Source organism: Eleutherodactylus coqui, chromosome 1 (assembly GCF_035609145.1).
Source record: "Eleutherodactylus coqui strain aEleCoq1 chromosome 1, aEleCoq1.hap1, whole genome shotgun sequence".
NCBI lineage: Eukaryota > Metazoa > Chordata > Amphibia > Anura > Eleutherodactylidae > Eleutherodactylus > Eleutherodactylus coqui.
This window is the reverse complement of record NC_089837.1, coordinates 100,456,321-100,600,499: the sequence shown is the minus strand read 5'-3', so window position 1 is coordinate 100,600,499 and position 144,179 is coordinate 100,456,321. Positions and strand designations below refer to the sequence as shown.

The following is a 144,179-nucleotide window of genomic DNA, read 5'->3' as shown; positions in this document are numbered from 1 at the left end:
CCCTTCCACCCTGCTCAAAAGGCGACTGATGCGCCCCCTTCTGGAGGCCCTTAAAGAAAAAGGAATAAGATACGCGTGGTTGTTCCCCTTCGGATTGGGGATAACCCACGCGGGTCAAAAAATCAACATCCGCTCTCCTGGCGACCTCCAACAATGCTGGCAGTTGCTGGACATTTCACCCATTGAAATCCCGAGCTGGTTGCCTCTACCCGACCTCCCTACATTTTCCAGTCTACCTGCTACTGGAGGCTGGACTCCGGTTTGCAACCAAAAATCACCCAAAGGGAGGAAAAAGAAGTCCAGAGAAGAAATGGACACGATGGACACCTGAATCCACATGAGGTTTGATAAAATTTCTCCCCCTGAGAGGAAGAGGGTTACCACCACCTGTGGACATTATCATATTCCCGACTCTATTTTACTGCTAGTTGCACCAGTTGAAGAGTCGACATTGTTGATTTGAATGTGTTGGTGGAGCCTGACCCCTTTGGCCTTTTGGAGCTGTTCGGGCTACAGAAGAAGCGGTGGGCACGCTTAACTTTTTCCCTGAGTATTTGAGGGGATGGCTTTCTCTGGCCCTTACAGTTCCATACAGGACCTTTAAGGTCTCCAGCTATTTAAAACTTCTGCCATAGATATGGTAATATTCACTCTGTGATTGTGTTGCTTTTCTCTTTGGTACTTACTCATCTTTGCTGGTTGATATACCAGCCACCTGCCTGATTCCCCACCATCAGCAAGGGTCCTTGACCGTGTTTATCGGACCAGGCCGTAAATTCACTCTATTCAAGTACTTAGGTGCTGTGGGTTAGCTGCTTGTTGTAACTCATACACCTAACAACAGGAGTTTTATACAATTTTCTCTTACTATCATATATTGTATTGTTTTAATTGTCTGTCTGTGTAACTATCATTTTTTCCTAGTGTCTTGCTCCCTAGTGTATAATTCCCTTTACACTCACCTTGGTTCCCACCCCCACCCCTCCATTTGTTCGCTCCTATATCTTGTCTGGTAAGAAGGCTTCAATACAAGACCGGAATCTCTACTAAGCAATCTTTTTTTTTTCCCTACACCTCTCTCCAGTAAGCAGGGCGACATGGATGACTTGAAGATAACTTCTTTTAATGTGCGAGGCCTCAACACGCCGGAAAAACGACATCGAGTGTCTCTACTCCTCAAAAAATACGCCACAAAGATCCTTCTCCTCCAGGAGACCCACTACAGGGGGGACAGGTGCTTCGCGTTGCCAGGTAAACAATTTGCCCAGAGCTTTCACAGCACTTACACCGCTTCAGCCTCCAGGGGGGTCTCAATATTTTTTCACAAAACCCTCAGTTTTATCTGCAACTCGCAGTACACTGACAGTGAGGGAAGGGTCATGTTTCTGAAAGGGACCATCAATAACAAACAAATCACAATTGCAAATTTGTATGCCCCCAACACCGACCAGGTCCCCTGGTTAGTCTCCCAGTTAGAAGTACTTAAACACTTCGCAGAGGGACATATTATATTGGGAGGAGATATTAACGCTACCCTCAATCCCATACTCGACTCTTCAACCGGGCGTTCTCATTTACCTAGACTGAGACTGAGAAGACTCAATAAATGCCTACATGATATGGGCTTGGTGGACGCTTGGAGACTTCTATACCCAACAACGAAGGATTATTCCTTCTTTTCCCATGTCCACCTATCCTATCAGAGACTTGATTACCTGTTCGTCTCATCTGAGCTTCTCAAGGATTTGGTGGGTGCTGAGGTGGGTTCGATGACGGTCTCCGACCACGCACCGGTACACATAACCATACGCGCTCTAAGGCAAACCCCCAAGGAATGGAGATGGAGGCTTAATGCTACTCTATTCGACTCAAAGGAAGAGACCATAAAACTAACCAGCCAAATTGAAGAATACTTCCAACTCAACGCGGGAGGAGAAGTAGAATTGCCCATGGTGTGGGAGGCCCATAAGGCTTACGTTAGAGGCCTGCTCATCGCTTTGGGCTCTAGAACAAAAAAAATAAAACAAAAAGAAATAGATGATAAATTGGCGCAAATAGCTAGGATAGAACAGTTAGCAAAACTTTCGCAAACCAATTCCCTCATAGATAAACTGTCCGAGCTAAGGAAAGATCTTCGACTGTGTTTGGATTCTAAATTTAATAAAAAGCACTTCTATAGGAAACATATTATTTACGCACAAGGAAATAAAGGTAGCAAATATACGTCTGCTTTAATTAAGAAAGCACGGGCCAAAAGCACAATCCATGTCATCAAAACTGGGGCCAATACAATAGTAACTTCCTCCAAAGCCATAGCCGATCAGTTCCAACTTTTTTATACGGATCTGTACAATCTACAGAGACAACTCCCAGAGGACCCGACACACAAAATTAAAGAGCAAATTGACTCCTTCTTAAGCCGCCTCACCTTGCCAAAACTAAAAAGAGAAGAAGCTAATGATCTACTTGAACCTGTGACACAGTCGGAGATAAAAGATCTAATAGCCTCCTGTCCACCCAATAAGAGCCCAGGACCTGACGGCTTAACCCTGACATATTATAAGACTTTCGAGTTGGCTTTGACCCCCAGATTGACGGACCTGTTCAATGCACTTCTTTCAGGGTCCAAACTACCCAAACAGGCGCAGGAGGCACATATAGCATTAATTCCCAAGGAAAATAAGGATCCTGCGCTCTGTGGGAGTTACAGGCCCATATCTCTCATCAACCAGGACGTCAAGCTGTGGGCGAAGTTATTGGCTAGAAGGTTGGATAGATTCTTACCTGCTCTGGTCAGTGGAGAACAGGCGGGTTTCGTGGGGGGGAGAGAGGGTAGAGACAACTGCCACAGGCTCCTCTATGCGGCGAGATATGCACGGACCCAAAACATTCCGTTAGCCTTCGTAGGAACCGACGCCGAGAAGGCATTTGATAGAGTTAGCTGGAACTACATGAAAAGCACTCTACTTAACTACAATATCCCAGAGAAGTTTGTGTCTGCAATTTTCTCGCTGTATGAATCCCCCCACGCTAGACTTCGGGTTAACGAAGTTCTATCACTCCCGTTTGACATTAAAAACGGCACTCGCCAGGGCTGCCCTCTCTCTCCCTCACTTTTCATACTGACACTTGAGCCGCTTCTGACACAGATCAGACAGGACCCGGATATTAAAGGCCTAAAAATAGGAGAAGACACTTTGTCCACTGCGGCTTTCGCGGATGACATAGTTTTTCTCATAACCAACCCCGAAAAAGGATTTGCTAGGCTAGTCGAGATACTAAATGCATTTGGAACTATCTCAAATTTTAAAATAAATTTTAATAAATCCACTGTTCTCAATATCTCCATCCCCGTTTCTCGTTGCGAAATACTTAGAACAACATTTCCCTTTGCGTGGTCGGAGACTTCTCTAGACTATCTTGGTATAAAAATACCAAAGAAAACCAAAGACATATACGAGGTAAATTTCACTCCTCTGTTGGATCAGGTGAAGAAGCTACTGTCCGAATACGATTTACCAATTATGTCCTGGTTCGGTAGGAGAAACATTTTGAAATCCTATGTCCTTCCCAAAATTCTTTACAAAATTAGGATGCTCCCTATACACCTTCCGAGCAGTTTTTTCAGGTCTCTACGCTCAGCCTTCGCGGCATATGTATGGAGGCATAAAAGACCAAGGCTGGCTTACAGCCTAATGATTAAAGGGGTTGTCCCGCGCCGAAACGGGTTTTTTTTTTTTTCAACCCCCCCCCCCGTTCGGCGCGAGACAACCCCGATGCAGGGAGGTAAAGAAAGCTCACCGGAGCGCTTACCTTAATCCCCGCGCTCCGGTGACTTCTCTACTCACCGCTGAAGATGGCCTCTTCCTCCGTGGACCGCAGCTCTTCTGTGCGGTCCACTGCCGATTCCAGCCTCCTGATTGGCTGGAATCGGCACGTGACGGGGCGGAGCTACACGGAGCTACACGGAGCCCCATAGAAGACTGCAGAAGACCCGGACTGCGCAAGCGCGGCTAATTTGGCCATCGGAGGGCGAAAATTAGTCGGCACCATGGAGACGAGGACGCCAGCAACGGAACAGGTAAGTATAAAACTTTTTATAACTTCTGCATGGCTCATAATTAATGCACAATGTACATTACAAAGTGCATTATTATGGCCATACAGAAGTGTATAGACCCACTTGCTGCCTCGGGACAACCCCTTTAAGAGGAAATCGGAGGGTGGAATAGGACTCCCCAACATACTCGATTACTATAGGGCCTCGCAGCTGACCCACTGGCTGGACTTAGTCCTTCCGGCTAAAAACAATCTGCTTCCTAAACTAGCCTTGACCAGGAACGGTGGGGTACTTTTGGAGGATCTATGGTATCCGAGCAGAAACAATTATAGACAAAGGGACTTCTGCCCCCTTTTGAGAGGACCTTGTGAGGTGTGGGACACGGTGAAGAAGGAATTAGCCCCAAATCCATCTCCAATTTTCCCGTTAAGCACTATTCATAAACTGTTAGATTTACCATCTGACTCATGTAATGCCTCAATTTGGGTGAAATTCCGGGACCACAAAATCGGTGATCTGCAGGAGCTAGCACACATACCCCCCTCGGAGATCCCACAAAGACTGCTTCCGAGCTGGTCCCCCTCCTTCCTTACTCTTGCTTCAGTGACCAAGACATTAGGAGACTTTCTTAAGAGCCATGGTATAGCTAGACCCTTGACCCCTTTCGAAAGTACACTTAAGCACATTATGCCAAGCAAAAGGAAAATCTCCCTGATTAGGAAACACTTCATCACTCCCCATATTCCAACAAAACCTACATTTATCACCTCATGGGAAAAGGAACTGAACATAACTCTCTCCCCTAATGAAATTAAAGCGGTCCTGAACACCTCACTCGGCTTATCTCCTTGCATTCTCGCTCAAGAATCCCACTATAAGCTCCTGGTCAGGTGGTACAGGACTCCGCAATGGCTCTCAGCTTACAAATTATCTTCTCAGGACTGCTGCTGGAGGTGTAGGAGGGAAGTGGGATCGTACCTTCACATCTGGTGGACGTGCGAAGGATTGAGACCCTTCTGGGAGGGGGTGGGGAAGGTCTTGGTAAAGATAAAACCGGGATTTTTACTCACGCCTGACATAGTGTTCCTCTGGAGGCCATCCTCATCATTTCACCCTTATAGAGATAAGTTGATGGCCCTCCTGATAGACGCTGCAAAGGCTCTGATCCCTCTCCACTGGCAACGCGAGGCACCCCCCTCTCTGATACAATGGAGAGACAAGGTAGACACGATCTACAACCTGGAGGAGCTATCTAGCTGGCACAACAACACATATGATAAGTTCATTAAAACCTGGTTCTCCTGGCGTGAGTTGAGACTCCTCGACATTTTTTCTACTTAGCCTAACTACGTATCTTCAAGATATAGGTACCGCCAGAGGCACCTTTACATAACACCCAAACCCCCCCCTGCTACCCTCTCCCCTCCCCCCCTGTCTTTGTTTTGTCTTGTCTTGTCTTGTCTTGTTTTGATTTGTCTGTGTCATTGTCCTGTCTTGCAATGTTTGCCACAAGGTTTTAGTTTTTTGAGATATTCACATATTGTTCTGATATGGCAGAGTTAAAACGTTTCCTCAGCCTATTAATTATCCTGTTATTTGTCAAAATGCTGCATAGTCTCTTGATATACCTAATATCCTATGTACCTAAGATTGTGTACTACGATTGTGATCAGCCCTTTGTTGTCTGAAGATGTTATACCGTAAATTGTAAAACTGAAAAACTTAATAAAAATAGATTCAATAAAAAAAAAAAAGATATGCATGATAAAGCCTCGGTCAGACGGGCGTTTTTTCGTGCGATTTGCGCATGCGCATGCGATTCGCGTATATATAGAACCAATGGTTGTCAATGGGATCAGTCACATGTCCGCTTTTTATGCGGATATGCGATAAATTATAGGACACGACGAATTGCAGATGGCGCCTATCTGTGTTCTGCGTTTAATTGTGCGCACCAAAAAAGAATTTACTGCAGCTAGCTGCGTTTTTTCGCTGGCGAGCACGCCGCACTGTACTACCGTCATCTGCCGAGTGCATAGTCTTCTAGGAAGTGAGAACTTGAATGAAATGGCAAAGGCTGACAAGGTGGTCGTAATATGGGGGCAACAGGTTATCTTATCAAATCTTTGCAATGTGTAATTAATAAAAGAACAACATTTTCGCACCGCTACTTTAGCGCACAATCGAAGATAACTAGTGTGGCAACCTTTTGGGGGGGGGGGGGGGGCTGAGAGGGTTTTTTTTCTGAACTTGGGCCAAAACCTGGGTAGTTATAATGCTCGTCGTGCTAGTAATAATGCTGCAGCGCCCTACACGGTGTAATAACTTGCTAGTGTGCTAATTACAAATGCTACTTAGTCCCTTTTGCCACAGCAAAAAGACATTTACCCCAAAGAAATACACATATTTACGTTTTAAAACATACTTTGTTTTCAAAGGAGAATGGCACATCGCCTGCTGAATGCTGCACTCGTCTATAATGATGTTGGAACTGGATTCCGGTGTTTCACACCTGATGATGACGCTCCCCTTTGACCATGATTATGTAAATGCAACCGATAACATTCGGCAAAAGATCTGTCATTCAAAGTTTCCTCAACTGATTGCGATTAATTATAGTTCAATGTTCCCCGCCTCTAGCCCTTATATAAATCTGCTTGTGGCGTGGGTGAAGTACGGCTGACATTTATTCCAGCATGGACAAACGTGCTCTCATTAATGCAGTTAAGCAATACCCCACGCTGTGGGCTCCGCGCTGTAGCGCCTATAGGCGCCGATTAGGCAAAGAACAATTATGGCGTTCTGTTACGCGGGAAACCTTCGGCCGCAGCTGGAGGGCTTGGAGCGAAGGAACTAAACAAAATAAAAGTGAGTATACTTTAGATTCCTGAATGATCATACAATGTGAATTGTGTATGGCTCAATCGCTTGGGGCGCAAATTCGTATTTTAAAGAATATTCGCAACACTATTTTGTCGTTCGTTTATGGCATTCTGTGTCTTTAACCCTTTCCAATCCACTGTCTGACGTCTAAAGACATTAAGATTTAAGGCTTTACATCTCCGATGTTGGAAGACGTTCAGCGGGGTTCTCTTACTGTATATTGGCAGCCTCTCTGCTGTCGGAGCCTATCCAATGTGTCACCTCATGCAGTACTGAATTTAGGCAGCATATAGTGCCATTGTATAATAGCAGAAAAAGAGTAAGCTCCCTAGAAAAACCAGAATACAAATTGAATTGGAAAGGGTTAATGTTTGGGGGCCTTTTGTGTGACTTTTAAAATGTGTGTAGTGTTAATTAGTGGCCTGAATCACTTGCATGCAATAGCCTTATGAATTGTAAATGTGCCATAAACTTGTAAGTAACTTTACCTTGTATTTCCTGTTTGCAGTAAGCTCCGTCATGACAGCTTGGCGCTCTATTCGGGATGCCCACAGGAGGAGCCTGCAGAGAAGGCTGGAGGAGGGCTCACGGGCACATGCGTATAAGTATGCATCAGCGCTAAGATTCCTACTGCCATCCATGCAGCTACCCCTGTAAGTAACGTGGAATTCACCCCCCACCCCCCCAATCGGTGATGTTGCCTACAGAAAAAAGCTTATTTAGAATTGTCATAACATTATGGTTGGATGTGTTTATAAAGGCCCTTCGAAATTCTTTGTTTGTCCTACATGCCTTGTCTGCAGCAACGAAACTCCTGTTATAATGTAGCACTATATTTAGTAGGTGCAACATTAATCCTGGAAATTGAGCTTTAACATAGTATGTAGCATTTGTTGTTAACTAGCTAAACCAAATTTGATTGCTTAGATGTTGTGGCAACTGTTCCTGCCGGATTCATACTAAATTGTATCCTCCCTTATGTCCTTAGGAGAGCAAGCAATGTGGGTGGACGGACGTCCAGGGATGATTCAGGAAGTGCCGCATCGGGCTAGACATCATCCTCATCTAGGGCGCGGCAGGACCCTTTGTTTGAGAGTCAGACTCAACAGCCGCCCGGTAATCTTGGATCTGATTCTCCACGACGGAGCCCCAGGAGGCATCCCCCACGGAGACGAAGCAGGACTCCCCGGCGGTTTTCTGTTTCGCCTCCCCGTGGGGATGACTCTGACAGGCCCCATCAGCCTCCCCAAAGGAGTCCAAACAGGAGACCCCCCCCCTTAGGTCTCCTGTTTTGAATCCCCCTCGGGATTCCTCTGGCCGTCCTCCTACAGCTCTGCCTAGGCGTCAATCCCGAAGTTCAAGTCGGGATCCTGTGATGTCACCACGTCGGGATTCTGGTCGTCGCTCACGACAGAATGCCCCTAGGCGGACCCCTAGAAGGGGCCAAAGGAATCCCCCTCCGGCTACCCCTGAGCATCGGCGATCGCAACAGCCCCCTCCTTTTCTCCCTGGTGACATTGAGCGTGCTGCATTGCAGTATTTGAGATCCCGGGCAGATGAGGATGGGGCTGATGCATTTGGTCGTTCGATCGCCTGGCGCTTGCGCCAGGTGCCCACGCGGCTACAGGGCATGGTGAGGGCTGCCATGGAGACGGTGCTTGAGGCCGCTCTCTTGGAGAGTCCAGATATGGAAGTTTTTTGGTTTTTGGACCACTGGCGTCTCCATGGTAGGGAAAGGCACCCAGAACGTGCTGTGTTTGAGCATCGGCTTCAACATACGAGAGGCATGTCCTGTGTTTTGCGGGCAGCGCAAGGTGACTATTTTACGCCACCACCAGTTGGAGACAGTAGGGAGGGCAGTTCCCCTGAGCAGGGGTCGCCTGCAAGGATGGGAGGGCAAAATTTGCAGCCTCCCCCAGAAGTCCCACCCACTGATTCTGCCTCTCAGCCACAGGGTTCTCCGCCCCTACAAGAGCCTGTTTTGCTCCATGAGGCTGATGTCTCGCCTGGTGAGGGCCCATCCTGGCCACCTCCGTCCACCCCACCGCCTCAGAAAGTCGGGCCACCGCCTCAGGAAGTCGGGCCACCGCCTCAGGAAGTCGGGCCACCGCCTCAGGAAGTCAGCCAACCGCCTCAGGAAGTCGGGCCACCTTCCCCCCCCCCAAGCCACAGCAGGACTCCACCAGCTTGCCCCTCCGAAGAGGAGTTGACAGTGTTGTCTGCTGGGACCCCCAGGCGGCGTGGACGGCCTCCACGTTCTGGGAGGGCATCCTCCCGAGGCAGGCCGAAGAGAGGGCATCATAAATAATTTTCTTGTTTATGTTATAAATTGGGTGAAAAAAAAACTTTTTTTTTTTTTTGCTTTACAATAAAAAAAACAAAAATGTGACATTGGGTTTTGTTTTTTCACCCCTTTTTTAATATAATAAGGCCTGATTCACACGTGCAAAAACGCATCGTAGAGAGAAAATCGCAGCGATACCGCAGCGCTGCACCGTACGATCTCGCTGAGATTTTCTTGCAGCAATACTGGGATCTAGGAGCGCTACTAAGTCGCATGTGACGCCAAAAAATTAGGCAACTTTTTAGGATCTGCTATTGTCAAAGTTGCATCGCATCGCATGCAAACCACGTTTTCGCGCAATGCGATGGCACAGAGAGGAAAGGTCAATAGAGAAACATGGGCTACAAGACCGGGCGTGTCGCTGGCATATCGCCGGACCTGCGAGGTTTGTGTGTCGTTTTGTAGCATGCTACAAAACATCTCATGTGTGAAGGAACCCATAGGAAACCATGGGCTTCTCATACAGGCGATTGTTAGCATTGTAGCAATGCCACAAATTCGCGTGAGTTTGTCCCCCGTGTGAAGGAGGCCTTAAAACAGTGAATTGAGGCACAAACTCCTGTGTTTCAATGGTAAACGGCCGTTCTCTAGTCACGCAAGCTCTCTGTTTGTAGCCATTTCTAAGGGCGCCCACCCACTGGCGTTTTTTTTTCCCTGCGAAATTCGCAGCATTTTTTCTCTGCAGGGGTCTATGGGACTTGTAATGTTAAAATCGCGATTTTGCACGATCGCGATTTTAACATTACAAGTCCCATAGACCCCTGCAGAAAAAAAATGCTGCGAATTTCGCAGGGAAAAAAAAACGCCAGTGGGTGGGCGCCCTAAGGCAGAAAATAAAGGAGATAAGTGGCAGCATAGGATGATGCAAGTGCCCAAACTTCTTTAGTGAAAGGAACATTTGTCTTGTTTCATAGTTACAAAGGCAACATTTCTACCTCCACGAGGTCTTTCTCAAGCCAAATAACCGACCAAACAAGGTGTGCTGTCCATGCTCCACAGCTTCATAAAGACCTCATTGAGCTGGAAACGTTGCCTTTGTAACTATGAAACCAGACAAATGTTCCTTTCACTAAAGAAGTTTGGGCACTTGCATCATCCTCTGCTGCCACTTATTTCCTTTATTTTGCCAACTATATTTAAAGTGGCATCTGCCCATAGTCCTGAACTTGGCTCTGCATTTGTGTGGAGCTGTAGTGGTCCTTTTCTGTTTCCGCCCCCTTTAAATAATATTTAATGCAGGGTTGTTCTCAGTGAGTCCCTTTTTTGGGGGGTGTTTCATATTGTGGACATTTATAAATAAGCTTCAGGTCCGCTCATCTTGTATTAATATCCATAGTTTAAGCATAGTATAATAAAGAGGTACCAGGTCTGCTGGAAAATGTATGTTACATCACTCTGAAAGCGCTTGGGAGCTCCAGACTATACTCCACTCTATGTAAACCTTCCTTTCAAAAATGTCAGAGTGCATTTGGTACCAGATGCATCCAGAATGATGCGAAGTGATGAAGGCCGACTTCAAACAAGGTGTTTATGTATAAACTCGTTCCACCAGTTGCCCATCACAAGCAACTGCACTAATACAGACATAATCGCGTAACACCAATAGCTCAGGTGAACACTACCACCCAGCTTTTTGGACTTTATAGATCTGTATGTTTGGCCATGGCCGAATACTCTGATATGTGTGTGTGTGGTGGGGGTGGTTACTTCTTTTGGAATTTGTTGTTCCCCTTTTGTTCGCTCTAGGACGAACAAATGACGTTATTATGTTGGTGCGAATTTTTGGCGAAAAATCGCCCGAGTATTGTCAAGGCGGGCGAAAGTGTGCGTCTGGCGTCATCTGTGCGTGCCCCGCGCCTGAGCGTTACTCACTGCACTCGCTGCATGGCGCCATTTTGTGGCCACACTTTGTGGAGTAAAGATGTCTGGCAGGATCTCACCTCTGGGACGTCGCGAAACACCGCTGTTGGTCCAGATGATAGACCAGCTAGATTATGATGGGCACCATGGCCCCTACCCGCACCCCCAGCAGCGCAAGCAGAAAATAATGCACAAGGTCCGAAGGGTGATGGTGCGGGATTTTGGGACTATGAGGAGCCGCATCCAACTTCAGAAACAGTGGAGCGACCTCAAGCTGAAAGACCCTCAGCGGCTTGAGGCCATCAGGCAGCGTCTCCGTTGTCGGGAAGGAGGTAAGCACACTGTGTGGTGTTGTGCTCAGAAATTGTCACCAATTCAACATGCTGGCAGTGTTTTTAACCCCTTAAATGACATGGCCTAGTTTGGCGTACAGGAGAAAGCGATGTTTGGTATTTTTCAATCTCCATTTTTCAAAAGCCATAACTTTTTGCTTTTTCTATGTACGGAGCTCTATGAGGGCTTATTTTTTGCGACAAGAGCTGTAGTTTAGATTGCTACCATTTTGTGGAATGTACGGCTTTTTGGATCACTTTATTGGTTTTTTTAGGGAGGCAAAATGCTAAAAATTAGCATTGTGCCTCGGTAGTTTATGGGTATTTTTAACGTTTTTAGCAGTTTCAAATAAAAAGAGTGTTTTCACGTTTTGGGGCACGTTGTTACAAACGCGTCACTACCAATTTATTAATTTTTTTTTTTTTAATTTGTTGATTTTTTTTTTGAACACCACTTGTGTCCCTCTGAAGGGACTTGCAGCACAGCACTTATTATCACTGTGATAAGGCATGGCAGAGCTAAGGCCCTGCAATGCCTTATCGCTTACTATAGCGGTCATAGGCTCTGGCAGTACAGGATGCCTGTGAACTCTTTCCCGGCCGTGATCTACTTAGATTGCGGCAGGGAAGGGGTTCACAGTGGTGGGGCGCATCTCCAATGCCCCCCCGCTGTTGCAGTGGGACGCCGGCTGTGACTGACAGCCGGCTCCCGATGCGGGATAGCGCTAGCTCAGTCATGATCTCACACTATCCCGATGACATAGCGCTACGTCATGTTGAGGGAAGTACCCCGCTCCCATGAGGTAACGGTACGTCGTGGGGAGGAAAGGGGTTAAGGAGCCGTTGCTTTTTGCTCAAGAACGCCTTTAAAGGTGATATAAATGTTCTGTATTTATTTGCATACGAGTTTCGAAAACGTGTTTACAACATTAGCAAGTGTTCGTGTTACTGTCCCCACAGATGCAACACAAGGTCACAGGGCGGATTCGGGAGAGGAACACCATCCCTCTCCAGCACGCGAGGCTACACCTCCACCTCCACCAGAAGCCACTCAGGAGGAGGCAGTCAGTAAGTGAAATAAATAGTCTGTGCAACTTTTAGCAGCTCTCAATTGACAACCAAAATAGGGCTCCCACACACTTGCAATTACGTTTATGGGTTTTTTCATGCGATTTGCGGATTGCATAACGGATGCGTATCCGCAAATTGCGTGAGGGGTCGACGATTCGCTGAAATATCTGCACCTAGCAGCGTTTTCAGCAAAAGGCCCCCGATCAACAGAGCGCTTACGAGATTGTCAATGGGACTTTCGAATGTTTAAAACGCAATGTACCAACAACGCTGTGGCGTCCTTCCCATTTTGTGTAACATGAAAAGTCACATTGACAATCTGGTTACCCAAAAACAACATCGCAAGTGTGTGGGAGAGCTAACTCAGCTTTTGGGTGACTACCAACTCCTTTTTTTATAAAACTGCGAACCTCACCCCGTTTTTTACAGCAGGGGGCTATGTGACTTGTCATATTAAAATCGCAAGGGCGCTTAAATATGGAGCTCGCACTACATTGCGAATTTGCGCTAACTCAATTTTTACATTAAAAGTCCCATAGAGCCCTGCCACTGACAAAAATCTGCTTAAAATTTTGCAGTGACGTAGAAAAAGGTTGTGGTTAGTCACCCTTTGATGTAGCCTCCAAATTTACTAGCAATCCATTTTTTTCCTTGTCAGCTCAAGACCCCCCTGCATCTGGAACAACTTCTGCAGAAGGGTCCCCATGGAGCCTGCCTGCCCTGATGTCGCCACAGCCTCTGGTGGAGGTGGAGAGACCCAGCCTGGACCCTGGCCGCCCTGTGACAGATAAGGACGACACACTTGGGCCTCCACACAGTAACATCCTGAAAAAATCTGACATTTTTTGTAGTACACACATTCTCCAGAGTAGGCAACATAAATTTGAACACACACTAGGAGACAAAGCCACACATTTACACATGCCTGATCGCTTGTCTTTCTCTTTTGTCACAGTGTGGAGAGATGTCCCCCCTGATGAGAGGGTGCCATGGTACTTCCATGAACTCCGTCTCTGCCACCTGCAGATTGATTTTCTGCAGAGTGGCTTAGGCGGAGTTCGGGAAAGGCTGGCCAACCTCCATCAGTGGGGAGTGCATCACTTCCCGACAATGGAAATGAGGTCACTCCCCTGTCAAGCCAGCTCCCCACAGTCCCAATCCACACCATCGCCCTTGGACCTTTCAAGAAACTGAAAATCTTTGTGGGGGTGCCGAAGGGTCCGTGGTTGCCCATCGTGCCAGCTGGTCCATCAAGTGAACTGCCGTGCTTTGCAACGTCCCAGAACAGATTTTTTTGAGCCATGTTGGCTCAGTGCCAATTGTTTTATAAAAATTTTCGCCATGCTGGCTCTCTGCCATTTGTGCACTTTTTTCAAACGGTTTTAGCCATGTTGGCTCACTGACAATTTTTACTAAGTAAAAGTGTTATAAAAAAAAATACAAACAAACATGTGTTTTGATTTCTTTATTAATAAATCTTTGTTGTCATATGCACAAGGTAATAAAGACTTAAGACTAGTAAACACACACAATATGCTCGTAGGTAATCCATGGCTCGAACTTGGAACTCTTGCGGGAGCTTTTATCACTTCTCTTGGACAGTACAAAGGCTGCAGCAGAGATCCATGGTTAGAGCCTGCATTGAGTGGTTTTTATTGCATGTCACGGACAGCATTTCAACCCTCAATACTCATTTCTAACACATTTAACACAGTGGGACATGCGACAATAGTTAGAGAAATCCCACAGTTAATGGGCTCAGTCACACGGGCGCATCGGCGCCTGTGTTACTGCAGCCAGTAGACGGCCATACCTGAAGACGGACGTCTCTCTGTAGCGCCGGGAAAAATAACCTGTGACCGGCATAATTGCCGGTCATGTGATCTTTCATCAGCGCTGGAGAGAGACGGCCATCTTCAGGTAAGTCTTCTCAGTCACACGGGCGCATTGGCACTGGGGTGCGGGTCCCGATGCACCCGTGTGACTGAGCCCTTAGCTGTTTGTAGTCTCTAATCTCTACAGGAACACATTTGCAGCCTTAAAGGGGTTGTCCGGCCGTAAACATTAAGTCTCATTACTTCTGTTTGCCCAATACAATGCACTTTGTAATATACATTGTGCATTGTAAATTAGGCAAACAGAAGTTATTCAGTTACCTTTAGGGTTGCCCCCCCCCCTGTGTTGCTCCTCGGTTGCCATGGTTCCTGGTTCCGACAAGTCTCTAGTCCTCTTCTTGTCGGGACGACCGGGGACGCGCCTCTCCAGCACAGCTCTGCGCATGTGCAGAAGAACTTCAGCCTGGGAAGCTCAGTTCTGCCTGCAGGGGAGGCATGTCTGCTGGCTCTTCAACTCCAAGGTAAGAATGAGAGGAGGGGCGGGCTCTCGTGGGGGGGGGGAGGAGGAGGAGGGAGGAGGATGGATGGATGGATGGATGTGTGCAAGTGGCTGTCAGAAGTCCCGGGGGGGGGGGGGGGCGGGGGCGGCAGCGGCAGTGATGTGTGTGTGTGTGTGCAATGTCAGGAGACCCGGCTGTCAGAAGTCCCGGGGGGAGGGGGGGGTGCAGTGATGTGATGTGATGTGTGTGTGTGTGTGTGTGTGTGCAATGTCAGGAGACCCGGCTGTCAGAAGTCCCGGGGGGAGGGGGGGGGGGTGCTGTTAGTGTACTTGTGTGTGGGCACTGTAAAGGGGGACTCTGTGGGGGAGGTCACAGGGGGGGCACTGTATAGGGACGCTGTAGATTGGGGGCATGTGGGGGGGCCCATTTGGAGTGCAGTGGGGGGGACTCTGGGGGGGTGGCATGTGTAGGAGGGGTACTGCGGAGGGCACTGTGGGGGGGAATACTGGGGGGGGGGCACTGTTGAGGGGGGACTGTGGAGAATGCTGTGGTTGGGGGGAATGAGGGGGGCTACTTTGGAGGGCACTGTAGGGGTGACACTGGGGGGCATGTGTAGGGGGTACTGTAGAGGGCACTGTTTGTGGCACTGTGGGGGATCATTAGGGGGGCACTGTGGGAGAGTGCACTGTGGGGGGGGGGTCATTGTGAGGGGGGGGAGGTCGCTGTGGGAGGGGCACTATGAGGGCATGTGAGTGTGGGGAAATGTTTTGTTTCACTTTAGCAGGGTGGGGGGGCAGTAGGTAGCCTTGCAGTGGGGGGCTGCAGGAGAGTTCTCTCTGGGCTCTCCCCAGCCCCTCTCCATTCACTATACACTGTGCTGCTGTTTACACTCATGCCAGGATTTTATCCTGACATGAGTGTATAACGCAGTCTCCCCTGGCCACACCCCCTCTGATTATAGTATGCAGCAGGGGGCGGGGCCTGGGCGGGGAGAGACTGTAGAGCAGTTCAATAGAGGTGGGCGTGTCATGGGCGGGGCTAGGACGTGAGCTGAGGGAGGCCATGAAATCCTGCCTTTTCATGTCTCTTACTACCATCGGGAGCGCGCACACAGAAGAGGGAGAGTGCAGAGCATTGTGGAAAGGCAGCATAGATGCGCCATCTTTGAAAGCTGCAGTGAAGATCAGATTCTAAGGTAAGAAACTGACATTCCAGCTGATCTGCCGGCCGGTTTGAGCCCCTGTATGCTGTGTGTTACTATCCTTACTGAAAGGAAAGCAGCAGCATTATAAAAATTTTTACCCTGTGTGGCCGGACAACTTCTTTAAGCCCCCCCCCCCCCCCTCAACAAAGGAAACCAAAACAAAATGGTTAGAGGTTCCCTTGGCTAAGGGCCCCAAACTAGGTATTAGTTTACCACATTGCCCTACTTCAGCTAACTGTTTTAAAAGAGTGCCTCATTTTGAAGGGCCGTTTCCTATATGGAGCTGAAGGTGGGCAAGTTAGTACAAGCTCGCAATCCACGTCAAGGATCCTCGTTACTTGCGAGTCCCTAACTAAGAGAATGTGCCAATAATCACCTAACTAAAAAAAAGAGGCACAGCCAGCTTAAAAAAAAAAAAATACAATCTTGAGAAACCATCTCATCGGCTTCCTCGATCATGTTCCAACTGCCACGGAAGTGCTCCCTGTGGAGATAGGAAATACTCCGTGAAGAGGTCCCTGACGAGGACAGCAGATTGTGCTGGCCTACTATGCTGAACAGCCTCCTCCAAAACTTCGCCCCCAAAAGCAGTGGGTAAAGGATGCGGAACATTCAAAACTGTATCATGTCGCCGGCAGAAATTATGTAGAACCACACAGGCCCTAATTACCGCTGACACGTTCTCAGGAGCCAGCTGAATGGTACTTAGTAAGACTCGCCAACGATTAGCGAGAATACCAAATGCACACTCCACATAACGCCGGGCACGTGTGAGGCGGTAATTAAAGACCTGCTTCCTGGTGTCAATGTTTCTGCGAGCAAAGGGCCACATGACATTATTAGACAGGCCAAATGCCTCATCCGCCACAAAGACAAATGGGGCTGCTGTACCTGACGACCCAGGAAGGGTCTGAGGCGCAGGAATAGAAAGCTGCTGTTCCCTCATCTGCCTACCCATTCTGGATGTGCTGAAAATGCGAGCATCACCAGCACTTCCAAAGGCCCCAATATCAACCAGCAGGAATCGATAGTTACTATCAGCAACAGCAAGGAGGACCACCGAAAAGAACTCCCGATAGTTGAAATATTGAGACCCCGAGTTAGGTGGCTTCAGGACACGAATGTGCTTCCCGTCCAATGCCCCAATGCAGTTTGGGAACTGCACAGCGCTCATAAATCCCTCGGCGACGTCCAGCCAATCTTGACGAGAGGGAGTAGCCATCACCAAAGGTACAAGACACTGCCAAAAGACGTCACAGGTCTCCCTGACGATTCCCCCAATGGTAGAGCGGACAATCAAGAACTGCGAATGCTGTGAAGCATAGAAATTCCCAGTAGCCAGAAATCTGTGAGAGAAGAGGAAATAAAAAAAAGGTTAGAACTTTGCAACATGACATGAACTTTCTATATATAGAAATGCATCATTTTACCAAACAGACTACAAACATAAGGCCTCCTTCACACGGGCGACAAAGTGGCGTGATTTTGGAGCATTGCTACGATGCGACAAAACGCATATATTAGAAGCCCATGGTTTCCTATGGGTTCCTACACACATGAGATGTTTTGTAGCATACTACAAAATGACAAACAAACCTCGCAGGTCCGGCGATATGCCCGCGACACGCTTGGTTTTGTAGCCCATATTTCTCTATGGAGCCTTCCTCTGTTGCATTGCATCGCGCAAAAACGTGGTTTGCATGCGATGCGGTGCAACTTTGACAGTAGCAGATGCTACAAAGTCACGTGATTTTGTAGCATCACTTGCGACTTTGTAGCATTACAAAATCGCTGTATTGCTACGAGAAAATCGCAGCGATATCATACAGTGCAGCGATGCAATATTGCTGCTATTTTCTTGCAGCCATGCGGTGTTGCCCATGTGAAGGAGGCCTAATACTCAGACCAATGCCCAACATGGTACATTGGTGCGCTGGCCTTTCGTCTACCTCTTTGCTTGTTCCAAAAACATGTTTGCTATAGTAACCATCTGCAAAAGGTAAGCTCATGTTCGGGCCAAACAACGTAGGCGCTACACTAAGTATTTACAAAACACAAGTAGCCTTGCCTCCCCCCCCCCCCAAACACCCAACATAAGGCAACAGAACAAGGGTTGGCAAAAAAAGGGCCAAATAAGGAAAAAATACACACCTGTATTATTGCTTTAAGATCGTGCCTTTATTTCTAAGCCGTCAAAGCACTACTAAGATTTGAAGAATCTTGATAGATCCACCATCACTTTATGAGGAGCTCACCGTGGAACACAGGTGAGACTAATTATTCTGCTGCATCAACGATCCCTTGATACAGACTACTCAAGTGCTGTCAAACACACCGCAGCAAGATGTGGAAAAACAAAGGACAGCAATAATTAAAAATGGATCAGGAAGGGGTGCGGCCGATATACGTTGTCCTTGTCTGCAGGGGGAGGAGAATGAAAGAGCCAGGATGAGGAACTGAGCTCCTGCCCCTTCCCCACCGCTCCCCACTATTTGCTCTCAAAGTACTGCTGCTTAGCTCTGCCTCCGTCCCGCCCACGGGGAAGGGATGAAAGATAACAACAGATGATGTGACCTCGAGACAGATGAGAACGTAACGCAGAGTGACCAGGAGTCTTTTCCCAGCAGATATACTGTCACGCATGTTGGTATCTCTGTGCGTAATCCCGGCACGCACCACCTCCAGAAGTTCATCGAACATGCTGACCGACAAACGACAAAAGGCAGTGAACCTGTCTGGGTACTGCCTCAGGTCCGCGTACAGGGAGTGATACATCCCAATACGTTCCTGCAGCTCCACCAGCGGATGCACCCAGTACCTCCTAGTCCTTCTCCTCCTCCTGACCGGCCCAGGACTATCGCTAGCCCTAGGTTGGTCACTAGCCAGGTAGCCAAACACATCCTCTAGCAGCCCAGCAGAAAGCCTAGATAGACGCATCATCAACCAGGTAAAGAAAATATCATCTGGCGACGACATCTCTCCAACTCCAGTAATGTCACGCACACCCAGGAAGAACCAGAAGCAGAATGAAGAACAGGCCTCATTAGCAGCTATTTATAACACCTGGTAGTGGGCTGCAGCATGATTACTTGCACGGCGAAAAAGGTGCGAAAAAGTTCCGAAAATAAAGTTCCGGCCATTCTAAGATTCATGCGCATTTTGATGCGCACAGCGATTTTACTCAGGTCAGACGGCCGTTTTGCTGCGACGATAAACGCGGCTAGGTGCAGATTTTTCGTCCCCGGTCACGCGATTTGCAGATGCGCATCTGTCATGCGATCCGCAAATCGCGGCAAAAAATGGTCGTCTGACCAAGGCCTTAGGGTGTGTAGGGTATTTGGGATAATATCTGCATCTAGATTTAATCAGATTTATCACCTTAGTGATGAAGGGACAGGTATAAAAATCAATGTTTAATGCTCTGTATGTAGAAAATGCTAACTTCCTTCTATCCATATAAAACAAAAAAGTTTGCTTACAAATATTATAACCCCTTAGTGACCAAGCCTGTTTGCGCCTTAGTGACAGCCAAATTTTGGAAATCTGACATGTGTTACTTTAACATAGAATAACTCTGTAAAGGTTTTGCATATCCCAGTGATTCTGACATTGTTTTTTCGCCAGATGTTGTACTGCATTTAGGTGGTAAAAATAGACCAATAGAATTTGTGAATATTTATTAAAAGCGCAAAATTAGTAAAATTTTGGAAAACAATTAACTTTTTCACATTTTTAACTGTAATATTTCTAATATGTGCAAACATACTGTACATAATTTTTGCTAAAATATATATTTCCATCTGTTTATTTTATTCTGGCGTACATTTGAAAAACTTTGGTCTTTTTTTTAACCATTTAGGAGGTGTACAAATTTAACATTACTTATCAACATTTTGAGGAACACTTTGTAGTGTAACCTTAATAAATTCACTGAGGGGTGTCATGAGTATTTTGACCCAACAGTTTTTTCAGGAATTAATGCAATTTGGGGGAAAAAATCATTTTAAAAACATATTTTTTTTCTATAGTGCACATGAAAATGAGGATTTACACCGCAAAATGGATACCCCTTTTGTCTTGTGTTCAGAAACATATCCGTTGTGGCCCTAATCGTATGTCCGCATGCACAACGGGGCCCAAACCAAAAGGAGCAGCTGGTGGCTTCCAGAACAGAAATTTTGCAACCAAAACGACAGAGGACCCCCACAAATGACCTCATTTTGAAAACTAGACCCCTTAACGAATTCATCTAGGGGTGTACATATTTTTACCCCACAGTTTTAGAATGAATACAAGCAAAGCAGAAGGAAAAAATAATGATTTTCATTTTTTTGGCAATCGTGTCATTTAAAAGAACTGTTTTTATTTGTGCAGCACACATATGAATGAAGACTTTCACACCAAAATGGATACCCCTGTTTGTCCTGTGTTCAGAAATATGCACATTGTGGCCATAATTCTCTATCTGCAAAACGGGGGCCCAAACCAAAAGGAGCATTGAAGTTCAACTGTTTTTTTTAACTTTCACGTGATTGCTATTATCCATTGGATAATGGCAGTCATGTGATCGGGGATCGCTCACTGCAGCCCTCGTTCACTGCTCCTGGCTTTTGGCTACCTTTAGTAGCCAGGAGCATGTACACTACCGTTCAAAAGTTTGGGGTCACATTGAAATGTCCTTATTTTTGAAGGAAAAGCACTGTACTTTTCAATGAAGATAACTTTAAACTAGTCCTAACTTTAAACAAATGCACTCTATACATTGCTAATGTGGTAAATGACTATTCTAGCTGCAAATGCCTGGTTTTTTGTGCAAAATCTACAAAGGTGAATAGAGGCCCATTTCCAGCAACTATCACTCCAGTGTTCTAATGGTACAATGTGTTTGCTCATTGGCTCAGAAGGCTAATTGATGATTAGAAAACCCTTGTGCAATCATGTTCACACATCTGAAAACAGTCTAGCTCGTTACAGAAGCTACAAAACTGACCTTCCTGTGAGCAGATTGAGTTTCTGGAGCATCACATTTGTGGGGTCAATTAAACGCTCAAAATGGCCAGAAAAAGAGAACTTTCATCTGAAACTCGACAGTCTATTCTTGTTCTTAGAAATGAAGGCTATTCCATGCGAGAAATTGCTAAGAAATTGAAGATTTCCTACAACGGTGTGTACTACTCCCTTCAGAGGACAGCACAAACAGGCTCTAACCAGAGTAGAAAAAGAAGTGGGAGGCCGCGTTGCACAACTAAGCAAGAAGATAAGCACATTAGAATCTCTAGTTTGAGAAACAGACGCCTCACAGGTACCCAACTGGCATCTTCATTAAATAGTACCCGCAAAACACCAGTGTCAACATCTACAGTGAAGAGGCGGCTGCGGGATTTTGGGCAGAGTGGCAAAGAAAAAGCCATATCTGAGACTGGCCAATAAAAGAAAAAGATTAAGATGGGCAAAAGAACACAGACATTGGACAGAGGAAGACTGGAAAAAAGTGTTGTGGACGGATGAATCCAAGTTTGAGGTGTTTGGATCACAAAGAAGAACGTTTGTGAGATGCAGAACAAATGAAAAGATGCTGGAAGAATGCCTGACGCCATCTGTTAAGCATGGTGGAGGTAATGTGATGGTCTGGGGTTGCTTTGGTGCTGGTAAGGTGGGAGATTTGTACAGGGTAAAAGGGATTCTGAATAAGGAAGGCTATCACTCCATTTTGCAACGCCATGCCATACCCAGTGGACAGGGCTTGATTGGAACCAATTTCATCCTACAACAGGACAATGACCCTAAACACACCTCCAATTTGTGCAAGAACTATTTACAGCAGAAGCAGGCAGCTGGTATTCTATCGGTAATGGAGTGGCCAGCGCAGTCACCAGATCTGAACCCCATTGAGCTGTTGTGGGAGCAGCTTGACCGTATGGTACGCCAGAAGTGCCCATCCAACCAATCCAACTTGTGGGAGATGCTTCTAGAAGCGTGGGGTGCAATTTCACAAGCTTACCTCAACAAATTAACAGCTAGAATGTCAAAGGTGTGCAATGCTGTAATTGCTGCAAAAGGAGGATTCTTTGACGAAAGCAAAGTTTGATGTAAAAACAATGTTATTTCAAATACAAATCATTATTTCTAACTTTGTCAATGTCTTGACTCTATTTTCTATTCATTTCACAACGCATGGTGGTGAATAAGTGTGACTTTTCATGGAAAACACAAAATTGTTTGGGTGACCCCAAACTTTTGAACGGTAGTGTAGATTTTACATTTCCTGGACCCTCCCCAGTTTCTGCGCTTGCGTCCACCATTTTGCCAATGTGTGTATGCGCCGAAGTTGGGGAAAGGTCAAAGGATAAAAATCCCATCGGGGGGACATCACTGGGGGCTTTCTGCACACAGGCAGGTCAGACCCCGCATGCGGGATTCCCGCAGCAAAGTTTGACCCGGTGACCCTAGCGTACCTGTTCGGCAGCTTCTGCACACGCTGCTCGTGGAGATGAAATGACATTTTGCCATTGAATACTATGGGCTGTATTTGCTGCAGAGTCCAGAGGCGGACACCTGCCGTGGACTCCGCGATGCAAATACGCCCATGTGCAGGAAGGCTTAGGCAAGTAATTTTACCTCCCCTTATAGATCAGATCTATGATGGGGGTTGAAATTTTAACTTATTTTTACTTCTACGTGATCGCCATTATCCATTGGATAGTGGTGATTACGTGACCAGTGAACGCATACCACCGCACCCCGTGAAATCTCCAGGCTCTCGGCTACATTTGGTAGCCAGATGCAGGGAAATTTTAAATTACCGGGTATTCTGCGGCTTTTGTGCATGCATGTGCCACTTTGGCGACAGGCGAATGTGCAGAAGCCTGGGTATGGTCCACTAAAAAATTGGGAGGCCTTAGGTACATAATTTCATCCTCCCTCATGGATATGATGCATTAGGGGAGATGAAACTTTAACTTTGTAAACTTTTTTTTCTTTTCTTCACACTTTTTTTTTAACTTTACATGATCACTGTTATCCATTGGATAACAGTGATCATGTGACCAGGAACCGCATACAGCGGTCCCCGGTGACATCTCTGCTCCCTGCTACACATGCTAGCCGGGAGCAGAGGGATTTTAAATTTCCCGTGGCAAGAGCCGTTCTGTGCACGCGCCTGATGTTTCCATCAGGTAGGACCATATCGCCATGGGACATCGCGGTGGATGGGGGTGAGTATTTTCACCTCCCCTCATAGTTCCGATCCATGAGGTGAGGTAAAACTTCAACTTTATTTTACTTTTTACAACTTTTCCGTGATCGCCATTATCCATTGGATAGCCTCGATCACAGACCTGTGGACTGGTTACCATGGTTTCCGGTGATATCTTCTGCTTCCCGATGATATTTTCTGCTGCCAGATAACGGAGATTTAAAATGTCCCGTGCTGATCTGGTCGTCTGCGCATGCGTCGCCATTTTCACTTAGGCGCACATGTGCAGAAGACGCTGAAGGATCCCTTCGCAGAGGATTGGGGTGAGAGGTTTCAGCCCCCCTTATGGATGCAATCTGTGAGGGGAGCTGAAACTCTAACTTTCTTTTACTTTACTTTACTTTATTTACTTAATTGCAATTAGTGCTATCCATGGGATAGCGACGATCGCATGACCGTGGGGTAGAGTGAAGAGCAATGGTGACATGGGACAGCCCTGCCTAGTACCATTACTAATCTAGAAGGTTTTAGACATGAAGCTTGAGGCATTGACACGGGCATTAGGCGAGGAATATAGGGACATTGTTACCCCAAAGCCAAATCTCTTGAGGACATCTCTCAAGTCACCCCAGTGCACCCTGTCGAATGCCTTTGCCGCATCAAGTGATAAAAGCAGGGCAGGGACACGACCGGACTCAGCCAATTTCACCAGGTTAATAAATCTCCTGGTGGCATCTGAAGTTTGTCTGCCTTTGATGAACCCCACCTGATCCTTACGAATTAGACTTGGTAAGATGCAGTTAAGTCTTGTGCCCAAAATTTCTGCGAAGATTTTCATATTGTAATTAAGAAGTGAGATAGACTTAAAATTTTCAGGGGCAGTGTAGCTGAAAATTTTCAGCAGATATGAGGCCAGGATGTTTGCAAACTTTTTGTAGTACTCGTTACATAGGCCATCATGTCCAGGAGACCTGTTTAGTTTTAAAGAAGCAATGGTGTCTAAGGTTTCTTTTCTTTTTTAAAGGAACTTTTACTTAGCCAAAAATAATTAACAAATAAACACAGCCAACTGGCACCACAGGTGCCCAATTCGATAGAGTATATTGCATAGATACCAGAACAGAATAATCATTACCTATGTATATACGTACATTCCTCTTGACACATAATACTTAGCTAGAAATTAATATTTTATCTTTATCAGCTATTGCTAGTCAATAGAATCACAGAAAAAGAAAAGACTCCAAATGCAATAACCAGATATAACAGAAAAAAAATTCAAAAAGGGGAGAAAAAAAAGGAAAAAAGATGGTCCCATCAGCAACCAGACATTGTGAGCATATTGCCGAACAGAGCAGACCCATAGTACATAGCCTGAAGGGTGTATAGTATATGTGGTGCAAGAACTAGACTTGGATGAGTCTGTCTCTAGCGCTCACCAAAGGGGGACCAGAACCCTTAAGTATGTCCTCATCCTCCCCCAACAGCAGATTGGGGATATCGGTGTCTAAGATTTCTAGTGTGGCGTTCTCTTTATTAAGAAATAAAGACTGTGTTTCTGAGACTTTATTCAAGAATTTTTGGTTGTGAGTTGCGATGTATGATATTTTTTTATCATCTTTTAGGTTGTAGAGTGAGTTATAGTAGTGAGCAAACTCCTCTCCAATCTCACGAGGGTTGGCAATTTTGTTCTTACGGGCATCAAACAGGAATGGGATTCTAGTCTTTGCTTCATTGGCTTTGACCCTTCTAGTTAACAGTTTGGAGGCCCTTGGCAATAGTTTTTGAGCTTTGATCTGCAAAGATAAAATTCATACTTCTTTTGCATAAGGTTATAGAAACAAAATTGAGATTTTTTCAGGTGCATCAAAATTTTATCAGAGAAATTCTGCTTGTTTAAGACCTCTTGCTGTTTAACCCTTTCCAACCAACTGTCTTACATCATCAGTAGAGATGAGCGAACGTACTCGTCCGAGCTTGATACTCGTTCGAGTATTAGCGTGTTCGAGATGCTCGTTACTCGTAACGAGCACCACGCGGTGTTCTGGTTACTTTCACTTTCATCTCTGAGACGTTAGCGCGCTTTTCTGGCCAATAGAAAGACAGGGAAGGCATTACAACTTCCCCCTGTGACGTTCAAGCCCTATACCACCCCCCTGCAGTGAGTGGCTGGCGAGATCAGGTGTCACCCGAGTATAAAAATCGGCCCCTCCCGCGGCTCGCCACAGATGCGTTCTCACTTAGCTGAGGGAAAGTGCTGCTGCTGGTGCTGCTGCTATAGGGAGAGTGTTAGGAGTTATTATAGGCTTCAAGAACCCCAACGGTCCTTCTTAGGGCCACATCTAACCGTGTGCAGTACTGTGGAGGCTGCTTTTTGCAGTGTTGCACTTTTTTTTTTTTTGGTATATCGGCCGTGCAGAGCATTGCGCCCTGCAGTAATACTACAGGGACAGAAGTGGTGGTTAGGCAGGGACAGAAGACATATTACTTATTGATTGAATATAGGCAGTAGGCCTTTTCTAAAAAATATTGGGCAAAAAATCTATTTGGCCTGCCTGTCACTGTGCTCAGTGTTCTGGGTCTGTGTGTGCTGGGTGTAGTAGTTCTACAACAAAATCATACGCAGCCAGCTAAGTGTTACAGCAGGCTTGCGCCAAATAATTTCCTGGCTCTGTCTGGGCTCTGAAATCACCGCTGTGTTGCAGTTAACAGTGCAACACTCTGCAGTTCTATCACATACCCTAGGGACAGAAGTGGTGGTTAGGCAGGGACAGAAGACATATTAATTATTGATTGAATATAGGCAGTGGGCCTTTTCTAAAAAATATTGGGCAAAAAATCTATTTGGCCTGCCTGTCACTGTGCTCAGTGTTCTGGGTCTGTGTGTGCTGGGTGTAGTAGTTCTACAACAAAATCATACGCAGCCAGCTAAGTGTTACAGCAGGCTTGCGCCAAATTATTTCCAGGCGTTCCGTAAGCGAAGTCAGCCTCCAACCACAGGCCAATAAGCGGCACATTTAATTACAGCGTACTGTTTCTGCATTACTGGTAATACAGCATGCTGAGGGGTAGGGGTAGGCCTAGAGGACGTGGACGCGGCCGAGGATGCGGAGGCCCAAGTCAGGGTGTGGGCACAGGCCGAGCTCCTGATCCAGGTGTATCGCAGCCGACTGCTGCGGGATTAGGAGAGAGGCACGTTTCTGGCGTCCCCACATTCATCGCACAATTAATGGGTCCACGCGGTAGACCTTTATTAGAAAATGAGCAGTGTGAGCAGGTCCTGTCATGGATGGCAGAAAGTGCTTCCAGTAATCTATCGTCCACCCACAGTTCTGCGCCGTCCACTGCTGCAACTCAGAATCCTCTGGCTGCTGCTCCTCCTTCCTCCCAGCCTCCTCACTCCATGAAAATGAGACATTCTGAGGAGCGGGCAGACTCCCAGGAACTGTTCTGGGGCCCCTGCTCAGATTGGGCAGCAGTGGTTCCTCTCCCACCAGAGGAGTTTATCGTGACTGATGCCCAACCATTGGAAAGTTCCCGGGGTCCGGGGGATGAGGCTGGGGACTTCCGGCAACTGTCTCAAGACCTTTCAGTGGGTGAGGAGGACGATGATGATGAGACACAGTTGTCTATCAGTGAGGTAGTAGTAAGGGCAGTAAGTCCGAGGGAGGAGCGCACAGAGGATTCGGAGGAAGAGCAGCAGGACAATGAGGTGACTGACCCCACCTGGTTTGCTGCGCCTACTGAGGACAGGTCTTCAGAGGGGGAGGCAAGGGCAGCAGCAGGGCAGGTTGCAAGAGGCAGTGCGGTGTCCAGGGGTAGAGGCAGGGCCAGACCGAATAATCCACCAACTGTTTCCCAAAGCGCCCCCTCGCGCCATGCCACCCTGCAGAGGCCGAGGTGCTCAAAGGTCTGGCAGTTTTTCACTGAGAGTGCAGACGACCGACGAACAGTGGTGTGCAACCTTTGTCGCGCCAAGATCAGCCGGGGAGCCACCACCACCAGCCTCACCACCACCAGCATGCGCAGGCATATGATGGCCAAGCACCCCACAAGGTGGGACGAAGGCCGTTCACCGCCTCCGGTTTGCACTGCTGCCTCTCCCCCTGTGCCCCAACCTGCCACTGAGATCCAACCCCGCTCTGAGGACACAGGCACTACCGTCTCCTGGCCTGCACCCACACCCTCACCTCCGCTGTCCTCGGCCCCATCTAGCAATGTCTGTCAGCGCAGCATCCAGCCGTCGCTGGCGCAAGTGTTTGAGCGCAAGCGCAAGTACGCCGCCCCGCACGCTCAAGCGTTAAACGTGCACGTAGCCAAATTTATCAGCCTGGAGATGCTGCCGTATAGCGTTGTGGAAACGGAGTCCTTCAAATGTATGATGGAGGCGGCGGCCCCGCGCTACTCAGTTCCCAGTCGCCACTATTTTTCCCGATGTGCCGTCCCAGCCCTGCACGACCACGTCTCCCGCAACATTGTACGCGCCCTCATCAACGCGGTTACTGCCAAGGTCCACTTAACAACAGACACGTGGACAAGCACTGGCGGGCAGGGCCACTATATCTCCCTGACGGCACATTGGGTGAATTTAGTGGAGGCTGGGACAGAGTCAGAGCCTGGGACCGCTCACGTCCTACCCACCCCCAGAATTGCGGGCCCCAGCTCGGTGGTGGTATCTGCGGCGGTGTATGCTTCCTCCACTAAACCACCCTCCTCCTCCTCCTCCTCCAACGCAACCTCTGTCTCGCAATCAAGATGTGTCAGCAGCAGCAGCACGTCGGCAGCAGTCGGTGTCGCGCGGCGTGGCAGCACAGCGGTGGGCAAGCGTCAGCAGGCCGTGCTGAAACTACTCAGCTTAGGAGATAAGAGGCACACGGCCCACGAACTGCTGCAGGGTCTGACAGAGCAGACCGACCGCTGGCTTGCGCCGCTGAGCCTCCAACTGGGCATGGTCGTGTGTGACAACGGCCGTAACCTGGTGGCGGCTCTGCAGCTCGGCAGCCTCACGCACGTGCCATGCCTGGCCCACGTCTTTAATTTGGTGGTTCAGCGCTTTCTGAAAAGCTACCCACGCTTGTCAGACCTGCTCGGAAAGGTGCGCCGGCTCTGCGCACATTTCCGCAAGTCCCACACGGACGCTGCCACCCTGCGCACCCTGCAACATCGGTTTAATCTGCCAGTGCACCGACTGCTGTGCGACGTGCCCACACGGTGGAACTCTACGCTCCACATGTTGGCCAGGCTCTATGAGCAGCGTAGAGCTATAGTGGAATACCAACTCCAACACAGTGGGAGTCAGCCTCCTCAATTCTTTTCAGAAGAGTGGGCCTGGTTGGCAGACATCTGCCAGATCCTTGGAAAGTTTGAGGAGTCTACCCAGGTGGTGAGCGGCGATGCTGCATCGCCTACAGTGTAATCCAATTAATTTTTTGCCCAGCTGCATTAAAGCTGATGTTACATCAGCTGTGTTGGGCACTGCAATGGGATATATTTATGTACCGCCGGTGGGTTCCAGGGAGCCACCCATGCTGTGGGTACACAGGGAGTTGTAAGTGCATCTGTCCACTTCTAAAGAACCCCAGTCTGACTGGGGCATGCAGTGTGGGCCGAAGCCCACCTGCATTAAACATGACATTCTTACCTCAGCTGTGATGGGCAATGCAATGGGATATATTAATGTACCGCCGGTGGCTTCCTGGCACCCACCCATGCTGTGGGTCCACAGGGAGTTGTAACTGCATGTGTCCACTTCTAAAGAACCCCAGTCTGACTGGGGCATGCAGTGTGGGCCGAAGCCCACCTGCATTAAACATGACATTACCTCAGCTGTGATGGGCAATGCAATGGGATATATTTATGTACCGCCGGTGGGTTCCAGGGAGCCACCCATGCTGTGGGTGCACACGGAATTCCCATTGCGGAGTTGTACCTGCCTGTGACTATTTATAAAAAAACGCGGTCTGACTGGGGCATGCAGACACCTTGACAGAATGAATAGTGTATGGCACATAGGTTCCCCATTGCTATGCCCACGTGTGCAGCTCCTGATGGAGGTGGCACAGGATTGGATTTCTCATTGCTTCTGTACAGCATTGTGGGCTATCGCCCCGCCCCTTTTAAAGAGGGTCGCTGTCTAGCCGTGCCAACCCTCTGCAGTGTGTGTCTGCGGTTCCTCCTCATGGCAGACGCACTTATAAATAGACATGAGGGTGGTGTGGCATGAGGGCAGCTGAAGGCTGCGCAGGGACACCTTGTTGTGTGCTGTGGACACTGGGTCGTGCGGGGGGGGGGGGTTGGGCAGCATGTAACCCAGGAGAAGTGGCAGCGGAGTGTCATGCAGGCAGTGATTGTGCTTTGTTGGAGGTAGTGTGGTGCTTAGCTATGGTTTGCATTGCTAATGAGGGCTTTTCAGAAGTAAAAATTGTTGGGAGGGGGGGGGGCCCACTCGTGCCGCTATTGTGGCTTAATAGTGGGACCTGGGAACTTGAGATGCAGCCCAACATGTAGCCCCTCGCCTGCCCTATCCGTTGCTGTGTCGTTCCCATCACTTTCTTGAATTGCCCAGATTTTCACAAATGGAAACCTTAGCGAGCATCGGTGATATACAAAAATGCTCGGGTCGCCCATTGACTTCAATGGGGTTCGTTATTCGAAACGAACCCTCGAGCATCGCAAAATTTTCGTCCCGAGTAACGAGCACCCGAGCATTTTGGTGCTCGCTCATCTCTAATATAGAATCAAACAAAAAATTAACATAAGTCCTGGTTCTACGTGAATCAAAATGGGTGCTATAAGAGAAGCCCATGTAAACATCTGTAATAGAGGGGTGACAGACGGCATGGGAGAGTAAAGTGAGAGAGTTCCTCTCTACATCCAGGAGTTGGAGAAGTAGTAGAAGGGATAGGGAAAAAAGGCCAAGGCACACAGGGGAGTTAAGGTAGCTTTCAGAAAATTCAAAGGTTTTGGAAAGTCGCCGCTTCTAATTGGAACAGCTAGGAGGCAGTTCTATGTGTTTGTATGGGTCTTGGAAGGGTGTTTTTTGTGGAACTTTAGACCATTTCTGGTTGAGGGATTTAGTTTGCTCTTTTGGTGAAGGTTTATGATCTTCTTTAGGTAAGGCAAGGGACCATTTTGAAAACGCAGCTTCGGCTTGCTTGGGAGAAGAGATCACGTGGGAGGTACCATCTTTGAAGATCATGAGCTCCACAGGAAAGCCCCATTTGTATGGAATTTACTCCTTTCTCAGAACCTTTGTAAACCTTGGGAATTCTCTTCATCTGGCGGCGCATTAGGAATCATCACGACAAAGAGGTAAGTGAGGCATTCCACTGGTTACCAGAATATTTCTGAAGTGGATGTTGTTCTTCCTTGACCTGTCCTTTAGATCAGTCAGCTTCAATTTATTTGCAGCGATGTCATCCTCCGCTTCATAGTGACTGTCCACCAGGTGAGAGGTGAGAGGTGAGTTCACCTATTGCTATAATATCATTATGTATGGATGAGACCACTGCTTTGATGCCTTTCTGAATTGTTTTTTTGACATCCTGAGACAAGGCCCTCAGGGTCTCCGATGAGATATGCTCTGAGTTTATATTGCTTCTTTGAGGTGATGAAGCCCCTGTGGGATATTTGAGTCTCACTGGATAGGATAGTTCAGTAGAGATGTAGTTGTAGATGAGAAAAAGGAAGTACGTTTTGAAGGGTTAGCGCCTCTCTTTTTGCCTTTTGTCGTATTGATGGAAGCCGTGATGGGTGGACTAAGTTAGAAGCTGGCAGATCGGGAGAGAACAAAACCCCTGCTTAAATTGAATGAAAAATGTTGGCTGAGTAAGCGTGCCTTAGGCTATTATAGATAGGTCCTTAGATAGTCATTTCTGCCAATCATTGGAAATTATTTTTAGAATAGTAGATTCTTATGCATGCCACTAGGTGGCAGCGAGCAACATGAGATAGTAGTTAAGTGATGTGAGAGAACCATATCTTGGCTACAGTGAATCGGCGAAAGTATGGAAGTATGGAGAAAGAAAAGGCAATATAAAGATCCTCTTATGTAAACTGAGATGTATTCCAAAGTAACATTGTGCAGAGTTTCTGCAGGGACTTGCTGCTGAACTCGGGCAAAGGGTTTGCTGTGTCCCTTTAAAGATAATATAACTGGAAGGCAGTATCAGTAATCTTCATTGCTTTTCCTGTTAAGCTCCCTGTTGGTACAGTTTTGCAGCAGACTTTCTCCTGGATCTGACTGCTGAGATGCAGCTGCTGTCAGCACCTCTCACTTCCCTTCACTAACTGTGCAGCTTCCACTTATGGCTGTGGGGTAGCAGCCCTTCCCTCTTCTTCCCCCCTCACCTCCAATCTACAAGATGGTGGGCTCTGTGATTGTGAAGCTCAATGTCCCCACAATGTCAATTTCCAGGGCTGCAGAGCCTCTTACAAATGTCAAAGCCATGGGCAGAGTGTCTACACTCCCACTGCGGTCTCTCTCCCGTTAGAGCATGCTCGGAGGCGGGATGTGTTGTGCTATATGGTAAAGCCTCCTCTTCAGAGCCGCGGGCAGGAGCCTCAGTTGTGTCAGAGGCTGTAGATGCAGTAGGGGATCCCCTTCACTCTAGGAAAAGGACCAGCGTCTGTCGTGAGTTGCTATGTGGAAGGGCTTGGGATCTGCTAGGTGGTGTAGGCCGCAGTAGACTGCGAGCCAGCAATGTGGCTTGGCAAAAGGTGCAGCCCTAAGGATGCTCACCTGGGTTGCAAAGAACCAGGGCTTCCTGGAATGGAGCCTCATGGAGTCAGTGGAGCTTTGCTTTCCCTTACTGATAGGGTAATGGAGCCCTGTGTCTTCTGTCCTTGAGTGCTAAGCCCCACCTCCAGTCATACAATATTATGGTATAACCATAAATAACTTAAACAGTTGTTGATCCAGGGATTATTCCGATTGCCAGATTGGAATCAGCAAGGAATTCTTTCCCTTAAATGGGGAAAATTGGCTTCCACCTCATTGGATTTTTATTTGTCTTCCTCAGCATTGGGGTGGTTATATGCTGAACTGAATAGACATATGTCTTTTTTGGCCTTGCATACTATGTTACGTTATTATTGAAAAAAAGTCACTATTTAACGTTCTATTTTATTTCCAGCAAAAGGGCCATCCAGCCCAACGAAATCTCCCAACTCCTATATTCAGGTCTGCCGATTTTCAATTTGTTTAAAAATTGTAGATGCTGTTGTCACATCACGCAGCTGAGAATTGTGACCAGATAAAAGTGGAATGCCTATGGGCACATTATGGTCTACGGACATGCAAATTGTTGCGTAACCAAATTAGCACCTGACCAGAGGAAATTTGGCTGCTATCTCTAAGAAAGTCTGGGGGTGGGGGTGTTAAAAAAGGGGAGAGTTGTAGTGACCCAGTACTGGCACTACTGGATAATATTAACCCTCTCCAATCTGGTGTCCGCCCTTGTCCCACATTAAGATTTCCCTGCATAGCTTCAATTTCTGACAAGGGCCGACACATGTTTCTAACAGTGTGGAGGACAGCGCTCCAATGTCAGAGGCTATTCTGCATATCTATGTAACATTATGCAGGACAGAGCTCCGATGTCAGAGGCTGTTCTGTATACTGCTACATACATTTCCAGAACAGCCTCTGACATTGGAGCTCTGTCCTGTGTTAGAGTAATACCTACGCTCCAGGTATATTTTCCAATGGCCAAATTCAAAAGAGTTAATGTTCGAGCTCAAGGAAGCTTACAAATCACTCACAGCATAGAATGTGATTACAGACTGTGTCTTTATTAGTGCTGTAACTCAATTTATAGTGTTAAGTAAAACAGAAGATATTCTTGAGAAACTGGTACTGATAACATCAAGGTTGTGAATCAGATTTATTCTACCACTTCAGCAAGGCTAAGATATCATGACTGGAATGATCTGTTTTGATCAGCAGACGGAAGCATATAAGATGGATACAAGATACAAAATGTTTTCACTGTGGCAGAAAAATCAATCAAACTCTATGAAATTTTCACTGGGTTGATTCTTTTCCCCTTCTTTAAAATATAACTTTTATTAAGAAGTATATTAAAACCACTAGAAGCTACAAATAACGAACACATAAACACCAAAAGATTTCACCCTAGTGATTAAGCTAATATTTCAATGAAACGCAGTTCTCTCAACTTCCACAAAGAACTATTGTTGCATGTCTTTACAGTGTACATGTAGTAGCCTGTGACCCTATGCACCTACCTTATAGACTTATTGATTTGGTGGGTCGGGTGCATTTTTTTAACTCATAAAAGGTACCCACTGGAGTCCTCGTCCATTAGAGGCCTTCAGTCTACATAGGGAACAAGTATCAGTATAGGAAACAAATCACTTTGTGGAAGTTGAGAGAATTGCGTTTCATTGAAATATAAGCTTCATTGCTAAAGTGAAATCCTTTGGTGTTTAAGTGTTCGTTAATTGAAGCTTGTAGTGGTTTTCATATATTTATTAATACAAATTATATTTTAGAGAAGGAGAAAAGATACAAAATGGATACATATTTACTTCTCTTGCACCTGTATACTGCTACATTCATATGCATAACAGCCTCCGACATCGGAGCACTGTCCTGCATACTGTAAGAAACGTGTCATCTCTGCTTCGACATCAGACCTATGCATGAAAATCTTAATGTGGGACAAGAGCTGACACCGGATTGGAAAGGGCTGATTTTAAACCATGCCAGTAAAATAATCATGAAAGTTAATTGTCAACAGTCTCTGTTGAGTAATTCCAAGGAATCTGCAGTGGACTTTACACCCATATATAGAGAAGAGCTGGGGGGGTGTGTGGGTGGCAGGGAAATTGGATTGAAAGAGCTACTATCTAAGTGCTAACAGGGATTTATTGTTCCTACTTTGCTGATGCAGTGTAGGCACCTGATAACTACAGGATTGTTGCTAGCCCTAAAAGGAGCCTCAGCCTTTGAGTGTGAAGACTAGCAGGATTGAAGTGCACCTAGACTGGACCTGAAGTGGCCTCCAAAGCTTGGATAATGTACAAGCACTATTGTGAGGGGATATAGGCCAGTGCTAGTACAGGAGAGAAGCAGGGACCACTTAAAGTAAGTACCTCTAATTAGGCTATTGGCAGAGATATACAGAGATGTTCCCTGGGCTTGTGCAAACATACATATGCTAGAGATATTGTGGATTTTACAAGTACTATGATTGCTGTGGGAAAGACTGACTGCAACCTGTTACCAGATGTTCCGTAAATTTCTAGTTTCTGTCTTCACAAGTTCCCTGCCTCTGCCTTTCTTGGTGTGCACTGAACACCTCAACCACCACCATCCGCTAGTTTATCTTTCCCAAGTCACACTAATTACACAACTATGGTTTGTTTCTGCAAACTTTGCAACATAGATAATGTTGGCACCTCACCTTTCCAGCATCTCCCACACCTTTGCCAACCTACACAAACTCTTCCTCCGGCTGCCACTCCCAACTCTGTGCCTTTCACTGCCCTATTTTCCCATTTTACAGCAGCTGCTCTGTTATATGGTGGCTCCAAATACTGAACTACAGAAATAATAGCTTCCCAACTGGAATTACTCCCCAAAACAGTACCACAGACCGTGGCGGAATTGCAGTGGGATTTGCATGCGGACCTTCCGCACGGAAATTCCACATGCATTCTGAAGCCTGAGCCTAAGCAGCAAAGTGGAAGAGATTTGCAAATATCTCGTTCCCACGCTGCGGACAGTCCGAGAGGAAACTGACATGCAGTGCGGAATTCAAATCAGTGACATGTTAATTGTATCGCCGTTTCCGTTGCAGGCCCTCCCCTCTCTAAAAGGGGGGAAATTCTCACAGTGGAATACAGGTCGTAGAAGCTGCTTCAAGCCCACCCTAACGACTTATATAAAAAGTATAATAATATCACGCAATTAAAATAATTATAAGTATACAATTAATTATACCGCAAATAGATGTATGTACTAAAATACTATAATAAAGTCTTTCACTGCGGCAGAGGAATTATATAGACCAGAGGCGTAACTTGAAGCTTCTAGGCCCCAATGCAAAAGCTGTAACAGGGCCCCCAGCTATAAAGCTTTATTCATACTACTAGGCTTACTATATGGAGAAGTTAGGCCTTATGGGCCCCCTAAGGCTTCTGGGCCCGGGTGCAACCGCATCCCCTGCATCCTCTATAGTTACGCTCATGATATAGACTAGAAATACCATCACTGCGTAATTCCTTTAAAACTTAGCTTTTCCTATTCTCCTAAATTAAAAATTGGAAGGCTCGAAAAGACAACCACTAACATATAAAAACAATTCCTAGCTGGGGTCTGTCAGACCAATACATATGTGAGGTATAGTCAAAGTGAGCTAGTGAATAGAGGTGAGCGAGCGTACTCGCTAAGGGCAAATACTCGAGCGAGTATTGCCTGTTGCGAGTACCTGCTCGCTCGTCTCAAAAGATTCGGGTGCCGGCGGGGGTGAGCGGTAAGTTGCGGGAGTGAGTAGGGGAGAGCGGGGGGGGGGGAGAGAGAGAGAGATCTCCCCCGCCCGTTCCTCCCCGCTCTCCCCCGCCGCTCCCCGTCCCCCGCCGGCACCCGAATCTTTTCTTCCGAGCGGGCAGGTACTCGCAAAAGGCAATACTCGCTCGAGTATTTGCCCTTAGTGAGTACGCTCGCTCATCTCTACTAGTGAACAATTTTGACTATCAGATCAGAATATTTAGAGCTAGTGTATTATTTTTGTGAACATTGAGTGCTTAATACCAGGGGAGGTACTAGATGAGTCTCTTCTGACAGAATCTATCTCACTATTGACTTTAAGGAATTGGTTCTATTTAGGACCACTGAAAACCTGGTGGGGCTTATTCATTATAGGCTTTCTAGTTATATCAGTTGTGAACTATACCTTGGAGGAAGTTAGTATACCAGGAGGAAGTCTTTGACTATACCTCACATATGTATTGGTCTGATGGACCCCAGATAGGAATTGTTTTTATATGTAAGTGGTTGTCTTTTCAAGCCTTCCAATTTTTAATTTAGGAGAAGAATAAAAAATAAGTTTTAACCCCTTCCCGCTGCAGGGCGTAAGTTTACGTCCTGGCAGCCTGGTACTTCCCGCAACAGGACGTAAACTTACGTCACATATGATCCCGCGCTATCCCGCAGCGGGAGCCGGCTGTCAGTCACAGCCGGCGTCCCGCTGCAACAGCGGGGGGTCATCGGAGATGAGCCCCCCGCTGTTAACCCCTTCCCTGCTGCGATCTAAGTAGATCGCGGCAGGGAAAGAGTTCACAGAGGGAGCGCGGCTCCCTCTGTGTCTCCGGTCGGAACTCGCGATGTCATCGCGAGAGCCCGGCCTTTATTGCAGAAAAGTGGGAAAACCTAAAAAAAATGTAAGAATTTTGGTATCGTTGTAACCGTACCGGTCCGCAGAAAAAATGGAATGTCTCATTTATGCTGCATGAGTACCGCTGTAAAAAAAAAAAAAAATCTATGGCAGAATTGATGCGTTTTCTCTCCCTGCTATCATTAAAAAAAAAAAAAAGTTTTACAATATAGTCTATGTACCCAAAAGTGGCACCGATAAAAACTACAGTTCGCCACGCAAAAAACAAGCCCTCATACGGCCGCGTTGACGGAAAAATAAAAAAGTTATGACTTTTGATAAACGGAGAAGAAAATCCGCCAAAAATTGTTGCGTCCTTAAACCCAAAATAGGCCATGTCATGAAGGGGTTAAAGGAATTACGCAGTGAAGGTATATACCAGCGTAAATAAATAAATAAATTATACATAAAATTGTTACCTGATACCCGGGTTAAATACAGATATAAAATTAATAGATAATTAGTCGTGTTATTGTAAAATCTATAAAAGAATAAAACTGTAACTAAACTTTTTCTAAAACTTCATTAAAACCTCGGGGCACCAATGTTTTTAAGCAAAATATCCAATACATCTCTTTACGTCTTAAAGCAGCTAAAGAGTCAGATTTGACTTGTTCCAGTGGAGTAACCATTACGTCTCTATAATTACAGTTGTGTTGTGTTGTGAAAGTGTTGGGAAACGCTGTGAAACCAAATATAGCAATAATAACGGAGAAATAAAGGATAGGATCATTTAGATGTCATAGAAAAAGGTGTTTTAAATGTTGCCCTCTCATAACACACAATAGAAATAATATTATACAGGATGATGAGATGATTTCCAATAAACAAAGACTAACCTGCAAAACCAAAAATGTTATATACATGTTAAGGCCCATTTACACGAGCAGATAATCGCTCAAAGATTGCTCGAGCAACAGCTTTGAGCGATCATTTTGCATAAAAATTAATTGGTATTTAGGTAGCTACTCTGATACTTAAATACCAATTATTTATGCAAATGAAGCCTTTACTGAAGGCAGCTAATAGCTCTAGACTATCATCTGGGCTCAGATCCTTTGTTCTCCAAGGGGAAACAATGCTATCAGCACTCACCCGTGGACAACTAATAATAAATCTGAGGGACGATATTTATGTTGGGCTGATTTTACAATCAGCCGAAAAGCTGACGATGGGTGCACATTTACACGCTCCGATTATCGCTAAAACGATTTTTTTGCGCTAATCGTCTGGTGTAAATGGGTCTTTAGAGTGCCCTTGTGGTATTAGATATGTTGGTAGGACTATGAACAAACTGAGCACCTGCATAAATCAAAATAGATTTAATATGAAGAATAATCACCAGCTTCATAGCATCTCACAACACTTTAAGGAGATACACGGCTGTAAATGGTTACTCTGCTGGAACTAATCAAATCTAATTCTATAGCTGCTTGAGGGCTTAGTCACACGGACGCATTGACGCCCGTGTTACTACAGGTAGAAGACGGCCGCACTTCAGGACGGACGTCTCTCTGCAGCGCCGGAGGAAAGAACATGTGACCGGCTTCATTGACGGTCATGTGTTCTTTCTTCAGCGCTGCGGGAAGTCATCCGTCTCGAAGTACGTTCGTCTTCTTCCTGCAGTAAGGGCTCAGTCACACGGGCGCATCGTCGCCGGTGTAGGGGTGCTGATGCGCCCGCGTGACTAAGCCCTTAAGACGTAAAGATATGTATTGGATATTTTGCTTTAAAACATTGGTACCCCGAGGTTTTAATGAAGTTTTAGAAAAAGTTTAGTTACAGTTTTATAGATTTTACAATAACATGACTAATAATCAATTAATTCTATATCTGTATTTAACCCGGGTATCAGGTAACAATTTTACATATAATTTATTCATTTAATCTAGTACATACATCTATTTGCTGTATACAGGCAACATAGTTCAAAACATATAATTAATTGTATCATATTATTATATTCTTTATATAAGTCTTTAGAGTGTATATTTAATTATTTATTTTTATTTATGTAATTTTTCCATATTTGCAAAATAAGTTCTTTCTATAAGATCAGTTTTAATATACCTAAGTTCTATTTATTAGTGGGGTCATGTTTGGAGTTGTTTGGCAATAGAGAGCTTCATGGAATCAATAATCCTAATGTAGACTAATAGTGCCACTAAACCCGTTGTAATTGTGCTTGCTAAATGAATTGATAATGTTTTCTTGTGGACTTGTAATGTATGTAGCGTTCTAAACCAGGTCATGTGACTAAGATTACGTCACAGGGGGAATTGGACCTTGTCCTGGATTACGTCAGACGGCATTACGTAGTGTCGGCGATGGACGCCTCGTTGTGAGTGTATTTTATTATATTTATTTGGCTTGTATGTATATTGTTTTATATGCTTGAAAAAGGCACGAAGACGTGCCGAAATGTGTAGCATATAAATATCTATGGATTTAACCTATGCGAGGTTCCCATACGTAAAAGTTTTTCATCCCTAAGTCACATTGATCTAAGGGGCTTTTTTTTACTTGGCTCCACTACAAGCTTCTGGTCATCCAGCGGGCTTGCACCGAAGACGTCTTTCCAACCTCCTGTTGGATCGTGGACTAAGAGGAATTTTCTACACGCACACCCGGATACAGGATGTCGATGGGATTTCCCTATACCAGAGTTAACCCATCGAGCCCCAGGTGAGTGAATTTACCAACTACATTGTTCACTACATGGACATATTTATTGCTTTTAAATAATTACAAGGCACATTCTTATACACATTTTTGGGGGTTTGTAAAGCAGTAGGCTTCCACACACTATGTCTATGTAATGAATTCTGGTTTCACCAAAGTTGCTATGTTATAAGCATCTGAAAAAGAAACAAACAAAATTGAGACATAAAAACATTTATATTTCTAGTAGTTGGTGTGTTTCATATATGAATGCATGTAAATGAAGATATTAGAGATGAGCGAGCACGCTCGGATAAAGCAGTTACTCGAGCGAGCATCGCTCTTCTTAAGTAACTGCATTCTCGTCCGAGCAGGCTCGGGGGGGAAGGGGGAGTGGAGGGGAGAGTGAGAGAGCTCTCTCTACCCTCCACTACCCCACGTCGCTCCCCGCTCACCCCTGCCGCCCCCCGAGCCTGCTCAGACGAGAATGCAGTTACTCCAGAAGAGCGATGCTCGCTCAAGTAACTGCCTTATCTGAGCGTGCTCGCTCATCTCTAGAAGATATACTTAGTTAGAACTATATAACACACAACATCGTAAAATACTAATGTAACGTAACGTTCCATTTTTAATTTTTTCTAAAATTATACATAACTATAAATGAGAAATGACTTATAAGTTGTTTCATTGTTAATACATAATAATCTCTTCCTGCCAAGATACAGATCCCTCAGGCTGTTTTCACACAGCCAAGAAAATCATGGAATATTTGTGTGTTGCAAGATGCACAAATCTTGCTTGAATTTGAATGGGGTCATATACATGAGCGGCACGTCCTATCTTTGGGGGTCCCTTGCATTGCCCATTGCTAGGTGCATGCGGTGCGATGCAAGGCTTCTCTATTCAGTGATTTTGTTTTCATGGCGGGGATTTCTGAGCCGTGATTTGTACAGCCGAGAAAAGATAGAAGCTGCCCTATGTTTTAGCCCATAGGATATTACATGTGGCAGACTTGCTGCGGATTTTATACAGCTGGAAAGTCCACAGCAAATCCGCACAGATATCTGTCTTAAAATCCACACTAATTGATGTTGATGCAGATTTGGGAGCTGATTTTTTTCAGCTGCAGAAAATCTGCAGTAAATCCTCCATGTGTGAAGATACTCTGAGAACAGTCAGGGTCCATTTTGAAGAGCCGATTTCTCATTTGCATGAACATATGACGACAGAGTTGGCTTGTACAGCCTGTTAATACAGACATATCACATGCCCAATGAGAAATTGTTCGCATTCGCTATATTAGTGAATGAGAACGACTGAGCGAGCGGTATTTAAACTGAACGATAAGTGAACGAGCCAATGATGATTCTTATGCTTGTGCAATATCAACGAAAAGCGAACAAATTATCGTTCAGCTTTCGATCGTTGGCTCGTCTACACTTAATTATTATTGTTCATTTTTGATCGTTTGAGTGATTTTTGGAGCGATAATCATTCCGTGTAAAAGGCCCTTTAAACTTTGGAATATAGAACACCGAGTGGAAGAAATGACAGAGATAATGAGAGCATATAAAAAAGGGTGAGATAGTTAGGTATCGCTACAGTGTAACTAACAGCGTCAGCATTCTGCTTTTTATAACAGCTACTCATAAAAGGTTAATCTTGTCAGACCAGTTTTCTGTCACATAAAGATTATATAAGATAGAAGAAAGGGAAGAAGACTTTGAACGCTACACTTAGTAGCTTACTAGCTCACAAGGTAGTGTCTTTCAAGAAGATAGTTTAATAGTTTCTCTACTTATCAATAGCTGATTAACATGATAGTTCGTATAAGGAGAAGACGCTGCCAGGGATCTGTGAGGTCTGGATTACGGTGAGTTCACATACAATGGAATTGCTACAGAATTTGGGCTGCAGAGTGGGAGCTGAAATGTTCAGTGCAAGGTGAGCATATATGCTCGCCTCTATGGAGGGTATTGGCACATGAACAAGTTAAAAGTCCCTCCGGATCGGGCTGCTCAAACTCCATGCTATTGCTCGAGCAAAAAACAAAGCAGAAGGATAGGGCAGGACATAGCTTTACTCACGTGTATAAAAATTAAAACACATTTGTCAGAATGAATCCGTTGAAATCAATCGCTTTGCTTCATCGCGTTTTGTGGGTGTGATTTTCACGTGCAGAAAAAGTCTGCCAATACGCTCGTCTGTTTAAGCCCTAAATAAAGGAGATTTTGACAAAACCCATTCACTTAGTGTCTGCCCCGGGATCCCACAGCTAATACCTGTTATAGCATGTTATGCGAAATTGCTTTTCCCTGCCCACGAGCGAAAAAAAATTGCAATTTTCTGCTCACGGGGGAAAAATCGCAGCATGCTCTATCCTAATGCAGATCTTGCCCGAACAGCTTCCATTGAAATTAATGGAAGCCGTCCGTCCCACGGCCCTTCCGTGTCAGTAACTCCGTACTGAGCATGTGCGACAGCACGACATCAGGTATATCCGCAGTACATAAGCCGTCTATACACCAGACTCTGGACAGGTATGTGGGGGTCACCGCTAGGGCACATGGTTGGATTCCGCTGCGAGATCTTGCAGCAGGAAACCTACCTGTTCAGGTGCATTTAGCCCATCAGGCCCAGTGACAAAAAGCCTGTGTGCATTCATCCATTAAAATAGATAGGTGTTTTTTTGTCCAACTTCTGGACTGATCTTTTGGTTTGAAAATAAGACAGCAAAAGCATCTGTTAGCAGACAGCAGTGTATAGTTATTGTGCAAATGCTGTGGATTTCCACCTGGGAATCATTCATTGCAGGGTCATGTATGAATTCCTCTGTGAAAATTTGCTTCGAAATCTGCATGTGGATTACCTCCATGATGTGTGAACATACCCTCAAAAGGATGTGAATTTTGGCTTAAGATGAGGTGTATGAGCAGATCCACTAACTTTGGAGACAATTGTATTACCGCTTCTACAACACCGCATCAGCTCGCTGTTCTTCAATGATAATAGGTTATTTTTAATACGGGAAGGGAGAAAATAATCAATATGCCTAGACATGTTAAATGGACACTATATCTGGTACATTTCCACTGGTATTGACACTATATACAGTAATATTCTACTCGTATTGACACTATATCTGGTACATTTCCACTGGTATTGACACTATATACAGTAATATTCTACTCGTATTGACACTATATCTGGTACATTTCCACTGGTATTGAAACTATATCTGGTACTATTCTACTGGTATTAACACACTTTAAATAGTACTATTCTACTGGTATTGACACTATATATGGTACTATTCTACTCGTATTGACACTATATATGGTACTATTCAACTCATATTGACACTATATCTGGCACTATTCTACTGGTATTGGCACTACATCTGGTACTATTCTACTCGTATTGGCACTATATATGGTACTATTCTATTAGTATTGACACTATATACGGTACTATTCTACTGGTATTGATACTATAGATGGTACTATTCTACTCGTATTGGCACTATATCTGGTACTACTCTACTTGTATTAGTACTATGTCTAGTACTATTCTACTGGTATAGGCACTATATGTGGTACTATTCTACTCGTATTGACACTATATATGGTACTATTCTACTCGTATTGACACTATATCTGGTACTATTCTACTGGTATTGACACTATATCTAGTACTATTCTACTCGCTTTGGCACTATATATGCTACTATTCTACTGGTATTGACACTATATATGGTACTATTCTACTCGGATTGGCACTATATATGGTACTATTCAACTCATATTGACACTATATCTGGCACTATTCTACTGGTATTGGCACTACATCTGGTACTATTCTACTCGTATTGGCACTATATATGGTACTATTCTATTAGTATTGACACTATATACGGTACTATTCTACTGGTATTGATACTATAGATGGTACTATTCTACTCGTATTGGCACTATATCTGGTACTACTCTACTTGTATTAGTACTATGTCTAGTACTATTCTACTGGTATAGGCACTATATGTGGTACTATTCTACTCGTATTGACACTATATATGGTACTATTCTACTCGTATTGACACTATATCTGGTACTATTCTACTGGTATTGACACTATATCTAGTACTATTCTACTCGCTTTGGCACTATATATGCTACTATTCTACTGGTATTGACACTATATCTGGTACTATTCTACTCGTATTGGCACTATATGGTACTATTCTACTCGTATTGGCACTATATATGGCACTATTCTACTCGTATTGGCACTATATATGGTACTATTCTACTCGTATTGGCACTATATATGGTACTATTCTACTGGTATTGACACTATATCTGGTACTATTCTACTCGTATTGACACTATATATGGTACTATTCTACTCGTATTGACACTATATACGGTACTATTCTACTGGTATTGACACTATAGATGGTACTATTCTACTCGTATTGGCACTATATCTGGTACTACTCTACTTGTATTAGTACTATGTCTAGTACTATTCTACTGGTATAGGCACTATATGTGGTACTATTCTACTCGTATTGACACTATATATGGTACTATTCTACTCGTATTGACACTATATCTGGTACTATTCTACTGGTATTGACACTATATCTAGTACTATTCTACTCGCTTTGGCACTATATATGGTACTATTCTACTGGTATTGACACTATATCTGGCACTATTCTACTGGTATTGACACTATATACGGTACTATTCTACTCGTATTGGCACTATACATGGTACTATTCTGCTCGTATTGGCACTATATATGGTACTATTCTATTAGTATTGACACTATATACGGTACTATTCTACTGGTATTGATACTATAGATGGTACTATTCTACTCGTATTGGCACTATATCTGGTACTACTCTACTTGTATTAGTACTATGTCTAGTACTATTCTACTGGTATAGGCACTATATGTGGTACTATTCTACTCGTATTGACACTATATATGGTACTATTCTACTCGTATTGACACTATATCTGGTACTATTCTACTGGTATTGACACTATATCTAGTACTATTCTACTCGCTTTGGCACTATATATGGTACTATTCTACTGGTATTGACACTATATCTGGCACTATTCTACTGGTATTGACACTATATACGGTACTATTCTACTCGTATTGGCACTATACATGGTACTATTCTGCTCGTATTGACACTATATATGGTACTATTCTACTGGTATGGACACTATATCTGGTACTATTCTACTCGTATTGACACTATATATGGTACTATTCTACTCGTATTGGCACTATATATGGTACTATTCTACTGGTATGGACACTATATCTGGTACTATTCTACACGTATTGACACTATATATGGTACTATTCTACTCGTATTGGCACTATATATGGTACTATTCTACTTCTATTGACACTATATGTGGTACTATTCTACTCGTATTGGCACTATATCTGGTTCTACTCTAATTGTATTGGCACTAAGTCTGGTACTATTCTACTAGTATTGGCACTATATGTGGTACTATTCTACTCGCTTTGGCACTATATATGGTACTATTCTCTTGGTATTCACACTATATACGGTAATATTCTACTCGTATTGACACTATATATGGTACTATTCTACTCGTATTGACACTATATATGGTACTATTCTACTTGTATTGACACCATATACGGTACTATTCTACTCGTATTGACACTATATGCGGTACTATTCTACTCCTATTGACACTATATATGGTGCTATTCTACTGGTATTGACACTATATATGGTACTATTCTACTCATATTGGCACTATATCTGGTACTACTTTACTTGTATTAGCACTATGTCTGGTACTATTCTACTAGTATTGGCACTATATGTGGTACTATTCTAACAGTATTAGCACTATATCTGGTACTATTCTACTGGTATTGACACTATATCTGGTACTATTCTACTCTAATTGGCACTATATCTGGTTCTATTCTACTGGTATTGACACTATATATGGTACTATTCTACTCGTATTGACACTATATCTGGCACTATTCTACTGGTATTGACACTATATACGGTACTATTCTACTCGTATTGGCACTATATATGGTACTATTCTACTCGTATTGACACTATATATGGTACTATTCTACTGGTATTGACACTATATCTGGTACTATTCTACTGGTATTCGCACTAAATATGGTACTATTCTACTGGTATTGACATTATGTCTGTTAATATTCTACTGGTATTGGCACCATATCGTGTACTGTTCAACTCGTATTGGTACAATGTCTGGTACTATTCTACTGGTATTGGCGCTATATCTGGTACTATTCTAACAGTATTGGCACTATATCTGGTACAATTTTTCCAGTATTGGTACAATGTCTGGGACTGTTCTACTGGTATTGACACTATATCTGGTACTATTCTACTCGTATTGACACTATATATGGTACTATTCTACTCGTATTGACACTATATACGGTACTATTCTACTGGTATTGACACTATAGATGGTACTATTCTACTCGTATTGGCACTATATCTGGTACTACTCTACTTGTATTAGTACTATGTCTAGTACTATTCTACTGGTATAGGCACTATATGTGGTACTATTCTACTCGTATTGACACTATATATGGTACTATTCTACTCGTATTGACACTATATCTGGTACTATTCTACTGGTATTGACACTATATCTAGTACTATTCTACTCGCTTTGGCACTATATATGGTACTATTCTACTGGTATTGACACTATATACGGTACTATTCTACTCGTATTGGCACTATACATGGTACTATTCTGCTCGTATTGACACTATATATGGTACTATTCTACTGGTATGGACACTATATCTGGTACTATTCTACTCGTATTGACACTATATATGGTACTATTCTACTCGTATTGGCACTATATATGGTACTATTCTACTGGTATGGACACTATATCTGGTACTATTCTACACGTATTGACACTATATATGGTACTATTCTACTCGTATTGGCACTATATATGGTACTATTCTACTTCTATTGACACTATATGTGGTACTATTCTACTCGTATTGGCACTATATCTGGTTCTACTCTAATTGTATTGGCACTAAGTCTGGTACTATTCTACTAGTATTGGCACTATATGTGGTACTATTCTACTCGCTTTGGCACTATATATGGTACTATTCTCTTGGTATTCACACTATATACGGTAATATTCTACTCGTATTGACACTATATATGGTACTATTCTACTCGTATTGACACTATATATGGTACTATTCTACTTGTATTGACACCATATACGGTACTATTCTACTCGTATTGACACTATATGCGGTACTATTCTACTCCTATTGACACTATATATGGTGCTATTCTACTGGTATTGACACTATATATGGTACTATTCTACTCATATTGGCACTATATCTGGTACTACTTTACTTGTATTAGCACTATGTCTGGTACTATTCTACTAGTATTGGCACTATATGTGGTACTATTCTAACAGTATTAGCACTATATCTGGTACTATTCTACTGGTATTGACACTATATCTGGTACTATTCTACTCTAATTGGCACTATATCTGGTTCTATTCTACTGGTATTGACACTATATATGGTACTATTCTACTCGTATTGACACTATATCTGGCACTATTCTACTGGTATTGACACTATATACGGTACTATTCTACTCGTATTGGCACTATATATGGTACTATTCTACTCGTATTGACACTATATATGGTACTATTCTACTGGTATTGACACTATATCTGGTACTATTCTACTGGTATTCGCACTAAATATGGTACTATTCTACTGGTATTGACATTATGTCTGTTAATATTCTACTGGTATTGGCACCATATCGTGTACTGTTCAACTCGTATTGGTACAATGTCTGGTACTATTCTACTGGTATTGGCGCTATATCTGGTACTATTCTAACAGTATTGGCACTATATCTGGTACAATTTTTCCAGTATTGGTACAATGTCTGGGACTGTTCTACTGGTATTGACACTATATCTGGTACTATTCTACTCGTATTGACACTATATATGGTACTATTCTACTCGTATTGACACTATATACGGTACTATTCTACTGGTATTGACACTATAGATGGTACTATTCTACTCGTATTGGCACTATATCTGGTACTACTCTACTTGTATTAGTACTATGTCTAGTACTATTCTACTGGTATAGGCACTATATGTGGTACTATTCTACTCGTATTGACACTATATATGGTACTATTCTACTCGTATTGACACTATATCTGGTACTATTCTACTGGTATTGACACTATATCTAGTACTATTCTACTCGCTTTGGCACTATATATGGTACTATTCTACTGGTATTGACACTATATCTGGCACTATTCTACTGGTATTGACACTATATACGGTACTATTCTACTCGTATTGGCACTATACATGGTACTATTCTGCTCGTATTGACACTATATATGGTACTATTCTACTGGTATGGACACTATATCTGGTACTATTCTACTCGTATTGACACTATATATGGTACTATTCTACTCGTATTGGCACTATATATGGTACTATTCTACTGGTATGGACACTATATCTGGTACTATTCTACACGTATTGACACTATATATGGTACTATTCTACTCGTATTGGCACTATATATGGTACTATTCTACTTCTATTGACACTATATGTGGTACTATTCTACTCGTATTGGCACTATATCTGGTTCTACTCTAATTGTATTGGCACTAAGTCTGGTACTATTCTACTAGTATTGGCACTATATGTGGTACTATTCTACTCGCTTTGGCACTATATATGGTACTATTCTCTTGGTATTCACACTATATACGGTAATATTCTACTCGTATTGACACTATATATGGTACTATTCTACTCGTATTGACACTATATATGGTACTATTCTACTTGTATTGACACCATATACGGTACTATTCTACTCGTATTGACACTATATGCGGTACTATTCTACTCCTATTGACACTATATATGGTGCTATTCTACTGGTATTGACACTATATATGGTACTATTCTACTCATATTGGCACTATATCTGGTACTACTTTACTTGTATTAGCACTATGTCTGGTACTATTCTACTAGTATTGGCACTATATGTGGTACTATTCTAACAGTATTAGCACTATATCTGGTACTATTCTACTGGTATTGACACTATATCTGGTACTATTCTACTCTAATTGGCACTATATCTGGTTCTATTCTACTGGTATTGACACTATATATGGTACTATTCTACTCATATTGACACTATATCTGGCACTATTCTACTGGTATTGACACTATATACGGTACTATTCTACTCGTATTGGCACTATATATGGTACTATTCTACTCGTATTGACACTATATATGGTACTATTCTACTGGTATTGACACTATATCTGGTACTATTCTACTGGTATTCGCACTAAATATGGTACTATTCTACTGGTATTGACATTATGTCTGTTAATATTCTACTGGTATTGGCACCATATCGTGTACTGTTCAACTCGTATTGGTACAATGTCTGGTACTATTCTACTGGTATTGGCGTTATATCTGGTACTATTCTAACAGTATTGGCACTATATCTGGTACAATTTTTCCAGTATTGGTACAATGTCTGGGACTGTTCTACTGGTATTGACACTATATCTGGTACTATTCTACTCGTATTGACACTATATATGGTACTATTCTACTCGTATTGACACTATATACGGTACTATTCTACTGGTATTGACACTATAGATGGTACTATTCTACTCGTATTGGCACTATATCTGGTACTACTCTACTTGTATTAGTACTATGTCTAGTACTATTCTACTGGTATAGGCACTATATGTGGTACTATTCTACTCGTATTGACACTATATATGGTACTATTCTACTCGTATTGACACTATATCTGGTACTATTCTACTGGTATTGACACTATATCTAGTACTATTCTACTCGCTTTGGCACTATATATGGTACTATTCTACTGGTATTGACACTATATCTGGCACTATTCTACTGGTATTGACACTATATACGGTACTATTCTACTCGTATTGGCACTATACATGGTACTATTCTGCTCGTATTGACACTATATATGGTACTATTCTACTGGTATGGACACTATATCTGGTACTATTCTACTCGTATTGACACTATATATGGTACTATTCTACTCGTATTGGCACTATATATGGTACTATTCTACTGGTATGGACACTATATCTGGTACTATTCTACACGTATTGACACTATATATGGTACTATTCTACTCGTATTTGCACTATATATGGTACTATTCTACTTCTATTGACACTATATGTGGTACTATTCTACTCGTATTGGCACTATATCTGGTTCTACTCTAATTGTATTGGCACTAAGTCTGGTACTATTCTACTAGTATTGGCACTATATGTGGTACTATTCTACTCGCTTTGGCACTATATATGGTACTATTCTCTTGGTATTCACACTATATACGGTAATATTCTACTCGTATTGACACTATATCTGGCACTATTCTACTGGTATTGACACTATATCTGGTACTATTCTACTCTAATTGGCACTATATCTGGTTCTATTCTACTGGTATTGACACTATATATGGTACTACTCTACTCGTATTGACACTATATCTGGCACTATTCTACTGGTATTGACACTATATACGGTACTATTCTACTCGTATTGGCACTATATATGGTACTATTCTACTCGTATTGACACTATATATGGTACTATTCTACTGGTATTGACACTATATCTGGTACTATTCTACTGGTATTCGCACTAAATATGGTACTATTCTACTGGTATTTACATTATGTCTGTTAATATTCTACTGGTATTGGCACCATATCGTGTACTGTTCAACTCGTATTGGTACAATGTCTGGTACTATTCTACTGGTATTGGCGCTATATCTGGTACTATTCTAACAGTATTGGCACTATATCTGGTACAATTTTTCCAGTATTGGTACAATGTCTGGGACTGTTCAACTTGTATTGGCACTATGTCTGGTACTATTCTAACAGTATTGGCACTATATCTGGTACTATTCTTCTGGTATTAAAACTGCCTGGTACTATTCCACTAGCATTGGCACTATGTCTGTTACTATTCTACTGGAATTGGCACTATGTCTGGTATTATTCTACTGTTATTGGCACTATGTCTGGTGCTATTCCACTTGTATTGGCACTATGTATGATCCCTTTCTACTTTTATTGGCACTATATCTGGTACTCTTTTACTGTTATTGACATTATGTCTGGTACTTTTCTTCTTGTATTGGCACTATATCTGGTACTCTTCTACTTGTATGTGCACTATGTGTGGTATTATTCTATTGGTATTGACACTAAGTGTAGTATTATTCTGCTGGTATTGACACTATATGTGGCACTACTCTACTGGTAGGGGCACTATGTCTGGTGATATTCTATTGGTATTGGCACTATGTTTGGTACTATTCAACTTGTATTGGCATTATGTGTGGTACTAGTCTACTATTATTGGCATATCCTGGTAGTATTCTATTTGCATTGGCACTATGTCTGGTACTATTTTACTTGTATTGGCACTCGTGTGATGCTAAACCACTGTAATGACTGCAACACAAACACTTGCTGCCTCTAACTCCTCACTGGTTTCTTACTATACATGTCATTATGAACTGCTGGTTCTTGTTGTCCTTGTCTAGTGTGTGGAGGAGTGTTGTGGTTCTAGGAGAAGGTGGACACCAGTAAATTTATGAGGCTCTTATGGTTTCTGCAGACGAGCGCAAATCTGAGGGAATGGAATCTATTGATTTCAATGGGTTCCCTCACATTCTGCATTTTTGTGATCAATTTTTACACAAGCGAATATATACATGGCATGTTCTATTTTTGTGCGCACCCAAGGCACCAAAGGAGTCCATGGGGGTGTGCAAATGTGCAACCCATCTGCATGAAATCACACATTGAACTGCACAATTTTGCTGTTTTAGGGCTCTTTTACACGGGGTGATTAGTGCAGCTAACTTACATGTGCAAAACAACCCATGAGTATTAGAACCAATGGTTTCCTATGGAAACGATCAGATGAAAGGAATTTGAGCCGCACAAAAACTCTCAACTGAAAAGAAAAGACACAAATTCCCTGCTACGAGAAAAGATAGGACCTGACCCAACTTTGGTGCGTGATCCGCAGGACTTTTCATAGACTCCTATGGGAGCTGTACAAAAAGGAGGGGGAACGGAATGCTGCCGAGCCGCTAAACACAAAAGCATATTTTGAATGTCCCAATGTAAGCTACTGTAAGTCTTTGCGGGGAGGAGAGGACTCCCCGATGGTTCTCTTTATCTCCAAGATGCTGGAGGGATTTCCCCGCAGAGGGGAGAGAGCGAGATGAAGGGAACTCCCTCCATCACTGGCGACTCCCTTCATCTCTGCAGAGCTGGTGGAATATCCCCTTAGTGGGGAGAGAGGGATTTTCTTGCAGGGGAGCTGGAGGGATATCCCGGTAGTGGAAAAATCCCACCAGCTCCCCTGCAGGAAAATTCCTCTCTCCCTGCTAAGGAAATATCTCTCCAGCTCCTCTGCAGGGGAATCCCTCCATCCCTGCTGAGATGAAGGGAGTCTCCAGTGATAAAGGAAAGCCCTGCGGGGCTTTCCTTTATCTCTGTTTCTTTCCTCCCGGAGCAAGAGCACCTTTTCTCAGCAACATGCAGCTCCCAATTGTGTGAATGGGCAATTTCACCGCTAATTAAGCTTGGGACTTGCTAGTGGGAAATCATCCATTCACGCAATTTTCTCGCGAGTTTGCCATGATTTATTTGTGTTGCTAATTCCTGCGTGATTTTCATACTTATGTGAATGAGCCCTAAACTGATAACACCAGGGACTAATTAGGCTGCATAGCCAGTGCAATCATGGTGTAGGCGAGTCCCACACTGATGTAAATTGTCCAACAGCATAGAAAAGTACAGTAGAATGCGCACATTCACATGCAATGTCATAACCCTTCAAGCACTATAACATCATTCCTTTCCAACTCCAATCTGGCAATCAAAATAATCTCTGGATCATAGACAATTCTGAAGCAATTAATGATTACAACATTGAGATTGATTATAAATTATATCCTTTACAATTGATGCTTGATGGGAAGAAATATGTATACACATAGAGGAGTGTTAGATTCTCCTCAGACTGCATGTACTGATGTCCCCCTGCAGAATGTGCTACCCCTTGCATTTTACCCTTAAAGGTAACACCCTTTTTTAATTAAAATTTACCCCTAATCTGGAGGTTACAGCCGCTTCTTAGCTTTATAAGGCATGATCCAGCCCTGCAGTCCATGGCCGCTTCCTAATGTACTTTACAGCCTTTCAGTATATGCACACAGAGGTCAGTTATATTTTCCTCAGTTTATACACACAGATGTCAGTTATATTCTCTTCAGTATATACTCATAGAGGTGAGGTAGAATGTCCTCAGTATATGCACAAAGATGTCAGTAATATTCTCCTCAGTATATGCACATAGAAGTGTATCTCAGATTTTCTCAGTTTTTCACGCTTAGAATTGTATATTGAAGTTGCAATCCCTTTACTTTTGCTATTTAGGACCTAAAGAATATTTGTGGCAAATTTCACGTTTGTGTGATCCAGATGTGTATTAGTTACCTTACATAGGGGGTCACTTGTTTTCTCACTTAGAATTGAATAATGAAGTTGTGACCCCTTTACTTTTTCTATCTACGACCTAAAGAATGGTCATGCCAAATTTCAAGTTTGTGCGGCACAAATGTGTATTACAAGTTACACTACAGAGGTCACTTTCTTTTGCGCTTAGAATTGAATAATCAAATTACAACCTCTTTACATTTTATATTTAGGATCTAAAGAATGGTCGTTCCAAATTTTACATTTATACGACATCGAGAAGTTAGAGAATTAAATTAGGTACATAGCATGGGGGGGTCACTTACTTTAATGCGTAGAATTTAATAATCAAGTTGTGACTGCTTTACATTTCCTACTTAGAACCTAAAGAATAGTGATGCCAAATTTCAAGTTTGTGCGACACTGAGAAGTTAGAGAATTAGTGGTGAGTCAGTCAGTGAATGAGGGCTTACACACACACACACACACACACATATATATATATATATATATATATATATATATATAGACTAGCTAATATACCCGGCTTCACACAAGTTAATTTAGTACAGGTCCCTCTCCAGAATGTACCACCCCTCCCACCTTCCTAACTTTTTACTCTTAAAGGCAACGCCCCTCTTTATTCTAATTTTCCCTGGACTGTAGGTTGCAGCGCCTTTGTAGCCTTAAAGCCATGCTCTATCCCTGTAGTCCATAGCTGCTTCTTTATGTACTTTATAGCCTTTCAGTATATGCATATAGAGGTTAGTTTGATTGTTCTCTGTATATACACATAGAAGTGAGGTAGATTCACCTAACTATATGCACACAAAGGTCAGTTATATTCTCCTCAGTATATACACATAGAGGTGAGGTAGATTCTCCTCAATATATACACAAAGAGACCAATTATACCATTTTACTTTTCCTATATAGGAACCAAACAAAGATCATGCCAAATTTCAAATTTGTAAGAAGTTAGAGAATTAGATTAGGTACATTATATAACGGGTCACTTACTTTTGCACTTAAAATTGAATAATCAAGGGGCGTGGCCTGGATGGCAATGGGAGCAGACGCAAAGTGCTGAGCTCCACTGTGAAGTGACCTTTGGAATCAATGAGGATAAAGCAAAGAAGGACAGCTCACTCACCAGAGGATGGCAGAACTAGCAGAGATGCCAAAGAGGAGACAGCAAAAGGAGGGACCGCAGTGGCTGACAGAGTTCTTACCAGTGGCGCAAGACATAGGAGAGCTGGAGCTGCAGGCCATGGACGCAGGAGCAGTACAGCTGGAAGGAGCAGAGATGACGGGACAGAGGAATCCATGCGCTTCAGGGGAGGACAAGTAATAAGAGAGGAAAAAGTAATGAGAAAAAAAAAAGGAGAAGAAGGGAGAAAAACTGAAGCTACCCTTACTCAAAAGTTAATAAAAGAAGCAAGAATAAATCCCCCACAAAGAGAAAAGTAAGCAGAAGGAAGGAGGGAAATGAGAAGAAGGGATAAGGAGGAGGGTGGGGAGGCACAACCCCTGAGCCCTAGCATGGCTCATTATTCATCTGCAGTACAGACAGGATGGGATAAAATCTGCCAGGGAGCCACACAAAGAAGGGAGAATCTTGCAAGCAGTGCATAAAGTGAAGAGGAGGATGCTGGAGTGGGAGCACAAAAAAGAGAAATTAGATGCTCAGACAAGGCGGCGTCAGAGTGTTTCATAAGAGAGTTGACGTTAGCATTGAAGGGGTCTCTGCGGAGAGAGTTTAAATCTATGCACTCATCCATTTACACCTCAATTAAAGAAATGGGAGGCAAAATCAACCATTTGGAAAATAAAATGGGAGAAGTGACTAACTCACACAATGAGGTTGAAAAGTAAGATGAAAGATGGCCTATCTAGAAGACCAGAACCACCGAAACAATATACAAATAAGAGGAATAGCGGAGATGGTGCAACCAGTTGCACTTTATAATTTTATGCAAGGCTTAATTAGCACCCTCCTCCCTGAAACATCACAAGAAGGATGCTCTATAGACAGAATACACAGGCTTTCAAGACCAAGGGTGAATGCGGAGAACTTCCCCAGAGACGTAATGGTTGCATCCACTATTATCATATAAAAGATAAGCTGATGTATGAGTCAAGTAATTTAATAACCCTCCCACGCCCATACGAAAATATCAAGTTCTTTACAGACTTGTCTCAAGCAACCATGAAAGAGAGGAAAGCATTTGTACAAATTATGTACGCTTTCCGAGAGAATAAGATTATGTATAAGTGGGGCTTTCCCATCAAGTTAATAGTGTACAAAGAAATAATGTCATAACTAACCCAGAAGAAGGGATGAGGGTTATCTGGAGCTGGGGCCTGGAAGAACGGAGATGACAGAGCCCATCCCATATCAAGCAAGAATGGCAAGGCAGACCAAGAAGAAAATTGGATATGAGACATACTCAAAGTCCTCTTCAACAAAGCAGATATAAGTCCAAAAATAATTACAATTTATAAAACCAAAAGGTTAAACTTTATTCCGTCAAAACAGAACCCTTCCTCAAGGAGCAGCATATGCACCCAGGAGGGAAGACAGTTCAAAATGGGACATCGAACCAATGCTTCCAAGTTTTCTTACCCAATCCCCAGAAGTTGGATACCCTACCCTTATCCCACCCAAGAACTCAATTTAAAAATCTCCCAACCTCTGGTCTACAAAGCAAAGTTGGATAAACAAGCCCTTCAGCTTCATAGAAAACATTACAAGAAACCAAAGAAGCAAAACCCTCAGCATTCCCCTAGGAACCCAACATGAGAATAAATAAATACAAAAGGCTTAAACTCCCCATACAAATCCCTATGAAAGAAAGCCACTAAACTTAGCGCAGCAGTGATTTGTGCACAAGAAACACACTTTGAGAAGATTCGGTGCCCAAAGTTTTCCCATCCTCAATACTCCACCATTTTTACGGCCAATGAGGAAAAAAAGAAAGCAGGAGTCCTAGTGGCCATCAGAAATACAGAAGAATTTCAGCTGATAGACTCAGAGATAGATGGAGGCAGCAGATATCTCATTCTGGTGTGCCAAATTAACGGCTGGTGATGACATTAGCTAACATCTATGCCCCGAAAATTGCCTAAACAAAGTTTTGAAGAAAATTAGAAAGATACAGAAAGACTCCCTAATAGTAAGTGGAGACTTTAACCTTGTAGCTGATAGAAAAAAGGAATTCTAGCGGTAGAGGCAGGATATCTGCACCTTTAATGTTTTTGTGGATAAACAAAGAAGAACTGTATGACTCATTTCGTTGCGTAAATGCCAACTCTAGAGAGCATTGTGTTTATTTGTCTAGACATAGATCCTTTTCCAGAATAGATATGTTTCTGGTTGATCTCTGCCTGGTGCAGAGAATAAAAAAAGCTTCCATTGGAACAATCTCAAGGTTGGACCATGCGTCAATACTACTGTCATTATCAGTAGTATTAATAACCACAAAGGTCTATATAGATAAGCTATGGCATAAGAACACATATTTAATGGGGAAGCTGGTGCATCAGAAAAAGATCAAAAAATCCTCGCAAGATTATTTTGAATTAAATGATTTACCAGGTACTGACCTATTTTTATTGTGGAATGCTCATAAAGTGGTCATTGGAGGTAATATGATACAGCAAGGAGCGATTTATAAATAAGAAAAGGGCAGAAAGGTATTGTCCCTGGTAACAAGGATTAATGAAATTGAAGACCAAGTAAAGGAATCTCCCACCATAGATTGCCACAGAAAACTGATGGAAAAGAACTTATAATGAGCTTAGAGATCTATTGATGGTAGACTATTATAGACAGTTAAAGGCACTAAAAATTTCATATTACTTGTCTAATAATAAATCTAATAAATAATAAAACATAAGATTTGTAACCCAAAGGATATTGCAGCATAAAAGATGAGCGATGAGCTCATCATTCAGTTGAAAGAGCAGCCAGTCAGTAGTGAGTTATCTCAATAGAGAGGGGTGGGGGAGGGAAATGAGAGAACTCTCCTGCACTGCCCTGCCCCCCTGCTGGGCGCTCCATGAGCAAGACAGCTCTGTTAGCTCACGTGCAGGAGCATGGGAGTGAGGAAACACATGGGCGAGTGTCAGGCATCGTTTGCCCGACATTCGTCCCATGTAAATAGAGCTATACTTTTGCACATAGCATTGAATAATCAAGTTGTGACCTCTTTACTTTTACTATTCAGGACTTGAAGAATGGTTGTGCCAAATTTCATGTTTGTACAACGCCGGGAAATTAGAGAATTAGATTAGGTACATTACACATGGGTGCCAATACTTTTGCACTTTGCATTGAATAATAGAGCTGTGACCTTTTTATTAGGTGTGTGTTTTTAGTTACGTTACACAGAGGGTCACATATGTTTGCGCTTAGAATTCAATAATCAAGTTGTGACCCCTTTACTTTTCCTATTTAGGCCCTAAATAATGCTCCTACCAAATTTCACGCTTGTATGACACCGGGAAGTTACATTACATAGGAGTGCCAATACCTTTGCACTTAGCATTGATTAATCAAGTTGTGACCTTTTTATTTTTCCTATTTAGGACCTAAAGAATGCTCATGCCAAATTTCACGTTTGTATGATACTGGGAAGCTAGAGAATTAGATTTGGTACATTACAGAGGAGTGCCAATACTTTTGTACTTAGCATTGAATAATTAAGTTGCAACCTTTTTATTTTTCCTATTTAGGACCTAAAGAATGCTCGTGCCAAATTTCATGTTTGTACGACACTGGGAAACTAAAGAGATAGATTTGGTACATTACACAGGGGAGCCCATACTTTTTCAATTAACATTACATAACAGAATTGTAACTTCTTTACTTTTTGTATTTAGGACCTAAAGAATTCTCCTGCCAAATTTCATGTTTGTACGACACCAGAAAGTTAGACAAGTTAGTGGTGAGTCAGTCAGTCAGTCAGTCAGTGAGGGAGGGCTTCCACCTTTGTATATAGAAACATGCAAAATAAAGAGCTTTTTTGTCATCTCCCACACTGTGTGTATAAAAGAGAAGTATTTGTTGCTGTTACACATCAATAGCATTTTTAGGTTATTATTAGAGATGAGCGAACGTACTCGTCCGAGCTTTATACTCGTTCGAGTATTGGCGTGTTCGAGATGCTCGTTACTCGTAACGAGTACCACGCGATGTTCGGGTTACTTTCACTTTCATCTCTGAGACGTTAGCGCGCTTTTCTGGCCAATAGAAAGACAGGGAAGGCATTACAACTTCCCCCCTGCGACGTTCAAGCCCTATACCACCCCCCTGCAGTGAGTGGCTGGCGAGATCAGGTGTCACCAGAGTATAAAAATCGGCCCCTCCCGCGGCTCGCCACAGATGCATTCTGACAGAGATCAGGGACAGTGCTGCTGGTGCCGGAGCTGCTATAGGGAGAGTGTTAGGAGTTATTTAGGCTTCAAGAACCCCAACGGTCCTTCTTAGGGCCACATCTAACCGTGTGCAGTACTGTGGAGGCTGCTTTTTGCAGTGTTGCACTTTTTTTTTTTTTGGTATATCGGCCGTGCAGAGCATTGCGCCCTGCAGTAATACTCCAGGGCCAGAAGCGCTTAGGCAGGGACAGAAGACATATTATTGATTGAATATAGGCAGTGGGCCTTTGCAAAAAAATTTGTGGGAAAAAATCTATTTGGGCTGCCTGTGAGTGTCCTCAGTGTTCTGGGTCTGTGCTGGGTGTAGTAGTTCTCCAAATTCATATGCAGCCAGCTAGGTGTTACAGCAGGCTTGCGCAAAATTATTTCCTGGCTCTGTCTGGGCTCTGAAATCACCACTGTGTTGCAGTTCACAGTGCAACACTCTGCAGTTCTGTGACATACCCTAGGGCCAGAAGTGCTTGGGCAGGGACAGAAGACATATTATTGATTGAATATAGGCAGTGGGCCTTTGCAAAAAAATTTGTGGGAAAAAATCTATTTGGGCTGCCTGTTAGTGTCCTCAGTGTTCTGGGTCTGTGCTGGGTGTAGTAGTTCTCCAAATTCATACGCAGCCAGCTAAGTGTTACAGCAGGCTTGCGCAAAATTATTTCCTGGCTCTGTCTGGGCTCTGAAATCACCGCTGTGTTGCAGTTCACAGTGCAACACTCTGCAGTTCTGTGACATACCCTAGGGCCAGAAGTGCTTAGGCAGGGACAGAAGACATATTATTGATTGAATATATATGCAGTGGGCCTTTGCAAAAACATTTGTGGGAAAAAATCTATTTGGGCTGCCTGTGAGTGTCCTCAGTGTTCTGGGTCTGTGCTGGGTGTAGTAGTTCTCCAAATTCATATGCAGCTAGCTAAGTGTTACAGCAGGCTTGCGCAAAATTATTTCCTGGCGTTCCGTTAGCGAAGTCAGCCTCCAACCACAGGCCAATAAGCGGCACATTTAATTACAGCGTTCTGTTTCTGCATTACTGGTAATACAGCATGCTGAGGGGTAGGGGTAGGCCTAGAGGACGTGGACGCGGCCGAGGACGCGGAGGCCCAAGTCAGGGTGTGGGCACAGGCCGAGCTCCTGATCCAGGTGTATCGCAGCCGACTGCTGCGGGATTAGGAGAGAGGCACGTTTCTAGCGTCCCCACATTCATCGCACAATTAATGGGTCCACGCGGTAGACCTTTATTAGAAAATGAGCAGTGTGAGCAGGTCCTGTCGTGGATGGCAGAAAGTGCTTCCACCAATCTATCGTCCACCCACAGTTCTGCGCCGTCCACTGCTGCAACTCAGAATCCTCTGGCTGCTGCTCCTCCTTCCTCCCAGCCTCCTCACTCCATTACAATGAGACATTCTGAGGAGCGGGCAGACTCCCAGGAACTGTTCTCGGGCCCCTGCTCAGATTGGGCAGCAGTGGTTCCTCTCCCACCAGAGGAGTTTATCGTGACTGATGCCCAACCATTGGAAAGTTCCCGGGGTCCGGGGGATGAGGCTGGGGACTTCCGCCAACTGTCTCAAGACCTTTCAGTGGGTGGTGAGGACGATGATGTTGAGACACAGTTGTCTATCAGTGAGGTAGTAGTAAGGGCAGTAAGTCCGAGGGAGGAGCGCACAGAGGATTCGGAGGAAGAGCAGTAGGACAATGAGGTGACTGACCCCACCTGGTTTGCTACGCCTACTGAGGACAGGTCTTCAGAGGGGGAGGCAAGGGCAGCAGCAGGGCAGGTTGCAAGAGGCAGTGCGGTGTCCAGGGGTAGAGGCAGGGCCAGACCGAATAATCCACCAACTGTTTCCCAAAGCGCCCCCTCGCGCCATGCCACCCTGCAGAGGCCGAGGTGCTCAAAGGTCTGGCAGTTTTTCACTGAGAGTGCAGACGACCGACGAACAGTGGTGTGCAACCTTTGTTGCGCCAAGATCAGCCGGGGAGCCACCACCACCAGCCTCACCACCACCAGCATGCGCAGACATATGATGGCCAAGCACCCCACAAGGTGGGACGAAGGCCGTTCACCGCCTCCGGTTTGCACCGCTGCCTCTCCCCCTGTGCCCCAACCTGCCACTGAGATCCAACCCTGCTCTGAGGACACAGGCACTACCGTCTCCTGGCCTGTACTCACACCCTCACCTCCGCTGTCCTCGGCCCCATCCACCAATGTCTCTCAGCGCACCGTCCAGCCGTCGCTAGCGCAAGTGTTTGAGCGCAAGCGCAAGTACGCCGCCACGCACCCGCACGCTCAAGCGTTAAACGTGCACATAGCCAAATTTATCAGCCTGGAGATGCTGCCGTATAGGGTTGTGGAAACGGAGTCCTTCAAAAGTATGATGGCGGCGGCAGCCACGCGCTACTCAGTTCCCAGTCGCCACTACTTTTCCCGATGTGCCGTCCCAGCCCTGCACGACCACGTCTCCCGCAACATTGTACGCGCTCTCACCAACGTGGTTACTGGCAAGGTCCACTTAACAACGGACACGTGGAAAAGCACAGGCGGGCAGGGCCTTTATATCTCCCTGACTGCACATTGGGTGAATTTAGTGGAGGCTGGGACCGAGTCAGAGCCTGGGACCGCTCACGTCCTACCCACCCCCAGAATTGCGGGCCCCAGCTCAGTGGTGGTATCTGCGGCGGTGTATGCTTCCTCCATTAAAGCACCCTCCTCCTCCTCCAACACAACCTCTGTCTCGCAATCAAGATGTGTCAGCAGCAGCACGTCGCCAGCAGTCGGTGTCGCGCGGCGTGGCAGCACAGCGGTGGGCAAGCGTCAGCAGGCCGTGCTGAAACTAATCAGCTTAGGAGATAAGAGGCACACGGCCCACGAACTGCTGCAGGGTCTGACAGAGCAGACCGACCGCTGGCTTGCGCCGCTGAGCCTCCAACCGGGCATGGTCGTGTGTGACAACGGCCGTAAGCTGGTGGCGGCTCTGCAGCTCGGCAGCCTCACGCACGTGCCATGCCTGGCCCACGTCTTTAATTTGGTGGTTCAGCGCTTTCTGAAAAGCTACCCACGCTTGTCAGACCTGCTCGGAAAGGTGCGCCGCCTCTGCGCACATTTCCGCAAGTCCCACACGGATGCTGCCACTCTGCAACATCGGTTTAATCTGCCAGTGCACCGACTGCTGTGCGACGTGCCCACACGGTGTAACTCTACGCTCCACATGTTGGCCAGGCTCTATGAGCAGCGTAGAGCTATAGTGGAATACCAACTCCAACATGGGCGGCGCAGTGGGAGTCAGCCTCCTCAATTCTTTTCAGAAGAGTGGGCCTGGTTGGCAGACATCTGCCAGGTCCTTGGAAAGTTTGAGGAGTCTACCCAGGTGGTGAGCGGCGATGCTGCAATCATTAGCGTCACCATTCCTCTGCTATGCCTCTTGAGAAGTTCCCTGCAAAGCATAAAGGCAGATGCTTTGCGCTCGGAAACAGAGCCGGGGGAAGACAGTATGTCGCTGGATAGTCAGAGCACCCTCCTGTCTATATCTCAGCGCGGTGAGGAGGAGGAGGAGGAGGAAGATGAGGAGGAGGGGGAAGAGACAGCTTGGCCCACTGCTGAGGGGACAGATGCTGCTTGCCTGTCATCCTTTCAGCGTGTATGGCCAGAGGAGGAGGAGGAGGAGGATCCTGAAAGTGATCTTCCTAGTGAGGACAGCCATGTGTTGCGTACAGGTACCCTGGCATACATGGCTGACTTCATGTTAGAATGCCTTTCTCGTGACCCTCGTGTTACACGCATTCTGGCCACTACGGATTACTGGGTGTACACACTGCTTGACCCATGGTATAAGGAGAACCTTTCCACTCTCATACCCGAAGAGGAAAGGGGTTCAAGAGTGATGCTATACCACAGGACCCTGGCGGATAAACTGATGGTAAAATTCCCATCCGACAGCGCTAGTGGCCGAAGGCGCAGTTACGAGGGCCAGGTAGCAGGTGAGGCGTAGAGATCAGGCAGCATGTACAGCGCAGGCAGGGGAACATTCTCCAAGGCCTTTGCCAGCTTTATGGCTCCCCAGCAAGACTGTGTCACCGCTCCCCAGTCAAGGCTGAGTCGGCGGGAGCACTGTAAAAGGATGGTGAGGGAGTACGTAGCCAATCGCACGACCGTCCTCCGTGACGCCTCTGCCCCCTACAACTACTGGGTGTCGAAGCTGGACACGTGGCCTGAACTCGCGCTGTATGCCCTGGAGGTGCTTGCTTGTCCTGCGGCTAGCGTCTTGTCAGAGAGGGTGTTTAGTGCGGCTGGGGGAATCATCACGGATAAGCGTACCCGCCTGTCAACCGACAGTGCCGACAGGCTTACACTCATCAAGATGAACAAAGCGTGGATTTCCCCAGACTTCTCTTCTCCACCAGCGGACAGCAGCGATACCTAAGCAATACGTAGGCTGCACCCGCGGATGGAAGCATCGTTCTCTATCCCCATCAAAAACGGGAACCTTTTTGCTTCATCAATCTGTGTATAATATTCCTCCTCCTCCTCCTGCTCCTCCTCCTGAAACCTCACATAATCACGCCGAACGGGTAATTTTTCTTAGGCCCACAAGGCTCATTCATATAATTTTTCTAAGCAATTTTTAGACGTTTCAATGCTCATTAAAGCGTTGAAACTTTCATCTCAACCAATTTTTATTTTAACTGAGCTGCCTCCAGGCCTAGTTACCAATTAAGCTACATTAACCAAAGTGATTAATCGGTTTCACCTGCCCTCTTGGTTGGGCATGGGCAATTTTTCTGAGGTACATTAGTACTGTTGGTACACCAATTTTTGGGGGCCCTCGCCTACAGTGTAATCAAATTAATTTTTAGCCCACCTGCATTACAGCTGACGTTACATCAGCTGTGTTGGGCACTGCAATGGGATATATTTATGTACTGCCGGTGGGTTCCAGGGAGCCACCCATGCTGTGGGTCCACAGAGAGTTGTAACTGCATGTGTCCACTTCTAAAGAACCCCAGTCTGACTGGGGCATGCAGTGTGGGCCGAAGCCCACCTGCATTAAACATGACATTATTACCTCAGCTGTGATGGGCAATGCAATGGGATATACTTATGTACCGCCGGTGGCTTCCTGGCACCCACCCATGCTGTGGGTCCACAGGGAGTTGTAACTGCATGTGTCCACTTCTAAAGAACCCCAGTCTGACTGGGGCATGCAGTGTGGGCCGAAGCCCACCTGCATTAAACATGACATTATTACCTCAGCTGTGATGGGCAATGCAATGGGATATATTTATGTACCGCCGGTGGCTTCCTGGCACCCACCCATGCTGTGGGTCCACAGGGAGTTGTAACTGCATGTGTCCACTTCTAAAGAACCCCAGTCTGACTAGGGCATGCAGTGTGGGCCGAAGCCAACCTGCATTAAACATGACATTATTACCTCAGCTGTGATGGGCAATGCAATGGGATATATTTATGTACCGCCGGTGGCTTCCTGGCACCCACCCATGCTGTGGGTCCACAGGGAGTTGTAACTGCATGTGTCCACTTCTAAAGAACCCCAGTCTGACTGGGGCATGCAGTGTGGGCCGAAGCCCACCTGCATTTAATCTGACGTTAGCTCTGCTGTGATGGGCACTGCAATGGGATACATTTATGTACAGCCGGTGGGTTCCAGGGAGCCACCCATGCTGTGGGTGCACACGGAATTCCCATTGCGGAGTTGTACCTGCCTGTGACTATTTATAAAAAAACGCGGTCTGACTGGGGCATGCAGACACCTTGACAGAATGAATAGTGTGTGGCACATAGGTTCCCCATTGCTATGCCCACGTGTGCAGCTCCAGATGGAGGTGGCACAGGATTGGATTTCTCATTGCTTATGTACAGCATTGTGGACTATCGCCCCGCCCCTTTTAAAGAGGGTCGCTGCCTAGCCGTGCCAACCCTCTGCAGTGTGTGCCTGCGGTTCCTCTGGCAGACGCACTTATAAATAGACATGAGGGTGGCGTGGCATGAGGGCAGCTGAAGGCTGGGCAGGGACAGTTTGGTGTGCGCTGTGGACACTGGGTCGTGGGGGGGGGGGGTTGGTCAGCATGTAACCCAGGAGAAGTGGCAGTGGAGTGTCATGCAGGCAGTGATTGTGCTTTGTTGGAGGTAGTGTGGTGCTTAGCTAAGGTATGCATTGCTAATGAGGGCTTTTCAGAAGTAAAAATTGTTGGCGGGGGGGGGGGGGGCACTCTTGCCGCTATTGTGGCTTAATAGTGGGACCTGGGAACTTGAGATGCAGCCCAACATGTAGCCCCTCGCCTGCCCTATCCGTTGCTGTGTCGTTCCCATCACTTTCTTGAATTGCCCAGATTTTCACAAACGAAAACCTTAGCGAGCATCGGAGATATACAAAAATGCTCGGGTCGCCCATTGACTTCAATGGGGTTCATTACTCGAAACGAACCCTCGAGCATCGCGAAAGGTTTGTCTCGAGTAACGAGCACCCGAGCATTTTGGTGCTCGCTCATCTCTAGTTATTATGTGAAAAATTTAAAGATTTTTAAAACATATTATTTATAAACATTTATTACTTACTGATCTGTTTGTAAAAATGTATATAATTTATTAGGTAAAATTTAGAAATAAAAAATTCTGTGTCTGTTTTAGGGCGCCCACCCACTGGCGTTTTTTTACCTGCGTTTTGCGTTTTGCGTTTTTCCTGCACAGGCATAGAGATAACATGTGTTCCTGTCCACTGGCGTTTTTTTTGCGTTGCGTTTGCGTTTTTAACATAGAAACTGTCAGTTGCATATGTGTCCTTATTTTTCTCCTAATGCACCCATGAAAGTCAATGGAAATTAATGGAAAAGCCGCGAAAACGCCGCGAAAAATGCGCGTAAAAATCGCGGTAGTCGATTACGTTATACTGCAAATAAAAGAAAAAATAAACAGAAACTTTGTAAAATGGATACCAAAGTGGTGTCCATTTCACAATACAACTAAATGGCTCCGTTCCTTTGTGTTCAAGAGTCCTGTGTTCTGCAGCTGTCACAGAACCCCTGAACGGAGTCACGCAGCATATTAAATAATGATTTGTGAACACACCTTTACTTGGAAAGGGTCTCAGGGTCACAGAGGGACCAATGTTACTTGGGGAGGGGTTCAGTGGCACAGGGAGACCAACGTTATTTTGGGAGGGGTCCAGTGGCATAAAGGACCAGCTTTACTTGAGGAGGAGGGGTCAAGGACACATAGGGACCACCGGTACTTGGGGAGGGGCCAGGAGCATAGAGAATCCAGTTACTTGGAAGGGGGTGGGAGGGACAGCTGTATAGAAGGACCAATGTTACTTATCAGGGGCGCAGAGGGACCACTGTTAGACCGGACTCACTTGGCACATCGGGATTCTGGCTGCGGAATTTTGCACAGAATCTGGCTCTGACCATGGCATGTGAACCTGCATACCTGTAGCATGCTTCACTGGCATGCACGTGGACATGTCTTTTTCCAGCTGCTCTGTACTGTGGATGGTCCGCACTACTTGCCGTCGAACATGCACAGTACAGATTTTTTTTTTAAACTCCAGCTTTTACTGTGGAATCAGTATCCCAATTGACAATTGAGGACAAGTTGTGGGTCGGATAACTTCCCCTGACTTCAATGGAAGCCGTCCATGCGGGAACCACAGGAAAATGGAGCATGCTGCGATTTTTCATCCGTGAGCGGAACCCACAATTGGTTTCTGCTCGTGTGCATGAAGTATCATTTTTCCAAAGCATGCTATGGAGGATTATTGCTGCAGAACCCAGTGGCGGATGCCAGCCCTAGATTCCATGTGCATAAGGCTTTAGGCTTTCTTCACACTATCATTAGGGCTTTCCGTCACTCTGTCCCACTTATAGAGCAGAGAAATGAAAATAAACCGAAATAAACATTTCCATTATTTTCTACGTTGATTTCAAAGGGTTTAAAAAAATGGAAAGGTTTGCATTTACTTCCTTTCCGTTACGCTTCCATATTTTTAACAGACAAAATAGTACCACTTTATTTACTCTCCTTCTCAGCTGGCTTGGCAGCAGCCCCTCTCACTCTTTTTGTAGACCCTGAACACACACTCTGCACAGCAAAAATAGTGCTATCTCAGGACTTCAGTCTGTCAGATCAATTCCAATAAGCATGCTGAAATCAATTGCGCCACAATTTGTTTCAAATTTTGGCCGATGTGGCAATTTTCATGCAATTTTTGGTGCATTTGCACATTTGATCTCCAACGCAAGCTAATCCTCTACAGTGAGCCCCTTACATATATGAAATTAGTTTTAAAAAGCTTTATTAATTATTAAAATAATGAAAGAATAAAAGTTAAAAAAAACACTTTCTGCCATATTTATAATAAAAGAATTTAAATAATAAAACAAAAAAACATATTCACTATCACTACATCCATGAAAGTCAAAGCTATCAAAGTAACACATTATTTACTGGTGAGCATCAGCAGAAAAAAAATATCAATGCCAGAATTGCGCTTTTTGGTCACTATGTCTGCAAGCAAAGATGTAATAAAAAACAGTCAAAAAGTTATATGGACTCTAATATGGTACCAATAAAAACTACAGGATGTCCTGCAATAAAATGAGCACTCACACAACCATGTTGATAGAAAAATAAAAAAGTTATGACTGTTAAAAGATGGCATCATAAAATAATTCAAAAAAATTATATAATTTTGGGAAAAGATAAAAGGAGTACAGAGAAAAAAACTACATAAATTTGTCATTGTTGTAATTGTACTGACCAATAGAATAAGATTATGCCATTTTTGTTGCAGTGTGTATGCCATAGAAACAAGACCCTCCCAAAAATGGCGGAATTTCATTTTTTTCCATTTCATTCCAATTACAATTGTTAAAAAGTTCTTTAGTACATTATATTGTACTTTTCTGTATATAGTACCATTGAAACATACAACTATTTCCACAAAAAACAAGCCCTCAGACATCTCGAGATGTCTGAGGGCTTGTCAACGTCGAGGTGTCAGACAGTCAACGTCGATGGGTGACTAAAAGAGTTATGATTTTTTAAAAGGGGGGAGGAAAAACCAAAAATGGAAAAAAAATAGAGGGTCGCATCCTTAGGGCTCAGTCACACGGGCATTTTAATGTCCGATTATACGCGCGTTTAAAAAGATTGCACAATATAGAACCAATGCCTTCCAATGGCAGTGGTCACATGTGCAAATTTTACATGCACCAAAAAAGTCTGCGGCGAAAATGATAGGACACCGTTTTTTGTTAAACTCATTTTTATTGGTATTTAAGAAGAACATACATAAGCAGGTCATAACAATTACAGAAAATCGTGGTCATAAAATACACATTTTAATTACAGCAATGACTTCTCCATTAGATATTCACATAAACATTCCAGTTCAAGGTTTACAGTGTATAAAGCTTTACCTTACTCATGCTTATATCTTCCATTTTTTGTTTTTATTTCTCCCCATTAACCCCCTTCCCCTAATCCTCCAACAATTTTAATACAATGTTGTAAAAACAGTAACACAAAATATACCTGTAATATTTAAACCTTTAAACTCACAGGTGGTAATCCCCCTAATGACCATCTTCCCCCCTAGTCCTATCATCTAATCTTAAGGATTCACAGTTGATTTATGTCCTTCTGGCTATAGTACCACGTAGTGCTAGTGAATTGGGTCATACACTCCTTGATTTCCTGAGGGTTAAGAAATCTTTCTATAAACTCTCTCCAGTTTTTAAAATTTTTTGGGGCTTGGGACTGTACTCGTCTCTCTATTTCTATTCTTTCCACTTTTAGTAGATGTTTTAATTGATGTATAACATTCTTTAAACTCGGGGGTTTAGCCCACAGCCAGTCTTTCAAGAGGCACCTCTTGCTAATCAATAAAATAGTGTGGATGATTTTGGTTTTTCTTTTCTGATCAGGTAGTAGGTGGAGAGTAAATGTTTGTGGTGTCAGCTGTGAGAGCTGCCCCCACATATCCTAAATCAGCTTTTGCGCACCCACCCAGTAATTTTGGATCTTTGGGCAGTGCCATATGCTGTGTAAAAAGTCGAACTTTGGTCGGGAGCATCTAGGACAGGCTTGTAACCTAGCTGGACCATTGAGATTTTGTGGCTTGTCAAACCCATATATAGCTCCAAAGATTATCTTAAAGTAGGTTTCCCTCTATCTTTCATTTGACACCACCTGCCTCACAGAAGTCCAACGTTCAATCATTCTCTCGGGTAACTCTGGATCTTGGAACTCTCATGCCCATTCTTTTGATAAGTTAAAGTTGTTTTTCATCCCCCATCCCTCTCTAAATTTGGTATACATTTTTTTTTTCCAATTAATTTTTATTAGGTTTATTTTTTCACATAAATCATACATATAGGACAAAGCAATCTGTAAATAGCAGTTTATTGCAAGATCAGTTTTATAATCACTTAAGTAATATCGATTGTCTTACATATTGAGATTAAAGAAATCTTGTATCTGGTGCATCAAAACACTTAAACTAATAAACTAAAACAAATGTTTTGTTAGAAGGCGCAGCCACAACTTCCACCTGGAATCGAATTTATGTCGGTTATTGTTATTGTTGGCGATAATTTTTTCAAGTATGTAATGATCTGAAATTGTTTTGATTAGTTCTTAAGAGCTACGGGGACTTTTTGACTTCCATTTTCTAGTAATTATTAGCTTGGCTGTGAGTAGACAATGACATACCCACTTCCTGTTCTCGAGTGGTACAAGATTACACTCTAGCAGTAGTAGGGCTAGTTTGGGGTTTGGGGGGGATTCTGAGACCAATTACCTTGTAGATTATTAGGAAAACCTCTTCCCAATAGGGTTGGATCAAGGGGCACTCCCAAAAAATGTGAAATATATTGCCCTCTCCCCCACACTCTCTCCAACATTGATTGCTTACTCCAGGTAAGCTCCTCGCTAGTTTGGATGGGGTATAGTACCACCTTGTAAGCATTTTATAGTAAACCTGTATGATGTTTGCATTTAAGGTGGCTTTATTTACCCACTCAAAGGAGGACAACCACTGTGGAACTGTAATGTTTTCTCCAATGTCCCTCTCCCAATTAAGTAGATGGATTGATTCTCTTTTTTGATTCTCCCATGTCTCCTGACAGAGTGTTATACCATTTCTTCGCAGTAGTTCTCTGGGTTACATGGGGCTTGGAGAAAATTGGGATCAGTTCAGCCGGGAACATACATTTCACCATTTGGTTTTTATCTATCAAGGATTGGATCTGATAATATGCATAAAGGTCATTTGAAGAAAGCTCAAACTTTTCTCTGAGTGTTTGAAATGGAATTACCCTTTGACCCTCTATGACATCAGAAATAAACTTGATGCCTTTTCTAATCCAACCTCCAATATATTAGGAATAAGGAATAAGGTGATATTAGGAATAAAATAGGTAAGTATCTCAAGTGGGATTTTCAAGTATTTTCTTTTCGGAGATTTTATAAGTTTATATGTGTATATGTTCCAGGCATGAAGAGACGTTAGCATGGGAAGAGACAAAGACTGTAAGTCTAGGGATAGATGAAGGCCCGAGTTAGTGATACTAATAATTGAAGCCTGTAGAAAAGAAGCCAAAGATCTATTTCGGTTTATATGTCTTTCCATATGAGGCCATGGCAAAATCTGGGAGTCTTCTAGCCATATGGTCGATTGATTTATGTTTATTGCTTGATAATAGGACCATAAATTGGGTACTCCCAGTCCTCCCTGCCTATGGTTGAGGTATAGAATACTAGCTGCTACTCTAGGCCTCCCTCCCCTCCATATAAAGTTTAGTAGCTGTTTCTGAAAGTTATCTATAGTATTGTATGGTATTGGACATGCTAATGTACGGAATAAATATATGAGCATCTTAAACGGTTCTACCGAACCATGATGGGTCTTTCCTTCCCAGCAAATCTAATTCTGTCTGGATGGAAAGAAGTAGAAGCTCAAAATTTAAGGGAATGATGTATTTTAGTGGGTGACATATTTTTATTCCCAAGTATGGTATTGAAGAAGGCAATTGAAAAGAAAACTCTTTTTGTATATCTTTCTTCAAGTTTGGATTGATATTTATCTCTAAGATTTGGGATTTACCTATGTTAGGGCTATAATATGAAGCTTTCCCAAACACTTCCACAATCCCTGTCACTCCCCCTAGGGAACACAAGGGGTCCGATTTTATGTGCTCTGTTCCCCATAGAAATTCCTCTTATTTTCGGAGATGTTCTAATCAGTTCTGCCATAGGTTCCATGACTAATATAAACAATAAAGGAGGCAAGGGACAACCCTGTCGGGTACCATTAGTAATGCAGAAGGAGGTCGACAGAGCACCATCAACTAAAACTCTGGCGGAGGGGGCGGAGTATAGTGCCTGGGTTGCTCTGAGGAAGTTTTCAGTAATTCCAAATTTTCTAAGAGTAGCAAATGCGTACTCCCAATGTAGTCTATCGAACGCCTTCTCTGCATCCAGGGCGAGGAGGAGAGAAGGCGTGCGACTCAACCCAATTTTTGCCACCAAATTCAAAGCCCTTCTAGTGCCGTCTGCCGCCTGTTTACCTCTAACAAATCCTACCTGGTCGCTATGTACAATATTAGGCAAAATTTGTGAAAGCCTTGTAGCTAAGATTTTCGCATAGATTTTTATGTCTACATTCAGTAGCGAAATCGGTCTGAAGTTTGCTGTGGATCTGTTGTTTTACCTAGTTTAGGGATGCCAACAATGATTGTTTGTAACATCTCACTTGGGAACTCGCCTGTAAATATGGCCTCATTAAATGACGTAGCAAGGTGTGGGGATAATGTAGTTGAAAATAGTTTATAATATTCATTGGAAAATCCGTCTGGGCCAGGTGATTTGAAATTTTTCAGGGTTTTAATGGTTTTATGGATTTCTTCTATGGAAATGGGCTTGTTTACATCTTGTGTTTGATTATCTATTTTAGGGCGCGTTCACACGAACGTATATCGGCTCGGTTTTCACGCCGAGCCGATATACGTTGTCCTCGGGTGCAGGGGGGGGAGGATGGAAGAGCCAGGGCCAGGAACTGAGGCTCCCGCCCCCTCTCTGCCTCCTCTCCACCCCTCTGCACTATTTGCAATGGGGAGAGGCGGGGCGGGGGCGGGGCTAATTCCCGGACCTTAGCCCCGCCCCCATCCTGCCTCCTCTCATTGCAAATAGTGCAGAGGGGCGGAGAGGAGGCAGAGAGGGGGCGGGAGCACAGTTCCTGGCCCTGGCTCTTCCATCCTCCCCCCCCCTGCACCCGAGGACAACGTGTATCGGCTCGGCGTGAAAGCCGAGCCGATATACGTTCGTGTGAATGCACCCTTAGGGAGATTCATTTTGCTTAAAAAAGTGTTGATTATGTCTATGTTCGGTTGGGCTATAGATGTGTCATCTTTCAAATTGTAGAGTTTGGTGTAGAATTTTGCAAATTCTTCTGCTATGTCTTGTGGATGGGATAATTTTATTCTGTGGTCTTCTGCTTTTACCACAAAAGGGATCTTGGTTCTGAGTTGTCTTTTCTTTGCTATATTAGCCATCAACTTTGAGGGTTTGTCAAATGAGGAATAATAATTTGCCCGCATGTAATCTGTATTTTTATTATGTTCTGCTAGCAAAATTGATCTTAACTCCCTTCTCAAGGACATTAGTGTATTTTGTCCATCCACTGTCAGGAAAGTTTGTAACTCTCTCTCTTGATTTTGTATTTGAATCAGAAGGTTGTTAATTTGTGCCTGTTTGTGTTTCTTGAGTTGGGCGCTCATTTTTATTAAAATTCCTCTTATGAAGGCCTTGTGAGCATTCCAAAGTGAAAAGACGCTTGCGTCTGGATTTGTATTTAATTTGAAATATTCCTTTAAGTGATTATTGATTATAGAAGTGTTACGGGGAGACTTAAGAAGTGTCACGTTCTTTCGCCATATTCTAGCGTTTCCCTGACCTTCTCCTAGATCTAGGGTTAGCGTTATCGGGGCATGATCAGACCAGGTGGTCCATCCTATTTCAGAGGTGTTGATTTTGGAGAGTGTCCATCTATCAACCAGAAACATATCAATTTGTGAGAATGAATTGTGACGTGACGAAAAAAAATGTATATTCCCTAGAGGAGGAATTGAGGCATCTAAAGGAATCGTATAACATTTCTTTATGCAACCATGGGAGTAATATGGGAGCTGTTCTATGTTTAGTTGTGGTGTCTATTGTCTTATCTGAGATTAAGTTAAAGTCTCCACATATGACCAAATCTCCACATTGCATTCTTTTAATTTTCCTGATAGTTTTGTTTAGAAAGGAGATCTGGCTGTTATTGGGGGCATAGATATTTACCAAGGTAATGTTTTTCTCATTAAGTGTGCCCACAAGGATGAGGCATCTCCCTTTTATGTCTGCAACTTGTTTTGTTAAGACCAAATTTAAATTTGCTCTAAAAGCTATTAAAGCTTCTCGAATGTGCTTGCTGTGTATATCTGGGGATATTGTTTATTAGAGAATTTTGTGTCTGAGTTGTGCAGGAAATGTGTTTCTTTGACACACAATACATCAGCTGTGGCACGATTGGCATCTCTCCACATAAGTGATCTTTTAAAAGGAGAGTTTAGCCCTCTAGCATTTTGCGACATAAGTTTAACTGACAGAATAGAATAAAGAATAGGTATATTGTTGTGGAAGTTTGAGAACTCACTGCGCCTCAATGAAGTATAGAGAATATCGTAACATAAACATCAACAAGAACATCAGCTCTGTCGTTGTTCAGTAGTATCTTCAGTATCTTGTAGAGTGTCTGGACGACGGACTGAAAGAAGAAACAGATTAATAAAACAGGAATTATTGCCTGCATGGTTTTAGAGGCGATATTAATAGTCCACCTGACAGCGTCCGTCTTTAACAGTAGGTTTCATATTTGACATGTCCCATTTAATTAGGATAGGTTGCTTAACTAACAATTTTTGTGCAAGGTTGGATGCGATCTCTTCTGATCAGTTTCTACGATGAAGTAAGCTCTAAGCTGGACCAGGGAGAATCTATTGATCTTGTATATCTGGACTTCTCTAAAGCCTTTGACACCGTGCCACATAATAGGCTAATATACAAAATGAGGCAGCTCGGACTGGGCGAAAACATGTGTAATTGGGTAAACAATTGGCTCAATGATAGAAAGCAGAGGGTGGTAATAAATGGTGCGTACTCTGATTGGACCACAGTCGCTAGCGGGGTGCCACAGGGTTCAGTATTAGGCCCCACTCTGTTCAACATATTTATCAATGACCTGATAGAGGGGCTGCACAGCAAAATATCAATATTTGCAGATGACACAAAACTATACAATATAATTAATACAACGAAGGACAATGTACGGCTACAAACGTACCTGGACAAGCTGGGGGCTTGGGCAGAAAAATGGCAAATGAAGTTCAATGTTGAAAAGTGTAAGACTATGCACATGGGCAAGAGGAACGGATGTCACAAATATTCACTTAATGGGGTACCACTAGGGAAAAGTGATATGGAAAAGGATCTGGGGGTATTAGTGGATAAAAGACTAAACTGGAGTAACCAATGCCAGTCAACTGCTGCAAAGGCAAATAAAGTTTTGGGATGCATTAAAAGAGGTATAGGGGCGAAGGACGAGAACATCATCCTTCCATTATATAAGGCACTTGTCAGGCCTCACATGGAATACTGCGTACAATTCTGGTCACCGGTGCTCAGGAAAGATGTCACAGTGCTTGAGGAGGTTCAAAGAAGGGCAACTAAACTAATACATGGAATGACGGGACTGGAATACCCAGAGAGGATATCAAAATTGGGACTATTTACTCTTGAAAAAAGAAGGTTAAGAGGCGACCAAATAACCATGTATAAGTACATGAGGGGACAACACATGGATCTCTCCCAGGATCTGTTTACACCAAGGACCACGACGGTAACAAGAGGACACCCGCTACGATTGGAGGAAAGTAGGTTTCATCACCAACATAGAAGGGGATTCTTTACTGTAAGAGCAGTTAGACTGTGGAACTCTCTACCGGAGGAAGTGGTGATGGCAAAATCCATAGAGGAGTTTAAAAGGGGACTTGATGTCTTTCTGGAGAAGAAGGATATTACAGGATATAAATATTAGGTTAAGTGTCAATCCTGGTATATAGGCAGGTAGGAACTATTAGGGGTTGATCCAGGGAACAGTCTGATTGCCATTAGGGAGTCGGGAAGGAATTTTTTCCCCAAAAGGGCTAATTGGTTTCTGGCCTTGGGGTTTTTTGCCTTCCTCTGGATCAACACAGGAGGATAGACAGGCTGGACTAGATGGACATTGTCTTCATTCAGCCTTACATACTATGTTACTATGTATATTGTATATTAGATTAAGACCAGGTGCGTAACTATAGTGGTTGCAGGGGAGGCGCTTGCACCCGGGCCCAGAAGCTTTAGGGGGCCCATAAGGCCTCTCTTCTCCATATAGGTAGCCCAGTACTATTAATAAAACATTATATTTAGGGGCCCTGCTATACATTTTGCATTGGGGCCCAGGAGCTTTAAGTTACGCCTCTGATTAAGACCACTCATTAGTGACCTTCTTTGATCTCTGCGGTGGCACCTCTTTTTGATTGTTATCCACCGGTAATCCCCGTTTTGATATGAGCTTTTTTCCTTCCTCAGGGAAGGTTATTATATGCAGGATTCCATATTGTGAATCAAAAGCTTTGTGGGGAATCCCCATTTATATAAAATTTTAGCAGCACGCAAGCTTAGTGTTATAGGCAGAAAGGTTCTTCTTGCTTGCATGGTAGTAGGGGAGAGGTCTGCAAAAAGGTGGATACTGGAATATGGCGCAGGCAGCGGGTTCGCTTTATGTGAAGCATGCATCAAAGCTTCTTTCACGTGGAAAAAATGAATTCTTGCAATAATGTCTCTTGGGACTTTTTCTGGGACATGGCTAGGTTTAGGCAGTCTATGGATTCGATCGATTGTAAGTTCTTGTTGAGGAGTATTTGGAAGCAAAGTAGAGATAAGTTTTGACAGGTATTCTTTCAATTCGCTCTGGCTGACGCTTTCGGGAACTCCCCTCAGTTTTATGTTATTGCGTCTACACCTGTCCTCCAAATCCGCCATCTTGCTTTTCATAACCGCCACTTCTTCTGTCAAAGAGTAGTGCACATCTATCAGAGAATTATGTGATGTAGTTAGCTCTTTCATTTTGTTCTCCATGTGATCTGTGCAATCCCCTAGTTCCTGTATGGAAGTGTTGAATGCTGAAGAAATGGTAGATATGTCACTTTGTAATGATCCCCTCAGGGCAAAGATCATATTCTTAATAAATTCTTCAGAAGCAGGCTGCTTAGAAGGGGGGGCATTTAGTATAAGATCTTCATCTTCTAAGGTGCGCATATATTGTTTTAAATGTGTCTGTTTTGTTGTTGGGGACTGGGGAGACAGCCTTGGTCCCTGTTTCTCCGGACTAGCAGAGGGGGTTACATTGTTGGAGGGAATCTGCTTGCGGTCTGGCGCCATTTTGTTGGGAGCAGAGGGGCTAGGGTCTGTTTCTGCATTGCAGTGACTTACCCCCTCCTGGAGACATTTTCGGCTGTGCAGTACCTCCGTAGCTTCAGCGGTGTTTGTGGCTTGTGGCTTCCTTGGACAAGTGAGGGGAGTCGGGTCGCCATTTTGTTGGGAGCAGAGGGGCTAGGGTCTGTTTCTGCATTGCAGTGACTTACCTCCTCCTTGAGACATTTTCAGCTGTGCAGTACCTCCGTAGCTTCAGTGGTGCTTGTGGCTTCCTTGGACAAGTCAGGGGAGTTGGGTCGCTCAGCATTCATCTCCTCTGAGGCTGTGGGAGAGAGAGACCCGCGGCTCTGCTCAGCATGGTCTCGGTCGGCACTCCGTGCTGAGAAGAAGTCTCTCACTCGCTGCGGCTGAGGCTTAGGTGGCTTCCTCTTGGTCATGGCTCTCAGCATTAAGGATTTCTCTGTCGGTAAGTTGTTTTTTCAACCTCTGGGACACTTTTTTTTATAGCTTTAAAGGAGATGTCTCGAGGAAGCAGTGAATTTTTTTTTTGCCCAGTCCCCCTAATTAAACATACATTACTAATTACCCCTGTAAATTACTTTCCTAGCTGGTTTCTACTTACCGTTCCAGCGTTTCAGCAACTTATAAAACTTTTTCCCAAGATGGCCGCCAGCTCTTTTCGCATCGCTTGCTGCAGCCCGACGTGCGCGCTCCCGAGACGCTACCAGCTGTGTCTCCATGGCAACCAGACGCCCCGCAGCCGCCGACCGGACCCCTGGAGTGAACACTGCCGACCTGTCACCCACCACCAGGCACAAGGTAACCGGCGCAGTCCCCCCCCCCCCATCACAGCCCCCCCGGCCCAGCGACAGCCCCCCCCCCCCGGCGCTAGTTCCCCCATCACAGCGGCAGCCCCCCCCGGCCCAGCGCTAGTTCCCCCGGCGCAGCGGCAGCCCCCCCGGCCTAGCGACAGCCTCCCCCATCGCAGCGGCAGCCCCCCCGGCCTAGCGACAGCCCCCCCCCATCGCAGCGGCAGCCCCCCCGGCCTAGCGACAGCCCCCCCCATCGCAGCGGCAGCCCCCCCGGCCTAGCGCTAGTTCCCCCGGCGCAGCGGCAGCCCCCCCGGCCTAGCGACAGCCCCCCCCATCGCAGCGGCAGCCCCACCGGCCTAGCGACAGCCTCCCCCATCGCAGCGGCAGCCCCCCCGGCCTAGCGCTAGTTCCCCCGGCGCAGCGGCAGCCCCCCCGGCCTAGCGACAGCCCCCCCCCATCGCAGCGGCAGCCCCCCCGGCCTAGCGACAGCCTCCCCCATCGCAGCGGCAGCCCCCCCGGCCTAGCGACAGCCCCCCCCATCGCAGCGGCAGCCCCCCCGGCCTAGCGGCAGCCCCCCCGGCCTAGCGACAGCCCCCCCATCGCAGCGGCAGCCCGGCAGCCCCCCCCGGCGCAGCCCGGCGCAGCGGCAGCCCCCCCGGCCCATCACTTACCAGGACAGCTGGACAGCGGGACAGCTGGGCGGCTTCTCCGGACAGCTCGGCAGCTCTGCACCTTCCTCTAACAGAGGAAGGTACAGAATGGCCGCTCCAGCGCGCTCCCGAGCAGTGACAGCTCGTCTGCGCATGCGCAGAAGAGCTGTAGCGGGGAGCACACTGAAGCGGCTCGTGCTGAATGGAGAAGACCGGACTGCGCAAGAGCGTCTAAAAAAGCAAGCTGCAGGCGAATTTAGACGGAACCATGGAGACGAGGACGCTAGCAACGGAGCAGGTAAGTGGAATAACTTCTGTATGGCTCATATTTAATGCACGATGTATATTACAAAGTGCATTAATATGGCCATACAGAAGTGTATAACCCCACTTTGTTTCGCGAGACCACCCCTTTAAGGCAAAAGCTTAACGGAGCTCAAAGTATAGCTGCCATCAGGCCACGCCCCCCACCCAATTTGGTATACAATTTTGAGATTGAGTGTTTATATGAGTAATCTTTTACCAAGATATCTATTGGGTTAAGTACTGCTTCCTTGGCTATGTCAGCTAGTCTTTCCTGGAGGAAGCTACGTACTTGTGTGAATGGTAGAAAGTGCGACGAAGGTAAATTGTGTTCTTTGCATAACTCTTTAAGGGTCTTATATCTGGGACAATCTGGGTGAATGAGATGGTGAACTTTCATAATCCCCTTGTGCCGCCAAATTTTGAACATTCTATTTTCCTTCCCCTCCTGGAATTCTGGGTGTTGCTATGGTGCTGCTACGGTGTCTTTTGCCATGATAGAGTGTTTATATTCTATTGGAACTCTGGTGTAACTGGTATATAATAGGGTATTTACCTCTCTATGAGGTAAACAGTTCCATTTCTATGTTGGTATTCAAGTAGTCATTGGAACTCCATAGTCAGTCCAAAGAGTGCCTCATGAGGCTAGCCACATTATATAATTGAATGTCTGGAAAATTAAGTCCTCCTCCACTTTTGGGGAGCATCAATTTTTTCAAAGCTATGCGTGATCGTTTTCGTTACCACACAAAGGCTACGAAAGCCTTATGTAGTTTTGCCAGATCCCGCCTTTGAAGTAGGAGTGGAATTGTCTGCAGTGGGTAGAGGAGTCTTGGAAAGCTAATCATTTTAATCAAGTGCCACCTGCCCATGAAGGAGAGCGGAAGATTGCGCCACTCTTCTAGCTCCTTTATTATTTTAAGTATTGTTAGGGGATAGTTCAATGTGTAAAGTGGCTATGGCCTCTTGCCTATGTTTATACCCTGATACTTGATATGCCCTTCACAGTTTAGACAAAATTAAAAATAATATTTATTAATTTCCTTTGGAAACATATACCACTATAGGGCACACCTAACACAAAGGTGCACAAAACAAACAAACAATGGGTAGCACACTGAATTAGGTTGGCACCTACAGTTCGGGTTGCCAACAAGGAATGAGTATCCTTCTAATGGATGTTTGAAGTATGATGATGGATATGAGATACTAAAAAAAGTGCTCTTCTTACTATAACAGATATAGAGAGTATCAGAGCAACCTTAATCTTATATTTTAATCAGGTCTGTGTTTTTGATCTGTCTTAATTAGATATTGTAATGACCTATTATTGTACCACTTGGATACTCATCCAAAATAATCCTCATACAATAGGCCGGATAATATACCAGTTGCCTATTACTGATTATATCAAGTTTCAGAATAACCAATTTATGATGATCATATCAATCATGAAATCATCAATGCATAATGCTTTATTATGGTTTACAGAAGAACAGGACCCCATTACTCATATAGATGATGAGGTCACTGTAGACATATGCATGTTTTATTTTATGAAAATTGTCAATTCATGAGACTTTGAGACTTCAACGTGTTTCCCCGTGGATCCCATGGATCATCAGGAAGTTATCGTCTATAGGGTATCTGAAACAGCAATATACTGCCCAAAGGTATGCCGGATACAGTATGCTGCCCAGGATAAAAAGAGGCTTCTATATAGATTGATTCAGTCAGTAATAATCAAGATTGAGCTGTAGCTCTAAGCGTGGTGTACATATGGGCACCTGGAGATGTATAGTTTTTCTCCGTAAGGAGGATATTAGTTATATACTGCCTAAAGATTGTAAGCCCTTATCATTGGCAAAAATAATTGTAGCTCATGCTGATTTAGCAAAAGAGAGGGTATTAATTGGTTGGTGCTTGCCAATTATAAGCTGGTATCACTGGTAAAGATGATTATTACTCCTGCTAATTGTAGGGCGTGCGCATTGGGGTGGGGCCAGCCACTTCTGTAGATGGGTGTCTCCATAGGATGCAGGGCTGTGAAGTCACCGCGCCCTGGCGTGCAGCTATATATACTTCAGTAAAGGAGGTCAAATTAAGTATGTGTCTTCTACACTAAACTCAGAGCTGCACAGACTAATTTTGCACAAATGATGCAACAGGGGTGGAATATGTTACTCAGAGAAAGCAATTAAATTATAAACTCTCGTTTATGCCTTTTGGGTGTACTGTATCTAATTTATAGATCCAGGCTGCAAGGGGTCAAGATTACCCCCTACTGTCTGATCTCAGCAGTTCAATTCCATGGACTTGTATGCAGTCTGGATCTCTATCGTGGTTGTCCTAAACATGATTTGATACCGAGGTATTCTCTTTACGGCGGATATTGCCTATATGGGCTAGGAAGCGTCTTCTCAATTGCTGCTTTGTTTTACCCACATATTGCTTGGAACAAGAACATGTGATGAGATACACTACGTTTCTGGTCTGACAATTGATAAAGTCCCTGATGGTATAACTCTTGTTATACCTAAAAGTATCCCCTCGGAGGAGATAACAGCAGGCAGCACAATCGGAGCATGCAAAAGTGCCATTTGGCTTTTGGCTGCCCAACCAGTTGGTTCGCACTTTATCTGGTTTGAAATGGCTTTTCATCAAATGGTCCCGGATGTTTCTACCTCTCCTGTAGGTGATACTGGGTTGTCTGGAGAGGACGAGTTCCAAATCCTTATCTTTGCGCAATATAACTCAATATTTGTACAGGATGGATCTAACCTCTGAATGGCACGTATCGTATGTGCCAATAATAGTTTATATATACTCCTGTATGCAAACAAATATGCCATAATTGCCATTTGGATATTTATATAAACTTTATCCCTAAATAGTTTACCTTATTAATATTTACCTTATTGGTTAGCTCTATCAATACTATAGATCGATCGCAATGATAAAAGTAACACATGGTGATTAGATGTATTTTGTACACATGCACCGAAACAACCTTAGGTAAAGAGCTACCCTTACCCAATATGGCCGCCATGACATAGTATGGGCAAGCGGTTATCTAACCGCGACGCCCAGGTCACTGGTACAGGTCAGCACGCAGCGACGTGATGATGTCATCACGCTGCACGCCAGGGCGTGGCGACATCACTGCGCCTCATCACATTGAGGTCACTGCTATGCGTCGGCACGCAGCAATGTGATGACGCCATCACGCTACACGCCAGGGCGCGGTGACTTAACAGCCCTGCATCACATGGAGACGCCCATCTACAGGAGTGGCTGGCCCCACCTCAACGCACAGGCCCTATCAGGATTGAAGGAGGCGTTTACCGATAAGCACACTATATGATCGTCACCAAGGCACCGAAGACGCATTCGCCCACGCTATGTTCATACCTACGTTTAAACGATTCCTATATGGTAGTTTCAAATCTAATAATTCCAACAATGTACCTACTAATCCAGAAACCCCTTATAGCGGCTATGTAGGTTAGCGATTATTGGCAATGGGTATATTTACCTTAGTAATTATGGAGGAGGAGTAACAACTCAGTCCACCCAGGGGGAAGAGTACAAAACGCAATTTATACCAGGTAACATCATGAGGTGGTTGATGCTCTAAGTCCACCATCAGGGCTATGGGCACTTTTTTAATTTTCATTATTTCTCTGTGAGGGGCAATCTATGAGGGCTTATTCTCTATAATCACTGCTAGAAATATGAGTAGGGCTCGCTAGCAAAATGAGGACTATTAGCATAAGGCCTTAGTCAGACGGGCATTTTTTGCCGCGATTTGCGCATGCGTCCGGCGATTTTATAAAACCATTGCTTTGCAATGGTATCGGACACATGAGCGCTTTTTATGCGCTCGTCCGATAAATTATAGAACAGAAATCGCAGATCGCACCTATTTGCGATCTGTGATTCCTGTTCTCTTCTCTATATGCGCTCAATGGGGCCGGCGGCAGCAGCGCCGACCCCATTGAGAACATATAGAAGACAAATCCTTCTTCTCTGCCACAGCTGTAACAGCTGTGACAGAAAAGAACGATGTTTGCCCATTGAATTCAATGGAGCCGGCAATACAGCCGACTGCATTGAAAGCAATGGGCTGCCGGCGTGCGCGGGATGAATTGTCAGGAAGGGCTTAAATACATAAGCCCTTCCCTGCAATTCATCCAGAAAAGTGTAAAAATAAAAAATATATATATACTCACCTGCTCCCGGCAGCCGGAGTTCCGTGCGGCTGGCCTGCAGTGGGTGTGAAGGGGTTGTGAGTCAGACCTGCCCCCTGATTGGCTCAGCCATAGGTGTGCCCTATGGTGGCATATGTTTTTAAAGAAAATTAATAAATATTATTTTTTTAATTTAGTCTACACTGTGAAGGACTTTAAAGGGGTTGTCCCGCGGCAGCAAGTGGGTCTATACACTTCTGTATGGCCATAATAATGCACTTTGTATTGTACATTGTGCATTAATTATGAGCCATACAGAAGTTATAAAAAGTTTTATACTTACCTGCTCCGTTGCTAGCGTCCTCGTTCCCATGGAGCCGACTAATTTTCGCCCTCCGATGGCCAAATTAGCCGCGCTTGCGCAGTCCAGGTCTTCTCCTGTTCTCTATGGGGCTCCGTGTAGCTCCGTGTAGCTCCGCCCCGTCACGTGCCGATTCCAGCCAATCAGGCTGGAATCGGCAATGGACCGCACAGAAGAGCTGCGGTCCACGGAGGAAGAGGTTCCCGGCGGCCATCTTCACCGGTAAGTATAGAAGTCACCGGAGCGCGGGGATTAAGGTAAGCTTTCTTTAGGTCCCTGCATCGGGGTTGTCTCGCGCCGAACGGGGGGGGGGGTTGAAAAAAAAAAAAACCCGTTTCGGCGCGGGACAACCCCTTTAACTTTAACTATTAGACTAATGCCCCTGTGATTAAATCAGATACTTGATATGGGTCTTTGCCACACTAACAGGGCAGCTTCTAAGATCTGTAACAGTAAACTGGCCCCGGGAAGAGATATCCAATAATTCACATTTTGTGGTGTTTACTTTAAAACCCAAGAGTTTCCGGAAGGCTTCCAATATGGCAAAAATCTGTGGCAAATCAGATTTCGGTCGGGGAAGTGCTATCAAGATATCATTCACAAATAACATGTTTTTATTGTTCTCCCCTAGATCTTTATGCCCTCAATCTCAGTATTGCCCTCCAGCTTCCGTGCTAGTGGTTCGATTGCCAGATTAAATAAAAGTGGTGGTAGAGGGCAGCCTTGCCTAGTACCTTTCTGTAGAGGAAAACTTCGGGATAGAAAAACTGGTGTGTAAATTTGTGCTTGTGGAGAAGAGTAAAGTTTCCACAGATAGGAGCAAAACGGGCCTTTGAAGTCCATCTTATTTATCACCTCCCTCAGCCAAGACCACGAAACATTATCAAATGCCTTTTCAGCATCTATTGTGAGAAGGGCCAGGAAAGGATGAGCCATCGGGTGTATCTTAATATCATCTAGGACTGTCAAGGTCTTCCGTATGCTTAAAAAAGCCGAACGTCCTTTTGTAAAACCCGTCTGCATTGGGGAAACTAAATGTGGCATAATAGTGGCTAGGCGATCTGCATAATTTTGGCCATTAGTTTTAAATCAGCGTTGATTAAAAAGATTGGTCTATATGAATAAAGTCTGTGGGATCCTTACCAGGTTCGCGTAACAGCTTAACATGTGGGACATTCATGTCCGAGGGGATTGGGTTATCTCGTATTGAACAGAGTCCCGAGTAATGGAGTGGTCTGGTCCTTTAATAAATTCCCATCGGTATACCCATTTGGTCTTGGAGCTTTATTATTTCTCATATTTTTAATACCCTCTTTAATTTCCCATTGGGACACAGGTGAATTTACTATTTTACATTGTTCCCCAGTCAATGTGGGCCAGGATGTATCTGAAAATAAATCTTCCACAATGGCTGTATTCACTTGTGATTGAGAGTAGAGTTTTGACTAGAATTCAAAGAACATATTATTAATTTTTGGGGGATGGGAATGTGATTTTCCTGCAGGGTCCTTCAAGCATGTGATATTCCCTGTGTATGTGCAGGTAATTTATTGTATATATATATATATATATATATATATATATATATATATATATATATATATATATATATATATATTGTTTGTAAGAAGTTTTTATGCTTGACAAAGGCTTTTTCAAAAAAGCCGAAAGGCATTGCATAATCTTTAATAAACCTGCTTGGATTTTGGAAAACACCTCCCAAACCTGATTTTATCACTGCCTTCCGCGACTGAGGAGTGCCGTGGACCAGGCACCTCTGCGAAGTAAGTCAATACTCATCTCTATCCATACCGCTGGAGCGTCAGGAATTTCTTTTTTTGTTGCTTATCCCAGTATTCCTTCCTTTCTCTCTGGTATGTATATGCCTAGAGCCACCTCGTGACGCTCTTCTTCTGGGATGTTGAATAGACCAGTGTTATTGGATCCCTTATTGGATTTCACTGGTTGAAAGAAACCATTGGTTGTTCTCCGCTCACTAGGATTCTTGACGTATCAGGACACCAGGGGAGTCCCGTTACGTCTGGATGAGTCCTACGTATTTAATAAATCCTCAATATTACATTTCCCAAATATTGGAGCGCTATTATTCTGACCCGTGCTTTTTCAGTCAAGAACTGTTTATTATTAGTGTTGGGCCCATATACATTATAAATGCTATAGCTCTCCTTTCCTATTTTGATATTTAGAAGTAAAATCCTCTCCTCCGAATCATGCCACTGGCCTTCCACTTTAATGTTTAAGCCCTTCTTAATTAGAATCAGTGCCCCTGCTTTTGACTGCACTGCTGATGAACCATATACTTCTCCGACCCACATCCTACGCATACAGGAATAATCCTTTGCCCTTAGATGTGTTTCCTGGAGCAATGCAATGTCCATTTTCAGACGTTTTAGATGACATAGTATTACCTATTGTTTCTGTGGTGATCTAAGTCCCTTAACATTCCACGATATGATTTTTGCATATTAATGTTTTTTTTCCAGTTAGCTTTCAGGTGAAAACTGGTTGCCCAAATGGCCTCCTGCGGGTAACCAAAATTTTAAACAACCTTAAACTTTTATCTAAAATCTAGTAACCACTTATTCCTCCTCCTTCTTCCAAACCCCAATGGACTACTGATCCCTAAATTGTCAGGAACAATAGTGGTAATGATTGCAACCTCTTTTAGGGTAAAAATGCTTAACATATAGCCCAAAGAAGAACGCATGAAACGACTATCTTTAATTCCATTTCGTAAGCAGCATTAGGGTACCTTCGGACGACCGTATATTGGCCAGGTGCCGATATACAGCGTTCCTCTCTGCAGGGGGAGGAGACTGGAAGAGCCGGGAGCAGTGCACTGAGCTCCCACCACGTCTCCGCCCCTCGCCACTATTTGCAATGGGAGGGGGCGGAGCTAAGTTTAGGAGCTTAGCTCCACCCCCACCCCCTCCCATTGCAAGTAATGGCAAGGGGCAGAGAGGGGGCGGGAGCTCAGTGCACTGCTACTGGCTCTTCCAGCCTCCTCTCCCTGCAGAGAGGGACGCCGTATATCGGCATCAGGCCAATATGCGGTCGTCTGAAGGCGCCCTTAGGGAGCAAATTCTAACTAAAGTCGCCTACTAGCCGCTGTAAATACCATTAAAACAATATTGCCAACCTACTCCCTGGTGGTTCACAGTATGGAATCAAATAAAGCATAGATCCATCTTTATTCTGTATATATTATTCCTCCATTCAAGATAAATGCAACCTATATTAACTAACTAAAAAAAGCTAGGCAAATTTGTAACATATGGAATACTCTTTTTCATCTAATCTAATGTCCCATGACATTCTTTCTTAGTGTCCCCAAAGTGTCTCACCTGTGATGTCATATACTCATGACCCTGCAGGGACATCACTAGTACAGGCTTGCAACATTGTTCCTTTGGTACATGTCGTCACACCGGCTCCAGTTGTCACTTGGCGCTGGGGGGGGGGTGCATTCTCCTTGACTGTTTGGCAATCTTCTGGTAGTTTTCAAGGCTAATGCTCGTACTGCTTTTACTGGGTCTTGGAAAATAAGGGTAGTACTATTAGAGTAGAACACCTTCAGTATTGCTGGGTACAGTAGATCGAATTTTTGTTGTTTCCTATGACGTTCCGAGCAAATAGGGGAAAATGCCTTTTTTTTATGCTGGACTTCTGCCTAATAGTCCGCAAAGATCAGAATTTAATGTCGCTCAAGCTCCAACAAGTTATTGAGCCTCTTGAAGATTTGTAAAATTAGGTCTTTGTCTGAATAATCTAGGTATTTCACTAATGTAGGTCTTGGGCGTAGTCTGTTTAAGGTTTGTGTGGAAGAAGATGATCGCATGTCAGGTCTTAAGCAATGAGCACGTCCTACTTTGCATGTGTGGGCAATCCCAAGAATGCTGGGTAATGTGGACTCGCACAACTGGCGTAAGTCTTTTTGTAAATATGTTTCCGGGACTCCGACAATGCGCAAATCACTGTGTCTAGACCTGTTCTCTAGAATCTCTAGTTGCTCGCCTCAGCTGTTCTGCACATTTAGATCTAGTACTAAGTCCCGATGATATTGTTTACATCTCATATTCCACTGTTTCAATTCGGTTGCCATGTTGGGACACCGTATCATGGAGCTCACGCAACGTGCCCGACACAGTGGCCACCAAAGTCTCCTGTATGCCCGGTGAGATAAGCTTTGCTACTTCAATCGCTAAAAAATTATAGTCCAGAACTGTTGTATGTTTCATTACTAGGTTATCGTGATCAGATAATGCGGGAGACGCACGAGGACCCCCCAGTGGAGAACCATCTTTAGAAGTAACTTCCCTCGCCGGTAATGGTTTAGTCGTAGCTTTTGCTGGTGTCTCAGTTTACTTTGCTTTATTACACCTCATTTTGACCAAGAACTCCTCCATATAGTAAAGTAATATATTTAACAATTATATAAGTTGTCTCAGAAAAATCCTATACCTGCGGGAGATATTTATTTAGGTTTTCCTTGCAAGGACTTTTCTTAAACTCTTCCTCCCTTTAGGCTGGGTTCACACAGGGCAGATTTGCCGCGGTTTTGCCGCGGATTGCCGTTGCATATCCGCACTGCGGCAAAACCGCTGCGTTTGCAGTGCAATGCAGCACAAATGAGATTTGCCAAAAAGCTGTTCTCACAGGATGGATTTTTTCTGCACAGCCGCAGTGCGGAAATGCACTGCGGCGCGGTTTTAAAAGATGCAGCATGTTCATTCTTTGGTCTTTTCCGCAGCGCTTTTTTGTTCATAGACCTCTATGGACACAGCCAAAACCGCACCAAATACGCGACAAATACACGACAAAAAGTAAAAAAGCGCTGCGGAAAAAAACACGTGTGGATTTTTCCACACGAAAATCCGCAGCAAAATCCGCAAGCCCAAATTAACCTTTGAAGCAGTTTTGCTGCAGAAGCAGTTCTTCTGCAGCAAAACCGCAACGGAAAAACCGCGGCAAAACCGCAGCAAATCTGCCCTGTGTGAACCCAGCCTTATAGGTTGGTTATCTGGGTTTTATTTATTTCACTTTAAGGCTGGGTTCACACAGGGCAGTTTTGCCGCGATTTTTCCGTTGCGGTTTTGCCGCAGAAGAACTGCTTCTGCGGCAAAACCTCTTCAAAGGTTAATTTTGGCTTGCGGATTTTCGTACGGAAAAATCCGCAAGCGTTTTTTTCTGCAGTGCTTATTTTACTTTTTGCCGCGTATTTGCTGCGTATTTGGTGCGGTTTTAGCTGCGTCCATAGAGGTCTATTGACAAAAAAGCGCCGCGGAAAAGACCGTAGAATTAACATGCTGCATCTTTTACAACCGCGCCGCAGTTGCATTTCCGCACTGCGGCTGTGTGGAAAAAATCCGTCCTGTGAGAACAGCTTTTTGGTAAATCTCATTTGTGCTGCATTGCACTGCTAATGCAGCGGTTTTGCCGCAGTGCGGATATGCAACGGTAATCCGCGGCAAAACCGCAGCAAATCCACCCTGTGTGAACTCTGCCTAAAACTGTCAGAAGTTGAATTAAGTTCTGGTGACTGCAGATCCCTGGCAGGACATCAGATTACTGACTTCTGCTTTTCCCTTATATTGTTGCACAAGTGTCAAGAAAACAGAAGCTGCGACAGGAGTCAATTGTTGCACGAGTGTCAGAAACACAGAAGCTGCATCGGGACTATATTGTTGCACAAATACCAGTACAGCGGGGAGAGCGCCGTGAGTATATTGTTGCACAAGTACCAGAACAGTGGGGGCTGCGCTGGGAATATATTGTTGCACAAGTGCCAAAAGAGTCTATCCGATTTTATCACTTTTCCAGTGACAGCCTCTTATTTTAATGTGTCTCTGTGCAGGGAGGGGCGATTTAAAATCTCCCTGTCCCCTATGGGGCTTTAAAGCAGTTCCTTGCTAACAGGAAAAATGTCCAAAATGGCCGCCGCCACCACAAGGGGGGAAGGGGACACGTGTCTCCTACTGTCCTGAACTCCTGTCGGCTCACAGATGGGCCAACTGGTTGCTGCAGAGGTATTGTCAAAGCCTGCTTTGGTGGGACTCGGTGAAGTTCCGTTCCCCTGCAGTGATCAACTCACGTGGGACTCCCAACAGGACTGTGTTCACCGAGGGAGCTGGTAACAGTGGTGCTATGGAGGCGGGTCTGCCGTGCGGCCGGCAACTAGGCTAATAAGGTTGGCGCTGCTGTCTCTCTCTTTACCCTCCGGTGCTTCACACAGCCTCTCTGAAGCAGTGAGGCAGCACTTCAACACGGGGAGCCAACAGTAGCTATGGATAGAGAGATATCTGGAGTGGGGGTGCCAGGGCTCTTCATCCCTGCTGCTCACTCCATGGCGCCGGAACCAGAAGTCAGGACAACATTTTTAAAAATGCAGGTAACTGCGGCATCTGTGTTTTTGTGCTCAATGGGGCCAGTGGTAGCAGCACTGACCCCATTGAGAACATACAGTAAAGATCGTGATCCTCTGCCACAGCTACAGTATGCTCCATTGAAAGCAATGGGCTGCCAGCAAGCCTTGCAGTGATTGGCTGAGCACTGTCACCAATCAGAGGCAGCTCTCAGCTGTCATTCAATAGCTAAGAGCTGCCTCTGATTGGTCACAGTGCTCAGCCAATCAGAGGCAGCCCTTTCAGCAGATGGGGATTTCAAATCCCTGCCTGCTGAAAGCACTTTAGAGCAGTGCAGGAGAAGACCCGGCTGGACGTGCCTGAGCCCCGGCAGCTTCGGAGAGATGAGTATATATATTTTTTTATTTTTTACACATTTTATGGATGATTTTTTAGGGAAGGGTTTATATATTTAAAGCCCTTCCCTGAAAATCACTGCAGGGCTTGCTGGCAGCCCATTGCCCTAGAGCCAGTTACATTGAATTCAATTGGAGAACATTGCGGATATCTTCATCTCCGCGGGGAGTCCTTTTGTCACTGGACAGTGTGACAATGCTGTCACAGTGTTCAGTGACAAGGTGACTCCAGAGGATCGGGATGTTCTCTGTATGTCAATGGGGCCGCCACTACTGGCGCCGGCCCCATTGACCAAAGGTGAAACCCTTGGATGTGACAGCATCCAGTGGTTTCACATCTAAGGATTCCCCTGCTGCAGCTGTCACAGCCGCAGCAGGGGATAGCTGGCAGCGCACTTTTTGTGTGGAAAAGCTTGGCCAAGTGCACTTTTTTCTGCGTGCCGCCCGCTTTGGTCATGCACATTTTTGAATGCATGTGAGTCCTCAAGAGGTTAAAAGGCTATTTTGCCTAATGAGGTCCATATTGCATTCACAAAGGGAACGTACTCTTTCTGTAACGTCATCTCTCTCCGCAATATAATCATAGAGGGCTGAAGGGTTACCATGACAACCAGATGCCAGATAATGCCAGATGATCATTGTTGTAAGTGATAAGGCATTGCAGTACATCTGCATTATCAAAGTGATCAAAGCTGTTATGGTTCAAGTCCTCTACCAAGACATAAAAAATGTTAAAAAACTAAAAAAATAGTGTGAAAAAAACATGCAAAAAACAAATTACAAGCAAACACTTTTTTGTGCATTTTTCCCTTTGTATAAAAAAATCCCACATATTTGGTATCATCATATCCGTAATGACCTGTACAATAAATTGAACACTTTACTTTTGTCTTTTACAGAAAAAGGTGTAGAAAAAAAAAAACTAAAAGCAGAGGCAAAATGCTTATTTTGCTTGTTTTGCCTCTCATAAAATACAATAAAAATGATCAAAAAAGCCATAAAAGTGAAAGTGAAAAGAAAACCCAAAATAATAGTTTTGGTATTGTTGTAATCGTAGTGAACCGCAAAAAAATGTATTATATTATTTAGGCCTTAGTCAGACGGGCGTTTTTAGCCGCGATTTGCGCATGCGCATGCGTCCGGCGATTTTATAAAACCATTGCTTTGCAATGGTATCGGACACATGAGCGCTTTTTATGCGCTCGTCCGATAAATTATAGAACAAAAAATCGCAGATCGCACCTATTCCTGTTCTCTTCTGTATATGCGCTCAATGGGGCCGGCGGCAGCAGCGCCGACCCCATTGAGAACATATAGAAGACAAATCATTCTTCTCTGCCACAGCTGTAACAGCTGTGGCAGAGAAGAACGATGTTTGCCCATTGAATTCAATGGAGCGGCAATACAGCCGCTCCATTGAAAGCAATGGGCTGCCGGCGTGCGCGGGGTGAATTGTCGGGAAGGGGTTAAATATATAAGCCCTTCCCTGCAATTCATCCTAAAATGTGTTAAAATAAAAAAAAATTGTATACTCACCTTTCCGCTGCAGCCGGAGTCCAGCCGCGGCCGCTGTCAGTTCTCCTGAACTGCTTCTCGGCACTATTCAGCCGGCGGGGCTTTAAAATCCCCGCCTGCTGAATGATCTGCCTCTGATTGGTCACAGCCCTGACCAATCAGAGGCCGGTTTCACTCACACACCCATTCATGAATTCATGAATGGGTGAGTGACTGCTGCCTCTCAGCGCTGAGCCAATCAGGGGCAGGTCTGACTCACATCCATTCATGAATTCATGAATGGGTGTGAGTGAGGCATGCCTCTGATTGGCTCAGCGCTGAGCCAATCAGGGGGCAGGTCTGACTCACACCCCCTTCACACCCACTGCAGGACGGCCGCACGGAGCTCCGGCTGCCGGGAGAAGGTGAGTGTACAATTTTTTTTTATTTTAACACATTTTAGGATGAATTGCAGGGAAGGGCTTATATATTTAAGCCCTTACCGACAATTCATCCCGGGCTCGCCCGCAGCGCATTGCTTTAAATGGAGGCGGCTCTATTGCCGTCTCCATTGAATGCAATGCGCTGGACAGCTCCGGCCCGTTTCTAATGAAACGCGGCTAGGAGCAGATTTTTGGGCGATTTGCGGGCATCTTGCGCGCACCGGTCACGCGATTTGCAAATGCGCATCCGTCATGCGATCCGCGAATCGCGCGAAAAAACGCCCGTCTGACTAAGGCCTTAAAGACAAACAAACACAAAAACAATGGTAGAATTTGTGTCTTTTCTCCCCCTGCTCTCAAAAAAAATTAATAGATGTTTTACAATACAGTGTTTGCACAGAAAAATGGTAGCAATAGAAACTACAGTTTGCCACGCAAAAAACATTCAGCTATGTCAACGGAAAAATAAAAAGTTATGACTTTTGAAAAGTAAAGATAAAAATCCTCCCAAAATCGCTGGGCCAAAATATGCTATGACCTTAAGAGCTTAAACTATGGAATATCCAACACTAAGAGATGGTAATGCCAGAGATAATGATAGCATATAAAAAGGGTTAGATTGTTAGGTGATGCCATAATGCAAATACTGGCAGTCAGCATTCTCCTTTATATAGCAGCTAGTCATAAGAGGTTAATCTTATCAGACCAAATGTTTCCTATATAAGGAATATATATTTCAAATGGAAGATCTCGGAAAAAGACGAGATGAAATCTTCATCTCAGAGGTTCTTCAGTGGTAATAGGTTATTTTCAATACAGAAAAAGAACAAAAAAAACCCCCACTATGCCTAGATCTGTCCTCTTGGCACTATGTCTGGCACTATTCTACTGGCATTGACACTATGTCTGGTATTATTCTACTGGTATTGGCACTGTGTGGTACGATTCTACTGGTACTATGTCTGGTACTATTCTACTGGTATTGGCACTATGTCTGGTACTATTCTACTGCTATTGGCACTATATCTGGCACTATTCCACTGGTATTGGCACTATATCTGGTACTATTCTACTTGCCTTAGCACTATGTCTGGAACTATTTTACTTGTATTGGCACTATGTCTGGTACTATTCGACTGCTATTGGCACTATGTCTGGTACTATTCTACTGCTATTGGCACTATATCTGGCACTATTCCACTGGTATTGGCACTATATCTGGTACTATTCTACTTGCCTTAGCACTATGTCTGGAACTATTTTACTTGTATTGGCACTATGTCTGGTACTATTCTACTGGTATTGGCACTATATCTGATACTATTCTACTTTTATTGGCACTATATCTGGTACTATTCTACTGTATTGTTGCCTTCACAGAGTAGACGTAGCTAAAACTTATATTTTATTAGTTCAATTTAAAATAATAGGGCTCAAGACACACAATGAACACGCCCCATTGCCATATGAATGGAAGTGTGGCGAAAATAGGGAAAGGCAGGAGAGTTCATTGGAACTTGTGGTACCCCTAATATAGTGTAGTGGAAAGCCTGCTCAAAGTAGTTTCCCAATAGGTTACGCTAGATAGACTTTAGAATAGATCTAGCAGACACCCAGAGAGAGGAAAATTGCGTGTTTCTAGGGTGTTTGTTATTAGTCACAATTAGATGGTGGATTTGTCGTGGCTTATAGTAACCATTTTAGCCTAACCTTTTGCTTTTGCGCAGCAGTTTTTCTGCATGCACTCTAAAATTGCACTCTAAAATTGGGGCATTGCTATCATAGTAATCCCCTCTCATCGACGGGGGATGGTAGTTTTCTATCTATAAAGAATCTCTTTTTGGTCACACTAAACTACTACTTATTTAAAAAAAAAACCCTTTTTTTCTTTATGATTCCTGATGAGCTGTCATTATCGACAGCGAAATGCGTAGAACCACGAACCACACTATGAATCATGAAAAATTTGTTGCTCAACTGTTTACTATAAACCACGACAAATCCACCATCTAATTGTGACTAATAACAAACACCCTAGAAAGACGCAATTTTCCTCTCTCTGGGTGTCTGCTAGATCTATTCTAAAGTCTATCTAGCGTAACCTATTGGGACACTACTTTGAGCAGGATTTCCTCTACACTATATTAGGGGTACCACAAGTTCCAATGAACTCTCCTGCCTTTCCCTATTTTCGCCACACTTCCATTCATATGGCAATGGGGCGTGTTCATTGTGTGTCTTGAGCCCTATTATTTTAAATTGAACTAATAAAATATAAGTTTTAGCTACGTCTACTCTGTGAAGGGTTCGAAATTACAGTAGACTGTTTGCCTCTGTGAAATTATTCTACTGTATTGGCACTATATATATTGCACTATTCTACTGGTATTGGCACTATGTCTGTTATTATTCTACTTGTATTGGCACTATGTCTGGTACTATTCTACTGGTATTGGCACTATATGTGTGTGAGGATTTTGTTTGTGCCTAAAGCTAAGGCTATGTTTTTTTATTTGCTGTGCTTTTTAATAAACACAGGTGAAGCCTGTATGTGTACTATACCTGGTGTCTTGGTCTCTGACTGCCGTTCACACTGCAACCCTGCACTCTACCTGAGTTGACTGTCCCAGAATGTGGTACTATTCTACTTGTATTGGCACTATATCTGGTACTATTCTACTGGTATTGGCACTACATCTGGTACTATTCTACTTGTAGTGGCACTATATATGGTACTATTCTACTTGTATTGGCACTATATATGGTACTATTCTACTGGTATTGGCACTATATCTGGTTCTATTCTACTTGTATTGGCACTATATCTGGTACTATTCTACTTGTATTGGCACTATATATGGTACTATTCTACTTGTATTTGCACTACATCTGGTACTATTCTACTGGTATTGGCACTACATCTGGTACTATTCTACTGGTATTGGCACTATATCTGGTTCTATTCTACTTGTATTGGCACTATATCTGGTACCATTCTACTTGTATTGGCACTATATCTGGTTCTATTCTACTTGTATTGGCACTATGTCTTTAGGAAAAGTAAAGGGGTCACAACTCGATTATTCAATTTAAGCATAAACGTATGTAACCCCCTGTGTAGTGTAACTAATGACACATCTGTACCGCACAAAGGTTAAATTTGGCACAACCATTTCTTAGGTCCTAAATAGAAAAAGTAAAGGGGTCACAATTTGATTATTTAATTTTAAGTGTGAAAAACTGCACAAAAATCTGCCATACATGAGAAAGTTATTTTCTCAGAAACCATAAAGCCTAGGAAAATGATTTGTATTAGTTCACCATTATGTGTATATACTTAGAATATAACTGACCTCCGTGTGTTTATACCAAGGAGACTCTAATGATTCTCTATGTATATATACTCAGCCGAATACAACTGACCTCTGTGGGTATATACTAAAGAGAATATAACTGACCTCTGTGGGTATATATTGAGGAGAATATAACTGACCTGTGTGTATATACTAGGGAGAATCTAACTGACCTCTGTTTGTATATACTAGGAGAATATAACTAACCTCTGTGTGCTTTTACTGTGGAGAATAATACTGACCTTTGTGCATATACTGCGGAGTATCTAACTGACCTCTGTTTGTATATACTGTAAGGCTGTATAAGGAAACGGCCATGGACTGCAGGGATAGAGCATGCCTTTAAGTCCAAGAAGGGGCTGCAATCTTCAGTCTGGGGGTAAATTTGAATAAAAAGGGGTGATACCTTTAAATGTAAAAAGTGAGGAGAGTGGGAGGGGTGGCACATTCTGCAGAGGGACCTTGGTACATGCAGTCTGAGGAGAATCTAACACTCCTCTATGTGTATACATAATTTATTCCTTGGTTCCTCTGAAGTAACCATGACTCCATAAAATTTTCTTTGCGAACAACTGCTAAACACCTATAACAAATTAACTTGGGCGAAGCCAGGTATATCAGCTAGTAATTATATATGTACAGCTATAACTATATCTACACTTTAGGCATATTTGGGGTGTTTCAAATCATATAAAAATAATGAAGTACTTCACAGAACTATGAGATGCCACACTGGAATCTCAGTGTAAATCAAGAGCAAACAAAAAGGGAGTATCCGGCATGCATAGTGTATGTAATATAGTCTATTTTTGAACAGAGCATTTTTTTGTTTAAATGAGGAAGTTGTCTGTTACATCAACCGCAAAGCAAATTGTGTTCTTATTTGCAAAAGCTTAGCAAAGATACTTTAACCTTTTTATAATAAGTTGTAGATTAAAGATTTTAAACAATAATAATAATCTTTATTTGTATAGCTCCAACTTATCCCACAGTGCTTTTAAAACATAGGGGAACATAGACAATTAAACATAAACAATTACAGGTAGTGGTCAATTATTGGTAATAAGGGCTTACTTACAACATGGGGAAAGATGAAGCAAGAAGTACAGGAGTGGGAGATGTACACGGTAGGCAGAGTGGAGAAGTGTGGGGTGTCGCGGAATGAAGTACGCGGATTGGGTGATGTATGGACAGGAGGGAAGTGATGTACTGTGGTGCAGTGCCATGGAGGGCTTTGTGGGTGAGGAGTTTGAATTGAGCTCTTTAGTGGATGGGCAGCCAATGCAGTGACTGGCAGAGTGTGGAGGCGTCCGAGAAGCGGCTGGATAGGAAGATGAGCCTAGCTGCAGCATTTAATGTGAATTGGAGAGGAGCGAGTCTGGTGCGGGGAAGGCGGATTAGTAGCAAGTTACAACAGTTGAGCCGAGGGTGGATGAGGTGAGAAACGGACAGATTTTTGCAATCTTCCTGAGGTGCAGGTAGCATGTTCATGCAAGAGATTGGATGTATGGGGTAAAGGAAAGGTCAGAATCCAGTATGACCCCAAGATAGCGGCCGTACTGTCTGGGGGTTATTATGATACCGGATACTAATATGGAGATATCAGGGGTAATATGCAGTAGAGTTTTATTTTAGCATATATCTTGCATATATATTACTATACAGTTGTTGTAATTCAGAATATATATATATATATATATATATATATATATATATATAAATATATATATAGTGGCAAGTTGGGGTTACTTACCTATCGGATCGCCATCTTTCAGTCAGGATGGTTGGCACACATGCATAAAAGGCTCATGAGACTTGGAGTTTCTTTTAAGTTCTGGCACCTGATAGTATTTTTTCCATCTACAGCACATGCAATACATCATACATACAATCCTCAGGGTTCATAACCCACAGGGTCTCCGTCACCACTCCTCACATAGGGAATTTAAAGGCATACTTCTCTGTCAGACTTGGGATGGGCCCCGACTGGTCTATGGCAGACCCCAGGCTCCTAGTTCCTGATGCGGCATCTTCTCACTGCCTCTCAATCTGGCTGTCAGCCAACTTCCCCCCGTGTATGGCAGGAATTGACACTTTTCTGTAAAGCATAGCAAGTGGACGTTAGAAAGAAAAGCTAGTTACTATGATACATGCTCTCACACTGGAATAAGTTATGCATCTTCTGGATATAGTGATATGGAGTATACTAGTATAACCTGGGCATCTCCTGTATTTAATTATATATGTACAGCAAGTAAAAGTTATACATCTCCTGTATATAGTAATAGATCATGCTGGTATAACCTGGGCATTTTCTGTATAAAATTATATATGTATTGCTGGTATAAGTTATACATCTCCCTGCAAATAATGATATAGAGCATGCTGGTACAACTTGGGTATCTCCTTTATATAATTATATATGTACATCTGGTATAAGTTATACATCCTATATATAATGACATGGATCATGCTGGTATACCTTGGGAATTTTCTGTATATAATTATATATGTACATCTGTTTTACGTTATGTATCTCCTGTATATAGCGATAAAAACCATGCTAACATACTCTGGGTATCTGCTGTATATAATTATATACCGTATGTACAGCTGGTATACGTTATACATCTTCCTGTGCATAATGATATGAAGCATGCTGGTACAACTTGGGTATCTTCTGTATATAATCATATATGTACATCTGGTATAAACCATACATCTTGTATATAGTGATATGAACGATGCCGATATACCCTGGGTATCTTCTGTATATAATTATATACAGGTGCAGGTCAACTAAAACCAAACACAGTCATTGTGCTCAGAGGCCCTCTACAGGCTTCTCTTGCCACTGCATTATCACAGTATGCATACAGGTGCTTTTGACTGCAGGTTTTATGGTTTAGGTATGGGTACAGGTACAGATGATTGCAGGTTGTATGGTTTAGGTAAGGGTACAGGTACAGATAACTGCAAGCTGTATGGCTTATGTATGGGTACATGTACAGATGATTGCAGACTGGGTGGTTTAGGTAAAGGTGCAAATGAGTACAGGCTGTTATGGTTTAGGTATGGCTACAGGTACAGTTGACTGCAGGTTGTATGCTTTAAGTATGTGTACAAGTACAGATGACTGCAGGCTATATGGTTTAGGTATGGGTACAGGTACAGATGACTGCAGGCTGTATGGTTTACATATGGGTACAGGTACAGATGACTGCAGGGTATATGGTTTAGATATAGGAACAGGTACAGATGACTGCAGACTAGATTGTTTAGGTATGGATACAGATGCAAATGAGTACAAGGTGTATGGTTTAGCTATGGGTACAGGTGCAGATGACTGCAGGCTGTATGTTTTGGGTCTTGAGGAATAACTTTAAACTGGATACTGATCTGAAAAATAATAATAAACAACAATGTATGTCACCAGTAAGAGAGATCAAAAGAAGAGAGGGGTGGAGGGACTCCTAATAAAGATGTAATCCTAATAGTCAGAGTAGTAGGTGCTGCTAGTTCCATTACCGCTACCATAGGTAATGGGGCATAGAAATGCTTAATTATTAACCTTCCGTCAGGCGCAACCGATCTGTCAGGCACAGCACATGTATTTTATTTTCGTCTTCCCACGCTAGGCAGCATTGGCGACTATTGCGTCCCTTTTTACTTCCTGTTTATACCCGTGTTCACCAGTTTGCTCTCTGTCTTTCCCAGGAGAAGTTATTTGAGTTTTGATTTGACCATTTTCTTAACTTCAATTCATTTTTTTTCTTTAACAATATTTTTTTATTGAATTTTCAATAGTACATTTAAGGACATAGCAGTATTATAAGTAGATTTCTCATCATGTTACAATTTTATAGCTACTAGTCTTTTATCAATAAAGTTATGAACTTGTAATAAAATAATGACAATCAGATGTTAACGTGCGTTGCATTTTTCATTGTTATTGTTGGAAAGAACATTACTCAAGAGAAGACAATGGCCTGACCAGGGCCAATTCACCATATAGAAAGGGATTGATAAGTGTAGGGAAGAGTAGGAAGGGGGGGGGGATTCTCTCTCAGGGCTGGTACCCTAAGGGGCAAAGATACCAGAAATCTGGAATTAGGTTAATAGACTTAACTCGGCTGTGGGAAAGGTATAATTTATCCATGGAGTCCAGATACTGAGGAATTTATCTCCTTTATCTTCCGTTATCGAGGTTAGTTTTTCCATTTATGAGATACCAATTTATTCGGCGTTTAACTTCGGAAAAATCCAGAGTAGCCTTACGCCAGGAATGAGCGATAGTTTGTTTTGTAGCTAGGAAGGTAAATGAAATAAATTTTCTGGAATTTGGGGGTATATTCTCGATTTTTTTCTTTTCTATTCAACAGGGCCTCCCATGGATTTTTGCGCAAGTTATGAAACGTTGCTGAATAGATTAAAGAGTACGTCCTAATCCAAAGTCGTTTGACTCTAGGGCAGGACCACCATATATGGAGCATGGGGACGAACAGCCTCGGAAACAATCTTTTGAATAACTGGGGACCGCATGTGCAATTCGGATGGGGACTAGATACCAACGCAGCAGAATTTCATATGAAGTTTCCAGCATTAGTATGTTACGGGCACCGCTGTTGGTAGATCTCCAAATCTGAGACCACTACTCCTTGCTCAGAACATCCCCTAGATCCCGCTCCCATTTAGTTACATAAGGTAATTGTATGCGGAATTTGTTGTGAACAAGGTTCGAATATATTTGGGAGATGAGGCCTTTTGCCTGAGGGTATTTAAGGCAGTAGGATTCAAAGGGGGTGAGGGAGTACGGAGGTTTTGTGCTCTTCAATAGGGAAGTTGACCAATTTTTTAATTGTAAGTAGCGGAATATTTCTGCTGATGGTAAGTCCTTATTCATCTGTAGGATGGGAAACACAGTCACCCCTTCTTTTGAAAGTAAATGCTGTAGTTTGGTAATACCTCTATTTGTCCAATTCAATTCATTTTTTTACATGAAAATGGTATTATGTATTGAATATCAGATTTACTTACAATTTTCTAATAATTAATAATTAAAATTAGTTAATTATATTAGTTTTTTAATTTGGATTTTTCATCTTTAAACATCCATAAAAATGTTATTGATTAGTTCACAGTGAATGGATGCAGGCTGGTGTCCAGGAGAGATCTCCAGCGCGCTCCGTCTCCATTCACTGAACGACTATAGCTGCTATGTGAAAGTGCAGGAGTAATAGTCTTTGAGACAGCTGTCATGTGCTTATGGTCCTGTGTAAAGTAACCCTAAATGTAAAGTTAGGGCCGTAGCATAGGCCTGCAGGGCTGTGGGTGGAGGCCCCCATGACAGAGTTATCAGGGAAGTGGGAAGGAGAGGGTTAACAGTGAACAAGAGAGAGGGAGATGGCAAGGCGATGGGTGGAGCTACGAAAGTGTGGGAGAAACTGGGGTGGATTTACAAAAGTGCGGGCGAAAACCATTGGAAGACATTAGAGGAGAAGAGGACACAGCCAGAAAACAAGGAAGTCCCACCCTTCTGCCCTATAAGAAGATATAATTTTAGGGCATGGTATGGTTAATTTTAGTATTTGGAGAAACTTGCTGGGAATGTATAGCATTGTCATGGCAGCGGCAAATGGGGGTCTTCCTTGGAGTCAGTATAAAATTTGATAGGGGTGGAAGGCAGGCGGTGGATAGTCACCTTATCCCCTTTGATTAATGGTTGCTGTTGGGTCTGTCGTCTCTTAGCTCTGACAGGGCGGAGTCCTTGCAGAGATGGTGGTGTGTCTAGCCTTGTAAAGGCTAGTGGGTCTCTGAGTCAAGAGGTGTGCTGCTTCAGGCAATTGGGATATGTACCTTAAATGGTGAGGCAACACATTTTGGGGCTCCAAGGCCCTTCGCTCTTTTTGGTGGGAAAAGTTAATTATTGTTGAAGGTTGAATTGAGTTAATTCTATATTAATTATATGTAAATTTTGTTTGTAATAAATTGGCTGCTATGGCAAAATTATCCAAAAAAATAATAGGTGTTGGTCGTTATCCTGGCATAGGAGGTGGTGGTTGTAGTGGATAAAAGGTTTGAAGGCTACAGGTGGAAAGGACTCCACCCGGGTTATACCCGGGTCATGTAATAACTACCACTGTGTAGAGCAGGTGTCTGACTACTATATGATTACAGCATTATTTTGAGGTATCCTAGAGCTAAACCTCTGTGTCTAATTAAGCCCCCTCCCTTGTTGATACGGTGCCTGTGAAATGATAGATAGATAGATAGATAGATAGATAGATAGAGGTGTGCATTTATTTTTTTTATGTGTAGAAGGGGGGGGGGGGAGATGAGTTTTGGAGCTCATGCCCCTAATCTATCAGACTTTAGCAACATCCCTGGTTGCTAGTGCCATATGGACCAGTGATGCTACAGAAAGCTTTGAGCAGACCACAGACTGCAGTCATCAAGTTCGGTAAAGGGGATTGTATTCATAAGAGGAGGTATAGTTGGGAGCTGCTTCTGAAGAGATGCAACAGCTTGCAGAGGAGCTGCTGCTGGGGAGAGAGATTGAAGAGGACAGTGGAACCTGAACCCCTGGGTGTGAGAGGGACTGTTGTAACAGCACAAAGAGCACTGAGCAAAGGATCCCAAGACCACTTGCTACAAAGAGGGAGAAGGTAGTTGTGTTACAGATACGACCTGCTGGAGATAATGGATTGCGTCCTGAAACCAAAGGAATCGTAGTAGAGTTGCATTCCTGACCTTGGGACTAGCCTGAGTGGATTGTAGCAGTCATACCTGTTCAACATATTAATCACAATATTAGGTGTGCACACCTTTAGAGACTCAGCTAGTAGACAACAGGCCTGTTGCATAAGGGGATAGTCGACTAAAGGACTTGGATTGGTTAGTGAAGTTCCATTGCTCATTATTATGTCATTACTTCTTTGCATTACTTAGTTCTTAAATAAAAGATGCATATTTGCAAAATTAATAAGACCCAGGGCAACAAGGAGGGCAAGGGGAAGAACAAAGAGTCAGCAATAGTAGATAGTGACGCCTACTTTAAGAGACGAGCATAAACAATCCAGCAGGGTAAAGTGAAATACAGCAAGGTGTAAGAGGGTGCAAAGAAGATGCGATCGAACTGGAAGTACTGTAGATAGGTGCAGGAGCATTGATAAATAGTGAGTTGCAAGCCAAACCATGTCTCCCACCATATCACAATCCCTCCCAACAGAACCATGTGTCCTCCATTGCAAAATCCCTCTCTCATAGCTACATCTTCCATCCATATCACAGTCTCTCCTCTTCACAGAGCCATGTCTGCTTCTCACATCACAGTCTCTCCTCTTCACAGAGCCATGTCTGCTTCTCACATCCCAGTCTCTCCTCTTCTCAGGGCCATGTCTGCTCCTCACATCACAGTCTCTCCTCCTCACAGAGCCATGTCTTCCCTCACATCACAGTCTCTCCTCTTCACAGAGCCATGTCTGCTTCTTACATTACAGTCTCTCCTCTTCACTGAACAATGTCTGCTCCTCACATCACAATCGCTCCTATTCACAGAGCCATGTCTGCTCCTCACATCACAATCGCTCCTCTTCACAGAGCCATGTCTGCCCTCACATCACAGTCTGTCCTCTTCTCAGAGCCTTGTCTGACCCTCATATCACAGTCTCTCCTCTTCACAGAGCCATGTCTGCCCCTCACATCACAGTCTCTCCTCTTCACAGAGCCATGTCTGCCCTCACATCACAGTCTCTCCTCTTACAGAGCCATGTCTGCCCTCACATCACAGTTTCTCCTCTTACAGAGCCATGTCTGCTCCTCACATCACAGTCTCTCCTCCTCACAGAGCCATGTCTTCCCTCACATCACAGTCTCTCCTCTTCACAGAGCCATGTCTGCCCTCACATCACAGTCTCTCCTCTTACAGAGCCATGTCTGCCCTCACATCACAGTCTCTCCTCTTCTCAGGGCCATGTCTGCCCTCACATCACAGTCTGTCCTCTTCACAGAACCATGTCTTCCCTCAAACCACAGTCTCTCCTCTACACAGAGCCATGTCTGCTTCTCACATCACAGTCTCTCCTCTTCACAGAGCCATGTCTGCTTCTTACATCACAGTCTCTGCTCCTCACAGAGCCATGTCTTCCCTCACATCACAGTCTCTCCTCTTTACAGAGCCATGTCTGCCCTCAAATCACAGTCTCTCCTCTTACAGAGCCATGTCTGCCCTCACATCACAGTCTGTCCTCTTCACAGAGCCATGTCAGCCCTCACATCATAGTCTGTCCTCTTCACAGAGCCATGTCTGCCCTCACATCACAGTCTCTCCTCTTCACAGAGCCATGTCTGCCCCTAAAATTTGGCACAACCATTGTTTAGTTCGTAAATAGGAAAAGTAAAGGTCCATTTACACGAAGCGATGATAGCTCAAAAATCGCTAAAAAGCGATCGTTTGAGCGATCATCGTTGTGTCTAAACGTGCGGCCATTGTGCACTTTTCTTGCTAGCTGATCGTTAAATTCAGGCCAACCTAAGAATCGTTGTTCAGCCTTATCACGAGTTCTCCACAGGGAATGCTGATAGCATTGTTTCCCGTTGGAGAACAAAGGAACTGAAAGCAGATAAAAATCCTCTGGCTATTAACTGCATTCAGCTAAAGGCTTAATTTGCACACTAAATAGCTATTAAGTAGGTGTGTAGCTACTTAATAGTTTTTGCAAAATGATTGCTCAAAGCTGTCAATTAAACTGTCGTTTGAGCAATCTTTGATCGATCATTGCTCCGTGTAAATGGGCCTTAATGGAGTTGCAACTTGATTATTGAATTCTAACTTCCGAAGTAAGTGACCCCCTATGTAATGTAAATAATAACATACATTTCACACAAACATGAAATTTGGCACAACAATTCTTTAGGTCATAAATAGGAAAAGTAAAGGGGTCTCAACTTCAATATTCAGTTCTGAGTGTGAAAAACTGTGAAAAACTGCTATACATGAGATAGTTCTTTTCTTAGAAACCATAAAGCCTAGGAAAATGATTTGTATACTGAGGGAAATCTACCTCAATCGTATATGGAATACAACTAGCGGCACTCACCAATTCTCTAGTACGGCAGGACCCAATGGTATGCACGCCACAGTAAGGGACTCGGATCAGATTCCCGAGAAGCAATAGTTCAGATAAATAAATACCGTGGTGGCATGTATAGATGCAAAATAAAGCTTAACTTTTATTCCCCCATAGTATAAAAAGCTGCAACGATTTGATCTCTGGATAGATTTTTGTCAAGCAATTTGGCACAACAATTCTTTAGGTCGTAAATAGGTAAAGTAAAGGGGTCGCAACTTCAATATTCAGTTCTGAGTGTGAAAAACTGTGAAAATCTGCAATTCATGAGATAGTTCTTTTCTTAGAAACCATAAAGCCTAAGAAAATGAGTTGTATACTGAGGAAAATCTACCTCACCTCTATATGTATATATTGAGGAGAATCTCCCTCACCTCTGTGTGTATATACTGAGGAGAATCTACCTCACCTCTATGTGTATATACTGAGGAGAATCTAACTCACCTTTATGTGTATATACTGAGGAGAATCTACCTTACCTCTATGTGTATATACTGAGGAGAATCTACCTTACCTCTATATGTATATACTGAAGAGAGTCTACCTCACCTCTATGTGTGTATACTGAGGACAATCTAACGCTCCTCTATGTGTATATACTGAGGAGAATCTACCTCACCTCTATGTGTATAATCTGAGGGAAATCTCCCTCACCTCTATGTGCATATACTAAAGAGAATCTACCTCACCTCTATGTGTATATACTGAGGAGAATCTACCTTACCTCTATGTGTATATACTGAGGAGAATCTACCTTACCTCTATATGTATATACTGAAGAGAGTCTACCTCACCTCTATGTGTGAATACTGAGGACAATCTAACGCTCCTCTATGTGTATATACTAAGGAGAATCTACCTCACCTCTATGTGTATAATCTGTGGAGAATCTTCCTCAACTCTATGTGCATATACTAAAGAGAATCTACCTCACCTCTGTGTGTATATACTGAGGAGAATCTAACTGACCTCTGTGTGCATATACTGAGGGGAATCTAACTGATCTCTGTGTGTATATACTTAAAGGCTGTAAAGTACATATGGAAGTGGCAATGTACGGTGGGGATGGAGCAAGCCTTTAAGGCTAGGAAGGGGCTGCAACCTACAGTCTGGGGGTAAATTTCAATAAAAAGGGGCATTACCTTTACGGGTAAAAACTGAGGAGAGTGGGAGGGGTTGTACATTCTGCAGAGGGACATCAGTACATGCAGTCTGAGGAGAATCTAACACTTTATATGTAAACATATTTTATTCCTCGGTTCCTCTGAAGTAACCATAATTTTCCATGCGAAAATTGGGTGTTAGTGATTAGTGGAGTTAGGCTTTGTTTGTATCTTGTGCATTATATCAGCATCCAAGACCTTTGACGAGTGGTTTTAAAGTTCTGGGCTTCTCTAAGGGTTGGACCCTGAGAAATAAATTGTATTATAATTGTTTTAATTACCTGAGGTTTAACCTGGTACTGAGAATGGTGGCTAGTGGCTTGTGGGGTATGTCACCTCCCATTTGCCCAAATAACTTGTACTGTAAATGTTGCGGATTTTCCGTGAGAAAATTCCTTGCCAAAAATTTGCAGCATTTATGTTATTTGTAAACATATTCTTAACCGCTTAAGGACCAAGCACAGAAAATTTATGGTGCTTAATCCTGGGCCTTAATCCGGCCAATGGTAAAAATATGATGCAGGATTAAAGCTCCTGCTCCTGCAATCTTGCAGAAGCAGGACAGATCCTTGGCTGTTAGTTACAGCTAAGGACCCGGACTGTGGTGTGCCCCCTGTCAAGGCAGAGCTACAGAGTACTAACAAACCTTGATCAGCTCTGTTAGTGACTATTGTCACTACAGGGGGATGTTTTGCTGTGTAACTGGGGCTCCTATGGATGTCCCAGTTACAATGGAAAAGTGTGAAATTAAAAATACAGCACTCTCCCCCCCCCCCCTTCACAATCCACAGATGTTGATTTTGTGTTATATTACCATCTGTCGGGTTGAAGAGTTAAACTGGAGGAGAAGAGTTCTGATAGTGTTGCTTTATTTTATTATGAAAACTCCTCCAAAAGCGTTACAAATATCTTTTCATAATGCCAATCGCAGAACGAATAGCTGAGTATAAAATTATAATACTGGCAGGTTGCACTCCCCCTTCCCATGTATGCTTGTTACATGTTGTATCTTTTGATATTTCTGTCTAATTGCCAAAACTTCAATAAAAACTGATTTATAAAAAAAAAGGACAATGTGAATGTCCCTCAGAGATCTTATATAATGTTGTGGAGAACATAGATGTTTAAAAAATAGTTCCAAAAATAAGTTTTAAAAAATTGCAGAATAAAATTTTAAAAAAATATATATAAAAAGCAAAACATTACCCACCACTGACACCACCCAAAACCATTGCCATCTGTTTCTTCTAATATGAGGGTATGCAAATGGTAGTATAGTCCTTACTTTATTTTAGCGTAAATATACTAATCTTAGAAATAGACAACTATAAATGTTTCTTAGCTCTAATAAAACTAAAAAATTAAGGGAAAAAAACGTTACAGAAAAAAAACACAGCAAAAGTAATTTTGGTAGCTGAAGAAAAATAAATAAGGCAGTAAAGCCTCTGGTAAAATCCCTTTACATAGGTAAAATCCCTAAGGGTGGCTTCAGACGAGCGTGTATTTTGTGCGTGCATACGCGTGCAGAAAAGCATGCGTCTATTAGCCCCAATGCATTCCCTATCAAGTGTCGCACATGTCCGTGGTTTACATGCGTGTGCCTGCAAAGATAGGACATGCGTGCACCATAGTGAATGCACGCATTGTTTTCAGTAGAGCTGCGGCTGCTGCCGGTGGCTCCATTGAAAACAATGATCTGTTAGCACCCCTGCATTGTTTTTCAGGGAAGGGCTTTACATATAAGCCATTCCCTGAAAAACAAATATTTTAGTGTAAAAAAAGTAAATAAAAAATAAACGTACCTCTCCGTCACTGCCGTGTCCCCCGCGGGGATGCAGAACACATCTTTCCTTCATCCCCGCTAGTAAAAAGAATTCCCTGCTGCTACATCTGCCACATCTCTGATGCAGCAGAGGAATTCTTCAGTTCTCTACCGCAGCTGTCACACATGACAGCTGTGGTAGAGGATTCTGCTGCCGGCACTCCGTCAATTGATTTCAGGGAAGGGCTTTAAATATGTGTCTGGATTCCCACACCTTTTTTTGCCTTTAAATATAAGCCCTTAACTGAAAATCCAGTAAAAGTGGTGTAAAAAACAAAAAAAATACATACTCACCTCCCTTCAGCTGCTGGGGCCCAGCAGCGCCGAATGAATGCCGGCGAGAGCTGCCTGTGATTGACTGAGCATGCCAGCCAATCACAATCAGCTCTTTTAGCAGGCGGGGATTTTAAATCTCCACCTACTTTTAGATCTGCACTACAGAGCAGGGGACAGCAGGAGAAGACGCTGCCCGGCTCCAGCAGCTAAAGGGAGGTGAGTATGTATTTTTTTTGTTTTTTACACCACTTTTACTGGATTTTCAGGGAAGGGCTTATATTTAAAGCCCTTCCTTCAAATCAATTGATGGGGTGCCGGCAGCACAATCCTCTATTGAAGAATTGAAGAATTCCTCTGCTGCATCTGTGGCAGATTTAGCAGCAGGGAATTCTTTTTACTAGCGGACCTGAATTCACACGTGTTTTTGCACGTACATGGGTGCGCACTTATGTACGCACCTATGTACACACAAAAACACGCTCGTGTGAAGCCACCCTAAAAAGTATCTGGTCCTTTTGGACCAAAACACCCTGGTCATAAAGGGCTTAAATCACAATAGATTAATTAGTGATTCATAAATCATCAGTTTAGCTGATAACATATAGAATAACATCAGTGATTATGTGAATATAATTGGTAAATTATTTACATGAACTCTATCTGGGTTTCATACTGGTTGGAAGTATGGGAACAGTGATGACATAAATCCAATAGAGTTTCTTGGCATCTGGCCTTTACTTGACTCCTTTCCATCTGCCGCTGCCTATTACGGTCACTAAGGGTCCTTAGCCACTGTAAAAATACGGAGGTCTAATATAAGGCTGGCATGGGTGTCCTGTGTCAGCAAGAGCCAGAGCTCGGCTGTCTACTGACAGCCAGGCTCCCCCTCTAAGGGTCGGGAGTGGAGAGACCCTCGTTTCAGACCCTTTAACCCTTTAGTTGCCATGAACAATAGTGATCTCAGCATGTAAACGTGGTATCATCTTTACACGCCCCTGTGTCTGTGGGACATTTCCAGGCATTTGGCTAAAGAACATTTGGTCTCATGGCACCCATTATGTGTATTGCCTTTGACACTCCCCCACCCACCATCACCTTTGTTTGCAGTGGACAGTCATGAACGACAACTGGACTGCTACAGAGTGGGACCAAGTTGTAATAAGTGATGAATCCATGCTTAGTTAGTGCAGTGACGATGGCTGTGTTCATGCCTGGACTGAGCTCTTCAATCCTGCCTTTACTGTGGAGCAGCACATTACCCCTACTGCTGGTGTGATGGTCTGGGGGGCCATCGCATGCCACAGCTGTGGTACGAGAGACAATGACAGCTCAGGGATATGTTCAGGACATCCTAAAGCCACATGTGTTCCTCTCATGGCGGCTTCCAAGAGGCATTCTCCAACAGGATAATACTCGGCCACACACACAGGGGTCACAGGAATGTCTCCACAATATTGTCACACTTCTGTGGTTGCCCGGTCACCAGATTTATCACCAATAGAACATGTATGAGACCATCTGGAAACTAACTTCAACAGCCCATGAGTTTGCACAATCTAGAGTTTAAGTTACAGAAAATGTGGACTGATAAGCTTCAGGATATCATACAGAACCTGTATGCCTCTATGCCCGCCCGTATCACATCTTGTACTCAAGCTAGAGATGGTACAACAGGGTACTAGAGCCTCCATGCCCACCTCTATCACATCTTATATCCAAGCTGGAGGCAGTACAACAGGGTACTAGAGCCCCTATGCCTGCCCGTATCACATCTTGTATTCAAGCTAGAGATGGTACAACAGGGTACTAGAGCCTCCATGCCCACCTCTATCACATCTTGTATCCAAGCTGGAGGAGGTACAACAGGGTACTAGAGCCTCTATGCCCGCCTGTATCACATCTTGTATCCAAGCTGGAGGCAGTTCAACAGGGTACTAGAGCCTCCATGCCCGCCCGTATCACATCTTGTATCCAAGCTAGAGGCAGTACAACAGGGTACTAGAGCCCCCCTTCCAGGATTCAGTTTTCTGCAATAAATTGTCCTTTTGCTATGATATTCTAATCGCTTACTTTTATCAGTGTTATAATTACAGCATTCAAAGAGCAGGCCCTCAGCCAAGGAGACAGCAGAGTAGAGATATAAACCTTGACACATGTGGCTCTACTGTTCCCTCAGAATGGCTAAGGCAAAACCCACCCTTGTTACTGCTGGGAGAGATCACGTATAATAACCGGGGTTACCTTTAAATTCTCTTTGTCACTCGTGATGCCACTGTTCCTTTCTCTGCTGTGGATCCCTTCAGAGAAACAAAGTAATCCACACACAGTAAATTATTTTCCAAGACAAAACTTGGAACGGGCGGTCTTGCTCCATTTACTTAACTCTTGAAATCAAGATCAATAAAACAGTCTTGGTACAGAAAACAATTCGTAGTGTGGAAGCAGTGAAGATTCTCGAGACATTTGTATAATCCACAGTCTAAGTTATCTGTTGAATCTCTCTCCTGGCAAAACTCTCTCTCCACTGTCATACACTCACTTTTTCCCTTGCTAAGAATCGCGTTGTAGTAATAATAATATAAATGTGTTTTTTAAATCAGCCTAAGCAAACATAAATGTATTCATATATCCACCTTCATAGAAAATAGCTAGCAGTGAAATGGTTAACTGGTTCAATACTGTACACTGTGTATGTGTTGCATTCTTGTGCGGTATCTCCAATACTCCTGCAAACAGTTTCTCAGGACTTAACAAGGTCTACAGATGTGTTTCTTATGAGAAAGACCTGCGATGCCCACTGCTCATAAAGGGGGGGGGGGGGGGCTGCTCCGTATCTCCTACCTTGGATTCCTTGGTCCAGATTGGAATATTAATAAGGTCTATGCTACTTGGGTATATAGGAATTACATGTTCACATAGCAACATACACCTTGGGGCGTAAACATATGTTAATCATCAGCGTCATTACATACTAGGCAAATCATGAGTTGTTATGATTTTGGGAGGGACATGCATGTAATTGTTGTGTCATATTCAGTATAACTGTATTGTACTTCCTTTCAATAAATCAGAAGGGTATAGGGGCTGACGGAGAGCATCCGTGAGTTCAAATACATATATTTAAGGATGAAGCTTCTCATTATAACCAATCTCGAGCAAACCAGTGAAATCTTCTGGAATATAATTTATTCTCATAACAAGCGGTTTCCATTTCTCCAGATACATTCGGTACCTGCGCTGTACACCTATGCGTTTCCACCATGTCCGGGCTTTCACTCTCTGGAAGGTCAGCAGCTATGTGGAGGGTCCCTGGACTGCCTGGGCCAAAGCATGGGCGGCAGACCATCGCTCAGCTTCCTCCATCTCTCCTCCTTTCTCCAGATTCTCTCAACTCACTCCTTTCTCCAACTCCTACTTTTCACACACTGCAAACTAAACTTTTTACACCTTTCTTTCCACACATACATCACGTGGAAGCAGATCAATCAATAGTTAGACAATTACATAAATTTTCCAGACAACACCAGACATTAGCCCTTTCATGCCTGCAAACATCCAATACACATAACACTTGTATTCCCCATTACAGATTAAACATGTGACATACATAAAACATTTATAAGTGCTGAAGGGGCGTCCACAGCTCTGGGCCACTACATAATCACATAGAAAGTTTAATTTAACTCCAACAACGTCTTGTAGGTGTTTGAATTTTTTTTGGTACATGAAGATGTTGCTCAGGGGTGAGGGGTTGAAGAGACTAATTTTCTAGGGAATGCTCCATGGGAAAATAGTATGCAAATTATACCTAAATTGTATAAATGTAGATAATAACAGTTCAGTCAGAATGCTGCTGAATACATTAAATATTTATGTTTTGTAGACGTTGAAGACCGGCTCTCTTCATCCTCCTCGCACCTGTTATCATGGTTCACACCTTTAGAATACTAGGTCTCATCGCTTTTCTGGCTGTCGGCATTTCGTGCATTCTTTATATTAACACTTTAAAGCATTATCCACAAAATCTTGCCAATCCTGTGGAGAATCCATATTCATTTATCATCGGAAAGGAGGCACCAAATGAAGAACAGACATCAGTCTTCTCAAAACTCATGAAATCTACAAAGAATAAAGCCAAACTGTGGGAGAAGCAGTTGGATTCCAGCGATCTTTCCTTTATACTATATCTCAGAAAAAAATATTTCAAAATAAGGGACTTATACAAAGTCAAATTCCAGGGCAAAATCAACCAGAATCATACCCCCCATGACCTTCTATGCCAGCTGAAACACAGGGTCAACATGACAATGCTGAAGAGTTCTGACCTACCTGATAGTGACACAAATTGGAGTCAGTATCTACCCAACAAAGATATTCATGAGGTTGTGGGGAAACTAAAACGATGTGCTGTAGTATCTTCAGCTGGATCTATGAAAGGTTCAAGACTTGGACAAGAGATAGGTGAGTGCTAAAATAATGAAAGGAGCTGTACTTACCCATCCTCTGCCATCATAATCCAGCACTGCAGCCACACAGTTCTCCTGGTGCTTGTCACCATCACCATTCCGACCTCCTGGCACCATAACGCACAGTATGTGAGTGCTGATGCCAGGAGAATGGGCAGGTTAGCTGCAGCAATTAAATGATTTCTGGTGGCATCATCTTCCAAAGCAAACACCAGGAGGAAACTCGGCCCTATATCATGCTCAGAAACATTCGATCTTCCTGTGGATGCAAGGTGGTTTTGTGTGACAAACGCCTCGCATTAATTCAGGGAAGTAGCAATCAAGCAAGAATTTCCTATGCTTTTAATGGAAAACCTAGCTTCGCAGTCGCATGCACCTTGCACACCATACAATGCTCTGCCGACCCCATTAAAAACAATAGGTGATGCATTCCGAGAGAATGCCCAAACATAGGGCATATCGCAATTTTTTTCACGCACCGGAATGCAGTGCAGGAAAAAAAAAATCGCTCATGTATATGATACCATTCAAGATGCACAAATCTTGGTCGTGTGAAAATGGCCTGAGGCAGAACATATGTAGTATAGGTTATGGAAAATGTCATTATTTCTTCATGAAGGAGGACTCATTTAATTTTTCAGTTTATGTTTGATATTGCTGGAAGTTGTACAGGATTAAAAACTGCCTCTAAAATTGTGCAAAATCTGCACACACCTTCTTACTTTAAAAACAGAAAACAAAGTAAGTGCCTTTTGTCAAGTTCTAAATGTACTTCAGACTCAAAATTCGGTCCCAAATTTAGGGCTTATTCACAGGGGTGATTTTAACATCCAAGTTCTGCCTAACTTTGAAACTCAGTTGAGACAAAACCTGGACCCATTAGAATCAGTGGCAGAGATTTATGAATCTGTAAAAAGAAAAACTGTCTCAGTTGCCCATAGTAACCAATCAGAGCTCAGCTTGCATTTTACCGGAGAAGAATACAGAATGAAAGCTGTGCTATAATTGTTTGCTGTGGGCAACTAAGACAGTTTTTCTTTTAGATAGTTTTCTAAATCTCCCTCAATGTGTGTATTCACTTGTGTGATTTATTTTATTGACTGGTGGTCCATGTAGAAAAAGAAGCCATAGTATCTCCTATTCTAGTGTGATTCTCGGACCAGAATTGCCCATTCAAGTTAATGAATGCATTAAAAGAATGAAAAATGCTCACATGGCATTGACTTGAGTGGAAGTTTTAAATGAATGCTACCTTCCAATTTTTTTGATTTGCTTACGTGAAAAACGGATGACACTTGCAGTTAAATCAGTTTTTTGCTACCTGAAATTGCAGTTGTCTCTGTAAATATAGCCTAATAGTGCAAGTGCATATAAGCCTATAGCAGGCACAAAAAGAAATTCACACAGTCACACTAAATGCCTATACCAATGTGTCAAAAGTCAGAAATATAAGCCCTTTCCCAATAATCTGCCAAAAGTGTGAAAAAAAAAAAAATCATACTCACCTCTCCTGTGCTCAGCCGCGTCCTCCTGCTGGCTCCCCGACACTGCTATGAAGCTCTTTCAGCAGTCGGGGATTTAAAAATCCCCACCTCCTGAAAGGGCTGTGCAGATTGGCTGAGGCCTCAGCCAATAACAGCTACTGCTTAGCTATTGAATAGCTAAGAGCTATGTGTGATTGGCTGAGCGCTTATCCAATAGCTAAGCAGTAGCTGCTATTGGCTGAGCCCTCAGCCAATCTGCACAGCCCTTTCAGGAGGTGGGGATTTTTAAATCCCTGACTGCTGAAAGAGTTTCATAGCAGTGCCGGGGAGCCAGCAGGAGGACGCGGCTGAGCGCAGGAGAGGTGAGTAATACATTTTTAAATTTTTTTTCACACTTATTGATGATTATCGGGGAAGGGCTTATATTTTAAGCCCTTCCCCAATAATCATTCTGCGGGGCTTGGCTGAAACCATTGATTTCAATGGGATCGGCAGCAGTGCCGATCACATTGAAAGCAATAAAATAGAATGCTGCGGACTTCTGCCACAGCTGTGGCAGAGGATTCCTTCATCCCCGCGGTCCCCGCGGGGATGAAGGAAGCTCCTGCCACAGCTGTCACAGCTGTGACAGCTGTGGCAGAAGTCCGCGGCATTCTCCCTATGCTTTCGCAAGCAGCGCTAGCCCCATTGAAACCACTTGCGATATGCCGGTTCTATACCGGCCTCTTTCTTGCACTGCGATGCGAGATTTTTCTCGTGCTCTCAGAGCGCAAGAAAGAAAATATCGCCAGTGGGTGGGAGCCCTATGTATGAGGCTCACATTACAATCAGTGTCTTCAGCTGCTGGCATCCCCATTGTCCAACTGGGACTGTGACACATGATGGGTGTTTTAAAATGTGGTGTGATGATTGGGTCAGTTGTTATCTGTATTTTGAATATGGTCTGTCGTGTATTGTACGCATGCTATAGACTTGATAAAGACCGCAGACAAAAGTTGAAACGTTGTCTTTCATATGGAATGAAATAAAGAAGTATATCTTCGTAAAGAATATGCCTTAAGGGCACCATCTCACATATTTGGTGGAACTGCCCAGTAATTGCTCCTTATTAGAAGCAAATAATCTCCCAAATCAATAAAATTCGTTTAACCTCACTTAATTTTTCACCAGAAGAAGTATTATTGTGGCTCCCATCCAAAAACTTTACCCGAAAGAAAGACAATTTGCCAAAAATCTTACTAACCGTAGCCAAATTACTCATCACCTTAATGTGTCAAAACAAGGAACCCCCCCCCCCCCCCTCTCTAACTCAATGGGAAAACAAAATACAGCAAATTTTCCGCTTTGAGGAGCTCATGAGTTGGGAGAGCGGTACCAGAGCTATATTCTTGAGCACATGGTCACCATGGATTGAATTTAAAAAACAAGCAGATGGCCACAAAACACCATCAAAACCACCCATTCTCCCTCACCCCATAACATAGTCCCCCTAAATACTTGAGGCCTTTCAAGCGGTCTTTAGAAACACACCCATTACTAATAAATAATAAGTCCCAGACTAGAAAATCTTCAAAACACCTCCCCCTATCCCGCACTCTCTTTCTTGGTTTATAGATTATTGTTTATAGTTAAGTTTAAGATCACTAATTCTTGCAATCAGAGTCAAATTTGACAAGTGCTAATTTGGTTGTGATTTGTAATGGATTCTTCCTTATACGAGACCTGCTTGGATCAATTACAATGTTTCATTATTTTTGTTCCACATTTGACTCATCTGCACAGATATCTATTGTACATTGCATATGTGTTTGTTTGCAACATACTTTAATAAATATAAATTGTTTAAAAAAAGGCCGTAAGGACTTCTTTGAGCCCCCTCCATGCTGCTCCAGTGTTATAAGTCTATATGAGTGTCATGACAGTCAGGGGCCTTCTAAAGGCTGCCATGAATGATTGCCTATCAAGACATACCAGTGGCACTTCTTGATAGATTGGCTGTCAAATACAGTATAAATCAACACTCATCTCAACACTTCTTTTTCCTTTTTCTTTTTGCATTTACAGACTCCCATGATGCTGTTATTAGGTTCAATGCTGCACCTACAAAAGGCTTTGAGACTGATGTGGGATCGAAAACTACATTCCGTCTAATAAATTCACAGGTAAATGTAAAGATGGTTATGAAGGACATAGCTCCCTAACAGCCTACATACTGTATGTACAGCTGTATACTAGAAGTCGCCATTCCTGTCAAGTTTATTTATATAGGGACTAGCTTGTTCCGTTGACTGCATCCGTGTGGAATTTGTATCTCTAGCTCTGAGAGACGTGTGACCTCAGCATCTTGGGTTCAGCGGACCTGAGATTGCTCCAATGTCTCTAAGAGATGCATGACTAATCTAAGGTCTGACAGGCCTGAGACTGCTCCATATTCCAGGACGCTCCCCTTCTGAGTTACAAGCAACCTCCAAGTTTGAGGAACTGTATAATCAGGAGTGTATTGCCATCTGACTCACAAATAGGAACTTATCCCTGTAAGGTAAGGAGCTGCAAGACCTGCTCATATATACTAACTGTGGACAGGATATGGGTCCCCGACACACAGCAGGACTACAAGATCCCAGGGACATTTACATGTTCCACGTCCAGTGTTGTGTATCTGATCATGTGCAGTAAATGTCCTGTTGGGGGTCTTTATAATGGGGAGACAGGACAAAAACCGAGAGATGAGATCTCGGGAAAGACCGAACTACCTGTGGCAAAACATTTTTGTGGTCAGAGACACCGCATAGAGCAGATGAGAGTTATTATACTGAAGGGCAGTTTCAAGTCGCAGCATCACAGAAACATTTTGGGGTACAAATTTATGGTAATGTTTGATACCCTCAAGAATGGCTTGAACCTCAGCCCAGGATTTTTGCATAAGTGGAAAATATGAAAGGTTTGAAGGAAATCAAGAGTCATGTCCTCCGAATCATAATTTTTTTATTATTTGCTTTAAAACTTCATAAAAATTCAGAACTTGACTTGTAATAATGTTGCCATCCACTAGGTGGTACTGCATCTCCTTCCATGTGCAGGTTGAAAAAGAGAGAAGACACATCCTAAAACTGTCCTGTGCTCAGTGGACTGATTTACGATGTATGTCTTAGTTCTGTTTGTCTGTTGTTTTAAGTTTTGAGTGAAAAACAGTCTCAAATTTCTGTGTGTGAACATTTATTTAGGTTAATAGCAATTTGTTCTCCCCCTCTCTGCATTTGTATGTTATAATTATGTGCCATCCTAACTAGTTTCATTCAATAGCCTGACGAAGGGGGCGAGATATCCCCGATAGCTTGCTTGCTAAAATATCATGCATTTTTGTTAGCCAATAAAAGGTATCATATATACAAGATTACTTGGTTTCTCTCACTGAGAACAATCACACTTTACTCTACTGGCTAACACCGTACCAAACCGGAGGTACACAGTTTAACTGTAGCTTGCAAATTGCATACGGTAACATGCACAAAAACAGTTTCTTTGAACAGAAGTTTTCTCAGTTGTTTAACAACAAGGACCTCGTGTGGTGCAGAGTATTAAGGCTAAGCTTTCGCTCACGACTTGAAGGTTGCAGGTTCAATCCCTGCATTATTTAGGTAGCCGGCTCAAGGTTGACTTGAACTGTATCCTTCCATCCTTCTGAGGTTGGTAAAATGAGTACCCAGCTTGCTAGGGGGTAATAAATAAATTACCTGAAAGCGTTGCGGAATAAGTTGGGGCTATACAAATAACAAGTCTAGAGATGAGCGAACGTGCTCGGCCACGCCCCTTTTTCGCCCGAATACCGCGATTTCCGAGTACTTCCGTACTCGGGCGAAAAAATTCGGGGGGCGCCGTGGCGGCATGGGGGGTAGCAGTGGGGAGTGGGGGGGGGGAGAGGGGGAGAGAGAGGGCTCCCCCCTTTTCCCCGCTGCTACCCCCCGCACCGCCACGCCTCTCCCCGCCCCCCGGCGCCCCCCGAATCTTTTCACCCGAGTACTGAAGTACTCGAAAATGGCGGTACTCGGGTGCGTAAGTACTCGAAACGAGTACGTTCGCTCATCTCTAAACAAGTCCCTTTCCCTTAATGCTCTAACTTTTCGTAGTCTACTTTTCCTTGTTTTGAACACACAGCCGCACTGGTCAGTCCAAGTTATTTGAACCTTGCTCTGAATGCTTACTTTTTCCTGCAGACGGAGTTCAGCCTCTGAGAGCTGCCCCTGATTGGTCCCTGCGCTCAGCCAATCAGAGGCAGCACTCACTCACCCATTCATGAATTCATGAATGGGTGAGTGAGAGCTGCCTCTGATTGGTGAGGGCTGTGAGTTCAGGAGAACTGCTGGCCGGACGCAGCTGAACTCCGTCTGCAGGGAAAAGGTGAGTATACTTTTTTTTTTTTTTACACATTTTAGGATGGTTTTCAGGGAAGAGCTTATATTTTTAAGCCATTCCCGAAAATTCATCCCGCGCTCGCCGGCAGCCCATTGCTTTCAATGGAGCCGGCTGTATTGCCAGCTCCATTGAATTCAATGGGCGAACATCGTTCTTCTCTGCCACAGCTGTTACAGCTGTGGCAGAGGAGAACGATCTTTATAGTATATGTTCTCAATGGGGTCGGCGCTGCTGCCGCCGGCCCCGTTGAGCGCATATATAGAACACAAGGAATCGCAGAATGCAGAGAGGCGCGTTCTGCGAATCGTTGTGTCCTATAATTTATCGCACATCCGAATAAAAAGCGGACATGTGACCGAACCCATTGCGAAGCATTGGGTCTATATGCGCGGATCTCATGTGCATGCGCAAATCGCGCAAAAAAACGCCCGTCTGACCGAGGCCTAAATGTGTCTTTTGTTCATGTTTTAATCCCGGGCAACGCCGGGTATCCCTGCTAGCTTAATAATCGCATACGTGTGGCAACAACGTCTGTTCTCACATGTATGCCTGTTTGTGTAGGCCTGGCTTATGATGTGCACCCCCTTCCCCTCGCTGCACGGCACAGGTATAAAGACCATTTCCAAGAATGCAGATAGCTATGCAACTCATGTTCTGTACAGACACTGAACAAGCAAGGGATGTTCAGTGTTGTGAGCTCAGTACCATGTTAATACAGCACTATATGATATTGATACTTTAGGATCAGCAAATTAAACTAAATTTCTTAGTTATAAGACTGACCTGATGATTGAGCTGGGATTTAGTGTTATAAAATCTACAGGAGACAAGCTGCTTCTGCTTCCCTGGAAGGATTTCTTACATGTAATAAAGTCTCATCGGCATGCTGTTCTCTTGGTACAGGTTTCTATGAAAGGGAATTTCCAGAAAAATCCTATGTACAAAGATGGAATATTGATCTTGTGGGATCCGGCCCCGTATGATGCTGATACATATCAGGTAAAATTATCATGCGCTGAGACACATTTCTGTCCCTATTATAGAAACCCCATTGAAGCTACTAACACTGACTGCACGTCGTGTACAGACAAGGGTTTCTCCATAACACAGGATGCTAAAATCAGTGGAAATCGCCAGCTTGTTAGAGAGGGGCGGAACTGGTGCAGCGTAGGGTAAGAATGGCCGTGACAGGGTGGAGCAGGGGTTTTGGCACTTAGAAAGCATGTGATATGTAAGAGGATTGAAGAGGGATCAGAAGGATTAATTAGGAAAGGAGAGGAGCTAGGCAGTCGGAGGAAGTGGCGAGTGTGTGCCATTCCTGCACAGTGTTGCAGCCCTATTAGAATCCTGGTGGCTGGGTGAGGGTTCCACATTTTGTTCTTCAGCCATCAGGGCAGCTGGCATAACAGAGGTCCTAGAAGGCAGTAAAGCCTGAGACACATGAACGTATTTGCATTGCGGATTCTGCGGTCAGCGTCCGCACCGTGGATCCACAGCAAATACCGTTCGCTTTTCTCTACGCACTCGGGGAAAAATCGTAGCATGTTCTATTTTCGTAAAGATTCTGCACGTACGGCTTCTATTGAAACCAATGAAAGCTGTCTGACCCACGGCACCCATCAGCAATTAACATTACGGATAGATCGCAGGTACCCGCGTCATTGCCTATTGACAGCGCAGGAAAAAAAAAAGATTTTAAAAAAACCTGTACTGCGCATGTCCTCAGGCAGTTTGCCACAGCCATCCGCAATACAGAAGACAGGTACGCAGGGTCGCAGTCCGCAGTTGGATGCTATAGAGGGAATATATTGCTGCTGGTGTGAAAGCTATTATACTGTTGGGACCAGGAAAAGAAGCTGTATCATGTTTATATGCCTATATAACACATGGTCTGTTGTTATTCTACAGAGGATATATTACTGCTGGGTGTGAAAGCTTGTATACCAGCAGAGAACTCTACAGCTGTTCCTTGGAGCTGGTCTGTGCTTGGCTGTTCTGTTTACCTGGCAGAATTTGTCCTTGTAATGTCTTACATTGCTTTTAAAACAAGCAGCACACCTACTGTCTTGTGTGCTGTAATCATTGGAAGCTATACAGCTGTTCCTTGGAGCCAGGGGTGTAACTATAGGGGATGCGGTTGCACCCGGGCTTAGGAGCCTTAGGGGGCCCATAAGGCCTCTCTTTTCCATATAATAAGCCTAGTAGTTTGAATAAAGCATTATACTTGGGGGCCCTGTTACAGATTTTGCATTGGGGCCCAGAATCTTCAAGGTACGCCTCTGCTTGGAGCCTTATTATGTTTGCTCTATCAAACTGTTATATCTTTTATTTCAGTACATCATTATCCTATTTACTTACTAAACTAAAGTCTGCCTTAAAGCTTAATGATTGGCTTAGAAAGGTCCATATTTCTTACTATTCACTTTTATGAAGAGCTGAAATATTGAGAAGCAGCTTTCAAACCAATGATATTTAACATCAATAAGTATGGTTATTGATCTTTTATCTGCTGTGTATTCTATTTATATCATGTTATATCACATCATATAATGTTCTCCTCAGTGGTTTAAGAATCCAGAATACAACTTTATCGAACCATATAGGAAATACAGAATGGCAAACCCTGAGCAGCCATTTTATATCATGAAACCACGAACACTTTGGCAGCTGTGGAACATAATACAAGAAAACTCACCAGAATTAATCATTCCAGATCCTGCATCATCAGGAACACTTGGTGGGTATATCAATAGTCACCTGTCTTATGGTGCTATTCCAGACTTTTTTACTAAATCTTTAAATACAATGATTGGGAAAAGCACCCCGAGGGGGCGGCGGCACCCTAAAGGGATGCTTTTCCCAATCATTGTTTTAAAGATTTGGTATAAAGTCATACATTGATTTGAAGGAATGCTGCCATCCAATAGGTGGCACTGAAGATTTATTGTTGAATCTTCCTTATGTGCAGGGCTGAAGGAGAAATAACATACAGGCCTGTCACCTTCATGTAGAGATCATAAAACTGTCACATTCCTTGCCAGTGGACTGATTAAGTATTTACTTCTCTGCTCATCTTGTCTGGTATTGTTAAAAGTGCAAATCAGTCTCCAATTTCTGTGCCTTTTCATGTGTGAACATTTCTATTTATAGATGTCCCATCCAAATCTGTTTCATTATGCCTAAGGAAGGATCCTGAGAGGTCCGAAAGCTTGCAATAACATCATGTATTTTTGTTAGCCATTAAAAGGTATCCTATCTACACGATTACTTGGTTTCTCTTACTGAGAACAATCACATTTCACTTTCCATTAGCATTCCTACATATTACAGTAATCCCAAAGAAAGGTAAAGGCCCCTTACTATGTTCCAGCTACAGACTTATCTCCCTTATAAACACTGATGCAAAGTTGTTCCCAAAACTATTGGCAGTTCGCTCAGGTTGCTTCCTCAAAGCCCCGGTCCAACTGGATCAGGTAGGATTTATCCCTTTTAGAGAAGTGTGAGACAATATTTTTGAAGACCTTCGCTATCATCCAGTATGCTTGATTAAGATGTATCCCCTAATGCTGCTTGCACTGGATGCTGAAAAAGCTTTTTACCAGGTGGGCTGGGGCTTTATGGGTGCCACGTTCTCCCAGATTGGTTTGAGGCAGAATATGATGCACATAATACTTGTTGAATATTTAGCTTGTGATACTCCTCAGTTATAGATTACACAATGTTATGTCCTTAAGCATGCATCTGCTGCATCAGATGTATCATGCTGATATACAACAGTGCAACCCCTTTATCGCTCCCCATTTTTTCCTATGTTGCTTTTGTCATCTTCCCACACGCCATATTTCCCTTTTGTGCTGGAATGTTTGTTGGAACACTAAAATTCAGCAAACAGAGAATATTAAAAAAAAGATGAAAGACACAAGCCTGAAGGCTTAAAGGGGTATTCAGGTTGTAAGAAGTTATCCCTATTCATGGTATATGGGATAACTTGCTGATCAGTGGGGGACTGAACTCTAGAACCCCCACCAATCCTGAGAACGGAGGTCTTATTGGTTTCCAAATTAATGGAGCGGAGGTTGTGTAAGCGAGCCACCGTTCCATTTATTTCAACACAGCACCACAGATTGACAACTGCTTAAATTTGACAAGCTCCATAGCTGTTATTGAAATGCATGTAGCAGCGGTGCACCTGCATGAAACTCTGCTCCTTTCGGGGATTGACTGGACCTGCATTCTTAGGATTGGTGGGAGTTCCAGAGGTCATAACCCAACAATCAAGCTCATTATTCCCTATCCCATGGATAGAGATAACTTCTTCCAACTGGAACACCCCTTTAAGCTCTCCCCTCCATTCTACATGCACACAAAAAATGATTTATATACATATATAGGGTAGTAACCCGGGGATCATTTGCTCACATCACAGGTGGACACCAATGGGTTAAACTCCTATTTATTTTTACCTTCACAGCAATATCATCTTGCTTCAGCACAGCACTTTATCAAATAAACTTAAATGTCCTTTTAATTCAGTGTTTCATATAGTTCAACAAACAGTCCAACTGTGGTTCTCACCCACTCTCCAGGGCGGCTTCATACAGTTGTCTTTAGCTCAGGACTCACTCTGTTTTCCTCAGAAAGGTTTCACCCAACTTCCTGGGGCACACAAATAGTCTCTTTAGTGTTCAGGTCTCTCTCCAGACCTCTTGCTTTCAGTCCAGGTCTCCCCCTAGATCTGGCTCTGGCTCTCACAGCCCAGGTCCCTCTCACTGGACCTATCTCTGGCTCTCACAGTCCAGGTCCTTCTCACTGGACCTATCTCTGGCTCTCACAGCCCAGGTCCCTCTCACTGGACCTATCTCTGGCTCTCACAGCCCAGGTCCCTCTCACTGGACCTATCTCTGGCTCTCACAGCCCAGGTCCCTCTCACTGGACCTATCTCTGGCTCTCACAGCCCAGGTCCCTCTCACTGGACCTATCTCTGGCTCTCACAGCCCAGGTCCCTCTCACTGGACCTATCTCTGGCTCTCACAGCCCAGGTCCTTCTCACTGGACCTATCTCTGGCTCTCACAGCCCAGGTCCCTCTCACTGGACCTATCTCTGGCTCTCACAGCCCAGGTCCCTCTCACTGGACCTATCTTTGGTCTCAAAGCCCTGGTCCGTCTCACTGGACCTATCTCTGGCTCTCACAGCCCAGGTCGTTCTCACTGGACCTATCTCTGGCTCTCACAGCCCAGGTCCTTCTCACTGGACCTATCTCTGGCTCTCAAATCCCAGGTCCCTCTCATTGGACCTATCTCTGGCACTCACAGCCCAGGACCCTCTCACTGGACCTATTTCTGGCTCTCACAACCCAGGTCCCTCTCACTGGGCCTATCTCTGGCTCTCACAGCCCAGGTCCCTCTCACTGGACCTATCTGTGGCTCTCACAGCCCAGGTCCCTCTCACTGGACCTATCTCTGGCTTGCAGCCCACTTCACTGACTGTAGCAGGAGGGAACACCTTTATCCTACGTACTGACCACACCTGTGGGTGTTTTCCCCTTGTCTCAGGCACCAGACTGCCTGTCTATTGCCCCGTACAGGCCATTGTCTGTAGTGCACCTCTACAATAGATATCAAGTAATACCACTGTAGCAGAACCAAATATAATTCCCATAAAGTTATTAATCTCTTAGTAACAGTGCGTAAGGGTGGATTCACACGAGCGTGTGCGTATGCGTACATAGGTGCGCACCCATGTACATGCAAAAACACGCATGTATGAAGGTCCATGCATTGCCTTCAGTGGAGCGGCAGCTGCTAAAAGCGGCTCCATTGAAGGCAATGGTCTCCCAGCATCCCTGAAGTGATTTTTCAGGGAAGAGCTTTAAATATAAGTTCTCTTCTGAAAATTATCCCTTTAAGTGTAAAAAAAAGAATTAAATGAATAAATAAAATATATATATACTGCTGTGTCCCCTGCGGGGATGAAGAACACATCTGCCACATGCGGCAGATTTTTTCTTCATCCCCCGTGGGGAATAAAGAATTCCCTGCTGCTCCTGTCACAGATGTGAAAGATGCGGCAAAGGAGTTCTTCATCCCCGTGGGGAATAAAGAATTCCCCACTGCAGCTGTCGCAGATGACAGCTGCAATAGAGGATCCACCTGCTGGCATCCCTTAAATGTTTTTTAGGGAAAATATAAACCCTTCCCTGAAAAACAACCTAAACTGGTGTAAAAAAAAAAATCATACTCACCTTTCTTCAGCTGCCGGGGCTCAGCCGCATCCTGTCCCTGCTGTTCCTGGCTATGCACTGAAGTTCTTTCAGCAGGTGGGAAATTAAAATCCCTGCCTGCTGAAAGAGCTGCTTCTGATTGGCTGAGGCGCTCAGCCAATCACAGGCACCTCTCGGCCATTCAATGAACTTCAGTGCAGTTCCCTGAAAAACGATTAAGGGGTGTCGGCAGCTGGATCCTCTACCGCAGCTGTCATCTGTGACAGCTGCACTAGGGAATCCTTTATTCCCGCGGAGATGAAGAACTTTGATGCATCTGTCACATCTGTGACAGGTGCAGCAGGGAATTCTTTATTTCCCGCGGGGATGAAGAAAACATTTGTATTGTCCCCTGATACACTTATACATAGTTATTAGGTCGCCCCTCAGATGTCTTTTTTCTAAACTAAATAATCCCAATTTTGATAACCTCTCTGGGTATTGTAGTCCGCTCATTACGTTTATTAACTTAGCTGCCCAACTTCATACCCGCTCAAGCTCTAATATTTCCTTCTGGAGTACTGGAGCCCAAAATTGTACACAATATTCTATGTGTGGTCTGACCAGTGACTTGTAAAGGGGAAGATCAATGTTCTCATCAAGTGCCCCTAGACCTATTTTGATGTACCCCATGATCCTCTTTGCTTTAGTAGCAGCTGTCTGACACTGGTTGCTGTAGTTATTAAAATTAAAATCCGCAAATCGTTTTTCATGTCAGTTTTGCACAGTGTTTTCCTATTTAGTGTAGATAGGGAAAATGAAACAATACCTCTGCAGCGCCAGCTATTGGAAGGCAACATTCTTGCAAGTCAATGTCAAAGTCTTTAGACAATTCTTATAACAATGACTGAGATATAACTCTTAACCATTTGCATAGTTCCTAGAGGAGTGTGGATGGCCTTATATGTCTCCTCACTCACCTTCTAGGTGCTTTCCCTAAAGAAAAAACAATACCCTTCCTGAGCCACATTTATAGGCCTCTCACTAGAAGCCAAGACATTGTTATAAGGCTTATCTAAAGAGTCTAGTAGTGACGTGCAGGAATGCTGTCTTCCAATAGGTGGCGCTGCAGAGACATTGCTCTATCTCCTTCATTTGTATATTACCCAGAGGAGCATGAATGGCCTTATAAGTCTCCTCACACCTTCTAGGTGCTCTCCTTCAGAAGAAACAATACCCTTCCTGAACTATTTAGTGTGTAATGCATTTCCCCTTCCCATGTGCATAACCTTACTTTTATTACTTTTTTGCCCAAGCTTCCAGCTTATCCAGATAGATTTGCAACCTCATTCTCTCATCTCTTGTGTTAATTAGTCTTTTGTAATCTGTAGATATTGATATTTTACTGTATAATCCCTTCATTATGTTGTTAATAAATTATTTTTAAAAATGGGGCCCAGTACCAACCCCTATGGTACCCAACTAGTGACGTTCACTCAGTCAGAGTGTGTACCAGTAAAAGTCCTCTTTGCTTTCTCTCAGTTACTTACCCACTTACACAGAATTTTACCCAGACCAAGCATCGTAATTTTATATACCAGCCTTTTATGCAGCACAGTATTTGGAAGGAATCAAGATATACAAGATTCAATGACTCTCCCCGGTCCAGTCTAGAACGTACCTCTTAGTAGAAGCTGATCACCCCCGATAAACCCATGCTGATACGGAAATATATAGTTATTTAACTTGAAAAACTCCAGAATAGCATCTCTTTGAAACCCTGTAAACATTTTACCCACAACAGAAGTAATGGCCAATTTAGACGGGATGAATGTCAGGCAAACAATGACTGACACTCGTCCCCACATACACTCGCTCCTGTGTTGTTGCACGGGAGCTAGTATCCCTGGCTCACTCAGAGAGCGGCCAGCAGGGGGGCGGGTAGGCTGCAGGAGATGTCACTTCTCACACTCCCCGCCCCCTCTCCATTGACATACCATGGCAGCCGTTCAATACTGGACGGCTGCTATTTACACTGAGCGATCAGCGTTCAGCTTATCATCCATTGTTTATGCTTCATTAATGATGGACGATGAGCTGAATGATCATTATTCAGTGTAAATAGCAGCCTTCAGTATTGAACGGCCGCTATGTTAAGTCAATGGAAAGGGGCGGGGGAGCGCGAGGAAAGAAATCTCCTGCAGCTGCCCCACTGTGAGTCTGGGATACTAGCTCCTGTGTAACAGCACAGGAGCAAGTATGTGCGGGGACAAGTGTTGGGTATCGTTTGCCCAACATTCGTACCGTCTAAATGGGTCTTTCGACTGCTTTTTTAATATTGGCACCATATTTGCTATGCGCCAATCAAGTGGAATAAACCCCGCTACTAGAGTCCTTAAATATCAGAAACAATGGTCTGTCTATCACATTACTTAATTCCTTTTGAAAGTGGAGGTGTATGCTATCAGGAGCCATCAATTTGTCTATTTTAAGACAGCTCTGCGCTTCTTCCTGGGTTAAACTGGTGACATTTAGTGGAGAGTTTATTTTACTACTCTGCATTTCACCTGAACATTTGATTTTCCTCAGTGAATACACTGGAGAAAAAACTATTTCACAGATGGTCTTCTTCCTCATCACCCTCTACTATTTTTCCCTTATTACTTTTTAAAGTGCCAACACTTTCAGTTTTGATCTTTTTGCTATGTATACAGTTGAAGGACAATTGAGTCTTTGTTTCCAGATTTGCTGCTTTTATTTGCTTTTTGCATAAGTTTTTTTGTCTTCTAGCTTTTTAATGCTTCTTCATTGCCTTCTTGTTTTAGTAGTTTAAATGCTTTTGTTTTGTTGTTTATTGCCCCCCTTTAAATCGTTATTGAGCCACAGTGGCTTTCGTATATTCCTAACCCTCTTCTTCCTCACAGCGAGTATTTAAGCGAGGTTTAAAAACTTCCTATTTATTGTCTGCACTCTTATTTTTCAGGACATTGTCCCAGTCAATAAGGTTAAGCATTTTCGTATAAAACTCCCTTTCGAAAAACAATTGGAAATACCGGTGTATAATGCCTACTATTTCCCAGGTGTCCCCCAACCTGCACCACTGTTATTCTTTCCAAAATTGCCATCCCTCTAGGGCAAGAGGTTAGAGGGGGCTTGGGAGCTGAGCTGAACCTGCTCCATACCCAGTAGCCGACAACTGGTTGCAACAGCCATAACCAGAGGTTGCTCAGATCGTTGCTGTTTATCTTTTTAGATGTCATGCCCAATGCTGAACACAAGAGTTTAAGTAGCTGGCCAGGGGTTAGGAGTCCTAGAGATGAGCGAATGTACTCGGTAAGGCCGATTTCGCAATCGAGCACCGCGATTTTCGAGTACTTCACTACTCGGGTGAAAAGTACTCGGGGGCGCTGTGGGTGAGCGGGGGGTTGCAGAGGGGAGTGGGGGGGAGAGGGAGAGAGAGAGAGCTCCCACCTGTTCCGCGCTGCTACCCCCCACTCCACCACGCCACACCCCGCCCCACAGCGCCCCCGAGTACTTTTCACCCGAGTAGTGAAGTATTCGAAAATTGCGGTGCTCTATTGCGAAATCGGCCTTACCGAGTACGTTCGCTCATCTCTAGTTAGGACCCCCTCCTGCACCCCATAAACCATTGCAATATGCCAATAGATTGCCATGGCAGCCTGGAGCCTATTAAAGGTTCCCAGGTCTGTTATGCATTTCAGTCTATAAAGCCCTTCTGTGCCCATGATACATGACCCCTTACAATTCTCCTTAATTATGTTGCCAAAATTGCCCTTGGTTCTAAATTCATCCTTTTATATTGTCCATTCGCAGTAGAAATACCATTTATTGTAATATACATATGACAACCTTCTTATGGTGACTATTCCTTATTTTTTTGCACAGGGATCATGTTGATGATGAATATTTGTGATGAAGTCAATGTGTATGAATTTCTGCCATCTTCACGTCAAACAGACCAGTGTCATTATTACAGTCGATACTTTGACACAGCTTGTAGATACGGTGACTACCATCCACTTATATATGAGAAAAAAATCATTAAGAAACTCAACCAAGGAACTGCCGACGATATTTACAAGGACGGGAAAGTGACCTTGCCTGGAATCAGGGATTTACAGTGTCCGGCTCCGACTCAATAATGTACAGTACATGCAGATAAAAATGGTGATCTGAACCCAAACCATGAGAACATTGCAGACTACTAAACCAAGGAACCTTACAATGACATTCTTGCTGTGTCTCTTTTGCACTGATCTACCCAATATTTTATTTATTTCATGTTGTTCATAGAGAGCCATACACAGATTGTCACCACTCACATCAGTGAGATCAACATGTTTTGTAAATTGAAGCGATTCCTGAAACACGTTATTGCTGAATTAGCACTTGAATAAAGTTCTTCTTCAACTCACGCTGACATCGCTAGTGCCTGATCATTTTCTGCAAATATACTGTATATCAATATTCAAAGTATTTACTTAAAGGTCCTTAGGGTTCTATCATATATATTAAAAATGTCTACTTCATTGAGCATAAACAAATGATGATAATGGCAGTGAGAATATGTGGAAATCATATTGCAATGTTTCGAACTAGAATGTACTTTATAGAGCTAAGGAAGTTGAGAAGGAAATCTTAGTTATAGAAAAACGTTATCCAGGAAGAGTAATGGTGGTAGGGAGTCCAGATCCCCAATTGAAGCCCACCACAATCATGTGAGTAAAATTGATGAGTTTCTCATATATCCTTCACTACATGCTCTCTATGTATGGAATCCATGTGCAATAAGAATCCATGCCTGTGGATTAATAGACTGCCTGTCAGATCGTGGTATAAGGTACTGCAGGAGTGAACAAACCATCGCAAGTTATGGGTTCTAAATGTAAAAATCCGTTTTAAAAAGTTCTATTATAAAAAAAATAAAAGGACGTGGAAGTTAAAAAACCCATTTTCCCAGATTTATAATTAAAAAAAAACTAAATAAAAAAAAAACAACATATTTGATATCATTACGCCCATAAAAGTGCATTCTATCGAACTAATATATGGTTAGGGACAGCGTCTGAGTCGGAATGGACAAATATCCGCAGAATCAATTTCAAGCATGTGAGTATAGGGAAGGGAACTTACCTGGCACCCGTGGAGAAGACCCTGATAAGAGACCCTACCCGTTAGCACCAGAATCCCCATCCGCTGTGATGCTTCTGAGTACCTTACATCCCGTAAGACATCCAATGGTTGGAGTGCAGCTAGAGACTTCAAAGACCCTACACCTGGAAGATGTGGGTAAAATGCAGTGGAAATGGAGTATGGAAAAAAAGGAATTCTCTGCACTTGTAAGGGTTCTATTATTGTTATAAATGGAGCAGAACAATCCGGCAAAGAATGGCCCAAAAAATGTATTTTTTTAATTATTTCAACAAAAAACAAAAAATATAAAGGTCAGACCCATACGTCAGGTGTGGATATGCATGGTGCAACGCATTTCAGGCCTAAACCTGCCCCCTTATCGTGCACACATCTATATATATAGCATAAAAAGAGACAGATAAGTAGAGAAGGGAGGGGGGAAAGAAAAGGAAAAACATATAATTATATGGGATCCAGTCCATACATTGATCTGATTAATAGTACATATGAAGAAGGCAAGTATAATCATATGAGAGACTTCCGGTTAATAGGAATATGTGAATACATCAGATACATTTAGTTAAATATGAGGCATAACAAGACATATATAAAATAAAGTGGTGAGACATGCAATAACATGTATTGGCTGCCCATCCACTGCAGAATGAAATTTAAACTCCTCTACCTCACTCACAAAGCTCTGCATGGTGCTGCGCCACCATACATCGCCTCCCTACTGTCAGTACACCACCCAGCCCGCTCACTCCGATCGGCTAACACACTCAGACTAAACACCCCTGTAATATGAACCTCTCATGCTCGCCTACAGGACTTCACCAGAGCAGCACCCATCCTCTGGAACGCTCTACCCCAAGGCATCCGGACAATTCCCGATGCACGAAATTTCAGACGTGCCTTAAAAACGCACCTCTTCAGGGAAGCATACCAAATCTCCTGACCTAGTCCCTCGCCCCTCCCCATGGTGCTCCACCCTGTTTGCCTTCTGATAAATGATCTGTACATGAAATCCCCTATTGCCTGTGTTCCCCACCCCCTGCACCTCCTGTACCACCCTCAACCCATTTGTGTCTAACCCAATGTACCTTATATTGTAATTGTTGTATTGTTTTGCATTTATCCATGCCTGAAAGCGCTGCGGAATAAGTTGGCGCTATACAAATAAAGATTATTATTATTATTATTATAAATATCCTGGGGCCAGTATGGGGCATAAAAGGACATAGTGTAGTATGAGATTAAAATGAATCTTTTTAGAGCAAGCACGCCAGGATAGACTTCAGTATCATATGATTTAAATATAGAAGTATGGCATGGGAAAGATGTATGATAATAACTATCTTGGAGCAAATGAGAGACATACAATGACATGGTGCAGCATAATAAAAAAACGTTTAAAGCAGCCCACCGGGTATAAAGTCATCACCATCATATGAATTTTAGCTTATACATATCTTACCTTCTGGTCTGTACTTTCCAATGTAAAGGACCAGAATGTTGGAGAGGTTTAAATAGTTTAAAAATGGCGCTGGTACGCCAAGAGAACCGGCATTCTTTCACAAATCTGCAGTGGACGTTGAATCGGGGAAAAAAACAGAGATTGCAGAAACTTGATTGTTACACTGAGAACTAGTGGAAAGTCCAAAGGAGAGCGAGATCTCCCTTGTTGTACTTTGTCTAGTTACCAAAGATAATTTGGGGTCCCATATTGTCTATATTGTATACAGAGGTCTTTTGATGTTTAGCTACATTAAAATGCAATGAAAAGATAAAGGAGAATTTTGATGTATAGATAATATAAAGACTTCATAAAATTTGATATGTAAAATCATTGAGATGAAATGCAATAAAAAAATGGAACTTTCAGTACATAATTATCATTTAAAACTATGATAACGTAAAAATATCAGGTGTTTCTATAGCCAGTTTTTCCAGAACTTCATTCAAACCATTAGATACTAAGGTATTTAACCTGTAAATCCAATACATTTCTTTGGATTTTAAACGAGAAAAGGCACCAGATTTTATGTCTTCCAATGGGGTGACTATCAGTTTCGGGGCACCCTTATTGTGGGCTTCAGAGTGAGACACTATGCTTCATAAACCCATGTGACATGTTCTATGAAACTAACGCATTATTTATCCCGGACAGTGAATGTCGTCCGGAAAAAAAAATACATGTCGGGATTCGGCTTTTTTGGTTACCCCGTCTCCAAGAAACAATACCCTGTTTCCCCAAAAATAAGACGCGTCTTATATTAATTTTTGCTCCCAAATATGCGCTATGTCTTATTTTCAGGGGGTGTCTTATTTTGCCGCGGCAAATCCGTCTGTGGCCGCTAATCCCTCAATTGGCCAGCTTTGTGGACGAAATTTCTCAGAAATCTCGTCCACATGGGACAGCAAATCTGTCACGGCAAAGCTGGGAGAAGCCGGTGTTGTAGTGCGGATTCACCGGCCACAGAAACGGAAAAGCGTGCAGCCAGGTCACTTCAAAACAAGCGGCTGAGTGCCGTGGGTTTTGAAGCAGCGCTTTCCCGGCGGAAATCTCGCTGTTTATCGCTGTGGCCAAACTGCGAGATTTCCGCTGGAAATACGCTCTGTGAGAACCCAGCCTTAAGAATCACACACAGGCTGCCTGACACACACAGAGCCATAAAAAAATAAGGGCTGTAAAGTAACGTACCTGTCTGCAGACAGAAGTTCCTGTAGCACTTGTAAGCAGAGATGGTATTGCAGCTTCCGGCCACCAGGGGGAACTCATCACAGCAGACATATACAGCAGGAACAGAACGTACAGTATGGACTTTTCCAGCCCACAAGGGGAGCTCACAACAGTACACTCGTACAGCACAACAGGGACAGGATAACAGCAGACTATCTACAGATCTACCTATACATCTGGAGGTAGGAGACAACGGGGATGGCAGCAGGGGACAGGCCTCTTGACTTGCCTGCACACTTTACTATGCCTTACTATCGGGGGCGCCTTATATTTGGGACTTCTGCAAATTTCAGGGGGTGCCTTATTTTCGGGGAAACACGGTATAATAAAAAGCGTTCTAAAAGTCATATGTACTCCAAAGTAGTGGCAATAGAAACTACAGGATGAACTGTGAAAAATGAGACCTCACATAATTATGTCAACAAAAAAGTTATGGCTGTCAGAAGATGGCGGCAGAAAACAATTGTATTTTTTCGTCAGATATATTTTATATCTTACAAGTAGTACAGCAAAAAAAAAAAAACGACTATATAAATTTGGTATCGTAGTAATCATACCGAGCCATAGAACAAAGTTATCATGTCATTTTTGCTGCAGTGTGTACACCATAGAAACAAGGCCCTCCAAAGATAGCAGAATAGTACTCAGGTCATAAATAAAAGGATAGAACTACTATTACTTGTCATATCATTATTTAACACTAGATGGCAGTGCTGCAGCTTTTATATAGCTACATAGAAGATCGTAAGTAATAGAAAAAGACAGTCATTTGTTCACAATTAATGTAGAAGTCAAATACATTATAACTAGAGATGAGCGAACACCAAAATGTTCGGGTGTTCGTTATTCGGAACGAACTTCCCGTGATGCTCGAGGGTTCGTTTCGAACAACGAACCCCATTGAAGTCAATGGGCGACCAGAACATTTTTGTATTTCGCCGATGCTCGCTAAGGTTTTCATGTGTGAAAATCTGGGCAATTCAGGAAAGTGATGGGAATGACACAGTGACGGATAGGGCAGGCGAGGGGCTACATGTTGGGCTGCATCTCAAGTTCACAGGTCCCACTATTAAGCCACAATAGCGGCAAGAGTGCCCCCCCCCCCCCAACAACTTTTACTTCTGAAAAGCCCTCATTAGCATGGCATACCTTTGCTAAGCACCACACTACCTCCAACAAAGCACAATCACCGCCTGCATGACACTCCACTGCCACTTCTCCTGAGTTACATGCTGCCCAACCGCACCCCCTCCCCCCCACAGCGCACACCAAACTGTCCCTGCGCAGCCTTCAGCTGCCCTCATGCCACACCACCCTCATGTCTATTTAGAAGTGCGTCTGCCACGACGAGGGACCGCAGGCACACACTGCACACGGTTGGCACGGCTAGGTAGCGACCCTCTTTAATAGGGGCGGGGCGATAGCCCACAATGCTGTACAGAAGCAATGAGAAATACAATCCTGTGCCACCGCCATCAGGAGCTGCACACGTGGGCATAGCAATGGGGAACCTATGTGCCACACACTATTCATTCTGTCAAGGTGTCTGCATGCCCCAGTCAGACTGGTTATATGCACCTTAACAGTAACCGCGTTGGTGGTAATGTGGTGGTGACTGCGGACCTAGTACCACGGTTGTATTTTGTTGGTTTTCGGAATGTGGCCAGGATTAAGTGGGCCGTGGCGGGGGGATGGTGGGGGGGCTCTCTTGTAGTGTCGGTAAAGGTGAAATTCTTGGACTGCCACCAGACGAACCAATGCAAAGGCATTTGCCAACAATGTTTTCCCTGTTGGAGGAGGAGGGGGATGTTTTTGAGGCACTACGTGTCCTCTCCACGTGTCCGTGGTTATATGCACCTTAACAGTAACCGCGTTGGTGGTAATGTGGTGGTGACTGCGGACCTAGTACCACGGTTGTATTTTGTTGGTTTTCGGAATGTGGCCAGGATTAAGTGGGCCGTGGCGGGGGGGTGGTGGGGGGGCTCTCTTGTAGTGTCGGTAAAGGTGAAATTCTTGGACTGCCACCAGACGAACCAATGCAAAGGCATTTGCCAACAATGTTTTCCCTGTTGGAGGAGGAGGGGGATGTTTTTGAGGCACTACGTGTCCTCTCCACGTGTCCGTTCCATGTAAGCAATAGTAGCACTCAAGACAGGCCCCAGTAACAATTCTGAAGCAGCAGTATAGCGGGAGCGCAGTCTTCGTTCCATGTAAGCAATAGTAGCACTCAAGACAGGCCCCAGTAACAATTCTGAAGCAGCAGTATAGCGGGAGCGCAGTCTTCGTTCCATGTAAGCAATAGTAGCACTCAAGACAGGCCCCAGTAACAATTCTGAAGCAGCAGTATAGCGGGAGCGCAGTCTTCGTTCCATGTAAGCAATAGTAGCACTCAAGACAGGCCCCAGTAACAATTCTGAAGCAGCAGTATAGCGGGAGCGCAGTCTTCGTTCCATGTAAGCAATAGTAGCACTCAAGACAGGCCCCAGTAACAATTCTGAAGCAGCAGTATAGCGGGAGCGCAGTCTTCGTTCCATGTAAGCAATAGTAGCACTCAAGACAGGCCCCAGTAACAATTCTGAAGCAGCAGTATAGCGGGAGCGCAGTCTTCGTTCCATGTAAGCAATAGTAGCACTCAAGACAGGCCCCAGTAACAATTCTGAAGCAGCAGTATAGCGGGAGCGCAGTCTTAGTTCCATTTCAGTAGCCTTAGTATAGCCAAGGCACAAGTGACATTTATGTAGCTAAAGTGTAGGCCAACCCCACACACCTTTCTGTACCATGAGTGCAGGCGAAGAACATAGAAATTACTATGATTACACTGTAGGTGAGGGCCCCAAAAAATTGGTGTACCAACAGTACTAATGTACCTCAGTAAAAATTGGCCATGCCCAACCAAGATGGCAGGTGAATCGCTTTGGTTAATGTGGCTTAAGTGGTAACTAGGCCTGGAGGCAGCCCAGTGTAACGAAAAATTGGTTCAAGTTAAAGTTCCAACGCTTTTAAGCTAATTGAAACTTATAAAAATTGTTCTGAAAAATTATTTGAGTGAGCCTTGTGGCCCTAAGAAAAATTGCCCGTTCAGCGTGATTACGTGAGGTTTCAGGAGGAGGAGCAGGAGGAGGAGGAGGAGGAATATTAGACACAGATTGATGAAGCAGAAATGTCCCCGTTTTGGATGGTGAGAGAGAACGTAGCTTCCATCCGCGGGTGCAGCCTACGTATTGCTTAGGTATCGCTGCTGTCCGCTGGTGGAGAACAGAAGTCTGGGGAAATCCAGCCTTTGTTCATCTTGATGAGTGTTAGCCTGTCGGCACTGTCGGTTGACAAGCGGCTACGCTTATCTGTGATGATTCCCCCAGCCGCACTAAACACCCTTTCCGACAAGACGCTAGCCGCAGGACAAGCAAGCACCTCAAGGGCATACAGGGCTAGTTCAGGCCACGTGTCCAGCTTCGACACCCAGTAGTTGTAGGGGGCAGAGGCGTCACCAAGGATGGTCGTGCGATCCGCTACGTACTCCCTCACCATCCTTTTGCAGTGCTCCCGCCGACTCAGCCGTGACTGGGGAGCGGTGACACAGTCTTGGTGGGGAGCCATAAAGCTGGCCAGGCCCTTAAAGACTGTTGCACTGCCTGGGATGTACATGCTGCTCGATCTACGCACATCCCCTGCAACATGGCCCTCGGAACTGCGCCTTCTGCCACTAGCGCTGTCGGCTGGGAATTTTACCATCAGCTTGTCCGCAAGGGTCCTGTGGTATAGCAACACTCTCGAACCCCTTTCCTCTTCGGGAATCAGAGTGGGCAGGTTCTCCTTATACCGTGGATCGAGCAGTGTGTACACCCAGTAATCCGTCGTGGCCAGAATGCGTGCAACGCGAGGGTCACGAGAAAGGCATCCTAACATGAAGTCAGCCATGTGTGCCAGGGTACCAGTACGCAACACATGGCTGTCCTCACTAGGAAGATCACTTTCAGGATCCTCCTCCTCCTCCTCCTCCTCCTCCTCCTCAGGCCATACACGCTGAAAGGATGACAGGCAATCAGCCGGTGTACCGTCAGCAGCGGGCCAAGCTGTCTCTTCCCCCTCCTCCTCATCCTCCTCATGCTCCTCCTCCTCCTCCTGTACGCGCTGAGAAATAGACAGGAGGGTGCCCTGACTATCCAGCGGCATACTGTCTTCCCCCGCCCCCGTTTCCGAGCGCAAAGCAGCTGCCTTTATGGTTTGCAGGGAATGTCTCAAGATGCATAGCAGAGGAATGGTGACGCTAATGATTGTAGCATCGCCGCTCACCACCTGGGTAGACTCCTCAAAATTACCAAGGACATGGCAGATGTCTGCCAACCAGGCCCACTCTTCTGAAAGGAATTGAGGAGGCTGACTCCCACTGCGCCGCCCATGTTGGAGTTGGTATTCGACTATAGCTCTACGTTGTTCATAGAGCCTGGCCAACATGTGGAGCGTAGAGTTCCACCGTGTGGGCACGTCGCACAGCAGTCGGTGCACTGGCAGCTTAAAGTGATGTTGCAGGGTGCGCAGGGTGGCAGCGTCCGTGTGGGACTTGCGGAAATGTGCGCAGAGCCGGCGCGCCTTTACGAGCAGGTCTGACAAGCGTGGGTAGCTTTTCAGAAACCGCTGAACCACCAAATTAAAGACGTGGGCCAGGCATGGCACGTGCGTGAGGCTGCCAAGCTGCAGAGCCGCCACCAGGTTACGGCCGTTGTCACACACGACCATGCCCGGTTGGAGGCTCAGCGGCGCAAGCCAGCGGTCGGTCTGCTGTGTCAGACCCTGCAGCAGTTCGTGGGCCGTGTGCCTCTTATCGCCTAAGCTGAGTAGTTTCAGCACGGCCTGCTGACGCTTGCCCACCGCTGTGCTGCCACACCGCGCGACACCGACTGCTGGCGACATTCTGCTGCTAACACATCTTGATTGCGAGACAGAGGAGGAGGAGGAGGAGGAGGAGGGTGCTTTAGTGGAGGAAGCATACACCTCCGCAGATACCACCACCGAGCTGGGGCCCGCAATTCTGGGGGTGGGTAGGACGTGAGCGGTCCCAGGCTCTGACTCTGTCCCAGCCTCCACTAAATTCACCCAATGTGCCGTCAGGGAGATGTAGTGGCCCTGCCCGCCTGTGCTTGTCCACGTGTCCGTAGTTAAGTGGACCGTGGCAGTAACCGCGTTGGTGAGGGCGCGTACAATGTTGCGGGAGACGTGGTCGTGCAGGGCTGGGACGGCACATCGGGAAAAGTAGTGGCGACTGGGAACTGAGTAGCGCGGGGCCGCCGCCTCCATGATACTTTTGAAGGACTCCGTTTCCACAACCCTATACGGCAGCATCTCAAGGCTGATGAATTTTGCGATGCGGACGGTTAACGTTTGAGCGTGCGGGTGCGTGGCGGCATACTTGCGCTTGCGCTCCAACAGTTGCGCTAGCGACGGCTGGACTGTGCGGTGCGAGACATTGGTGGATGGGGCCGAGGACAGCGGAGGTGAGGGTGTGGGTGCAGGCCAGGAGACGGTCGTGCCTGTGTCCTGAGAGGGGGGTTGCATCTCAGTGGCAGGTTGGGGCACAGGGGGAGAGGCAGGGGTGCAAACCGGAGGCGGTGAACGGCCTTCGTCCCACCTTGTGGGGTGCTTGGCCATCATATGCCTGCGCATGGTGGTGGTGGTGAGGCTGTTGGTGTTGGCTCCCCTGCTGAGCTTTGCGCAACAAAGGTTGCACACCACTGTTCGTCGGTCGTCAGGCGTCTCTGTGAAAAACTGCCAGACCTTAGAGCACCTCGGCCTCTGCAGGGTGGCATGGCGCGAGGGGGCGCTTTGGGAAACACTTGGTGGATTATTCGGTCTGGCCCTGCCTCTACCCCTGGCCCTGGCCACTGCACTGCCTCTTGCAACCTGCCCTGCTGATGCCCTTGACTCCCCCTCTGAAGACCTGTCCTCCTGAGTAAGCGTTGCACACCAGGTGGGGTCAGTCACCTCATCGTCCTGCTGCTCTTCCTCCGAATCCTCTGTGCGCTGCTCCCTCGGACTTACTGCCCTTACTACTACCTCACTGCAAGACAACTGTGTATGATCGTCATCGTCCTCCTCACCCACAGAAAGTTGTTGAGACAGTTGGCGGAAGTCCCCAGCCTCATCCCCCGGACCCCGGGAACTTTCGAATGGTTGGGCATCAGTGACTATAAACTCCTCTGGTGGGAGAGGAACCGCTGCTGCCCAATCTGAGCAGGGGCCCGAGAACAGTTCCTGGGAGTGTTCCCGCTCCTGAGCAGGTGTCATTGTAGTGGAGTGAGGAGGCTGGGAGGAAGGAGGAGCAGCAGACAGAGGATTCGGATTTGCAGCAGTGGACGGCGCAGAACTGTGGCTGGACGATAGGTTGCTCGAAGCACTTTCTGCCATCCAGGACAGGACCTGCTCACACTGCTCATTTTCTAATAAAGGTCTCCCGCGTGGACCCATTAATTGGGCGATGAATGTGGGGACGCCAGAAACGTGCCTCTCTCCTAATCGCGCAGCAGTCGGCTGCGACACACCTGGATCAGGAGCTTGGCCTGTGCCCACACCCTGACTTGGCCCTCCGCGTCCTCGGCCGCGTCCACGTCCTCTAGGCCTACCCCTACCCCTCAGCATGCTGTATTACCAGTGATTTGATTTCACAGGCAGGAAATAAATTGGCGCAAGACTGCAGGCCAAATATAATTTTTGCCCTTTTGGGAAAACGAAAGGCCCCACTGCCTCTAGTGAATGAATAATCTAAGTTTAATAACTGTGCTGTGTCCCTGCTTATGTGTCACAGAACGTGAGGGTAGCAGAGTTATTATAACTCTGGCAGAGCAGGTATTTTTTTTCCCAATTAAGGAAAGCAAATGGCGAAGCCAGCAGTAAAGCGTAGCTGGCTGCGTATGATTTAGCAATGTTTTTCACGCAGCTCACACGTGTCCACAGGCGTTAGGACGGACAGAGGCTGGACAAATAGATTTGTTTTCAGTTTTTTCCCACCAAAAGGCAGCACTGCGTATATTCAATGAACATGAGAAGTGTAATAACTGTGCTGTGTCCCTGCTTATGTGTCACAGAACGTGAGGGTAGCAGAGTTATTATAACTCTGGCAGAGCAGGTATTTTTTTTCCCAATTAAGGAAAGCAAATGGCGAAGCCAGCAGTAAAGCGTAGCTGGCTGCGTATGATTTAGCAATGTTTTTCACGCAGCTCACACGTGTCCACAGGCGTTAGGACGGACAGAGGCTGGACAAATAGATTTGTTTTCAGTTTTTTCCCACCAAAAGGCAGCACTGCGTATATTCAATGAACATGAGAAGTGTAATAACTGTGCTGTGTCCCTGCTTATGTGTCACAGAACGTGAGGGTAGCAGAGTTATTATAACTCTGGCAGAGCAGGTATTTTTTTTCCCAATTAAGGAAAGCAAATGGCGAAGCCAGCAGTAAAGCGTAGCTGGCTGCGTATGATTTAGCAATGTTTTTCACGCAGCTCACACGTGTCCACAGGCGTAAGGACGGACAGAGGCTGGACAAATAGATTTGTTTTCAGTTTTTTCCCACCAAAAGGCAGCACTGCGTATATTCAATGAACATGAGAAGTTTAATAACTGTGCTGTGTCCCTGCTTATGTGTCACAGAACGTGAGGGTAGCAGAGTTATTATAACTCTGGCAGAGCAGGTATTTTTTTTCCCAATTAAGGAAAGCAAATGGCGAAGCCAGCAGTAAAGCGTAGCTGGGTGCGTATGATTTAGCAATGTTTTTCACGCAGCTCACACGTGTCCACCGCCCGTAAGGACGGACACAGGCTGGACAAATAGATTTGTTTCCACTTGTTTTTCCACCAAAAGGCAGCACTGCGTATATTCTATGAATAATAACTGTGTTGTGGCCCTGCCTATACAATTCTTTCCCTGCAGTATCAATGGAGGGTGGAATGCTCTGCAGAGGCGATTTTGAGAAGCCCAAAAAAAATGCAGCACAGCTAACAGCAGCCTGGACAGTACTGCACACGGATAAATATGGCCCTAGAAAGGACCGTTGAGGTTCTTGAAGGCTACACTCACTCCTAACACTCTCCCTGCCTATGCAGCACTTCTGTCCCTAATGCCGGGTGCAACGCTCTGCAGAGCCGATTTTGAGAAGAAAAAAAAATCCCACTGCTAACAGCAGCCAACACACAGCTATCAGTGGCCCTAATAAGGACCTTTGGGGGGTCTTGAAGCCTACACTAACTACCAATTCTTTCCCTACAGCAGCTCCGGTATAAACAGCACTGTCCCTCATCTAACTCACACCGCATCTGAGGCGAGCCGCGGGAGGGGCCGACTTTTATATTAGGCGAACACCTGATCTCGCCAGCCACTCACAGCAGGGGGGTGGTATAGGGCTTAAACGTTGCAGGGGGAAGTTGTAATGCCTTCCCTGTCTTTCAATTGGCCAGAAAAGCGCGCTAACGTCTCAGGGAAGGAAGTGAAAGTAACCAGAACACCGCATGGTGTTCGTTACGAATAACGAACATCCCGAACACCCTAATATTCGCACGAATATCAAGCTCGGACGAACGCGTTCGCTCATCTCTAATTATAACATATCTCCCACTAGCAATCCCCTTATAAGCAAAAGACATAAATAGCTAATTTCCAATGAAGAATAATCATATATAACTGTACTCTGCTGTGTTACTATTTACAGCATTTTACCCATACTTTATTCATATAGGTTCCTTCATATAGAAGATCTCAAAAATTGAGTCGTGGAATTGAATTAACTGCAGACTTGAACTTTTCCCCAAATCACCCAAATTTTAAAAGCAAAAATTGAGGTTATAAAGTTCTTGATATGTGCTGTGCTACCTGTAATGCAGTTACGTATAGACTGGAATGTGTATGGAACCGCTGCAAGAAGCAGTATTGTTTTAATATTATATAGCATTATTTGGATAGTATAACAGGATATTACTTGCAGACCGTACTGTATAGGCTAGAAAGTTAGTATGATGCTATTTGGAAATTATATGGTAGTTATTGCTGAAAAACTGTATATCACTATTTGGACGCAGTATAGCACTAGTATTTGTAGTGCATTAACCCCTTCATGACATGGCCTATTTTGGGCTTAAGGACGCAACAATTTTTGGCGGATTTTCTTCTCCGTTTATCAAAAGTCATAACTTTTTTATTTTTCCGTCGACGCGGCTGTATGAGGGCTTGTTTTTTGCGTGGCGAACTGTAGTTTTTATCGGTGCCACTTTTGGGTACATAGACTATATTGTAAAACTTTTTTTTTTTTTTTTTATGATAGTAGGGAGAGAAAACGCATCCATTCTGCCATAGATTTTTTTTTTTTACAGCGTTAATCATGCAGCATAAATGAGACATTCCATTTTTTCTGCGGACCGGTACGGTTACAACGATACCAAAATTCTTACATTTTTTTTGGTTTTCCCACTTTTCTGCAATAAAACCCCTTTTTTTTGGAAATCTTTTTTCTATTCTAAATTGCTGCATTCAAAGTCCTGTAACTTTTTTATTTTTTGATGTACGGCGCTCTATGAGGGCTTATTTTTTGCGAGACAAGCTGTAGTTTTCACTGGTACCATTTTGGGGTAAATATGGCTTTTTTGATCACTTTTATTGCGTTTTTAGTGAGGCAAAATGCTAAAAATTAGCATTTTGCCTCAGTTTTTTAGCGTTTTTTTAAGCGTTTTTTTCCGTGCACAGTCAAAAGCATGTGCATCTTATTATCAGTATATTATACAGTATAATACATATGCATCTTATACAGTATAATCATAAAATTGACGTTGGTAGTACATTGTAATCATGACACCTTTGCACTGGACCGAACAGGGCGTTAAAACTGCCTCATATTCAATATGCCTCTGAATTTGGAGAAGAAGGGAAAAAAGCTATCTAAAATATTTCGATTTCTATATATGTATAATTCTGATTACTGTTCCTATTTCAGAAAGGTTTATCCATCCAAACATAAAACACAACTGGGAGAAATTACTATTTTATGCTTAATTGATCTTTTGACTAATCCATGCAAACTGTGAGACGTAACATACTCCGCTTGCTAAGTGAACAACTTGCTGAAATGAAAAGGAAATTGTAGCAATTTCACATCTAATGTTATGTTTAAGTGCCACAATGGTGCTGGGTATGTTGGCGAACACTTTACTCTTTAAGTAACCTCACAGAAAAAAAGGTTGCCTGTGTAACATCCAGTAATCTTAGTGGCCACAGACCCTTCAAGATGATCCTGTTACCAACGAAAGCACAAGTTACCATCACGGTTAAACGTAGAACAAGTTGCCGTGTCTTGCTGGAAGTCACCATTCAGCAGCTCCTCATCATCCAGCTGGTTCACAAATTCTGTGAATATTGTCAGGTAAAGTTTGATGTTTGATGGTCTCATTGAAGAAGGTAGAGCTGAAAATGCATCAGAAGGACAATGCACACCATACACCAGTGGTTTTTCATAGCTTATGACTCAAATCCATGTGTTTTGCCTATTCATATGGCTTCACAGATGGAATTACACTTCGCCTGTGAACCACATGATGTCCAACAGTTTCCGATGTTGGCCTAAATTTTATAGGAACCAGTCCCCATATTCACTCCCATTTCCACCCCCAGTCCTCATATGCTTCACCATATTAGGCTGCCTTCACACTAGCGTTTAATTGTAGCAGTATGATGCATTGGATTCCAATGCATCCGTTCAGATGGGCTATTTTCCGATATGCAAAATCAGCTGGCCTGAAAAGATTGCGCATACGTAGCACATTCCGGCCTGCAGCTTTTTCGCTGGACCTATCTTCCAAACAGAATATGCTGGCTGGACTTCTATGGGAGTCTATGAGAGTTGCTGGAAAAGAGAGGTGGGAGGGAATGTAGCAGCATCTCTGCTAAACTCCCTACCACTTCCCTCCCCTCTCCGCCCCTTGCCGGCGGCTGGCAAATGGAGGGGGTGGGAGATTAGCACATTAACTTCATTCAAACCATTAGCTCCCCTCCCATTGCTGGAAGCCAGCAAGGGGCGAAGAGGAGGCAAGAGTTTAGCACACTAGCAGAGCTAGACTCTCTCCCCCAACCCGACGGTATTCCAGGCTGCGGCGTATATGCGCTGCTCCCGGGCCATCTGAACAGGTAACAAAACGAAAGATGCAGCCACAACTTGGTCTCTTCTGTCTCTCGTTCATGCCATGCTGCAGCCGAAAATCCTATCACCCGTGTGAAGTAGCCCTTAGGTTGCAGAAATTCTTGATCAACCACGATGTGGAAGTTTTTCAACTTCATTTTCTTAGTGGCTCCCTGATATGTTCCCAAGGACTTACCAGTTTCTTATAGTAAGCAATGAAGAATCTATAGCAGGGAATGGCACAAACATACCCTCAGATCCTGGACTGTGGCCACTGGTATCTTCAATAAATACTAGAACCAGGGGGGTTGCTATGGTCTAAAAAGATTAGGGACACAAGCCCTAAGGCATATGTTATGCTACCCTCCCAAAGAAGGAGCAGCAGGAGGAAGCAGAAGAAGCAGGAGGAGAAGGAGAAAGATGCAAGAGCAGCAGGTGGAGGAGGAGCAGCAGGAGGAGGAAGAGGACGAGGAGGCAGCAGTAGCAGCAGCAGCAGGAGGAGAACGAGGATGGAGCAGGAGCAGCAGCAGCAGCAGGAGGAGGACGATGACACAGCAGGAGCATCAGCAGCAGGAGGCAAACGAGAACAAGGATGCAGCAGCAGGAGGAGAAAGAGAATGAAGACGCAGCAGGATGAGGCAGCAGGAGGAGGGGCAGCAGGATAAGCAGGAGTCGGAAGCTGGAGCTGCAGGAGGAGGAGAAAGCAGGATAAGCAGGAGGAGGAAGCAAGAGCAGCAGGAGGAGGAGGAAGCAGGAGCAGCAAGAGGAGGAGGAAGAAGTAGGAGCAGCAGCAACTGGAGGAGGAAGCAGAAGCAGCAGGAGGAAGAGGTGGAGGAAGCAGGAGCAGCAGGGGGAGGAGGAAGCAGAAGCACAGGAGGAGGAGGAGGAGCAGGAGGAAGACAAAGAGGCAGCAGGAGGAGAAGGAGGACGAGGAGGCAGCAGGAGCAGCAGCAGCAGCAGGATGAGAACAAGGACGCAGCAGGAGCAGCAGCAGGAGGAGAACGATGACACAGCAGGAGCAGCAGCAGGAGGAGGACGAGAACGAGGATGCAGCAGCAGCAGGAGGAGGAGGCAGGAGAAGCAGTAGGAGAAAAACGAGAATGAGGGCGCAGCAGGAAGAGGCAGCAGGAGGAGGAAGCTGGCACAACAGGAGGAGGAGGAAGCAGGCGCAGCAGTAGGAGGTGGAGGAAGCAGGATAAGCAGGAGGAGGGGGAGAAAGCAGGAGCAGCAGGAGGAGGAGGTAGAAGCAGGAGCAGCAGCTGGAGGAGGAAGCAGGAGCAGCAGGGGGAGGAGGTGGAGGAGGAGGAAGCAGAAGCAGCAGGAGGAGGAGGAGGAAAAAGAAGGAGCAGCAGAAAGAAAGGAGGAGGAAGAAGCAAGAGCAGCAGGAGGAGAAGGAGGACGAGGAGGCAGCAGGAGCAGCAGCAGGAGGAGAACAAGGACGCAGCAGGAGGAGAACAAGGACGCAGCAGGAGCAGCAGCAGGAGGAGGACAATGACACAGCAGGAGCAGCAGCAGGAGAAGGATGAGAACGAGGATGCAGCAGGAGGAGGCAGGAGAAGCAGTAGGAGAAAAACGAGAACGAGGGCACAGCAGGAAGAGGCAGCAGGAGGACGAGGAGGAAGCAGGAGCAGCCGGAGGAGGACGAGAACGAGGATGCAGCAGCAGCAGGAGAAGGCAGGAGAAGCAGTAGGAGGAGAACGAGAATGAGGGCACAGCAGGAAGAGGCAGCAGGAGGAGGAAGCTGGCACAACA

The 144,179-nt window shown here is 44.2% G+C and overlaps 1 protein-coding gene across 7 annotated transcripts; it reads left to right on the top strand.

Annotated features, from left to right (window-relative positions):
- Positions 1 to 34,226: 34,226 nt before the first annotated feature.
- Positions 34,227 to 127,823, top strand: ST6GAL1 (ST6 beta-galactoside alpha-2,6-sialyltransferase 1). 7 transcript variants are annotated; one of them, XM_066598209.1, is made up of 8 exons: positions 34,227 to 34,394; positions 38,932 to 39,025; positions 39,224 to 39,369; positions 110,703 to 111,280; positions 114,834 to 114,931; positions 118,086 to 118,181; positions 119,745 to 119,919; positions 127,289 to 127,823. In XM_066598209.1, exons 4-8 carry the CDS (start codon positions 110,746 to 110,748, stop codon positions 127,543 to 127,545), a joined length of 1,161 nt encoding a protein of 386 aa, XP_066454306.1. In that variant the 5' UTR covers positions 34,227 to 34,394; positions 38,932 to 39,025; positions 39,224 to 39,369; positions 110,703 to 110,745; the 3' UTR covers positions 127,546 to 127,823. The 7 variants fall into 7 exon arrangements, with proteins under 7 accessions (XP_066454306.1, XP_066454307.1, XP_066454303.1 ...); XM_066598206.1 differs by lacking the exons at positions 34,227 to 34,394; positions 38,932 to 39,025; positions 39,224 to 39,369 and adding exons at positions 41,041 to 41,218; positions 98,813 to 99,134; XM_066598207.1 differs by lacking the exons at positions 34,227 to 34,394; positions 38,932 to 39,025; positions 39,224 to 39,369 and adding exons at positions 41,041 to 41,218; positions 86,628 to 86,707.
- The last annotated feature ends 16,356 nt before the right edge of the window (positions 127,824 to 144,179 follow it).

Bases quoted from the DNA above. Each gene is read 5' to 3' on its own strand.
- ST6GAL1 (XM_066598210.1), top strand. From the start codon at position 110,746: ATGGTTCACACCTTTAGAATACTAGGTCTCATCGCTTTTCTGGCTGTC. The intron at 111,281-114,833 runs GTGAGTGCTAAA...TTGCATTTACAG, and splicing joins AAGACTTGGACAAGAGATAG to ACTCCCATGATGCTGTTATT. The intron at 118,182-119,744 runs GTAAAATTATCA...TGTTCTCCTCAG, and splicing joins ATGATGCTGATACATATCAG to TGGTTTAAGAATCCAGAATA.